The sequence below is a fragment of the Pelodiscus sinensis genome, chromosome 3 (genome assembly GCF_049634645.1).
Source record: "Pelodiscus sinensis isolate JC-2024 chromosome 3, ASM4963464v1, whole genome shotgun sequence".
Taxonomy (NCBI): domain Eukaryota; kingdom Metazoa; phylum Chordata; order Testudines; family Trionychidae; genus Pelodiscus; species Pelodiscus sinensis.
In genome coordinates this window covers 81,185,367-81,329,545 of record NC_134713.1, presented here as the reverse complement: position 1 = coordinate 81,329,545, position 144,179 = coordinate 81,185,367, and the positions used below count along the sequence as shown (strand labels likewise).

At 43.4% G+C, this 144,179-nt stretch overlaps 1 long non-coding RNA gene across 2 annotated transcripts; it reads left to right on the top strand.

Annotated features, from left to right (window-relative positions):
• The first annotated feature begins 34,530 nt into the window (after positions 1-34,530).
• Positions 34,531-131,924, top strand: LOC106732016 (uncharacterized). 2 transcript variants are annotated; one of them, XR_012902641.1, is made up of 4 exons: positions 34,531-34,798; positions 74,256-74,338; positions 130,305-130,356; positions 131,620-131,924. It is a non-coding gene; the product is annotated as an uncharacterized LOC106732016 (long non-coding RNA). The 2 variants fall into 2 exon arrangements; XR_001368258.3 differs by lacking the exon at positions 130,305-130,356.
• Positions 131,925-144,179: the final 12,255 nt, after the last annotated feature.

Sequence of the window (144,179 nt, the reverse complement as noted above, 5' to 3'; positions counted from 1 at the left end):
GGAAGAGTGTTCTCCTTTCAACTTCCTGCAGTGTAGACAGCACCAAAAGCCAAGTTAAGCTACTTCAGCTTTAGCTGTGCAATAAATGTAGATGACGTTGCATATCTTAATTCGACTTTGTCCCGTAGTGTAGCTATACCCTACTAAAACAATAGTTTCAGGGGGTAAAATCAGCTTTGAGGGCTTCTACTGGAAAAAGAAATCATAAGTTTTTGAGGAAAGCAGATATTTGTGAAGTCTAAAAAAAAAACCACTCATCAGCTCTATTTTTAAATTTCATATAGGCACCAAAGACAAGGTGTGACCTTTTCAGCTATCAGGAGAATAAGGTTACGCACTTTGGCTGTGACAGAAAAGTGCCAGGTTTATTGAATTCCCCTCTCAATCTCATGGCTAAACCCATCACAGGCTAACCTTGTGTGATGCTGAGCAGCTAACTGGATAAAACCCGTAAACTTGTTTTTTCCAACAAAGTAAGATGACTTCTTCATTTATACCTTCCTTGTGGTGAGAGATGTCATTCATTTTAGAACTGAATTGATTTCTTCTCTGGATAAACTTGGTGTTATCCATAAATTGTTTACAGTGATTTGTTCCTATACATTGTATAGATTGCCCAAAGCAATCGGGGGAAATTCCGATCTGTATTTGAACTTCAACACTTCTACACAAATGTTCATCTTTGAAACTGTCATGGACTGATAGGCTTTTTTGGCTTCTGAGTTGTGAGGGATGCTAGAAATGGTTGAAGGAGAAGTGACAAGGTATCAGTGTCTTCACTGCGTCAGCTGCTTAATGGGGCATTACAGCTGCACAGCTGGATGGCCAGAGGACCAAATGGAAGTTTTGCTCTTGGCTACTTTCCAACTGGCTCCAAAAACTTGAGAAAGTTCCATGGGATAGTTAATGTAGCACCTGCTCAACAAACAAAAAGCAAGTTCCCCCTCCTCCATTATACTGTACAGCTGTTATTTTGCTGACATGGAAACTAGCGTGACAATTAGATGCATGTATTGCCCACTAAGCTGATTCCAGCTACAGTGAAAAGAACTCAGTGTGTTCACTCAATGATTGTTTAGACTTTTGTACTATTTAGGCCATATTCTCTACAAAGAGATCTTTTATACATAGCCATAGAACTTGGATATTTATCTGGATAGCGGAGGTGGGCCATAGAGGCAACATTTTATTTTCCAGATACAGATTCCAGACCTGACAGTTTAGGACTGCTCAAATTTCCAATTTTGGTTCAAGCCCATCACTAATTATGGATCAGAGAAAGAGAGCAAACAAACGTCTGGTGGTGGCAGCCATGTGAAAAGTGTCATTTATCACGCACCTTTAACTGCCTCACCTACACTCTGCCCACTAATCAATCTCTAATGCTCCAGACTGCTGAGCAGCTTTAAACAACTGCCTTTAAACAAACAAACAAACAAACTGCTAGAGAATGTTTCTGTCTTGTAATGCCAGTGTAGAACTTCACTCTCACAATTACACTAGTTCAAAGGCAGGACAGCCAATAGTGAGCTTTGAATCAGTGACAAGTCTAAGCGCCAATGAACCTGCTATTTATTATAGCCGAGTTACTGTCTTAAAACCACGTGCTGTGAAGACATCAATTTACTACAATTATGCCCAGATTTAAAGTTAAGCATGAATATGAGTAGGTCTTTCCAGGACTGGAGTCTAAGAGAATGATTATGGAAAACCTGGGCCTATTTTTGATCCCACTTTCATTAGTTTTATATTGGTGTAAATTCATCAATTTTTGCTGAGTTATTCCTCATTTAAACTAGTTTTAACAAAATCTTAAACCTTTCCACTGTAGAGATACTCCTGAACTTTGGAGAGAGTAAAGATGAGATCTAAACCAAATCCCCAGATAAAAAAGTCTTGAATTTTGAATGATATTTAATTTCGGTCCAAATATTGTGGTTTTTATAATAATCTAGAAAATTAATTTAATTTCTATATATAATCTATAATAATCTAGAAGCTAACATTTTACAGAAAACACTATGCATCATATTTAGTCCAGCAGATGAGAAGAGATGAAGGTTAAGAAGACTACAAAATGTCTTCTTTCTCTCTCTTCTTTCTCTCCCCCCCCCTTTTTTTAAATAATTTTGCTACTTTCTGTCTAGACTAGTCTGGCCCAAAGAGTCATTTTGAACTGTGCTTTCATCAAGGAAAAGGAAGTGCCACAAAAATACCCTATTAAAAGGAAAATAAATATATGATTACAAGCTGTAGAACAGAAAAGGGAGTTCCTTATTCTAAATTGAACTTTGACCCAGACATCCACATTCCTTTTCCCTTCTTGCCTTCTTTGGCTGAACTGACATGTCCAGCCTGTACAGGATGGTTGAATTTTTGCCCAAACGTTTGACTAGATCATCTTTCCAGCTCATGTTACTGGCATGAAACCATTTACCCGGTCTGTAGCAGAGTTGTATGCAGTATTTATTGTGAATGAACAACATATGAAGTTACCTTCCTACAGAGCTTCATTTATAATGAGCACATTCCATTTCTTTTGGAATTGGCACTTGCTTGACATGCTGAGGCCTGCTAGCCCTACATTCACACAATTTATGCTCATGGTATAGACCTTCTCTGGGACAGACCTTCACTTTCAGGGCAGAGCAGCTACTTTTATTACCCTTTTGTTAAACCAAGATGCAGATCTTCAGGGATTCAGATCAGCTTTGCAGCATCAAGCGTCAATTCTTTTCTTATTGCTCTGTGCCACTTTGTGAGGGGAAGTGGAGCAATAGCAGATAAACAGAGGGCCCAAGGGCTATCCTGCGAGCGCAGCAAAGAATGGCTCAATGGGAAACTTGCTCAGGCATGCTCCTACTGCTGTTGAAGAAAAGAATCAGTGTGTGTTGCCACCCCCTTTTTCAGCCCCTACCACCACACCTGCCATTCACTGGGGATCCGAATAGGTCAGGTTTATCTTCACAACATCAGATCCTACCAGCTTGGGGCTGTGGAGTGTGGTGAAGCATATGAGTTGGGCCCCACTGCCTAACTATGAGCTCAGTGAATCCTGCTGGGTTAGAATCCTGCACGGCTGCTGTGTGGATGCTTGACCGTCCTACCAGAATCATCAGTGCATAGAGCAGTGGTTTGTCCTATATCTCTTCTTCCTGGTAGGTTGATGATTCAGCTCAGTAACCTGGAGTTATATGTAGACAAGGTAGTGCAAGAGGAAAGAGTGATGCATGCTCTTTTTGCAAAGGTTCAGACACATAACCCACAAAAAAGCTCACTCGTCCTTCTTGCTGCAGAAACATAACCTATTGAGTGTAATGGGACCACATGCAGTTTTAGTTAGATGGTATTTGAGTAACCAAATGTTTTATTGGGGACGTGTTGTGGGGCTTAGTTATTGAATAGCTAGCATGATACAGCTTAGTGACTACATTTGATGTTTTTTTCAGAGGTTAATTTGTTACATAGATTTTCTGTATATAATGCCCCTACCTTGAGGCTCAGGGTTTTATTAAACAGAACGTGCAGCGCAAAAGCACAATCTTTTTCCTAATACAGTTTCTAAGCCTCTTGGCAGTTGTGCGTAAAACACCCTCCCCATCATCTCCATAATGTGCAGTCTTCCAAAAGGGACCCAGTGTGCATCTGTCATAAGCTTTTCCAGTGTCACTAGGAATAAGGATTAACCTTCCTATGTCTATCTACTATGCACGAAGCTTTATAAGGAGACATAAAAAATTGTCTGGGGGCAGAAAGCAGATTATTGTTGGTGGAGGGTCCTTAGCTCTGGAATTCACATCACCCATTCATTTGACAGCTTGAATTTGTTGACCTTCAAGGCACGGTGAACGGCCAGTCTATTTACTCAGCTTTTTGCCTGAAGGGGCTAACTGCAGGAATTGGAAACATATTGTACGAAGCAGCACTGAGGGGTGGGAATCTATCTAGGTTGACGTTTTGTCAATTAACTATGCAAATGGTTTTAAAGTTTTTTGTGTGTAGCGTGTGTCAAGGGTGCATTTTACAAACCCCAAAATAAATAAATAATATTACATCTTCTAAAAGGCTGAGGCTAGAGGCAGTGAACTCAGTCTGAACTATTTGAAACCATTGGAGCACTATCTTTTATTAATCAGCAGCACGTAAAACTCAGCCTCTGCAGATGCATTATTATAACATACCATGCAGTATTTACAGGGGGTTATATTCAGCCCTACTGGCAAAGGAAGCTGAAAATGCTGACAGAAACCACAAGCTGATTCAGCATGCTCCCACTGCCCAGGCTTTCCCCTTTTCCACCCAGCACCACACATTTTTTTCTCTAGCAGCGTTGAATGGTTGTGGGTCCCAATGAAAGACATGAGGTCATGGTGGACTATCTGCTAGCAGATGCCTCAAGTCTGTCAGAGTGGACTCTGGAGTGAACCAGGCCCATTGTCAGTGATTAAATTGTTCACTCGCATGCCCTTTTAACTCACAAAGAGCCAAAGTGTGTCTGGTCCTTATGGGGATTTGTAGTGGAGGGTGAAGGAACAAAGACTCTCCCCTAAACTTGCATAGCCCAAGACAAGGACAAGCATAATTGCCACCCACCTGCTTAGGGGAGCACAAGCCCTGATTAGGGTTATCAGATGGTTTAATCAAAAATACCCTTCCCCAGCCCCCCCCCCCCCCCCCAAAAAAAAAACACAGGGGAAAAAATTCTGTTGACCAAAGTTGTTGAGAAAAAAAATGACTCCAAGAATTATTAAACAACAACAAAAAATAAAATAAAAATAAAACAGTATAGCCCCTTTCAGTGCATGTAGAGTCAGAATAGGGATAGGAACAGGGGAGCGGTTGAGCACTAAGACCCAGGGAAGGCATTGCTTCCCCTTGGTCTTTAGGCTTTTTGCTGGCAGCCATTTTGTTTTCTTGATCAAGCCAGAATGCAGCTTCCCTGCGGAAGCAGGTAAGCAGGAGGTCTGGGGACAGGAGGCTGGGCGTGTCAGGAGGCCAGGGGCTGGGCCCAGTTGCTGAGTGTATGTAGAGTTGCCAGGTGTCCGGTATTTTCGCCTTCTGGCAGGTAAAAAAACCCAGAAAATACCAGACATTTTAGGTGTCCAGTATTTTCTGATTTTTTACTGGACAGGGGGCGAAAATACTGGACAGTCCAGGAAATACTGGACACCTAGCAACCCTAGCCCTGATTCCTTGCTATTGCTTTCAGGGTGAGCAGAGCCCTTCAAAGAAGAGGGGAGGCTCTGGCTTCATTGGAGCTGGACAGATCCACAGGGCTAGGGAGGGATGGTACTTCAGTCCATGAAGGAAAGTACCATTGTATTCATTTCCATTGTGCAGCAGAGAGCCCAAGAGGCATTTTTCACCATCCCCAACTCTGGGCTAGGCCTAAATGGCACAATGGAGCCCTAACTGAACACTACAAAATGTAGCAAGACTTACATTCCTGACAATTTTGTTTTTCTTTCCCAATCATTCATTGCATGCACATACAGAACAGACTGGGGTATGTATCGTGTGCACATGGGATGACAGCATATACAGCATGCCTGGTTGGTCTGTGACTCTACATGAGAAAGTCTAATATATGTGCACACACAAGCCTCAGAGTGTAAGGTTTTTTTTTTTTTTTTCCCTCCTCCCCCCCTGTTTGAGTGAGGCTTTAGAGGGAGAGTTCTCCAGGTAGAGGAGAAGTAGATACAGGAGTCTTGGGAGAAGTGGGTGTTGTGCTTGGGGCTTTCTTGCTGTATGTTGAGATTGTGTTTGTGAGTGAGGGTTGTGTGTGTTCTTTTTTGTTTATTTATTTATTTTCCCCTGTGTTTGAGAGTGAGGTTTTTTTTTTTTTTTTTTTTTTTTTCCCTTCCCCCCTCCCCTTGATAGAGTTTGTGCTGTGATTGGTAGGGGCTGTGATTGGCAGGTGGAAACTGTTGGCTTCTAATTAAAGTTTGAATTGTAGAAGCCTCTGCTGATTGGCTGAGCCTTGGTAGGGGGAGGGGCTTTATAAGGCAGTGGGCAAGCGACCAAGGAGCTTGCGAACAGGTGATTGCTAACAGGGAGTTTTGAGAGGGAGTTGGGAAGGGGAGAGGGAAGGGCGGGAGGTTCTCTTGTCTGTCTTTTTAAATCCCTTCTCCAGGACAGCAGCGATGGTTGATGATGCGTCTGCTGCTGTTGTTACCTGCACGGCGTGTGCCATGTTTGTCTTCCTCCCGGAAGAAAGAACGGATTTCATCTGCACCAAGTGCAAGCTGGTTGAGATTTTGGAAGAAAAAATTAGAGGACTGGAGGCCCAAGTGTCGACCTTACGCTTGATCAGAGAGGATGAAGACTTCCTCGATAGAAGGCAGCAATTGATCCTTCAAGCACGGCAGGCAGAGGAGCCAGTGAGGGCAGTACGCGACCAAGAGGAGAACTGGCAGCATGTAACTTCTAGAAGGGGAAAAAGGCCAGCACGGGATTCCCCCGATGCTATAGAGGTAAGCAATCGCTTTCAAGCTCTCTCCACAGGCTCTGCAGTGCTGAATGCTCTGGAAGGGACCTCACAAGGTAGAAACCAGAAGGGAGCACCATCTACTGAAAGGCATGGGATGCGTAGTCCTAGGGATGGGGGTTCCACGGCCACCACCCCCAAAAGGAAACGACGGGTGGTGGTGGTCGGGGACTCCCTCCTAAGAGGGACTGAGCCATCCCTCTGCCGTCCGGACCTGGAATCTCGAGAGGTGTGCTGCTTACCGGGAGCTCGCATTCGGGATGTCACTGAGAGGCTTAGCAAGCTGATCAAACCTTCAGATCGCTACCCCTTCCTGCTTCTCCATGTAGGAACGAATGATACGGCCAAGAATGACCTTGAGCGGGTTGCTGCGGATTATGTAGCACTGGGAAGAAGGATCCAAGACTTTGGAGCGCAAGTGGTGTTCTCGTCCATCCTCCCTGTTGAAGGGAAAGGACTGGGCAGGGATCGTCGAATTGAGGACGTAAATGCGTGGTTGCGCAGGTGGTGTCGCAGAGAGGGCTTTGGTTTCTTCGACCATGGGACTCTGTTCCGGGCGGAAGGATTGTTAGGAAGAGATGGGATCCACCTAACGAAGAGAGGAAGGAGCATCTTCGCGGGCAGGCTTGCAAACCTAGTGAGGAGGGCTTTAAACTAGGTTCGTCGGGGGACGGTGACCAAAACCCTGAGGGGAGTGGGAAAGTCAGATACCGGGAAGAAATGCATAGAGCAAGGAGCGAGAAAGGAGGACCCCAGTTTCGAATGGAGAAGATAGTGCAATCAACTGGTTACCTGAAGTGTTTGTACACTAATGCGAGAAGCCTGGGCAACAAGCAGGAAGAACTGGAGGCCCTGGCCCAGGCCAAGAAATATGATTTAATTGGGATAACAGAGACTTGGTGGGATGACTCGCATGACTGGAGCGCTGTCATGGAAGGGTATAGATTGTTCAGGAAGAATAGGCAGGGGAGAAAAGGAGGAGGAGTTGCACTATATGTAAGAGAGCACTATGATTGCTCTGAACTCCAGTATAAAGAGGGAGAAAAACTTGTTGAAAGTCTATGGGTCAGGTTTAAAGGAGCAAACAGCAGTGATGTTGTGGTTGGTGTCTGCTACAGGCCACCGAACCAGGTGGATGAGGTAGATGAGGCTTTCTTCGAACAACTGAGCGAAGCTTCTAGATCGCAGGCCTTGGTTCTCATGGGGGACTTTAATCACCCTGACATCTGTTGGGAAACCAATACGGCAGTACACAGGCAATCCAGGAAGTTTTTGGAGAATGTTGGGGATAACTTCTTGGTACAAGTGCTGAAGGATCCGACCAGGGGCCATGCACAGCTTGACCTTCTCCTCACAAACAGGGAGGAACTAATAGGGGACGTAGAGGTGGGTGACAACCTGGGAAGCAGTGATCATGAGATGGTAGATTTCAGGATCCTGACCAAAGGAAGAAAAGAGAGTAGTAAAATACACACCTTGGACTTCAAAAAAGCAGATTTTGACTCCCTCAGAGATCTGATGGAAAGAATCCCCTGGGATGTTAACATGAAGGGGAAAGGAGTCCAGGACAGCTGGCAGTATTTTAAAGAAGCCTTATTGAAGGCACAGAAAGAAACCATCCCGACACGTAGCAAGAGAGGCAAACCTGGTAGGAGACCGGATTGGCTTACAGGGGAAATCCTTGGTGTACTTAAGCACAAAAAGGAAGCTTACAGAAAGTGGAAACTTGGACAAATGACTAGGGAGGAGCTTAAATGTATAGTTCGAGAATGCCGGGGGGTTATCAGGAAGGCGAAAGCGCAAATGGAGTTGCGACTGGCTAAGGATGTGAAGGATAACAAGAAAGGTTTCTACAGGCATGTCAACAAAAAGAAGGTGATCAGAGAGGGTGTGCAGTCCCTAATGGATGAAGGAGGTAACCTAGTGACGGAGGATGTGGGGAAAGCTGAAGTACTCAATGCTTTCTTTGCCTCTGTATTCACGGACAAGGTCGGCTCCTGGACTCCTGTGCTAAGCGACGCAAGATGGGAAGAAGATGGACAGCCCTTGGTGGGTAAAGAACAGGTTAGGAACTATTTAGAAAATCTAAACGTACACAAATCCATGGGTCCAGACTTAATGCACCCAAGGGTACTGAAGGAGTTGGCAAATGTCATTGAGGAGCCTTTGGCCATTATCTTTGAAAAGTCGTGGAGATCGGGCGAAATCCCGGATGATTGGAAAAAGGCAAATGTAGTGCCCATCTTCAAAAAAGGGAAGAAGGACGATCCAGGGAACTATAGGCCGGTCAGTCTTACCTCGGTTCCTGGAAAAATCATGGAAGGGATCCTAAAGGAATCCATTTTGAGACACTTGAATGAGAGGAAAGTGATCAGGAATAGTCAGCATGGATTCACAAAGGGCAAGTCGTGCTTGACCAATCTGATTAGCTTCTATGATGAGGTAACTGGCTCAGTGGACATGGGAAAGTCAGTGGATGTTATATACCTTGACTTTAGCAAGGCTTTTGATACGGTCTCCCACAATATTCTTGCCAGCAAGTTAAGGGAATGCGGATTGGATAAATGGACGGTAAGATGGATAGAAAGATGGCTAGAAGGCCGGGCCCAGCGGGTAGTGATCAACGGTTCGATGTCAGGATGGCGGTCGGTTTCTAGTGGAGTGCCCCAAGGTTCGGTTCTAGGACCGGTTTTGTTCAATATCTTTATTAATGACCTGGATGAGGGGATAGATTGCACCCTCAGCAAGTTTGCAGATGACACTAAGCTAGGGGGAGAGGTAGATACACTTAAGGGCAGAGATAGGGTCCAGAGTGACTTAGACAAATTGGAGGATTGGGCCACTAGAAATCTCATGAGATTCAACAAAGACAAGTGTAGAGTCCTGCACTTGGGACGGAAGAATCCCAAGCATAGTTACAGGCTGGAGACCAACCAGTTAAGTAGTAGTTCTGCAGAAAAGGACCTGGGGGTTACAGTGGATGAGAAGCTAGATATGAGTCAACAGTGTGCCCTTGTAGCCAAGAAGGCTAATGGCATATTAGGATGCATTAAGAGGAGCATTGCCAGCAGATCCAGAGATGTCATTATTCCCCTTTATTCGGCTTTGGTGAGGCCACATCTGGAGTACTGTGTCCAGTTCTGGGCCCCCCACTACAAAAAGGATGCGGACGCATTGGAGAGGGTCCAGCGGAGGGCAACCAAAATGATTAGGGGTCTGGAGCATATGACCTACGAGGAGAGGCTGAGGGATTTGGGTCTGTTTAGTCTGCAGAAGCGAAGAGTGAGGGGGGACTTGATAGCAGCCTTCAACTTCCTGAAGGGAGGTTCCAAAGAGGATGGAGAGAGGCTGTTCTCAGTAGTGACAGATGGCAGAACAAGGAGCAATGGTCTCAAGTTGTGGTGGGAGAGGTCCAGATTGGATATTAGGAAAAACTATTTTACTAGGAGGGTAGTGAAGCATTGGAATGGGTTACCTAGGGAAGTAGTGGAGTCTCCATCCCTAGAGGTGTTTAAGTCTCGGCTTGACAAAGCCCTGGCCGGGTTGATTTAGATGGGATTGGTCCTGCCTAGAGCGGAGGGCTGGACTTGACGACCTTCTGAGGTCTCTTCCAGTTCTGATTCTATGATAAGGGGATGGTTGGATGAAATAACATGATCTTGGTAACTAATTGACCATTCATTTCCAGTTGGAAATAGGTCAATGGAGGGATGATAGGAGTTGCTATAGGGAACTTTCTGGGTGTCTGGCTGGTGAGTCTTGCCCACATGCTCAGGGTTTAGCTGATCGCCATATTTGGGGTCAGGAAGGAATTTTCCTCCAGGGTAGATTGGCAGAGGCCCTGGAGGTTTTTCGCCTTCCTCTGTAGCATTGGGCACAGATCACAGCTGAAGGACTCTCTGCATGTTGGGGCCTTCAAAGTATTGGAAGGCTTCAATATCTGAGACATAGGTGAGAGGATTATTCTAAGAGGGGTGGGTGAGATTCTGTGGCCTGCACTGTGCAGGGGGTCAGACTAGATGATCATAATGGTCCCTTCTGACCTTAAAGTCTATGAGTCTATGAGTCTATGAGATACACCATAGAAAGTTTGCCAAAAAGTTAAATTTTTGTTTACATGTATTTTCCCTCCCTTATGTTTTGGTTATTGAGGACCCTTTTGGTGAAACAATGCAAGTGGGCTGAACTTCAGTTTGGTAAACTTAGCAAGGCAGTAATTTCACAATACCAGCTAAGAGAACAGAATGTGTTAATGCTTGGTGCATCACTAATGGCAAAACTTGACCAATTCCAGATGAAGAACTTTGCAATCCATCAACTATATTTTGATCATAATAATGGGCATTAGATTTAACACCTGTGCAAGCTTTTGATTTTTCTTAACTGAATCACTCAATAGGCACCTATCTTCTCTATGAAGATAAAATTTACTATTGTTATGGCTGCATTTATAATGAACGAATCCCCCAAACAATGCCTTTCTCCCCTGTCCTCTTGCTTATAACATTATTCAGCTTCAAGACTGAAGAGTTCTTTCTCTCCACAAAACAAAATATCAGCCTGAGAATGCTACATTTCTTCTTCGTTATTTTTTGTCATGCAATAATGTATATCCTGTATAAGTGAAAGTTAGTGTTATGGAAGTCTTTAGTACTTGACACTAACTTGTGTGAATCAGTACCAGTTCAGTGCCACCATGTAAATTGATTCAGGCACCCCTAATGTGAGTGAGATTATTTTGCATATGGGGAGCCCTTTATTTACTAAACTGGTCGAATAACAGCTTTGTTCGCCTTAGTGTTGTGTGCTTTTGTGTGTACACATGCTATACATCTACTGCAAAGTCTCAGATTGCATTGATTTTTTTTACCAAGATGCTAGGCAGCTGTCAGTGTGGACACAAACAAACACAGATGGAGCAAGTAATTCAGGAGAGGATGAGATATATAGCAATTCAGGCTTCTAAGGGGCTTAGCAGGTTGGCAGCCCACCATAGCCCGAAGTCGTCTTAGTCTTTCAGATCAGCATAGCGAATCACACCCTGGAGATCAAGTTAATCTTTTCCATGGACTGCAGACCCTTCTGAATTTTCTTTTCTTTAGCTTTTTGTTTTTTCTTGCTTTGTCCTGAAGTTTAACAGCAACAGCAGACTGAATTAGCCTAGGGAAGACTGTCTCCTTTACATCCCTGCCTCCTGGCACATGGCAACTGCAGAATAATTGCTGGGCATGGGTTGAGACAAGAAAGGATTTTATAGAAAAAATAGAATTTTGAGGAGCTGTTGTCAAGGTCTCAGGGTTAAATATTAATCTGAGGCCCGTCTTGGTGAATTCTGTTGTTTGCCAGCAGGCTTCAGTCTGCCCCTGTTAATCTGGAGATGTATCAATTTCTCCATATATATTTCCCCCAAACAAGCCCCCGATAACAGACACCTTGGTGGTCTTCCCCAGCTGGTAGAGAAAAACATTAATCCACTCAATAGCCACCATGAATGCTCTTTTCTACAGTCAGTCACAGAGAGAAAGATGAAGTCCACAGTCTTCTAGCTTGGAGCCTTTTTCTATCCTGCTCCCCACACTGCTGCAGGACACAAATAACTCTCTCATTCTATCCTGTGGGGCTGAGGAGGGGGAGAAGACTGAAAGTCCCGAGGATTAATGCTGTCCCCACCAAGACACATCTGTTCTTTGCAAGACCAAATGAAGGGAAACCCACGGTGCTCATGGTTTCTTAGGCTTTCACATAGCAGCACAACCCTTTGTTGCCCTGATGCTGGATTTGCCCTTCATTTGCTTTTCACAACTGACTTCTGTAGAATCTTCAGCCAGTTTTGTGATGCTGTGAATAGATGCAGTAGTGGTAGGAGCTTTCATTCAGAAATCATCCCCATAAAGGGGTCTGCAGTTTGCTATTGATGTTAACATTTACATTGCTGGGAATCAAAGCATAGTGTTTACACGATGGCTTTGCAATCAACTCCAGATGAGGACACTGTGAATCCTCTGTCTGTGAATCCATTTGTTCAACTCCTCCTAAGCAGTAAAAGCTAGGACCAAATTTGGTATGCAGCTTCCGCTTTATCATAACAAACTAAAATAAAGGTTTGGTCTGTGTATGGAGATTTGCATGAAATGTGAGTGTTTCATGTGAAATGGGAAGAGAGGGATATGATAGCAAGGACAGTTATACTTACAAATGACCACAGGAGGACAGCAAATGCCCCAGCCCCAGGGAGCTGCTGCTGGCTGGCAGCACGGCCTCTGCAGCCCCAGGAAGCAGCCGCCCATCATGACCCGCAGCCCCCACCACTCCAGGCTGGTACCGGAGAGCAACTGGGAGCATCCACCCACTATGCCATGGGCCCTCTTGGGCTGGCCCTGGGGAGAAGTCAGCAGGCAGACAGCAACCCCCTCTCCTGTACCCTGGACTGGCCCCTGGAAATTCCAGATAAGTCTTCTAGTAAATAAACAACCAACCCCCCAGAGACAATACCTTTCAATCTTCTATCCATGTATGAGAGAGATGTAGAATTCATAAACCAAATCCAGTTTTTTTCCCCTTGATGTGAATGATCCTGTAAAGGCAAAAGACCATTTTCAGCTCTGGTATATGGCTGGGGCAACTTTGTTACTTTCTATGGAATGTCATTTACTTGTACCAGGGTTGGCTGAAAATAGTGAATTCAACATACAAAAAACATTGGTCATTACCATTGAAAGCACAAATATGTATACTCCCACGTTCCTTTGGACAAGTCTAGCCCTTTGTCTGAAAGGAGAACAGTCAGGAGATCTAGGCAGCGAAAAATCTGGGTGAAGTCAGCTAAGGAGTTTTGTCAGATTTTGTCTAAGATTATCTCAGACTTGGTGATATAGCAGAAAAGGAGGTTAATTCTGATTGCTGACACTTGGAGTTATTCATTGCCGTGTCAGCCGAATGAAGAGAAACATTTCTTCATTCATTCAAATCAGATTTTGTCCTTTCCTAATATGAGAAGAACATGAAGGATGTCAGAAATTGGAATTTTACCAGTTTCTCTTACATAATTGGTTTATTTCCTTCCACTTCAAAAAACCCCACACAACAAGAAAATCAGAGCATGTATCAAACTGACAGAAATAGCGTTTTACTTTGCTCTTGGGTCAGACATAGATTTTAATAGCTTTGTTGTCAATATTTGCAAATATTTCTGTTTCTGTTCTACTCTAAATCCACTTCAAATGCCAGCTATGCCCCTCTGCCATGTATATTGGCCCAACTGAACAGTCTCTATGACAAAGGATTAATGGACACAAATCAGATATTCGAAATAGCAACACACAAAAAGCTGTTGGGGAATATTTTAACTTACCTGGCACTCACTAATGGATCTCAAAGTGACTATATTATTACAAAGCAATTTCAAAAGCCAGTTGGACAGAGAAGCTGCAGAACTTGGTTTCATTTACAAGTTTGATGCCTGTAATCTAGTTTTGAACAAAGATCTGACCTGGATGGGCCGCTATATTACACACTCCCACGATATAAAAAGCTAAGCACCGGGTACTTACAGCCCACTCTATTAGCCTCATTTAGCATGGACACTCTAATTGACAATATTTTTTCCTATTTTTTTCCTTCTCTTTCCCTCCCCATCCCCTCTCTTTCTCTGCTGTTTATTTGTACCCTGGATCTCTTAATTCCATTCGTCTGAAGAAGTGGGTTGTGCCCACAAAAGCTCATGATACCATCTACATTTTTTGTTAGACTAAGGTGCTGCAGAACTATTATTTGTTTTTTAACCGTTTCATAAAATTATCTAGTAGCTCATATAATAGAATCACTTGGTATACTTAGAACATTTTTTTATTAAGACAATGAAAATATCACTTCTACTGAAGTCTAATCAGTTCTATAGAAGGGTTCTGAAGAGCTTAAGAGAACAGATCAATAATTACTACTTTTTCCGATGGGCTCAAGTGATCATAAGGACTATAGTTACAAGTAGATTACCAATGTAAAGATATATTTGAGCTATAAATGAAACTTAAGCAAACAGAAACTGACTAATTATGTTTTTACATTTATTTTCGCGTCTGTCAGCAAAGCTGCTGATTTCCAGTAGGGCATAGCAGACAAAATATTAGAGTTCTCTAGGAGTGATAGCCACCTCCTGTTATATTAAAATGATTACTCATACCATATGCTGTTGAGCTACTCAAATCTTTGTGGGAAATGGCTGGGAAAATGTTGTAGTTATTGAAATCTGGCTATGTGCCAAAACCAAAGAGATAAAGGTAACATCATAGTGAAGGTTGTGGTTGGATATTCACTTTAAATGTTCTCTCTCAAATTCACTGGAGGGACACAGCAGACTTTTCCGCTGGGGTGCTTTTTCATACCTTGAATGGGAAGCCTCTGGAAACAGATTATAAGCCAACCTAATAATGCTGCATGGGCCATTTCACAGTTATCTTTGTGAAGTGCACAGGCAGAAAGACAATATAGCATCATCAGTGATGGGTTTGTTGCCTCTTCTTTTAGATTTTCACTCTGATGTTTTGGAAAACATCAGCTATAAGGATGAGGGATGAATAATTTCAGAAGAGAGATGCTAGGAAAGCACTGCAGCAGCCCTAAAGATATAGGGCAGATTCTAGCCAGTCCACAGGACACAAGAATATTGGTGCCAAAACACAACCATTTTTGTGTCCTTGCACAAATATAGGCAAGACCATGGTAGTGAGTATAATCCCTGCTTCCTCTAAATGCTCCTGAATTACTCCTGGGAGTTTCTAGCAGCAATGTGGCCTTTCCTTGCCACACCCCAATGTGTGTCTAATGCAGGAGCAGCATCTTGCCTAGAACATTGTTTTAAATTGCTGAATTAATCAGTAGGTGTAACTATAAAATTCATGTCCTGACCTCAAACAGGTAAGCATTTGCCAGGTTCATTGTGATTGGCATGTCTAGAGCAGTGTTTGCCAATTTTATTTGGCCACGGAACACTTTTAAATGTGAAAGAATTTTGTGGAACCCCTAACAGCAACTGATTTGACAGCTTATGCTTTGACTTTGTCCAACGCGGTGCTAGTATATTGGTATTCAGTCACCCACATGATCCACGCTCCCTGAGAATAAGTACCGGAATTTATAGTGCTATATAACAGGCGATCGCACCACTGACTGCTGCACAGTGCTGAGTAGTGACATCATTGTCCCCACTCTCTGGCTAAGCTGCATTACATGGGGACACTTATCATGGCAAACAAATGAAAATTGTTTCAATAAAATTCATAAATATTAATTATAATTTTTTAAATTCATAAAATGTTGTTATAATGGAATTTTCTCACGGAACCCTTATTGTCACTTCATGGAACACCATTTGGGAAACACTGGTCTTGAGAATACTCATCACTGACTGGATGATTTCACAGCTGAGGAGCTGTGGTGTAAAGCTGCCATTTTAGAGTAGAGCTACCATTCATTTTATGCTGACGTTAGAAGCAGCTTCTTTTCCTTTAAGTCCCAGTTTTCTGATTATGCTTATGACATCAGGCAGGTGTAGATGATTTTATTCTGTAAATGGCTGGATATGGCTTTTTTGTGTAGTATTTTAAAATGTCCATTTCTTAATAATGGTAGCAATAAAAATTCCAGGCAGTGCATTTGTCTGCCAGTTAAAATCACTTTGATTTAATCCTCTTGCCTCACTACACACCTGTAGGATGCATTGCTCCTTTCCCTACAACTCAGAAATCACTATCAATTTGCACTGGCATGATGAAAAGGTACAAGCGGACTGTCTGGCATAATAACTAGCTGACAGATTTGGCTTACAAAGTATGTGACAAGGCTGACTTAGACTTCAGATCATCACTTTGTTACGAAGATCTGGCAGCCTTCTGTGATTACAGTTGTAACCACTTGCCTGGCCACGTAGACACTGTTAGTTGAAAATCTCCTCACACTTGTATACTGTAAAAATGTTGTAGCTGCTATTATTTTAGAAGCTCCAAAATAGGATGTTAAAAACCTTTGAGCTTAGTGTCAAACCCTTAGCTTTTCTTAGGTGACCTTTGAGAGACAAGGAAATCTTTTTTCATAGTTTACCTTGGATAGCTCTGTAAATGATTTATTTGGTAATCATAGCTAAACCTTGTTGGCAGCGGACACACCAGAATGAGCACACAACACATGTAATTTAATGAAAAGTGGTAGGAAGACTGCAGCTTTATTGAATTAAGGAGGCCAAAATTGTCATGATTGTTATAGTTGCTCAGACATCAGGCTGAGAAGCAGTTTAAAAACAGAGAGAGGGGGAGAGAGGCCTTCAGAAATCAGTACTTGTTCAGATTAAGGCCCAGGCTTTGCTTTTAACTCATGACCTGAATTCTAGTGGAAGGTACACTTAGGAGTCACGATGTAGAGGGATTGTCCTGGAGAATCAGAGGCACTTACTGGAGCCCATTATCCTTTAAAATGCTCATCTGCACAGTGCTGTACTCACTTAGATTAGCAGGCTAGTGTACAGAGGTGGATGGGGCTCTTTCTTGACTTTTGTCTCCATACAGAGCTAGCCATAGTCTGTGAGTCGACCATTCGTCATTCTGTAATTGGATCTGCAGCGCCTACATGCCAGACATGTTATCTCCACTACACCAGCCCCATATGTCTCATGCTGAGGAATTTAGTATTTGAAGGAGAGGAACCACTGCTGGCAATTCTAGTCATTCCACCCACCTCCCCAGCAGTTACATTTCTTCCTCTCTAGTAACTGAATTAGAGCATACATATATTTCTCTTCCTCTTTCACCATTTCCTGCAACAGCACTTAAACTAAGTCCTCTGCAAAGATTATGCATTGCAGAAACAAACAAAAACATTGCTAACAAAGTATCACATGTATCTGGTTCTTAGAGAAATATAAAAGTAGTGAGCTTGTTACAGGTATCAAAATGATTCAGAGCTTAGCACATAGGGAGAACACAATTAAGTCCTAGTAAATAGCAACATGTAAATAGAGGTCAAAAAGAAAAGGGATTATTTATGTACTTTAAAATTCAGCCCAGGAGAGGAACTGGGCTGCATATGGAGGGGTGAGTGTTGTGTGAGCAAGAAGTAGTAAGCCATCCCTCGCAGATATATAAAAAAGCTGACCCTTCAAATTTCCTTCATAAGCTGATGACACAGTTAGTGTCTCCCTTGGTGCCAAGGGACTCTACTGACAAGATTTCTGCAAAAACTTCTATCCAAGTATCTGAATTTCCAAAACAAACCCTGTCCTTAGGGCAAGAGTGAATGCAAGAGAATATCCTTGATTACACATTTATACCATGTAATGTACTGAGAGGTGGTGGGATGGTAGCAATTAATTGAATTAAGCAGGTGGCATTCACTGTAGTAATTAAGATCGATCACATTACAAACCAGGAGATAATTCTTGCAATAGAAGCATACTGTAGGTTCCTAGGAGCCTGCATCTTATAATTGGATCTCTTGTTCCTTAGATATCTCTCTGCCTATGCTGTACTGGTTGGATGCTCCTCATAGTCAGGAATCTGACACCTTAATGGAAGAAATCTCCCACAATGTTTATGTGAGATGGATTCCTACTGTACCACTTGATTGCAACACTTGGGAGTTAAATGTTTTCTTCCTTTCCAAACCCACTAACTGGATTAGAGTTTAAATACATCTCTGCTCTCTAAGGCTACGTCTAGACTGGCGAGATTTAGTGGAAATACTCTAAATGCAAGAGTTTTTGCGTTAGAGTATTTGAGTAAGAGAGCATCTATACTGGCATGTGCCTTTGTGCAAAAGATTTGCTTTTGCGCAAAAGCATCCATGCCAGTATAGATGCTCTCTTGCGCAAGAAAGCTCCGATGGCCATTTTAGCCATCGGGATTTCTTGCGCAAGAAATTGATGTTACCTGTCTACACTGGCCTCTTGCGCAAAAACACTTGCGCAAGAGGACTTCTCCCTGAGCGGGAGTGTCAGAGTATTTGCGCAAAAAGCACTGATTTCATACAGTAGAACGTCAGTGTTCTTGCGCAAATACTCGCGGCCAGTGTAGACAGGCAGCAAGATTTTGCGCAAAAGCGTCTGCTTTTGTGCTAAATCTTGCCAATGTAGACACAGCCTAAGGGTATGTCTACACTGCCACCCTACTTCGAACTAGGGTGGCTAATGTAGGCATTCGAACTTGCAAATGAAGCCCAGGATTGGATTTAAATATCCTGGGTTTTATTTGCATGTTCCCAGACGCCGCCATTTTTAAATGTCCCGTAGTTCGAATTACCTGCCTGTGGCTACACGCGGCATGGACTAGGTAGTTCGAATTAAAGCTCCTAATTCAAACTACCGTTACTCCTCATTGTAGTTCGAATTAGGAGCTTTAATTGCAACTACCTAGTCCGTGCTGCGTGTAGCTGCGGGCAGGTAGTTCGAACTCCGGGACATTTAAAAATGGCGGCGCCCGGGAACATGCAAATAAAGCCCGGGATATTTAAATCTCAGGCTTCATTTGCAAGTTCGAATGCCTACATTAGCCACCCTAGTTTGAACTAAGGGTACCCTAAGGGTATGTCTGCACTGCGGCACTATTTTGAGATACTTCCAGTATCCCAAAACAGCTATTCCACATCTTGGTAGCACACCCATTATTTCAAAATATCTAACAGGCACGCTATTCCAACACCCCTTTAAACTTCATTCCATGAAGAGAAAGGGACATTTTGGAATAGCAGTTTATTACAAAATTTGGTGCTAGGTAGACAGCGCTAAATTATGAAATAAGCTATTTTGAAATACACTCCATATAAGCTACTCACTTTGCATAGCTCAAATCGTGTAGCTTATTTCAAGCTAAGGGTGAAGTGTAGGCATACCCTAAAATAAGGCATTTAATCTTATTCCTATGCAGAGATTATCCAATGCCCATCACAGATGAAGCTAACATTTTAGTTGCCAAAAATGTCTTTAGATAAGAATGAATGCATAGATTGAAGATATCTGACACAATTGAGATGTGAACCATCAGGATGGTGGGATCCAGTGTTCATATTTGCAAGCGTGCTCTATCCCTTAAGGGCTCATAAATATTCTAGCAGAGATCCAGCTTTGCCTCGGAGGGGAGGGAGTCCTATGCCTCTAGGCAGTGGGCACTTGCCTCAAAGGCTCTTTGTGACTCTCAAGGTAGCCTCTCTTCCTTTGCTGGAGAGAGATATCATAGACTAAATAGCTACCTTCATCAGAGGACAGTCAATCAGGCTTGGGGTGGACTCCTCTTTAACCCCAACCTCCCCTTCAGGGGTAGTCTCCATAGTGGTGCAGGGAGGTTTGGGGGGAACCTGGGTCTGCCTGCTGCTCTGGGCTCCTGCTCAGGAACCCCAATGGCAGCAGCAGGCTGTTTCCTCCCTCCCCAGAGCTAAAGCCTTTTCCGGAGCCACTTTCCCCAACCAGCCCCTCCCAGTACTCTTCTCCTGTCATCAGGCCACATCCTTCAGCTCTTCTTCCTCCCCACGTCCCTCTTCACTCCCAATCCTTGGCCTGCTACCCTCCCTGAAAGGAAGCCTTTTAAACTAGCCTCAGCAGGTCTTTAACAGGCTCCAGGTGTGCGGATTAGCCTGCTGCTTCTGGCAAGCTCTTAATTGGCCCCAGGACCTTCCTGATTGCGCTGCCGCAGCTGCCCTTGCCCTCGTTACTCAGGGAACAGAAAACTATTCACCCAGAGGCCAGTAAATCTACCGTTGACAAGGCTGCAGTAGCCAATTGGTTTGGGTCTGTCACAATATTTTCAATTGCTGGATAGTATTTTTCCTTGCCTGATTCGCAATAGGATTGGGACAAATTGACAGTAGAATGAAGCAATAACTCTAGTCAATCCCTTTGGATTCTGATTGGAAGTCCTCCTACCCTTAGTCTTCCAATCATTTTTCACTAAATGAAAAACATATCTTGGGGACACAAAATATATTTTCCAGTCTCAAACCAGAGTTGACGCAGGAGTAGGTCTGTGCTATGGGCCAGCCACGGCAGAAAAATATCCAAACTAAAGCCCAGCTGGGATTCCTGAGTTTGAATAATGCCCAGCCTAAAAGAAGGATAAATATGACAAAATAAGGTGTCAGCATGCTCACTGAGAACCAGGACATGACATCTTGCATCCTGATCTGGTCTAATTTATAACACTCCACCAGCCACACATGTCCATCTCAGCTGCTGAGGTTGCTTCTGATCTGAGAAAATAAAACCCCAACCTCACCAATATTTTGAGGGATAAACACAGGAATATTAGGCACCTTTGTGGATCTTGGGTGTGAATTGGTCAAAAGACTGGCATTCCATAAAAGAACAGCAATCCCTCCTGTCTAGGGAACAATGTAAGAGCGGTCCACACTTCAAGAAATGCACACAGTCTGACACTGCCAGAGTCATATGATGAGCTGGCCCTTCATTGACACAATTCTAGCCGACCCTAGCTCAGACACAGATCATACTAAGCCTCTACTGTCTGGTCTTGGTTATGTGAGCCCTTCTGAAATCTCCAGAGTAGGTAGTTATGAAAGTATTTTTCAAAAGACGTAACAGTGACATTTGTGTTTTGATCTAGGTTGCTGTTCACCAGACAGCATTAATAGGGGTGATTCTCCTATTACTTGGAGAATCCCAATGGGGAATGGCAAAACTCTCCCAAATGCCTCTACATTTGGATTTACATTGAGGAACCTGTCCATCTATTGCATTCTGGGTTCCTACACTGCACCTATCTCCATGGTATTGGAATGCCTGACTAGGTTGCTCATTGGCTGTGGGGCTGGGCTGGTTCTCATCTTTCTCAATCAAGGGTCCCAACTAGCGGTAAGTGGCTGGCAGAGGGAAAACGAGGAAGTATGGAACATTGTCTCCACATTCAGGCCATGAAGAGGAGAAAGCCCTGGCAGTTGGTGAGACTTGTCCAGCCTCTTGTAAAACATTGTAGTGCATTTGGCCAAAAGTCAGATAGACTTCTGGATTCTACGTTAATATCCAGTGCCTTATACCACAGAGAGGGAGCCAAATAAAGAGGTTGCAAAGCTCCTGCAAAGGAGACCAGGAACATTGGAGGTGCTGGCAACATGAGCAAGGATAGTAGCATTACAGCATCAGAGGGAATTATGCTATCTTATCCTTAAACTACTCCTCTTCATACCACTCCAAAGTCCAGCAGCACTTTGTAAAAGAGAAGGGTGATCTGGAATTGGAAGAACATCAGACATCACAGAATCGCTGTCAATAAGGTCTCCAGCACTTCATCACTAAGGATCAATTCAAAGCTTTGTGGTAGGGAAGCATTAGCAAGAAACCCTGTGTAGTCCCTCAGCCAACCAAACCATTGGAGGTTTGAGACATAGTCAAATCTGAACGGAGTCTTATAAAATGGGTACAAAACAATAGTGAATTTGGACTAAACAAAGAATCATACTGTTGGAGAACAGCAGTTTGAAAAGAGAATGCAGATGAGTGGGGTATAGAGCAACATAGATTAGTTACAGGTTTTTGTGTTAAAAAGTGAGTATCTCTGAGAATTAAACAAAAATGAGGACAAAACTGTAATAGTTCAACAGCTTACAGAATACAATGCATAATTAATATCCTTATGTAAAGAGATATTTTTTATCAATTTATTTTTAAAGACATTTCTTGATAAGAAGTGATCATTTTTAAACTGGTCAAACTTATCCAGATTAGCTGCACTAACACGGCTTTTCAGAAAGCTGTGAGGAAACTTAATCCTTTCCCTCTGCCAAACTCCAAAAAAGCATCACTATTTATTGGGCATCAAATCTGTTGATAGTTAGCTGAATGCTGCACATTTGCATAGAAATGCATTTACAAAACAAATGAAAATGCCCACAAACCTTTACAGAGTCCACTGAGGAAGGATCTTCTACATTGGAAAGTAAAAGGACTTGACCCTTGGATCCTAGCTTGACTCAGGCTCTGACCATCCACCCTTAGGGGTCCCAGGACTCCAGGTTACTGTGATTGTGAGTAGATGGAAGGATAGGGTTAGGCTTGAACATGGGTTTAACTTCTGGGTTTAATGTAGACTTACCTACTTGAGATGCATGCCTGCTGAAGGAGAGGGAAGGGCCCTACAATTCAAAAGGGCTTGGAGATACAGGCTGCTGTCACTGCTACTGTGGCAGTGATGGTGCCCCGATGCCCAGGCCCTTGAAATTACTATGCAGTGCGTTCAAGGCAGAGCTGCGGAAGGGGGTGGATGAGAGGGGAGACCGTGGTCTGGACAGAACTGAAGTCCAGGCCCCATCCATCCAACCAAGGCCCTGCCCCTTCCAGGAGCACAGAGCTGTTAGCTTCACTGCACTCAAGCCAGCCATAGCTATGCTGTGGGTCTTGCACTATAAACAAATACTGTACCCTCATATTATCATAGAGTCATAGGGCTAAAAGGGACAGCAAGGGAAATCTAGTCTAAACCCCTGCCAAGATGCAGGATTTGTTGCATCTAAGCTGTCCAAGACAGGTGGTTTAAACTCTCTATCAGTTTCAGTATGACTGCACCTAGTTATACTACAGATGAATTTGACCCTATTACTGTATTGAGCAGTGTAATAACATGTCTGCTGCTTACTTTGCTGCAAGTCCATTTTAATCATACTCGAATAAACATGTCATCTTGCTATTATAGGTTATTACTTCCTGCTCAGTCATCACCAGCTTCCCCTGCACTTCTTTCCAAGGGTGCCAGCTCTATCCCTCGATAGGCTAGGGACAGGTTGTCCCAGGTATGGAGCTGGCTCCTGCATTTGGAAGCAGGATAAGGTACCTGCTGAATGTAGGGAGGTGGAATGGGATCTCCAATGAACTTGGGGCTAGAGCATCAGCCTCTGGAGCACAGGGACTCAAGTCCCCTCGATCCCTACTCTACCCACTAATGCAGCGGCCTGGTAGCCAACACCAGGAGCCCAAGGAATGGAGCAGGCTCCCACATTAAGAAGGCAGGATAAGTGACACTCTGAAAGTAGGGATGTGGGGTGGGTTCTGGCGTAGCTTAAGGGATAGGGAATTTTGCAGTTTGCATATATAATAGCATTTGCCATTGTAAAATCATAGGAATTAGAAAAGAGAAAGACCTATTAGGACATCTCATCCATCCTCTTAGCAGTACAGGATTATTCCTTACAGTGAATATTTATAGTGGTTTATACAGTCTAAATTTAAATGGCTCAAGGGTTGTAAGTAAAATTGTAAATTAACAAAGCACCAAGGTTTTCTTCATTTTGTATAGTCACTCGCAGTGTTACTAGAACATCTTTGGCTTTGATCTCATTCTATATTTTCAACTTGCAATTGGTTAAAAGTTAGATAATAGGAAGTATCTGAAGTGCCCATTCCCAATGCAGAAAACACAACTGACAATAGAAAAGGCAGAAGCATAAGGGGTAAAATTCCCCAGCGGTGAGTGGTAAGGCAAGATCTGCTCCACTCTGATATGAGATTTTGCCATAAAACCTCATCCAAGGACCACTGAATACAATAGAAAACCTCTGATTCACTTCAATGAGTTTTAGATCAGGCCCTCAGTGAGTAAGTCTGTTTTTGGATTATTTTTAAAAAATTAATTAGAGCTTGTTAAAATTTTGACTCTTTTTTTTTTCTTTTCAAATGTTCATAATTTTTGACCAGTTGTGCAAAGAGTATTTATTAAGCCCGGTTAGAAATTTTCTGCCAAACTTTTTTCCACTATAGGCTATTTCACAGAGTATACTTTGAGGGGTGATTTTACAGTCTAATTTTAAATAACTGCAAAAATAATAGGGCTTCCACCATCCCTTTTGGCATCAGAAGAATGCAAAAAAAAGTGACTGAAAAGTCACCAACAAATCCTTCAATAAAATGTTAGAAAGTGTGTATTGGACACAAAGTAAGGATAGGGAATGAAAGGGAGATAGAGAGGAAATTAATGTAATTTAAAAATCAAATGTTTATTAGGGACTACGGTAGTCTCCAATCAGTCTTTAGTGTAAGGGGCTCTCTTGTGTAGATAAACACCATTTTATAAAAATGAAATAAACCACTTTGTGGGTATATGGTTATGGTAACATCCATCATTCATTATACACATGATCAAATAACTCATAGGATAGCATGTAATGCTACACCCTGTCATGAGTTATTCTTTGCATACTTATTTCCCAGTAGTTTGTCTGCATTAAAGTTAAAGCCAGGCAATAATATTTGCTTTAAAAACCCCCGGGGGCTATGTTACACTAGTAGAACCCTATTGAAATGCTTCAAAGGGATAGCCGAGTGAGTCTGTACAGGATAAACTTAAAAAACAACAAATTGTCTGGTAGCACCTTAAAGACTAACAAAACATGTAGATGGTATCATGAGCTTTTGTGGGCACAGCCCACTTCTTCAGATGCGGCACCCTAATTTGTACCCTAATTAGATAGAGTTATATTTCCTAATACCTGCCAACTACTCTAAGAAGACATAAGAGAATCTATTCTTCTGAGTAGAAGCTGCAAACAAAACTAGGGCATCTTCTTATACCACTTTCTTCTGGTTTCTTGGAGTGTAAATTACCTTCTATTTAAACATGGTTACGCACTGTTACGATGAATGTAAGCAAGTCTAAGGGAGTCCGACTGCACTCAGGGTATGTAAGGATCTGATCCAAACCCCTACTGACTTCAGTAAAAGTTGAATCAAGCACTGTGTTAGTCACTGTGTTAGTGCAAGGCGTGTACTGAAAGTCACATCATTTTATGCAGCACTTCAGAATTTGGTCTGTAACTTAGCTTCATAAGAAAACTGGAAGTCAGAAGAATTAAGGGGGTAAAAAAGAACAATCTGAATGGGGGGAAAAATAGATTTGATAACTTTCTTAGTTAAAACTGAAAACCAGAAAACCTCCTTATGAATGTCTGATTAAAGCAATTATACCATCAGATATTTCTCCCATTATTTCATCTGCTTTGAAGATCAGTCCATGAAATACTTCCAGCAGTGTATATAGAGTAATGTATTTAGTTTTGATTATTGGAAAAATGAATTAATGTTTACTTTGTTCCCCCTTTCCCTTCAGTTCCCTGCCACCCCTCTCTCCACAAACCTTAGTAGTTTTGCAGACTCTTGTCATGTTGCTGATTACTTTAAAAGGTAAAATATATGAAATTTCAAGTTCATTGCTACACAAGCTGGGGGAAAAAGTTACAAAATGGAACATTCTATTAATGAGGTTTGGCACAATATTACTTTTCTCACTTGGGTTGAGAAGAGAGCTCATTTTAGTTAATATTTTTCCATACTTATCTACGTATACAGTAGCATTTATACTAACTGCTTTTTTTTCAGGACCTAATTCTGCAACTCCTAGAATAGGATTAATTGGAGACGTTACCATTTAGCAAAGTTGCCATATTATTTATTTGTCTGGTTGTCATAAATTAAGTCCAAATGTTATCGTCTGAGGTGGAAACGTAAGTTATTTAAAATGTCTTCTGCTGAAATGCATTTTTATATTCAAATGCAAGGACACTGTATTGTCCATATATGATACAGTATTTAGTAATAGTAATTAGTTGTAGCAGCTTCAAGGAACAAAGTTGACTCTGCTTTAGAGAACACAGGAAATTCAGGGAAACCAGATAACCTAGAGTTAATTACGCTCTAACATTTGTTGCTTTTATTACCCATATACCTGATAGATTCTGAGGATAAGTAAAGACATGTGGGTTTAGGCAAGCATCCAGATATATGTGAAAATATGTTCATGAGGAAAACACATTAAAAGGATTTAGTTCCATTTTGACAGCTGTAATTTATAGAATATATAAGGGGTTTAACTGCCTGTACCAGGCATCATTGAGCTGCTATATTTGACTAGATTCTGATCTCCCTTTCACCAGTGTAGATCCAAATTAACTATCAATAGCATATAGCTGAGTGACTTTGGGAGACCCTCTACCTTTTTTGTTTCTGATCTCTAGAACATGGAAATCAAAGTTACTCTGGCATTCCATATCATTGCCCCATGAAGTCATCAAAATATTCAGAGAAAGAAGCTCACGTTTTGAATATGACATTTGCTTTTATTTTATTTTGCTTTTCTCTCCTTTTTATACATATCCCTTTTCTGGGCCCCCACCTCCTCTGAATAATACTTAGGGCCAGATACCTTACTCAGGTTGATTAATATCTAACTCCATGAATACCCTAATTGAAACCAGCAGAGTACCTGAGGAGTAAAGTGCCATTCAGCAGAAAGAAAACTGGCTTGATCTGGCCCTAAATAAAGAAATAGGTTTGCTATGCATCGTTCTTTATACACAAGACATTCAGGAAGATGCAGTTGTCTGCCAGTCCAGAAGAACACAGTATGTGCCTGTCACTGGTGAAGAATGGGATACTGGTTTAATTTAAAATCCATAACTGTCCAAAGAGTAGACTTTGTTTTCACTTATTCACACCAGGATGTCACTACATAGCTAAGAGCGTGATCTGAGAACATGGGAGGCATGTGTTATGGTTTTGAGCAGCTGTCTTAAGTCTTTTGCATTGTTTTATTTGCTCACTGTGATATATTTTTCTTTGTCAATCTGGTGGTGAAGGCACTCAGACATTACTGTGATGGGCACATATTATTACATAGATAGAAAAATAAAGATATAGTAGTTCTGTACTGGTGTTGCTAACAACTTAGTTGTATTAAATTGGGTACTTAAATTTGGGTAATGAATTTTCCAAAATGAGAGTAATTAATTAGGCTACTGTATGTTAAAAAGACCTGAATTTTATCTTGCTTTTAGTCCTTAACTCATCTCACTGAGCTAGAAATCTCGTTGTCATTGTTGACTCTGAACTTTGTTTTTTCTTCAACATCTCTCCCTGGTTTGTTTATCACCATGACTGGAACATTGCCAGAATTTGCCCTCACCTTGACCCTGCCTCTGATGAAATATCTGTTTGTTGACTTGCTCACTTCTCATCTCAGCTATTGCAATCCCCTCTTTAAATGCCCTCTTTTCATGGTCTCCTTAAATTCTGTGGGCTTGATTCAGTGCTGCAGTGAAGCACAGGCTGCAAATTCTAGTTGCGGCAAGTTTATTTTGGGATGCAGAGGTGCCAGCTGTCTGTTCAGGGCTCTGTCACAGTAAGAAATGGAAGAGGGGATATCAGAGGAACCCATGGCATCTGGGAGATACCTGAGGGGGCTTCCAGTCACAAAACTCCTATGGCACCCCAAATCTAAAGTTCACCTGGAAGTGGTACTGCTTTCCACCTTCTCCCAATGGTGAATCTCTCCTCAGATGAAGCTGCACCACTGGAACCCAGAATGCCGTGTCCAGCCATAGTACTTTGCAAATGAATCATACTTCTAGTGCTAAGGTGCCTTATTGTCCTGGCCTACATTAATTACATCAGAATGGCCATACTGGGTCAGACCAAAGGTCCCTCTACCCAGTATCCTATTTTCCATTGATGAACAATGTCAAGTGTCCCAGAGGGAAAGAACAGAAGAGGCAAGTGATCCATCCCCTGTTGTCCACTCTCAGCTTCTGGCAAAGAGAAGCTAAGGACACCATCCCTGCCTTTCCTGGCTAATAATCATTGATGGACCTATCCCCCCATGGATTTATCTAGTTCTTTTTTCAACCCTATTATAGTCTAGGCTTTCACAGCATCCTCTAGCAACGAGTTCCATTGGTTCATAGAATCATAGAATCATGGGTCTGGATGAGACCTCAGGAGGTCATTGAGTCCAACCCCCTGCCCAAAGTAGGACCAATCCCAACTAAATTATCCCAGCCAGCACTTTGTCAAGTCAGGACTTAAAAACCTCTAGGGATGGAGATTCTACCACCTCCCTAGGTAACCCATTCCAGTGCTTCATCACCCGCCTGGTGAAATAGATTTTCCTGATATCTGACCTAGACTTCCCCCACTGCAACTTGAGACCATTGCTCTCATTCTGCCATCTGTCACTACTGAGAACAGCCTTTCTCCATCCTCTTTGGAACCTCCATTCAGGTAGTTAAAAGCTGCTATCAAATCCCTCCTCACTCTTCTCTTCTGCAGACTAAACAAGCCCAAATCCCTTAGCCTCTCCTTGTAGGTCATGTGCTTCAGCCCTCTAATTATTTTTGTTACCCTCCACTGGACCCTCTCCAATGCATCCACATCCTATCTGTAGTGGGACGGACGGAGGGAGGGGGGAGGAGAGGGGGAGGGGGCCCAGAACTGGATGAAATACTCCAGATGTGACCAGAGCTGAATAAAGGGGAATAATTGTTTTTCTAGATCTACTGGCAATGCACCCTAATCTGCCATTAGACTTCTTGGCTACAAGGGCACACTGTTGTCTAATATCCAGCTTCTCATCCACTGTAATCCCCAGAGCCTTTTCTGCCGAACTGCTGCTTAGCCAGTCGGTCCCCAGCCTGTAACAATGCTTGGGATTCTTCCATCCCAAGTGCAGGACTCTGCACGTTTCTTTGTTGAGACTCATCAGATTTCATTTGGCCCAATCCTCTAATCTGTCTAGGTCACTCTGGACCCTATCCCTGCCCTCCAGCGTATCTACCTCTCCCCCTTCCTTAGGGTACTTCCTTAGGGTAGTGGCCAGCCATGCGGTCAGCCTCAGCCATCCAGGCTGGCAGGAAAGCCTCCCCCTTTCGCTCACACAAATTGTGGAGCACACAACATGCCACCACCACGGGAGGGATGTTGTGCTCGGCCAGGTCCAGACGGGTGAGGAGGCATCGAAAGCGGGCTTTCAGTCACCCGAAGGCCCCCTCCACCACGATGGCTAGTGCAGAGATTGTGGACATTGGAGGCTTCTCCCCAAACCTCGATGAGGTCCACGATCTCCGCACTTGACCAGGCGGGCGCCCGCCGTTTGCGCCCCCGGGCAGGGTCCTGGGAGCCGCCAGGCTGGTCCTGGGGAGCAGTGGAGGGCTGGGAGCCCTCGGATGGCTGGCTCATCCTGTGGCAGGTGCAGGCTGTGCTGGCACGGGTGCTGGCAGCCTTGCAACTGGCACAAACTGTGTAGCCAGCCCGTGGCCCTTTAAGGGCTCTGGGGCCGGGAGGGGGGCAATAGAGTTTCCCTGGTGTTGGCCAGAGTGGCCACCAGGGAAACCTGGGAAGCCTTAGCCTCCCACTAGTTCGAATTAAGGGGCTACACACCCCTTAATTCGAACTAGCTAGTTCGAACTAGGCTTAATCCTTGTAAAATGAGGTTTACCTAGTTCGAACTAAGCGCTCCGTTAGTTCGAATTAAGTTCGAACTAACGGAGTGCTAGTGTAGCGCCTAGGAAAGTTAGTTCGAACTAACGGACGTTAGTTTGAACTAACTTTGTAGTGTAGACATACCCTTAGTGTCATCTGCAAACTTACTGAGGGTGCAATCCATAAAGATGTTGAACAAAATTGGCCCTAGCACCAACCCTTGGGGCACTCTCCTTGAAACCAACCGCCAACCAGACATTGAGCCATTTATCATTACCCATTGAGCCCCACAATCTAGCCAGCTTTCTATCCAACTTACAGTCGATTTATCCAATCCATACTTCTTTAACTTGCTGGCAAGAATACTGTTCAAGAACTTATTGCAAGCTTTGCTAAAGTCAAGATATCTCACATTCACCAACTTCCCCATGTCCACAGAGCCGGTTACCTTGTCATGGAAGGCAAACAGGTTAGTCAGGCAAGACTTGCCCTTGCTTGACTATACCTGATCCCCTTCATTTTTCCAAGTGCTTTAAAATTGATTGCTTGAGGATCCCCTCCATGATTTCTCTGGGGACTTAGGTAAGGCTGACTGGTCTATAGTTCCCTGGATTGTCCTTCTTCCCGGCTGTGTCTAGACTGGCCAGTTTTTCTGGAAAATCAGCCGTTTTTCTGGAAAAACTTGCCAGCTCTCTACACTGGCCGCTTGAATTTCCGCAAAAGCATTGACTTCCTACTGTAAGATATCAGTGCTTTTTGCGGAAATACTATGCTGCTCCCGTTCGGGCAAAAGTCCCTTTTGCACAAAACTTTTGCGCAAAAGGGCCAGTGTAGACAGCTGAGATTTGTTTTCCGCAAAAAAAGCCCCAATCGCGAAAATGGCGATTGGGGCTTTTTTGTGGAAAAGCGCGTTTAGGTTGGCCACGGACGCTTTTCTGCAAAAAGTGCTTTTGCGGAAAAGCGTCCGTGCCAATCTAGACACTCTGTTCCAAAAATGCTTTTAATGGAAAACTTTTCCATTAAAAGCATTTCCGGAAAATCATGCCAGTCTAGACGTAGCCACCTTGTTTAAAGATGGGCACTACATTTGCCTTTTTACAATCGTCCGGGACCTTCCTCGATCTCCATGAGTTTTCAAAGATAATGGCCAATGGTTCTGCAATCACATTTGCCAATGCCCTTGGCACCCTTGGATGCATTAAATGTAGCCAGCTTTTTAAAATAGTTCTTAACCTGTTCTTTCTCCACTGAGGGCTGCCCACCTCCTTCACATATTGTGTTCCCAAGAGCAGTAGCCTGGGACCTGACCTTGTCTGTGAAGACAGAGGCAAAAAAAAGCTTTTCCTACATGTCAGGGGGTGGGGGTGCTACCCCGCCTGGGGTCCATCAGTCCACTCCCCGCCCGGCGCCTCACCGAGCCAAGTACCCTCTTTGTGCTCTCCGTCACCTGCATCGTCGACAGCCTGTGAACCCGTCATCCCGAAATCCCCCGCCTCCCATCTGACTTTCGGCTAGTCAGCAGGGTAAGGCAGGGGGGGCTTGGGCCCACCCTCACTCCAAGCCCCGACCCAGGGTTCTAAGGACTGGGATGGAGTCCCAGTTCCGATTGGTGGGGGTTCCAACCTGTACTGCACCAACCCCCCCGGGTTTCTACCCTGCCCTGGGTCGCTTCCTACCTCCCTTGCTCTCACGCTGTGGCTCAGGGTCGCCCCCTGCTCTCCTCCCGGTGACCTCTTCTCCCGACTTTTAAACGTTCCGCCGCCGGTGCGTCTGACGTGAAGGGGAGGGGGAGCCACGCTGGCATCCTTGGCCCCTCCTCCTCTCCCGTTCCCTGCTGGTTCTTGCCCAGGCCAGCATTGCTGGCAATCCCGGGCATGCGCGGTTTCGGCTGAGGCCGGGACACTCCCGCCGCTTCTTCCCCCGCCCCTCGGGGCCAGTCGGGCTCTGGCATGGAGCGCAGGGCCGCCTTTGCCGGCCCCCTGGCTGCGGCAGAGCAGGAAGAGTACCGCCAGGGGCAGTGCGGAGCAGCCGCTTCTCCCCAGCATGCCGGGGATGGTGCAGCATCAGTGTGGGGTGGCGGAGTGGCCCAGTTACACCACATCATCTATCACTAGGTTACCTCCCTCATCCAGTAAGGGTCCCTCATCTTCACTGACCACCCTTTTATTGCTAACCTGCCTGTAGATATCTTTCTTGTTTCCCTTCACATTCCTTGCTAGATGCAATTCCAATTGCGCTTTGGACTTCCTGATTACACCCCTGCATGCTCAAGCAATATATTTATACTCCTCCCTAGTCATCTGTCCAAGTTTCCACTTCTTGTAAGCTTCCTTTTTGTGTTTAAGCTTGCCAAGGATATCCTCGGTAAGCCAATATGGTCACCTACCATATTTGCTTTTCTTACTGCGCATTGGGATAGTTTGTTCCTGTGCCTTCAATAAGGCTTCTTTAAAATACAGCCAGCTCTCCCTTACTCCTTTCTCCTTCATGTTAGCATCACAGGGGATCCTGCCCATCAATTTTCCGAGGGAGTCAAAGTCTGATTTTCTGAAGTCCAGGGTGTGTATTTTGCTGCTCTCCTTTCTTCCTTTCACAGGATCCTGAACTTGACAATCTCATTATCACTGTTTCCCAGATTGCCACTCATATCTAGTTCCCCTACTAGTTCCTCCCTGTTCGTGAGCAACAGGTCAAGCTGTGCATGGCTCCTGGTTGGTTCTTTCAGCACTTATACCATGGAATTGCTCACAACATTCTCCAAAAACTTTCTGGATTGTCTGTGTACTGCTGTATCGGTCTCCCAACAGATGTTAGGGTGATTAAAGTCCCCTCATGAGAGCCAGGGCCTGTGATTTGGAAGCTTCTGTTAGTTGTCTGAAGAAAGCCTCATCTACCTCATCCACCTGATCAGGTGGTCTACAGTAGACACCAACCACAACATCACCTCTGTTGCTCTTCCCTCTTTAACCCAAAGACTCCCAACAGGCTTTCTTCAGGCTTTCCCCCTCTATATACTGGAGCTCTGAGCAATCATACTGGTCTCTTACAATCTACATTTTTTTTGTTAGTCTCTAAGGGTGTGTCTAGACTACATGGCTCTGTCGACGGAGCCATGTAAAGTAGTTTACTCAACATAGCCAATGAAGCGGAGATTTAAATAATCCCCGCTTCTTTAAAATAAAAATGGTGACTGCGCTGTGCCGACAATCAGCTGATCTGGCACAGCGCGGTGGCCATTTTTATTTTAATGTAGCAGGGAATATTTAAATCCCCGCTTCATTGACTATGTCGAGTAAACTACTTTACATGGCTCTGTCGATGGAGCCATGTAGTCTAGACATACCCTAAGGTACTATAGGAATATTCATTGTTTTTTAAGTGCTCTCTTACATACAGTGCAACTCCTCCATCTTTTCTCCCCCACTTGTCCTTCCTGAACGGTTTATACCCTTCCAGGACAGTGCTCCAGTCATGTGAACTATCCCACCAAGTCTCCGTTATTCCAATCAAATCATAGTTCTTAGACTGTGCTGGGACTTCTAATTCTCCCTGCTTGTTTCCCAGGCTTCTTGTGTTGGTGTACAGACACCTGAGATAACTACCTGATTGCCCTACCTTCTCCATAAGAATTAGGGGTCCTCCTCTGTTGCACCTTCCTCCTTGTGTTTCTTCCCAGTATTCCACTTTCTCACTTACCTCAGGACTTAGGTCACTGTCCCCCGACAACAGTAATTTAAAGCCCTCCTCACTAGGTTTGCAAGCCTGCCTGCAAAGATGCTTTTCCCTCTCTTTGCTAGGTGAATCCCATCTCTTCCTAGCAATCCTTGTGCCCAGAACAGCATCCCCTGGTTGAAGAATCCAAAGCCCTCTCTCCAATACCACCTGCACAACCACGCATTTACTTCCAAAATTCAACAATGAACCTTTTCCTTCAACAGGGAAGATGGACGAGAACACCACTTGCACCTCAAAATCCTTGAGCCTGCTTCCCAGTACTATGTGATCTGCAGTGACCCACTCAAGGTCATTCTTGCTAGTATAGTTAGTGGAGAAGTAGGAAGGGGTAATGGTCTGAAGGTGTGATAGGTCTCGGAAGACTCTTGGTCACATCCTGAATTCTAGCTGCAAGTAAGAAGCACACTTCTTGAAGTTCCGAGTCTGGATGGCAGGTGGATGACTCCATCCCTCTTAGGAGGGAGTCCCTGACCACCACCACCGTCTCTTTCTCTTGGAAGTGGTGGTCGCGGAACCCCCTATCCCTAAATCTATGCATCCCCTGCCTTCTGGTCGATGGGTCTCAGTGGTTGACTGTGCTTAGGCCTATCATCTTCAATGATTCGGTAGTCTGTTTAAATATTTCTTGTGTTGCATGTCTTTTGGTTGAAAGAGTTCAGCGTGTCACATTTATTAAACATGTTCTATAACAATAATTATTTTTTCATTATGTAAAAGATCCTCAAGATGACTCCATGGATGGGCAATAGTACTTCTGAAACCTAGTACTATTATTACATATTAACTGTATTAAAACTACACCAGGTCCATATCCTACTTTGTATAAAAAGATTTTTGCTCACTGAAATTATAATCTAAATTTGTTCCCAATCCTGGACTCCTGATCTGAGTTTCATTGAATCTCTGGAGAAGTTTGAATTTGATTCTGATTCTTCACAGCTTGGACCTGGCTCTGTTCTGTTGTGAATGTGATGAGTTAATTTAGATCCCATAAAATACTTTATGAGTTTAAGTTTCATTCAAAAGGTGCACTGTGGTAAGTAACACAGTTTGTTTCAGAAACCCCCCATCTATTGTGTTAGCAACTTCCCTATTGTTCTATTTCCAGATTAAAAACAAAAAGGGAAGTATGTAAATATTGACTTAAGAAAGGATCTGTTCCAGAAAAATACTCCTGACTGGTTTGGTTAAAATACAGTGCAAAGATGACTTCATCGTGCTTTCAGTTATTTCTTTTTGTCTGTCTTTCACTGATTTCTAAGAAGCACTGTCTCATTCTGAAGCTCCGAGGCACTAAATTCACCCATCTGGAGGACTTATGTGCATAAAGCTGCCAAGAATCAAAGCAGGTAGGACAGAAAAATTATAGAGGAAATGAAAAGGATTATGTAAATGTGAGGATAGGATGTAGGTATTCTCTGCTGGATAGCCAGCAAAAGTGTAGAGCTTGCCAAAAATGTATTTTATTTTGCATGAAAATATTTGAAGAAAACATTTTTTTCCCCTTTTGGAGACTATTTGGGTTTCAATAGGGGGAGAGAAGCAATTTCAGTTTTTGAAAATGTTAGGGTTTTGGGTTGAGAACTTTAGGAGTGAAACTTTGCCCTTTACCCCACAGGGAAAAAAAGGGTGACAAAACTCTGTAATTTAGGGGCAGCAATTTAATTTTTCAGTTAAAATTCAGACAACTTAGACAACAAAATGTTTCTGAGAAAATTTCCATTACATTCAAATGCCATTTTTGTCTCTTCAACCTCAGGGGAAAACATGTTTATATGAAAAACTTTCAACCAACTCAACCAAAGTGGCTTTGTTGCTACAAGTTGCATACACTGTTAACTCTTCAGGGAGGTATGCGAACATTGTTCTCCATTGAGCTTTGCTAATTGTGCTGTTAAAAGCCAGTGCTAGCCTGAGCACAAGCAAATGTTTTGTTGTAACATAGTAAGGATAGCAAGCTGTTGTAGTGTGTTGAATAAAATGAGCTGTTTTAGCACCCACAGTTTCAAAAGCATGTATTATTTGTGCTAGTACAGGTTAGATAGAAGGAACAATTATGGTACACGGCCCATTCCAGGCATATGGAGGCTGTGTTACTGCCACAACATACCTTTGTGTGGTATGTCTTACTCAGGGCTGTCCCTAGTGGGTAGCAGGGCCCAGGGCAACCCAAAGCCTTGCCCAACCCCTCCTCTGCCCTGTGTCTGCTCCCGCCCCAACTTCATCCCTTTTCCAAACCCTGTCCCCACTCCACCCCACCCTGCCTCTTTCTGTCTCTGCTCCACCCCATTGCACCCGTTCTCCCAATCCCCCCACCCCCCAAGAGATGCAACCTGGGGGATTACCAGGATGCCTGGCATGAGACAGTAACGGAGTCGAGAAGCCCCACACTCACGGTGGAAAACCATGAGAAGTGAAGCGATATGGCAGCCGGCTTCACTCCACTGCCATCTCCTTGATGGCATGAAGTGCAGCATTCCAGCCCCAGCCCACTCCACTCCCCCAAGCCCTGCATGGCTCGAGGGAGCAGAGCTGCCTGGGGCCAGGGCACTCCACTTCCCATCATCTTGGTGAAGCAGAATGACCCGTCTGGGAGATGAAGACAGAGCAGAACAGGCTGCTGTGTCATTCTACGTCCCCAGGCTCCCGCTGCCATGGTGAATGTGGGGAGACTGACCTCTACTGCCACCCCAAGCCCCTTGGTAATGCCCTGGGTCACCTAGCACCCTATGGGCTAAGCTCTGTATGGGGGACTGTCCCATCCATAGGACAGTTGGGATGGCTGCCACAGGGCCCTTTAAAATGCAGAGCCTGGGACAGCTGCCCTGAACTGTCCTATGGATGGCATGGCTCTGATCTTACATCCAGTTTTGCCTGGCCCTTCACACAGCATGTACAGGGATTGGAGAGGTGATACTGCTTACACTTTTCCCATATGTTGCATAAGAATCTGTACCCTAGTAATGGCTTTAAGATTTGGCCCAACTTGAGCATCTAAGCAATTTGTAGAGTGCAGGTTAAACAACGTAAAGCAGTTCTGGATTCACTCACTGTCAGGAGAGCAAATATTTTCCATATCATGGATGCTAATTTATGGGGTACCTCTGCAAGTCACATATTATCAGGGGGCTAGCCCCTTGCACAGCCAATCTTCAGGCAGTTCAGTGAGTCCAGCTGACTCTGATAGATGCTGTCTGGTTGGCTGACTCAGCAGGCTGATAGGTACCACAATAGCAGTCCAGTGCCTGCTCAACCTATTCTGAACTGATCCTGGCTCCTCCCTGACCTTAGACTCCCAGATTAGACCTTTGGCTCCACCTTCTGACTGTGACTCTGCTTAACCCTTTGATTTGGTCTTTGACTCCCATCCACAGGGGAGCTGACAGAATTGCCAGGACCCTGAGCATGGTGGGGACAGGGGACTATTCTGTGCTCCTGGAAGGGCCTCAGGTGGAAGGGGCAGGGCTGGGAGCAGCCAGTCCTCAGTGCTGCCCCCCAGTCCTCAGAAGTGCCTGCAGCATGCCACGTAGGTAGTGCTCTGATGGAGATTTAAAGGGCTTGGGGCTGCTACTGCTGCTGCGGTAGTAGCAGCGGAGAGCATCGGCCCCTTTTTTAATCTCTGGATCTTGGGGCATCTGCCCTCTTTGTCCCCCCATTGGTGGGCTTGCCCATCCATGAATCACTTCTGCATCCCCCAGGTCTTAATTCATAGTTAACTGGAAGGCCGCGGTTGACACAGTCTGGGGCCGCCCCAGAGGCCCCGCTGCCACTGTGGTCTGGGGCCGGGTCTGGAGGCCCTGCTGCTGTGGCCCACATGATCTGGGGCTGGCCCGAGAGGCCAGAGGTACCGCTGCCACTACCATGTGGTCCTGGGTTGACCCTGGACCACGTGGCTGCGGCAGTGGCACCGTCAGGGCCGTCCCAGGACCATGTGGCTGTGGCAATAGCCTCTCCAGTCCCGGACAAGATGCCGCTGAGGAGCCTCAGCCCCTTGCTGCCTCTTCCCAACACAGCCTAACCTGCTGCAGGGAGGAGGGAGCGCTTTCCAGTGGCTGTGGGGGAGGTGGGGTGGGGCTGAGCTCCCTCTCACATGCTGCTGAAAATTGGCTTGTGTGCCATAAGTGGCATGTGTGCTGTAGGTTACTGACCTCTGCTCTACAGAATGGTGCTCTTGCAGACATACAGTCCATGCCATTTTGCTCTACTGAAAGGACAATGTGGTCCAGAGCATCACCTCCTATAGAAATGGCTGTATGAAATGATCTGGGGAAAGGCCATGAATCAAAGATCTGCTCTTGTGTGGATTTCACACTTAGTGAACTGTCTGTTATTTGTTCTTGGTTAATATTAATTTAGTCAGAACTGATATGTTTAAAATACACTGTGGAAAGAGCAAATATGGATAGTCTTTTGCAGACAGAGGTTCAGAAGATTTGAATTTCATGAAGATTTGATTTTCATTTTGACATTGTTTTTTACTTCTTGTTTCATGTTTTTCTTTTCTTGGTCTCTTTTGTGGTTCTGGCAGTCAGTAGATTAATTGTTTGCTTTAGCTTTGGTCACTCTGAATACCTATTATTTCTCTTATCTCTCCAGTGGTATCCTCTCCATCTGTTCAGTAAGCACTAGCCATTTTCAGCCTTATCTTTTAAACTATCTCCAGGAGTGGTTTTGCAAATGTTTTCCTAAAATGGGTTGGCACTCATAAAGTCCAGCTGGACAACCCTTTAACTGAGATTGCAGATATTCACTTTCTATTCTCTTCAGTCTCCCTGAAATTTCTACTTTTAAATATCAAATATTTCACTGTGTTTTAATCTGTTTCTGAAAAAGAAGAGACCCGAGAAAGCCTGGAAACCTAGCGACAGAATTAAATCTTCAACTTTCATTCAGAATGGTGCACTTCTTTTGGTTTCATCAATAGTTGTGCAAGCATTAGACAATTTAAAGGTCATCCATTAGGTCTTTACATTTATATTTTTGTAAGCTGCAGAAGTGCTATATAAATATGAAAAAGCATTTTATGACATTAGAATAATTTCTTCTTTCTCCCCTGTTTTTACCAGGTCCATAAAGTTCCATTCAGACTTGATGTCTGGCATTCTAAATGTGCCAGTATGTAGTAATATCAAAGCTAAAAGCATACTCTCTATCTCTGAGAACACTGATAAATAATAATTAATCATTCAGTTAATCTGTTGGCTCAGTATTAGGGATCTTCCTCCCCTTAATAAACTGGAGGGAAAGATCATGGCTGTAGAGTTTGATGTAGAGCAACATTTGACCCAGAGCAACATTAATCTAGTAGGGGACTGCATAATTCTTAGAACAGAAAAAAAAAGGAATAACTAGATCTGGTCAAAAATAAAAATTTCCATCCCACAGGATGCTCCAATAGCTCAAAATTTGTTTGCACCTGGAAACGGGATAAAACATTAAAATATTGTATTTTATCTCAGAACAGAAAATTCTGAAATATTTCAGTTCAGTAATGTCTAAAAACTTCATTTCAGTTTAGTTTAATATTAATCAGTGCCCCCTTTAGCTTCCACAGTATCAGGGCTGCCGATGGGGGAGACAGTGAGGGTGGAGATAGGGGGGAGAAGGCAGTAGATCCAAGGCCTAGTGATTAAAAAATGTTGCTTCCAGACACCCATCCTGTTGTAGCAGTTGTGGCAGCCAAAAGCCCTGGACCCTTTAAATAGCCACTGGAGTGCTTCACATTGCACTGTGGGGCCGTGTCCAGACTCAGGGTTTTTTTTCGGGAAAAGTAGCCTTTTCCCGAAAAAACTTCCCCTGCGTCCAGACTCAAGCCGCGTTCTTTCAAAATTATTTCGAAAGAACGCGGCTTTTCTTTCGATGGCGGTAAACCTCGTTTCACGAGGAAGAACGCCTTCCTTCGAATGTTCCTCTTTCGAAAGAAGGCGTTCTTCAATGTAAAGAGGCCGTCTTCGAAAGAGAGCATCCAGACTCGCTGGGTGCTCTCTTTCGAAAAAGCGGATTTCTCTTTCGAAAGATCCGCCAGCAGTCTAGACGCGATCTTTTGAAAGAGGCTCTTTCGAAAGATGCTTTCGAAAGAGCCTCTTTCGAAAGAAGCCTGCAGTCTAGACATAGCCTGGGTGACTCTGAGGGCTACATGGGGTGGGGGTATGTGGTACATTCTAGGCAGTGTAGAGGGCCCACCCCTTCTGGGAACACAGAGCCAGGGACTCCCCTGCCTTGCCCAAGGGTCCAGCAAGGCTGTCAGCCTCCCAGTCCCAGCACTGTACCCCATGCTAATTGTAGCACAGATACCCCTTGCCCCCAATTTCTTCAACGAGACAGGCTCCCGAGCAGGAATATCTCCCATGATGCACCATGGTCATGACTCCCACAATGGACATTAGCAGTTCAACCAGAGGGGAGATTGGAGGTACATCATGTGAGACACAGTACAGCCAGGGAACTCAGCCCTTAGGTTATAATGGGGAAAGGTGACATCAAAACTGCAGCTTCAATTAAGATTAATTATTGAATTGGCCTAAAAATAAATGTTTCCGTTCAGGTCAACCTGAACCAAAATAAAATATTTTGTTTAGATATTCTTGATAGAAAACAAATTTAAAATCATCAAAATTAAAAATTTTCCAATGGGAAAATAACATTTCAATCGGAAATTCCTATATAGGTCTAGAGAAAATAGCTTCAAAGGGGAGGGAAAAAAAGTGCGATGAGCATTCTAATTTATGACTAAAAATGCGTACTTAGATATTCTGTGAAATATTTCTTTGTCGATGTGCTTTATAAACACATATTCATCTTTACATTATATCCTAAGTAAGCATGATAGTGTAGCATTCCATATCATTGCCCAATGAATTCAATAATGAATGGTGAAAACTGAGGTAGAGAGGTTAAGGCCTGCATTTTCCTCTCACTTTGAGTGCTTCAGATTCAGGGTACCCAAACTGACACAATTTGGTCTAGATTTTTAGTGCTCCAGACCATCTGTGGCTCTCACTAATTAACTGAAAAATCAGGTACAAGTTAGGCATCTGAAAATTAAAGCAACGCAAAGTAGCGGATACTTTGAAAATGTATGCCTAAAGTGACTTCTCCAAGGCCATTAAAAATCAGTGATTAATCCAGCATCAGTTTGAGGATTTCACAAGTGCTTCATGATTAATTTAACCATTTTCCTTGTTAAAATCCAGTAATTTAAAAGGGGATCACACAATATACTTAATTTAGACAGCTGTAATGTAATTTTAGTTATTGACTTTATATTTCATAATATAGTATAGCAGCAATGGCCATGCTGCTCTCTAAATATTCTCTTTGCCACTTTCTCTTTGCAGATAATTATATGCAGATATATAGTATCATTTTTACACACAAAAATGATAACTTTTGTATGTGCAAAAAGTATTTGTTTATATACAATTGTAGAAAAATACCAATTGTTATGCTCAAATGCAATTATTTGCAAGTATCTGCACATAAGCATGCGCAAAGGTAAAGGCCTTCATCCTTTGAAAATCTGTCTTTGGGTATGTCTACACATCAAAGTTATTTTGAAATAACAGCTGGTATTTTGAAATAACTTTCCTAGCATCTACACAAGCCAACCGCCATTTTGAAATTAAATCAAAATTGCAGAAGACTTATTTCGAAATTGGTAAACCTCATTCCACTAGGAATGATGCCCTTTAAGCACAGGCCTCAGATAGACTTAGGCAGCAGCCACACAAAGCAACTCCTGACCTGATTCCTTGCCGGACCTGGTTCTGGCCAGCCTTAAATGCGATTCAGCGTCCACTCTATGTGGATGCGCTTTTTCGGAATAGCCAAATGCTATTTCGAAATGCATTTTGTGCGTAGACGTATTATTTCAAAAAATCTTATTTTGAAATAACTATTTCAAAATTAGATATTTTGAAATAACACTGTAGGGTAGACGTACTCTTTCAGATTTACTTTTATACCTTTTGCAATCATGACAATAACTGAGAAAGCACACCTTATTACAGTGCTCTGTTTTCCAAACTTCTTCTTTAGCATTTGTGTGAACGATTAGGTTTTATGGATTAGTGAAGAGAAAATGAGCGAGATTTCCCTGCAATATATTACACTGTCATCAGTGCAGGAGCACAGTGGGGGAATTTCACAAAGGGGAAGTCTGCGGTCAGAGGAAACTGCATTTCACAAACTTGCAAAAGACCCAAAATATTTTACAATGCTAATGAAATGTCCATTAGATTTATTTTTATGCCATTTCAGCTGTTTATAGAAGTGTTTTTCGGCTTGTCTGAAATGTGGCAGATCATCTTTACAAACAAAAACAGCTGATTCAGATCTTATCTCTGGGACAGAGGATAGGCATGAAAACATTTGCACTTACAGGGTAAGGGCCTGATGTGCCAAGTACCCTCGACTCCCATTGATTTTGGATATTCCTCGAAGTCAAGATGAATGTTTTCACCAGCACTGTGATTATTATCAGCATTATTTATTTTTTACTTAAATTATGGTTGAGCTGAGCATGTTCATGGTTTCACAGTTGCTTGTAGGAACAGGACCTAATGTAGCCACAATTTGGTTTCATGAAGTGAACTTGCTATATACACAATTAATTTTCTTCATTATTTCTGAACAAGAATGATCATTTGATTACATTTGAAATGTACACATGAGCTTGTTCAGTATAATATTAGAAAACATCAGTCTTTCCATAGCAGGGAGTCAAAAGGCAGTTAAAGGACAAAATTCAAAAGCAGACAAGTTTAAATTGTCTTTGCTGTTATCATCCATTCTCAAAGATAGCTTTATGCATTAGGTTCTGGGATTCTGAAAGTCGCTAGCATACTCATAAGGGTGAATGTAGGCTCTGCATGTACACAAAGAAAATTAAGTGCTAAGCATAGAGTTATATACCTTTGAAATAAGTGTTAAGGACCTGTACATGCCTGTTCCCTGATTCTCAGACTAAGGGTGGCTGGAAAACAAGAATTCCATTTCACAACCCTTTCTGAAGTTTTGACATTTCTTTCTGCTCTGCTGCAGAATGAAACCAAGACCTTTCACATTTTTTGTGGATTTCTCCCACCTCTGTGAGTTTGTGATCGGAGAGATAGAGAGCTAGCACGCAACTCCAGAATATCCAATAGCCTGCTGGGTAGGGCTCTCACACGAAAGCTCTGGTTCAAGTTCCGATTTCACCTGTTTCAGAGCATGGACTTAAAAACTGACTTTCTTGCTATTAGCTATTCAGCAATCGATCTTTGCTTTCACTCTCTGACCAGAAATTCCAGCATAGCCCCGAGACACCCTCCTATCAAAAGTTTTGTCAAACCAGATACCTTTCAACAAAAAGTTTCAGTCTAGATGAATCATCATTTTCCATTTTAAAAAAAGTGTTGTCAACATGTTCCCAGCCATGTGTACTCAAGAGTTAAAATGGGGTGCAGTGTAAATGAGGAATGTGTGTGTCGAAAGAGACAGGGGTTTACTTGTATACCTTTATAGAATAAAGGCGTGACATACAGGAGTCTGTGTAACAAACAGCTCTTTATTTCCAGGTCCCAGTCACTTGATGTAGGTCAAAGTTACGAAAGATAACTTCATCATATTAGTCAGTAAACACTGACTCCAGTTACTGTCTATGTGCAGGTGAGGTGCTTAATAAGGCATGAGTAACTTCTTGGTCTCTCAGACGCTCTCTCATTAATGTAGGATTGGGCTTCTCTGCACTGATTTCTTCAGCTTATGATGTCTTTTTTTTAATCACTCCACAGCCAAGGCAGTACAGGACTAAGCCCTGAAGACATTCATTCATGGGGAAGGCAAGAAGAAAAAGAGGAGGATATTATAGCATTGCCAGGCCAAATATCCAAAAATCCCTCAAAGCCATAAGATTTGCTTTAAAATCATGAGATTAAAAAATAACAACAACAACAATTGGGTCTTTTTAAATTTACTTTCTAGTTTTTTAGCCTGTAGGCTGCAATGAAGTCACATGTTCATGATTTTCACCACAATCATGAGGCTAGAAACTTACAGGCAGTCCCCGGGTTAGGTACAAGATAGGGACTGTAGGTTTGTTCTTAAGTTGAATCTGTATGCAAGTTGGAACTGGCGTCAGCCGCTGCTGAAACTGATCAGTTTCAACCGCGGCTGAATCTGGATGCCAGTTCTGACTTACATACAGATTCAACTTAAGAAACCCAGGCGTCCCCAAGTCAGCTGCTGCTGAAACTGATCAGCGGCTGATTCCAGGAAGCCTGGGGCAGAGCAACTCTGCCTCGGGCTTCCTTTAGTCAGCCGCTGGTCAGTTTCAGCAGCGGCTGACTTGGGGATGCCTGGGGCAGAGCAGCTGGGGTGCTGCTGGGTTGGTCCGGAGTGGCGCTGGGTTGCTGAAACTGACCAGCAGCAGCTGAATCAGGATGCCTGGGGCAGAGCAGCTGGGGTGCTGCCGGGTTGGTCCGGAGCGGCGCTGCGGGACCAACCCGGCAGCCCCCAGCTGCTCTACCCCAGGGGTAGGCAAGAAAAGCCTGGTCTGCTGGGGGGGAGGGCACTAGCTGCACCCCCCCCCCAGCAGACCAGGGGGACAGGAGCAAAGCCGCAGAGCACACCCGCAGCGGGACAGCCCAAGCGCGCCCAGCAGACCAGGGGGACAGGAACAAAGCCGCCCAGGCGGCAGGAGTCCCGCTGCCTGGGCGGCTTTGCTCGGGTGTCCCTGGTCTGCTCTGGGGGTCCAGCAGCTTTGCTGGACCCCCCCAGCAGACCAGGGGGACAGGAGCAAAGCCGCCCAGGCGGCGGGAGTCCTGCTGCCTGGGCGGCTTTGCTCGGGTGTCTCTGGTCTGCTGGGGGTGGAGGGGTCCAGCGGCTTTTCTGGACCCCCCCAGCAGACCAGGGAGACCGGGAGAAGCTTTTCTCGCCCCGGAGGACACGGTCGGTGACTCGCCGCTCGTGAGCTCCGGGGCGAGAAAAGCCCCGTTTGTAAGTGCGGATACGATATAAGTCGGATCCGCGTAAGTCGGGGACTGCCTGTACTTTGAAAATAAATAAAGGAAAGCTGAGATTCCCATATTCACAGGACTTAAGCATTTGGGCTTTTAAACCACCCATCAAATATGTCAAGGCTTATGTCTGAAAAACTCAAAAATTGGTTGCACAGCCTTGAAAGGAAAAGTGTAAGGCTGCAGGACAAAAATAGTATGAGAGAAATAATAGATATAGAGATTAGCTTCCGCCATATTACCTAGGAGAGGTGCAGTCACCATATGAATGTTCATTTATATTGGCTGGATTCTGTGGAAAATGCTGCAGTGTGAATGTTCTTGTAGAGTAACATAAGACTTAATAATGGGGAATGATTTTGGCTAGTCTGATTTGGAGAATATCCATTAAAAATAATGAGATAACGAGCAATAATATCCGTCATTATATGTTTTGGTGGCAAACACTTGTTTACACATTTCCTGTTGTTTTTGTTTCTTTAAGAAGCCTTTCTGAATATTGTAACTGTTAATGGGGATTGCTATTCAGACTCATGTACTCTGGATAATGAATTCCAAAGGACAGTAAACAGAAGAATATTCAGTTCCAAACAGATGTCAAATCATACTGATTATATAGTGGTTCTACCAGTGTGATGTGAAGGGGTATTAACTTATTTAAATGTAGCCTCACACTTCCTATCCTAACCAGGCATGACTTATAAAATGGGTGTTTAGAATACATTTAGAATATTTAGAATATGTTGCTAAAAAACGAGACTGTAGGAAAACACCCATCCATCTTAATTAAAGGAAAGATCCTTTGCTATTTTTTTCCAATGCCAGGCACCACTATTCAGCCCTCCATTACCTTGCCTAGAGACAACCCTTCCTTTTCTCAGGAAAACAGGCGGGTCTTGGTTGGTACGTGTGAAGAGTCACCAAATTTGGGCTGTAGCAGACCAAACAGTCTCTAAGCCAGTGGTCTCCAAACCTTTTAACCACAAGATCACTTTCTTCAATTTAAGTGCAATGTAAGATCTACCCTGCTTCATTCCTGCCCCTTCTCTGAGGCCCTGCCCCTCCTCCAGCCCTTTTCCTCCCCCATTCCCACTCACTTTCACTAGGCTGGGTAGGAGGTTGGGGTGTAGGATCTGGTCTTGGACCAAGGTGTTTGGTATGTGGGAGGGGCTCCAGGCTTAGCCGAGGGTGGGGGGATTGGGGTCCAGGAGGGGTTTCAGGGTGCAAGCTCTGGGAAGGAGTTTGGGTTCAGGGGGACTCATGTCTGGGGCAGGAGGAGGTTCAGGGCTGGGACAGGGGTTCAGGAAGCAGGCTGTATCTAGGTACCATTTAACTGAGACGGCTTCCAGGTGGTAAAATAGTGGTGTTAAGGCAGGCTGACTCCTGCACCACTCATGAAAGCAGATGGCATGTACAGCAATGACTCCATGGTGCTATGTGCTTCCCCTCATCTACAGGCACTAAGCCCAGAGCTTCTACTGGCCACGGCTCCCCATTACTGATCAATGGGAGCTGCAGGAGTGGTGTCTGCAGTCAAGGACAGCATGTGGAGACCCCCTGCTCTACTCTCTCAGGGGCTGCAGGGACATGTCAGCTATCTCCAGGAGCAGCAATTGCCAAAGGAATAATTACTCCAGACACGACAAGTTAGGCATTTTAGAACTCACTACTCAAATAATTAAATTTAAGCATTAGAGAAATGAAAATGATGAAATCACAGACCAATCAGAAACCAAAAGTAACCCACTTTGCAAGCAGTAAAAGAAGTAACAACAAACCCACTTGTATACTTGTTGGGTTGGAAGATGAGAGTGAAGGACTGTGTGTTCGTGAGAATGACAGAGACACACACAGGGTGTGAGAGCGACAGAGATTTGCATTGACAAGCTCCCTCCATCCCCTTCTCTCTGTGTGGAGATGGGATACAGGAATAGGGAAAGGGGGACACCCTGACATCAGCACTCCCCTCTTTTCCCTCCCCCACACCCTGCACAGCAAGAAACTCCTTCTGCAATGAGGAGTAATGGTAGTTCGAATTAGGAGCTTTAATTACGCATTTAAAAATGGCGGTGCCCGGGAACATGCAAATAAAGCCCGGGATATTTAAATCCCGGGCTTCATTTGCAAGTTTAAATGACTACACTGTAGTGTAGACATACCCCTAGGAATGTAAGTGACTAGTTGACTAGTCAACTATCTGATAAGCATATGATGGGGGGGGGGGGGGCAGAGGATGCAGAGGCACGGTGGGGAAATGGCACAAGTGGGGACTGAAGCAGTCCCCGCTCGTGCTCATTCTCACTGCTGCACTTCTGCTTTTAAAATGTACTGGAGCCCCATGGGGCTCTTGTACATTTCAAAGGATGATGCGCCACAGGAAGCATGGGGCAAGTGGGGAACTACTTGAGTCCCCTGCTCGTTCATGCTCCCTGTGGCACTTTTGCCTTTGAAATATAACAATAGCCCCATGGGGCTCTTGCTACATTTCAGAGCAGAAGTGCTGCAGTTCCCTGCTGCTCTTCTGCCTTTAAAATGTAGTAAGAGCTGCTGGCAGCTCTTGCTACATTTAAAAGGCTGAGGTGCAGCTCCCCCTTATTGACTGATCAAGTAGTTGATGGAAATTCCACCGACTACTCAATTAGTTGATTAATCAAAATTTAACATCCCTAAACAGAACCCTTGAATAATGCAGAATTTGATCCTATAGAGAAGGGATGGGGTACCTTTTTTGGGTTGAGGGCTGCTGACCCACAGAAAAATCAGCTGGGGGCTGCACACAAGTGAGAAGCTCAAAAAAACCCAACCAAACCAAAAAACCCATCTCTGACTGAGCCACTCCCCACATTTCTCTCACATAGCAGAGCCTAAGAGGTCCCAGGCTAGTAGATTTTGTGTGGGATTGTGGTGACTGTGGGGGGGCTTGAGCATCAGTGTGGGATCCCAAATGCTGGGGGAGCCCTGAGCCTCAGGGGCTGGATCCAGGCAAGAGAGGGCCACCTCTGGCCCCTGGAACTGAGGTTCCCCACTCCTGCTATTGAGCATAACTTCTGTGCTGGCCCATGGAAGCTCTGCAGCCCACCCAAGTGCTGTGGTTGTAAAGACTATATAGAGAAGAGTTACCCCCTGTGAGCAGCTGGATTAGACATTGTGTAGCTGCCCTCTATGCTGAGGTCGAGTCTGTGGCTCTGTTTGTGGAAATGCACCAGTAAGAACCACTTTATTACGTTTTAAGTGAATTTCAGAAAATGCCTTGATCTTTTTGAGATTTTATTGTTACATAAATCATTGGAGACCAGTTAAGTAACAGAAGAGAAAGACTTTTCATTCCTGGCTAGCTCCTCAAAGTGGTCTGTGGGAATTTAGCCACATGTCTTCCACTGATGTAAGTTGTGCAGTTAAAGCCATGTGCATTGCGTTGGAAATGCTATGACTCTCAACTGCAAATGAATAGCTCTCAAACAAAATGGAGGAGAAAAGGCTCAGTACTCCAAGTCCCAACTGACATTGGCTCTATGAGATCTGTGACATTCAGCAAGCCTGAGTGAGAGGTAACCTGCTATCTCTGTTACTGCTGCTTCCAGAGTCACTGTGGAATTGTTTAGAAGAAGAGCACATTCAAAGCATTGAAGTCAAGGGGAGTTCTTTCCATTGACTTCGGTGGGCTGTGGATTAGGCCCTCGATGAAGAACAGATGTGCAAGGGCAATCTCAGGGATGCTTTGACTTTTTGAGTAGCAATGAAAACAAGAAGAATAAAAAGTTCACAGTCCTTTCTTCAGGGTTGTTATCCATTGAAGGCACTGTGAAGAGACCAAAGGTGATCTGGCCCCACTGAAGTTGATAGGAGTTTTGCTGTTAGCTTTCACAGAGTTAATAAGGATAATAAAAAAAAGAAACTGGTGGCTTGTGGCCTCTGGAACTCTAAAAATGTTCTGGGTCATAGATAATTTGAAACATCTCCTCTAAATGGCCTGTCATCACTCTTTGCCTGTTTTTTGTATTTAGATTGTAATCTCTACAGCAAAGCTCATTTCGCTGTGCACCAGCAACTGTGTATAGTCAGCAAGCAGAATAATGGGGTCATTTATTTAGGTGCCTAAATATAGTTTTAGGAGCCAAATATTTGGCAGCTATTTTGAAAAAAAAAAAAAAAAGCATGGCCAGTGTTTTCCTGCAGGCTGTGAGATCCGGTCAGCCTTTGTTTTTCCACCAACTACCCCTCCTAGAACCCACCTGATAGAAATTCTACCTAGTGAGAGTTGTAACATTACAAGACCCCTATAGAACCTGCTTTGGCTCTGAGCAAGCTCATATGGAAATGGACAGTCTTGGTGGATGGGCTGTATCCCCATTGTATTGCTTAGTTACTCTCCTTCAGCTACAAGTTAAAACTGCTGACTAACGGTGGAACCTCAGGGGGAGTGCAAATGCCATTTACCTTCAACTACAATCCCTCAGGACAATTTCTTCTGCTCATATAGTTTGCCTCCCCCGTCTACCTACCCCAGTGCTAGTGATGGCAAATAAAACTCTGTATCTAGAATCATTCAGCACTACTAGGGTGTTTTCACTATGTGAAGATAATTTTAATTTCTATTTCAGTTGAAGAGTAGCCCTGCTGGCAGAGGCTGTCCGGGGGTACCTACACCAACATATTCCCAGTTTTGCTTGGATATATTCCCCCCTCCACCAACTCCATATACTTTTGGGAGTGTTCTTATTCCCTTCAGATTCTAGGGACCCTTCTTCTACATTAACCCCCTTTGTCGATCCTGCATCTTCAGCTATGCTTGTGAAACTGCACATTATTAGCTAGGACTAAACTGAACCTGCAATACGCAGAATATACTGGGAACCTTCTGGATGAAAGCCATATCATGCCAGCGTCTCTAGCTACTGCATATTTCATTTTTTTTCACTTACCCTCCTAAGAATAATTTATCTAATTGAAACTACAGGGGGAATGAATTTAGGTCAGCCAGAATGTAATTACCAATTTGGAGTTTGGCCAGGACACTGAAGTTAACAACACTTGACTATTGTGAAAAGCTTAGTGATCTCCATTTATTTCCTGTCATTGTTATCTAGAAATTGCTGTTGCTGTAGCTACTGCTATGGGTGAATATAGCCTCTGATACTGATTGCACAAGGCATGGATTAGACTCACAAAGTTTAAGGCCAGAAAGAACCATCATGATAATCTAGTCTGACCTCCTGTAAATTGCTGGCCACAGAATTTCACCCTCCTACTCCTGCACTAGACTCATAACTTCTGGCTGAGTTACTGAAGTCCTCAGATCTTGATTTAGAGAATTAAAGTTATAGAGAATCCACCATTTTCTATAGTTCAGCCCAACAAGTGGCCTGTGCCCCACACCGCTGGGGAAGGCAAAAACTAGCTCCTTCTCCTTTCCCCAGCTTTATTACCATTTTCATAATAGAGACAAGACTTCAGTTTGGTTTATTCCTTCCAGTGGAAGAAATTCTAATCATGGCTGTAGTAGGGCTAATGAGGGGAGAAAATAGAAGTTTATTGGTGAAATAGGAATGGGGAGTGGGTAGGGTAGGAATGCGGGATAAGCGGCGATCGTAACCCCGCCTCCCAGCTTGGACTCCCTGCCACTCCCCCCACCCTGGCTAGGCTTCAGAAGTGCCCAGAGAGGCGATTGCAGCCCCACCTCCCAGGTGGGGAGTTCCAGCCACTCCCCCCGCCCTAGCTAGGCTTCTGAAGCACCCAGAGCGGTGATCGCAGCCCCACCTCCCAGCTGGGACTCCCAGGCTAGGAGGCGGGGCTGCCATTGGTGCTGGGAGCCTGTGATTGTGCAGAAGTCTGGCAGGGGTGGGGGCAGTGGCTGGGACTCCCCATCTGGGAGGCGGAGCTGCAATCGCCTGCCCCTGCCAGGCTTCTGTGCAATCACAGGCTCCTAGTGCCGATCATGGCCCCACCTTCCAGCCGCTCCCCCCACCCACACCAGGCTTCCGTCCAGTGCGCAGCTGGAAAAATCAGAGAATACCGGACATTGCACTTGTCTGGTATTCTCTGATTTTTTTTACTGGACAAAGAGTGCAAATACTGGACTGTCCGGTATAATACCGGACACCTGGCAACCTTAGGAGTGGGCCTGTGAAGCTGACATGTGGTTTTTAGAATTCCTGACAGGAATAACAAATACCATGCGACCAGCATATAAAAGTATGCTTCATATTTCCTTGTGCTGGTATTAGAGGGTTGATGGACTTCAGCTCTCCTACAATCTGTACATAATGGCCAAATGGGACACGTCTTTTGTGGCTGATCATCAGCGGACAAGACTTGCTAGCTAACAAAGTTACTCCTTTAACGCAAGTGGTGGAAGACTGTGCTTGTGATGCTGAAGGTCCTGAATTGAACTTGCTGGGCAAAGGTGGCTGGTGAAGCCTCCCCTGGGGGAGGTTAGCCCCTGTCCCACCTCTTTCCTGCCTTCAGCCGAGGTTGTTGCGGGAGGGATAATTACAAGACTGGGGAGTAGAATAGTCTAGTGCAGGGCTATTCAACTTTGGAAGCCCTAGAGGCCACAATGATACTCACAACACATGCCAAGGGTCGCAACTTAAGTGTGGTTGCATATATATGCAAATAGCTTCTGTCACACTGATGGGCATGAATACAAAGATTAAGCCTTAAGCCATGGCTCTGGACCCAAACATGGCCAGTGTGAGCTAGTCAGCACCTCTCAGACTTTGCCCACAAGGCTAAGCAGCCAGTACCTCCCACAAAGCTCTGGCACCTCCCACAAAGCCAGTACCTCCCACTCCTGGCACCTCCTCCCTGGGGGCTAGAGATGCCAACACCCAGTACCCATCTGTTCCAGCCAGCCCATCTGCTTGTGACTTTCAATGCTTAATATGTTGTTGTGGCACGTGTTCCCAGTGGAGGCCATGTTCAAAGGATCCCACCCACAGGCCACATGTTGAGCCCCACATAAACCCAAACCACACCACGGACCTCAAGCTGTGGGCTGCATGCGGCCTGCAGTCCGTGTGTTGAGTAGCCCTGGTCTAGTGATTACAGGTGTGAGACTTGGGTGCAAATCCTGGTTTCACTAGTGACCTCATGTGTGACCTTGCACAAATCACTTTGTCCCTATGGCTTAGTATCCCCCATTTGTAAAATGGGGTTAATAATATTTTCCTAACTCCTGGGGGTGTTGTGAGGATAAATAGGACAAAACTTATGAGGCACTCAGATTGATAGAATTTCCTCCTTCCATTTCTCCCCCTTATCAGAGTCTCTAACACAGAAAGTAGTGACCATATGGGGAGCTCATCCACTGCAATTCATGTTTTCATGGGACAAACTTCCCCTGACTGGTGAATATGTAATGCTGGATTCCATATTCCAGATGTGTTCTACCCCTCTAGTGACTGATGCACATGGAGAATAAGAACCTAGTAATAACTCAAGAGATCTGTGCTGATGGTTTGGGATATAACCACTGGTGGGTCATTGTAGGGATCATCACAAACATCTATTCCTCACAAAGGATTCCTTTTAGATTAGATGGTCTGTAATATAATCCATCTCCTTAACTGTTTCAGATGGAGTTTATTTTAGTTTTCATTTCCAAGAATAAAATGTTCCATCTATTGATCCAAGCTTATTGGTTACTGGTATAGTGTAGCATTAGCAATGCAGCAACCCTTGAGAGATACTGTGCTAGTTTCCCTCCTTCCTAGCCTCATGCAGAAAATGCATTTTAAAAAATATATAATATGTGTTTATGTAAATTGAGCTATCAAACATCCTTGAGCTAAGCACTGACTTTTTTGGCTTTACATTATTTGTGAATTTAGAAGCAATGCACAGAGTATCTCATCTTTTCAGACCTTTTGCTTTTGCTTTCTGTGTGAAGCCATGTGTTGGTAAATATACTTCTGTTACAGATACCTCTTGACCCATTGAAATGTAAAACATATGAGGCTGTTATCAAAGCAAAGAACTGGTGATGCAGTTAGATCAATATAAAGAAAGATGACAGTAGCTTGGTGCTGCATGTGGTAGCCTAAGTAAACAGAGTGACTGGATAACTTTTGAAAAGAAGCCTGACAGGTTTAAGTTTGTTATCAGCTCTCATGACAACCATTTTCCTGTCTGCCAACTACAGGCTTAATGAGTACGTGAATGCAGGCATGTCTGTGCGTCCCCCTGCCTTCCTCGCAAAAGAAATCAGAAGCATTATGTTATTACTGTAAAGTAATAATTTGATTTACATAACAATAACTAGGGGTAAGAAGGAAGGAAACAGGAGGTATACATGATACTACTTTTATTGTATCACACCACACCACAAAACAGACTGTGCCAGCAGGAAGCCCACTCTGTGCCAATGAAGGAAACCAGACTTATGTTTCCAAACAGAAATGTTTGATACCAAAGATATGAATTCTCCTCCCATATGCAAAGTGATGAGTCCCTGCCCCTCTGCCAGAGGTGGTAAGGAGTGTCTCAAGTACCTACAATGTAAGTTACGAGCTTCAAAAATGGCTTTGCCTGGTTGTGCTTCCCGTACCAAAAGATTCAAGTGTTAATTGCTCGCTGAGTGCCTCTAGCATTGCCTCTGTTAAATTAAAATTCTGCAGAGAATTCTGTTAGTTGCACCTCAAATTATTAGTTCCAGACCATGAGCTCCATGACATTCCTGTACCTATTATAATTAAAATAACCTCTGGAGCTCTTATCATGGTACCATTCCTAATAATAGAATGAGGAAAGCTCATTCCTTTGATCTGCCATTCCCCCACGAACAATTGTGATGTTACTACTCCAAGGTTTGATTTTTCTTTTTTTCTTCATTATCTCCCTACCTTATGGCTTTTCTCCTTCTACAGGGTAGGTAGGAGGTTATCTTCAATAAAAGTTGATTTTACATCACAGGCCTTTTCCCCATTAACTTCAAGTGAAATATCTTCCTAGTAAATTCCCAATCAAGTACAGGCAGTACTTCTTGTAAAGTAGTGTTCATCTGCCTAATACGACTGGTCACACTTTTATACCTTTTCTGGTATCTGCTATCTAGGAGGGCAGATATTAATGATGTGACTTCCTGCCACAGCTGAACTTGGTGACCCAAGTTCCTGAACCTCACCTGTTAATCTGTCTGTCTGAGTCTGTAGGGAAATCTGTTCAGGGGTGTACCAAATCCTAAAAAAGACACCATTTTGATAAACAACGAAGTGAAACTTGCTATAAGGTGGGTGCAAATCTGGCTGGATAACCATAATCAGAGGCTGTGTCTACACTGCACCCCTTTTCTGGAAAAGGGATGCAGATTAGACAAGTCGGAATTGCAAATGCAGTGGGGATTTAAATTTTCCCCGCTGCATTTGCATGAACATGGCTGCCGCTTTTTTCCGGCTCTGGGCTTTGCAGGAGAAAAGCGCCAGTCTAGACGGGGATCTTTTGGAAAAAAAGCCTTTTCCGAAAGGTCCCTTATTCCTGATTTTAAGAGGCTTTATTTTCCAAAAGATCCCCGTCTAGACTGGCGCTTTTCTCCAGCAAAGCTCCGAGCCGGAAAAAGCGGCAGCCATGTTCATGCAAATGCAGCGGGGGAAAATTTAAATCCCCGCTGCATTTGCAATTCCGACTTGTCTAATCTGTATCCCTTTTCCGGGAAAGGGGTGCAGTGTAGACACAGCCAGAGAGTAGTTATTAATGGTTCACAATCCTGAGGCATAACAAGTGGGGTTCTGCAGGGGTCTGTTTTGGGACCGACTCTGTTCAATATCTTCATCAACTATTTAGATATTGGCATAGAAAGTACGCTTATTAAGTTTGCAGATGATACTAAGCTGGGAGGGGCTGCGACTGCTCTGGAGGATAGGGTCATAATTCAAAATGATCTGGACAAATTGGAGAAATAGTCTGAGGTAAACAGGATGAAGCTTAATAAAGACAAATGCAAAGTGCTCCACTTAGGAAGGAACAATCAGTTTCACACATAGGCTACGTCTACACTGGCCCCTTTTCCGGAAGGGGCATGTAAATTTCACCAGTCGTCGTAGGGAAATCCGCGGGGGATTTAAATATCCCCCGCGGCATTTAAATAAAAATGTCCGCCGCTTTTTTCCGGCTTTTAAAAAAGCCGGAAAAGAGCGTCTACACTGGCCCCGATCCTCCGGAAAAAGCGCCCTTTTCCGGAGGGTCTTATTCCTACTTCGAAAAGGGCGCTTTTTCCGGAGGATCGGGGCCAGTGTAGACGCTCTTTTCCGGCTTTTTTAAAAGCCGGAAAAAAGCGGCGGACATTTTTATTTAAATGCCGCGGGGGATATTTAAATCCCCCGCGGATTTCCCTACGACGACTGGTGAAATTTACATGCCCCTTCCGGAAAATGGGCCAGTGTAGACGTAGCCATACAGAATGGGAAGCGACTGTCTAGGAAGGAGTACGGCAGAAAGGGATCTAGGGGTTATAGTGGACCGCAAGCTGAATGTGAGTCAACAGTGTGATGCTGTTGCAAAAAAAGCAAACGTGATTCTGGCATGAATTAACAGGTGTGTTGTGAGCAAGACACGAGAAGTCATTCTTCCACTCTACTCTGCTCTGGTGAGGCCTCAGTTGAAGTATTATGTCCAGTTCAGGGTACCACATTTCAAGAAAGATGCGGAGAAATTGGAGATGGTCCAGAGAAGAGCAACAAGAATGATTAAAGGTCGAGAGAACATGACCTATGAAGGAAGGCTGAAAGAACTGGGTTTGTTTAGATTGAGGGGGGATATGATAGCAGTTTTCAGGTATCTAAAAGGGTGTCATAAGGAGGAGGGAGAAAATTTGTTCATCTTGGCCTCTGAGGACAGAACAAGAAGTAATGGGCTTAAACTGCAGCAAGGGAGGTTTAGGTTGGACATTAGGAAAAAGTTCTTAACTGTCAGGGTAGTCAAATACTGGAATAAATTGCCCAGGGAGGTTGTGGAATCTCCATCTGTGGAGATATTTAAGGGTAGGTTAGATAAATGTCTATCAGGGATGGTCTAGACAGTATTTGGTCCTGCCATGAGGGCAGGGGACTGAACTCAATGACCTCTCGAGGTCCCTTCCAGTCCTAGTATTCTATGATTCTATGATTCTATATAATACACAAGTTCAAATTTCAGCTGCATGATTAGACTCTCAGTACATCTGTTTTAATAGTGTATTTTATTGTTCCCCTCTTCCCCCCAAAAAAGAACTATCCAGTCATCTTTTCTGTATATATAGGTTGAACCTCCCAAATCCAGGACTCTCTGGTCCAGCAACATCCATGGTCTGGCAATGCTACAGATGTTACTGGACCAAAGACCCCCAGGAGAGCAGGGGTCCTGGCTGGGTCAGCAGTGGCTAGGCTGGGGAACCCCGGTGTCAGTTGGGCCAGACAGAATCTGTGAGCCTCCACTCCTGCCAGGGACCCCCTGGTGTTAGTTGGGTCAGGTGGCTAGAATGGCCCCATCTGGGGAACCCTGAGAACTCCCTGCTGGCAGCAAGGCCATGCAGCAGCTTGGCAAACCCAGAGGAATCTCCAGTGGCAGCAAGGCCAGAACCCTCTGGGGGCAGTAGTGCAGGTGGTGGCTGGGCGCCCTCAGGGCCAGGAAACCCCCAGAACCATTGGAGGTATCAGGGCCAGCAGTGTCTGAACGGGGCTGGTGGTGACTGGGTGGCCCTAGCTTGGGAATCACCAACAGCAGTAGGTGGCAGTGGGCATGGAGCCTCAGCTGGGCAAGCGTTAGCAGGGCAGCAGCAGCATGGGGAACTCCAGCCTGGAGAGCCCCAGAGAGAGGAGCCAGAATTGGGGCAGCCAGCAGTGGAGCATTGATCTTCCCTAGTCCAGCAAAGTCCTTTGTCCTGGATGGCTCAGGTCCCGAGGGTGCTGGACCAGGGAGTCCAACCTGTATATATTCTCGGGAATAAGACATTTCTGTCAGGCTGGATAAAGTCCCTTGAGCTAAATCTCTCACCCCTTAGGGAAAATTATATACTCTATCAACAGATGCCATAGCATCTTGAACATTTTCAAAATTGCCCTGACTTGATCAAAATTGCCCTGATTGAGTTGATGACAAACTCAAGTATGTTACTCCCACCACATCTATCAACAGAACTCTAGCGTGCACATCTGTTGCTGTTGCTTCTGCAACTTCTCTCCAGTTCTAATACTCCCAACCACATTACATCTTCTATTAAAATAGGCCACTTAGCTGGGAGAATGCTCAGTGCTGCATGATGTTTATATAAGAATATAAGAATGGCCGTACTGGGTCAGACCAAAGGTCCATCTAGCCCAGTATCCTGTCTGCCGACAGTGGCCAGCACCAGGTGCTCCAGAGAGGGTGGACTGAAGACAATGAGCAAGCGATTTGTCTCCTGCCATCCCTCTCCAGCCTTGTATCAACAGATGCCATAGCATCTTGTTGTTTATGTTTCAGCTGCATAACTCCCATTGATTATTGCTGGACATTGTGTGCCTGAGCCTTGGGCAATCTTTGAAATTTAAGGGCTTTTGTCCAATTATTATAGCTCTGTAAAGAGATACAATTAGACCAGTTTTTGGAATAAGCCTTGCAGGTGCACTAAGCAGCTGCCCTCCAAAGCAAACTTCCCTCTTTTGATAAACAATAAAACAGCTGTATCTGGATTTGGACACATCTGTCCATTACCTTGGAGTTCTAGTATGCTGAAATCAGATTGCTGCAAACAAAGTGTTTTAACACTGCTTCCAGCACACATTAAGTTAAAGCTATAATAAGTAGAAACAATAAAGAGTCTGGCGGCACCTCAAAGGCAAACAATTTTACTATAGCATGAGCTTCTGTGAATTGCAACTACTTCATGCAGCCAATGAAGTGAGCTGCAACTCACCAAAACTTATGCCATAGTGAAATTGCTAGTTCTTAAAGTGCCACTGGACTCCTTGTTGTTTATGCTGAAACAGACTAACATGGCTACCTCTCTGTAACCTATATTAAGCAGATTTAATCAAATGATTCCCTATTGCTCACTAACAACTTTCCCCCACCCCCAAACTTCATATTTAATGGCCAAAGGGTAGCCAATGACTGAGACCTCAGATCTTGCTACACAACCCAGGGCCCTAGAAAAGTCCTAATTCAGAAGAGCTCTGTGATTGATACCCTCCCTCTTCTGTACTTCAGACTAACTTACTAAACACAAGACATTTGAAGTCCAAAAATATTTACCTTTTAATATATCTGTAAATAACTGTATTCCTTTTGACACTGAAAAACAGGCATGTCTCTGTGTCATTAGAATGCTTTGGAAAGTCAGCCTGAACTGCAAAAAAGCTATGCAGGCATAAGCACTTTTATTCCAGTAGATTTGTATCTACATTATAGGGTTTTGCTAACATAGATACACTGCCAAACCTGCTTAGTGTAGACAAAAAGCCTTTGAATCACCTCTGGATTCATCCCTAAGGGCATGTTTACACAGAAGTGTTATTTCAAAATAAAATAAGAAAGCGAGCATCTACACTGTAAGCCTATTATTTTGAAATAATTCCAAAATAACGGGCTTCTTATTTCGACTTCTGTAACCCTCAGTTTACAAGGAATAACGCCTGTTTCAAAATAGTTATTTTGAAATAGGGTGAGTATAGACAGCGCAGCTTAGGATCTCTCAAAATAAGTGACCAACAGGGCTTCCCACAGGTGCCCTGTTCGCACTCATCAGAACTCTATAGTTCCCTTTCCCCTGCAGCCCTTAAAGGTGCAGCCACAGGGGAAAGGGCTTGTGGCACAAAGCATGCCCTGTTCACACTGTCCCCTGATTGCTTTAATTGCTGCCATCACGGATCCCTGTGCTCCTTCCAAGTCCCCCAGGGCTGCAAGGGAGCAGGCAGTCACCTCCCAAGCCCCTACCCAGGGGCAAAAGAGGAGGGCGCCCGCATGGACTGATACAGAGATCCTGGATTTCATTGAGATCTGGGGGGAACACTCGGCCATCGAACCATAGACATCTGCATTTCGCCATCTGGTGTGGAGATCTTGGATGTTGGACAGCCTGGTCCAGAGGAGGCACAGCAGAACTCTGGACCAGGTGCGAATGAAAATAAAAGAACTCTATCAGGCCTATACCAAGGCCAAGGAAAGAAGTTCTCAATTCAGAGCGGCACCCCAGACCTGCTGCTTCTTCAGACCTTCACCCCAGACCTGCTACAGGTCATCTCCCCTCCACTCATTGCCGACTCCGGCCTGGACACGTCTGTCATCAACTTCCTAGAAGGTGTAGCTGTGGAGGATGAGGATGAGGTAGCCAGCACAGACACCATGTCCATCAGTCAGGAGGTCTGTCTGTCCCTGGACCCGGTACTCCATTCCCAGGATATCACCCAGGGCTCAGACAAGGCCGGGGAAAATTCATCAGGTGAGTTGCATTACTTTCCTTAGACACAGACTGGGGGTGGGGCGAAGGAGGAGGGCAGCGAGGGGCTGCACACAACTCACCTGCTCAGCCTGGGGATCACACAGCAGCTTGTGCACGTGGGTGCACATGGAGCAGCAGTCTGGAGCACACAGCTGCAATGAAGCATCCACTCAGGAACCTTGTGCTCCTGCTCACAGGGTTTCTGGAGAGGCCTGCCTTATTCCGGACCCCATGGTGGGACACCTTCCCAGCATAAGCCACCACTAGGGCACCCTGCCAGGGGAGCCTGCCAGAAGGGTGAAAGGAAGGAAGTGGAGAGGACCCCAGAAGCACAGCAGGTATCAGCAGGGGAAGTTGGGGTGAGAGAGGAAAGACAGAGGGGCAGTGCACAGGCCCCTTGTGGTGAGACCCAGGGGAGAGTCTCACTGGTATCCTTGTCTGAAACTCTCCCTCAGGGCCTCCCAGATACACACAGCCCCCTGATGGACCTGACGAATGGCAGCTATACGCAGCTGCTTGAAGGCCCAGGTGAGCCCCGCAGCTCCTGCCCCCCACCCTGGCAGGAACATCTCCCCCCTTATTTTCACAAATATTGTGGAGGACACAGCAGGCTGCCACCACTTGGGAAGCATTCTGCTCACCGAGGTCCAGGCAGGTGAGGAGGCAGCAGAACTGTCCTTTCAAATGGGGCCCTGCTGAGCCTTGCATGTGGGCCCTGCTGAGCCTTGCATTAAAACACTCCTTGGTGGGGTCTGGGTGTCCAGTGTAGGGCTTCATTAGCCACAGGAGCATAGGGTAGGCAGTGTCCCCCACAATTCACATGGGCATGGCCACATCCCTGACCCTGATGGAGCAGTCAGGAAAAAAAGTGCCAGTGAGGAACTTCTGGAAGAGGACCACCCAGCGTTAATGTTGGTGAACCAGCCTTGGTGGTCCACAAGGGCCTGCTGGACAATAGAAAAGTACTCTTTGTGGTTGATATAATCCAATGCCTGGTGGTTGGGGGCCTAGATGGGGGCATGAGTGCCATCAATGGCCCTCCACAGTTGGGGAAGACCATAGTGGGAAAGCCGGCTATGATGGGGTCCATGTCACCCAGGATGATGATCCTGTGCAACAGGATGGTGTTGATGACCCTCACCACCTGTAGAAGAAGACAAACAGGGAATCAGTGTTGCTGGGACCTTTGGGAGGTCCCCGAGCCCAACCCCCACCACCTCCTCCCCACACACCAGGACCAACCCCTACTTACCCCATCTCCCCGGCAGGGCTTTGTAAAGGCAGGACTGAAAAATCTTCCAGGGAGGGAGCTTCCACCACTCCTCCCCCTTCTCTAAGGAACAGTTCATCACCCTCCTGGGATAATAGTATGACAGCATCATACTTGCATGACCATGTTCCCAACGGTTGATCTCACACTGAACTGGTTCCCGGTGGAGCGGTAGATGTGTGGTGAGCCCCCACAGTGTGATAGCGACATGCTTCTAGAGGGGGATGGAGAGTCGCACGTGAGTGTCCCATCACCTGAGGGCAGGGGTGAGCCACACACACTGCTCCAGGAAGGTGTCCTTCCACATGCGGAAGTTCTGGAGCCATTGCTGGTCGTCCCACCATTCCATGACGATCTGATCCCACCAGTCAGAACTGGTGTCCCAGAGCCAGAAGCAGCAGTGCTCGGTGTACAGGGAAGGGCAGGAGGGGTCATGCTGCATGTGCAGTGCCCAGAGAGAGGAGAGGAGGAGCCCTGCAATGAGCTGGGGGTCATGTCCCTGCAGGGCCACAAAGTCAGCCTGCAGTAACTGCAGCAAGAGGTGTGGCATGAGGTCTTAGAGCTGGCGACTGCTTTGAAGCAGGTCCGGCTCCATGGCTGGAGTGCTCTGTTGTCTGGAAGGGCAACCAGAGCAGGCAGTGAGAAGAGTTTGCTCAAGGAGGTAGGAAAAGAAGAGGAGCCTGAGACACGACTAAACAGGGGGATCCCTTTAAGCATGAGCCTCCAATAGCCTCAGGCAGCAGCTCCAGGAACTGATTGCTGTCCCGATGCCCAGCCTGAAGTGCCTTAAATGCAATTCAGCCTTCAATCAGTGTGGGTGTGCTATTTTGAACCAGCTCTGCGCTATTTCAATGGGCATTTGTAATGTGGACACGCTATTTTGAAATAAGCAATTCTGGAGTTTTTATTCCGAAATTGCTTATTTCAAAATAAGCATCCAGGCTGTGTCTACACTGGCACCGTTTTCCGGAACTGCTTAAAACAGAATACTATTCCGTTTTCAGTTTTTCCGGAAAAGGAGCATGTACATTGGCAGGCTGCTTTTCCGGAAAAGCCCTTTTTCCGGAAAAGCGTCTGTGGCCAATGTAGACGCGCTTTTCCGGAAAAGAGCCCCGAGCATCATTTTCGTGATCGGGGCTTTTTTCCGGAAAAGACTACTGGGTTGTCTACACTGGCCCTTTTCCGGAACAGTGTTCCGGAATAAGGACTTATGCCCGAGCGGGAGCAGAATAGTTTTTCCGGAATAGCGGCTGATTTTGTACAGTAGATCGTCGTTGCTTTTCCGGAAAAGCAAGCGGCCAGTGTAGACAGCTCGCAGCTTATTCCGGAAAAGCGGCTGCTTTTCCAGAATAAGTGGCGCAGTGTAGACACAGCCACAGTGTAGAACATAGCCTTAGTGTGTCACAGCACAGTCAGTAAGGAAAATTTCAGTAGACATAGTTGTCAGTGTAGACTAGAATCAGAATGAGACAAAATAAAGATGCAAATTTTTTCTTGTAGGTTTCTGTCCCCTCTCCCCTCCCACCCAATCATTCTGCAATTCCTTTTCATAAGTTTATTTCCTCTGAATGCAAGGACTGAACTTTTATCTATTGTTAATCAGCCAAAGAATGGCAGGTTTCTGTTTGCATAGCCTCACAAGTAACTGTAGTAAGAAAAAAAAATCCCTTCCAATCAAACTAAAAAATATGCACCCTTTTGACACAGATTTAATGAAAGTCCCTCTGGGTGTGAAAGGCTCAAGTGTTAATGGATTTTACACTCATATTCCTGCAGCTGACTGGCTAATTTGGATGAGATTTAACTCTTGCACCCAGCGCCTGAGGGAGTGCATTGCTGGCCATGGACACCATGCTAAGCAAGTCTGACTCCCCGTGAACATTAAACTAGTTACTGCCAACCCATTAGTTATAATATGTGAACTTGAATATTCCCTTGTCATACACCAGGACCATTTCTTTAATGTTTCCTATTTTTAATTTTAATGTAAAGCTTGGGGACTTTGCATCTGCTGCCTGGATTACCCATGAGGTGCTCTGCTAGGAAAATAGAGCTGAGATGTGAGCAACAGAATGAACAGGATATTTTATGATATCACACATAGACACAACAGAAACATCTCTGAGTACTAGGGCCAGATAACTCCAACTCAGTAGGAAAATTGAAGCAAGCTTTCTCTGACACAGGCTGTGCTGGAAGTAGAATGCAAGCAAACCTGCAAAAAGTCCATATCCTGCCTGAACTCTGGCTATGGTTCTGATTCTGGTTTATCAATGGACTCTCATCTCAGTTTTGACCCCAGATCTCCATCCTCAGCCCAAGCTTAACCATATACCTTGCTGTGACCTACACACCAAGCATGAGGCAGGATTACTTGTGTGTTTGCACTGTTCCTTATAATATCCTTATAATGTGTAGGAATCCCTTAGACCTGTGGTCACCAACCAGTCAACTGCGATTGACTGGTCGATTGTGGGGGCACAGCCAGTTGATCATGAGGCAGTGTTCCCAGCCCCCCCTTGTTTCCCTACATCTCCAATGAGGGGCACCCCGCAAAAATAGAGGTAGCTCCGGCCACCTGTGGCATGGGGAAGAAGTCCTGTGGCTCCGAGCCAGATCTGGAATTAGATCTCACATGGAGGCTAGGGACTTCCCCCCCACACACACCGCAGGAAGGAAGGAAGGAAGGCAGCATGGGGAAGGAAGGGAAGACAAGAAAGTGCACACTCCTCCCCTGCCCACAACAGTGCACGCACTTTCTTGTCTTCCCTTCCTTCCCTGGGCTCCGGGAAGGCAGGGATGAGGGAGGTAGTTAAGATGGCCATGCAGGATCCAGAGCAGTTTGATTTCTTAAAGGAGCCACACATGCGCTTCTTTCAGTGCTACCTGCAGATCTTGCCCCAGAGATCCTCGTCCCTGGAAATCCCCAGGTACCGGCCGAGCTGCCACTGCCCCTTCTCCCCTGGCCAGACCCTCACCAGCACCCTGTCTCCTGCCTCCTGGCCAGACCCCCACCAGTATCCTGGCCCCTGGCCCCTGGCCCCTGGCCAGACCCTCTCCAGCATCCTGTTCCTGCCTTCTGGCCAGACACCCATCAGCACCCTGCTCCTGCCCCCTCACTCTTGGCCAGACAACTCCCAGCTTGCTCCTGTATCCTAGTTCCCACTCAGATTCTGCACTGCCATTCCTATCCCACTCACTGCCAGCCCTGTCCCACACACTGGATCCCTCGTTTTTGGACACACCTCAGAGTGTAGAGGGGCCCACAAAATCCACTAACTTTGGAACCTCAGAAGAGTTAATTTGGCCTGAAACCTTGAACCTTGGTCCTATCTACCCTCCCCATGGAGCTGGAGTGCCAGGGGAGTGAGATATCTCAGTTGGGGCCACATCAGTGAGGCTTCATTTTTTGGGGGGGGGAGGGAGGGATTGGTTTTTTGCATCTCACTTGTCTGGTCCCTGACTGATTTTTCTGTGGGTCAGTGATCCCTGACCCAAAACAGGTTCCCTTCCCCTTCCATAGATAAATACAATGCTGAAACATTTTGTGTTGCACTTAATATTTTATTTAAAAATGAAGCCTGGCCAACAAGCCCCCAGTTGGGGCCAAGCCCGCACCTGGCCTCAGCATCATAACATCCCTGAACCCCCCCCCCCAAGTCTTGTGCCATAACACTTCTGCACCATCCTCACACTAAAAACCTGTGCCCTGAGCCCATCATACACCCAATATCCATACCCTGAGTCCCTCATATACATCAACCCAAACTCCTGCACCCTCACATCCACAAGCCTGCAGCTTGCTCCAGCACCCCAACCCTCCACCTGACGGCAACACTCTCCAGCCTGGAGTCCCTTCCCTGAGCCAGCATCCCCTTCTCCACCTCCTCCTGCATCCAAATTCCCTCCCAGAGCTTGCACCTCTCACCCCTTCCCACACCCAAATCCCTCATTCCCACCCCAGAACCCGCACCTCCTGTCTCAACCCAGTGAGAGTGAGTAAAGGCTGGGGACAGCAAGTGATGGAGAGGAGGAGAATAGAGAGGGCAGGGCCTCAAGGAAGTGGTAGAGTCTTGGGGAAGGGGTGGGGTAGATCTTGGCTCGCCCTGACATTTAAAACATGATCTTTGATGTAAAAAGGTTGGAGACCACTTCCTTAGACCATAGCAAAAATTCCCAGATACAGCCCTCCTCTCCATGGTAGCATGCATCCATGTGTGAATGGTGACAGTGGGAAGTAACATGTATAATTTATTAAGCCTCTGTCCTGCAAGGAAGGAGCAGACATGAGAAAGCATGATATATAATAGCCCAGGTGTTCATAATTTATGTGTAGGCACCACACATTATGCACACGCAATTATAAAAATTCAAGCTGATGTGTGCATTAATACAGAGGTGCTGGCTCCCACGGGGGGGAGGAAGGGGGAAGAGCAGAGGGGGAGGAGAGGAACTGGCATGTCTTGTCTAAAAGCTAGTCTACAGCAACTTGTGAGCTAATTATGCAGAGTTGTCATAAAGCATGTTGTCTCAGAGCTAAAGAGGACATTAATGCTAAGGTCTCACTTTAACTACTCATCTTCATATACATGCTATTATCTTTTGTCCATCACGTTGATTAAAGTGTTGGTTTTACAATAAGGGGCCATTTCTCAGATGTTAATATGCTTAGTTAATTGTTTTACTTCAGTCATATCCTTTTACTATGTTTACTTTAATATGTCATAAAACCGCAGTCTTTTTGATAAATAACAAAAGTGAAAAGATGTATGAAAGAAAAAGGCACGAATATGAAAAGGAGAAGTGACAGCAATAGCCAAAGAACTAGATATTTTTTAAAAAATAGCCTACTTCTGGTGCTGCTTTTTCGTTATTGTTATGCAGATGCCGGAAAAATAGCGGTCACTCTTGCTTATTAAGAACTGTCTTGTGTGAAGTGATGGGCCTTTTCATGTATAACCAGGAACCTCATTCATCTACGTACTTCTTGAGACCCCACTTTGTAGCTATAGAATCTTCTGTTGGAGCCACTCACTCTGGTATTCTTTTCTCCTAGTGCTTGAATAGACTTAAAATGCTACAGTGGCACAGCTGCTAGGGAGCTTCAATGTAGACACTACCTACGCTGACAGAAGGGGTTCTGCTGTTGGCATGGGAAATGCACCTCCCCAAGAGGCAGAAGCTAGGTCAAGGGAAGAATTTGTCCGTCAGTGTAGCATTGTCTATGCCGGGGATTAGGTTGGTTTAACTACATCACTCAGGGGGGTGGATTATTCATACTGCTGAGCAACTTATCTGGGTTGGCCTAACGTTTTAGGGTATGTCTACAATGCATCCCTAGTACGGACTAGGGATGCAAATGGAGACGACTGAAGTAGTTAATGAAGTGGGGATTTAAATATCCTGCGTTTCATTGACATGATCTCGCCGGTGCGCTAGTTCGAATCACAGCTAATTCAAACCAGGAAGTGCACGCCGGGACACATTAGTTCAGACTATAGCCCTTAGTCTGAACTAACGTTACTCCTCAAAAAATGAGGGCTTTAGTCCGAACTAACGCGTCCCAGTGCGCACTTCCTGGTTCGAATCAGCTGTGATTCGAACTAGCGCGCCAGTGAGATCATGTCAATGAAGCATGGGATATTTAAACCCCCGCTTCATTAACTACTTAGGTCGTCTCCATTTGCATCCCTAGTCTGAACTAGGGATGCAATGTAGACGTACCCTTAGTGTAGACCAGACCCCAGTTTGTGTTTTCTGTGAAAGTAAGAAGAACAGAATATGGGAGCTGAACTTTGCTGTGAAAATCTGAGAGGAGAATTTTGCTATGAGTCTGGATATAGTTCTCTCCAGTTTCCCTATAAATTCCTTCTGGGGTTTGGGATCAGGCCTGCCAACAGCAATTCTGGGTCTCAGGACAGAACAATCATTGGACCCCGTGCCTCATCCCTTAGCTGGATCCACAAGCCCTCTCCCTCCTGAGAAACCTGGGCATCCCCACTTGAGCAGAGGACCCCCTGTCTGGTTGTAGTACTGTCCCCAACCTTCCACCTCTTCAGTGAACTATTTCCTGACTTCAGGAAAGCTGTTGTCCCCATACAGAAGGAAAGAGGTTTCAGCGTATCCAGTTCTTCAAAGAATAACGTGAGGAAATTCCTCTTGCCAACTAGAGGATTCTGGGGTGTCAGGGACCTCTTGCCTGCCTAGCAAAGGATCTTGTGGGTGGATGTTCCTTCTGTCAGATTCCAACCATAATGGTGAGGGTTATGAGCCCACCTGCTACCCTGCAAAGTTTTCTGTGCTGGAGGGCTCCCTGTTGGAGTGGTGGTGGTGGTGGCAGCAAAATCCCCCCCCTCCCCCCAAAACAGTCATTTCCTGAGTGGCAGGAGGGCCCTTCTTCAGCAGAGTCTGATAGCAATATGTGAGACTGAAGAGCCAGGGACGTTATGCCTGGATCTGTTTTACTTGGTGACTAATCTGGTCCTGCTGTCATCAGTAGTACTGGCTCCACTTCAGAACCAAAGTCCAGTGCCAGCAAAGCCAAAGGCAGAGTAGAAAGGAAATGCAGGCAGCAGTCTGTAGTCTGGAGGGAATAGAACATGTTTCCATTTACTGTGCACATTTTGAGCCAGTGTTACTAAACACAGAGGAAAACAAAACCAGGAGGAGGGTGGCCAGAAAATTGTGGGCTCAAAGACAAAAAGTACTGTAATTTCCCATACTCCAAAATTTCCAGCCATTTGTTGATTTTGAATACATCTACTAAGAGCTGCTAGGCCACTACCCTTCCACGGGACAGAAGTAGCACCATGGAAAATCTCAATGACTCATGCACTGGAAGAAGATGGGCTTTTCAGAGAGCTAGTTCAGCACTGTGGGTTCCTGACTCAGCAGCAGCTGGAAGAAATATAAAAGGAACTTGACTCATGTGAAACCAAGGTCTTGGCCACTTACGATAATTAAAGATCCCAGGGCATTTTTCACAAGAGGAGAGATATAAACCACAGTGTCTTTCCCAAATTCCAAAGCAGGTAGATACAAAGTGCCTACCTAAATATTCCCTGAATGTTCAACCATTTCATACAGTGTTTACCCTAAATTATTATATAGATTTGCTGTCTTCCACACAAGAAATGGCTGCAGTGATTGCTTTGCTACTTCCCAGCGAAGTTGTGATGTTCAGTTAATTAATGACAGGACTATGCAGCACTTACGCAGGACTATGCATAGTCCTGTCTTTTGTTTCAGCTAGACCAGACTAACACGGCTGCATCTCTATCACAGTTAATTCATGTTTGTAAAGCACTTTGCTTGCTGCAGGCATGGTCACATGCAGAGCGGGTGGAGCCCCCCTTCAGGGAAGCTAGCTCTTGGCTCTATTCTTCTACTCACACCCCTGTGGCTGGAGCCAGAAGACCCCCCCCTCTGCTGCCCTCCCTCGAATGGAGTCATAAACCCTCCCTAGCCCTGCAGGAGAAGCCCTGAGCACTCCCCACTTCCCCGGACAGAGGAGTTTTGAGCTGGCCCTCAGAAATGCTTTCCTGCTTAAAATGTTAGATCATTCAGATTAGTTGTAAGAATTCTCTGTCAATCCTGCAACAGCCATTTTTGTTTCCAATCAATATATATTACAAATATATATTGTAGGACCTGAAAATACTTGTCATTGGGCCAGGGGGACAACAGACTTGCTGGGCCCCTGAGCAAGGTGGGGAGGGGCACTCTGTGCTCCTAGAAGGGGCGTGGCTTTGAGCAGATGGGGCTGGGCTGATGGCAGCTGGCCTCAGCCCTGCCCAGATTGCCTCTAGCCCAGCCCTCAAAGCCACCCGGAACTCACTGTTCAATCCTCCAGCGGCACAGTAGAGGTGGCTAGGAACCCTGGGCCCCTCTGAAGTGCTAGACCTCAGGGCAACTGCCCTTTTGCTTCCTCCCACTCCCATCAACTGGCCTGTAATCATTAATTAAAGCTTTGTCCAGTGCAAAAGTACTTTTTTCCCCTCATGAACCTGCAGTGGACAAAGCTTTTATTAACTATTGTAAGCCCAGGAGGGGAAGAAAGCACTTTCAGCAAAACATTTAAAAGTAGAAAACAAGTCCATACTATGTAATATGGCCTATCCATGTTATAATACAGATATTAAATAGAGCCACATCTGGATTGAGTCTATATTGACTATTTTAGAGCTGTCTCCTCCTATTACATTCAGATTTTTTACACTTTGCTGTCTAAACTTGCTCAGAGCAGTTCTCAAATTGATGTAATTTTCTTATTTAATCAACTTACTTTAAACAGAACATAGCACCAAATCTAAAGGTTTGAAGGAAGGAAGGAGGAGCTCTCTCCGAGTTTTTAGTCTGTAGATATATTGGGTCAAATTCAATACTCCCCCACACAAACAAAATCCCCATTAACTACAGTAAGACCTGCAAGTACATAACAGAGGGTCTAATATAGCATTAAATTCCCTAGACAAGTTTTTTACAGCATGTTATTCATGGCTCCATGAAGAGGAAGCAGGATGCTTACACAGAGTGCAAGAATGGTGAACCAGAGCAATATTTTCCCACTTATCAGCCCATAACTTCAAATACATGTAAGTCTAACCCAAATCATGAGTAATTACTGGGGATTTTAAATGGAGTATTCAAACAACTTTATCGTGTCTCAGTCAGTGACTGTGGTTTTGACAGGTAAATGATGACAGAAATATTCCCTCTACAAAGAAAGTAGGGACATGCCAGGGAAAGAGAGAGGGATAGCTAATGGCAACTTTAGAGACATTCATCTATCAAATATTTATCTAATATCTAGTATCAGAAATGTGGTGTAACATACTTTAGTCTGTTTATATCTGAAATAAAAGGTGAGGCCCTAAATACTGAGCTTTTGTTTGAAGTGAACCGCCCTCTTTAAATAAACATTACAGCGCTGAGTTTGAATGTAATGTATTATGGCATTTTTTAAAGAATTTGTAAATATTAATGCTCTCTTGTGAAGCACAGCACCATTCCGTCTGTGCTTCATTTCGTCCAGCATATATAGTGTTTTTTCTGCCTGTGTTCAATCAGGTAACATATGTATTGGGGTGAAGAAATAATTGTGTGTGTGTATGCCCCTCTCCCAAGGTGGAAGAGGTTGTGAAGCAAAAGATAACCCATTATTACTCTAATGGGTCAAATAGGTATGACTGAGGGTATGTCTACACTACCCCCCTAGTTCGAACTAGGGGGGTAATGTATGCATACCGAACTTGCTAATGAAGCCCGGGATTTGAATTTCCCGGGCTTCATTAGCATAAAGCCGGCGCCTCCATTTTTAAAAGCCGGCTAGTGCGAACCCCGTGCCGCGCGGCTACACGCGGCACGGACTAGATAGTTCGGATTAGGCTTCTAATCCGAACTATCTGTACGCCTCGTGGAACTCATGGAACGAGGTGTACAGATAGTTCGGATTAGGAAGCCTAATCCGAACTATCTAGTCCGTGCCGCGTGTAGCCGCGCGGCACGGGGTTCGCACTAGCCGGCTTTTAAAAATGGAGGCGCCGGCTTTATGCTAATGAAGCCCGGGAAATTCAAATCCCGGGCTTCATTAGCAAGTTCGGTATGCATACATTACCCCCCTAGTTCGAACTAGGGGGGTAGTGTAGACATACCCTGAGACTTTTTATCTTTTTTGGGGGGAGAGGGAGACTATACTAAATATAAAGAAACATTTATGTCCATATACATATTTTTTTCTGCAAGCCCCTATCTTCAAACACTTAAGCACATGCTTAACTTTAATCACACTAATAGTCCCCTTGGAGTACAATTAAGCACATCCATAAATATAGGAGAATCAGGGATTATATCTACCAATGACTATATGAATGAGTCTGATTATATAGATGGATTACATTAACATATGTGTGCATAGTATGTAATACTGTAGTTTTAAAAAAGCTGCTAGCTATGCTTTCTGACATAGGGTCTAATCCAACTCTCACTGAAGTCAATGGAAAGATTTCCACTGACCTCAACAGGAGCTGGATTAGGCCCCTGATATATTTTGTTAAGTGGGTCTCTGGGTTCTTTATGCCCTATCTTGTAAGGAATTACTAAAATCTATCATTAAATATATATTCTGCGCAGAGCTTGGCGAACCCTGTACATAAGTAAGGATATGTCTACACTTGCTCCCTAGTTCGAGGTAGGGATGCAAATATAGGCGACTGAAATTGCTAATGAGGCGGGGATTTAAATATCCCACGCTTCATTAGCATGATCTCGCTGGCGCGTTACTCCACTCAACAGCTGATTCGAACCAGGAAGTGCGCGCCAGGATGCATTAGTTCGAACCAAATCCTTTGGTTCAAACTGACGTTACTCTTCATTTTTTTACATAGGGTTCTATATTTTAGAACCCCCATCTCAAATTATTCAAGACGCCATATATCAGCAGTAAAATATCTATGAAAAAACCCTACAATTACATGAAAGTTATTACAGCCAATATCTTGGATTAAAAGGCTTTACCATTAAAAAGCTCTACAATTATTTCTACAAATGAGTGTAATCCTACAGTTTTTCTTACGGGACAACTCCCACTGACTTCATCGGGAGTTTTGTCTGAGTGAAGAATGAGGGCCAGTTTCCACTGAAGCTAATGCAAGTTGGATCTAGTCCTGAGAAAGCACTGCAAAATTTGACGGGGTAGGATTTGTTGTTGAGTGGAAGGATACAATAGTGATACATGCTGTCCCTTAGGGGAAAATCAAATGAATGTTACAAAGGACGGTTTGACTTTTCTGATTACACTCTCCTGTAATACAGAAACAAAAACACTGGATTAAAACTAATAAATCTTTTCACTGATAGAACATCTTTCATCTGATCATCTTAAATCACTCTACAAATATTTAATAGCCGATTGCTATCACTGCAATGCTTATCTGAAAGCATGGAGGCATCTCCATCCCACTGGGGTCTTCCAATGGTGGAAATTTCCTCTTACAGGAAACAGGAAGGGATTCTATCCTTTAGATGATGGGAATGGCTATATCCCATTCCCTTCTTTTGGCAGGTCTGGTCACCTACATTTCTGATTCCATGTGTCTTTCAAACACTATTGTATGGGACAGTGCTTGCTACCTGTCGCAGGAGCACTCTGAGTGGGAAGTGGGCCTGGTGACTGCTCCTGGAATATGCCAAAGGTCAGTAGCAAATTTGCTGCACTTGACATCAAAGTAATTAATGGGTGTTAGGGTAAAGGGATGGTAAGACTTGTTTCCTAGAGGGCACAGTGACACGTACTTAAGTTCACAGATATTTTTGTTCAGATTTATCACAGGCACTTATCCACTATTAATAAGTATTTACTAATCACAGGGCCTTCACTTCACATCACAGAAGCTAGAGTTTATGCCACAAGTTGGCAGCAAAGATTAACCATCCCTTACTCTCTGTCTCTGGCTACAAGATGTACCACATTTACCTGGTCAAGTCGCTGGGATTTGCAAAGTAGCATGTTCAAACCACTAGCCCCACTGTGGAGAGTTAATTCCCCACAGAATGCTTTGTAAGAAGGGAGTGCTGTGAAGAATTTTATTCGAGCCTGAGCAGCAAGAACTTTATGGAGGGTGGAGGCTTTGCATGGGATGGCCTGTGGAATTAGTCAGGAATAACTGAGACTTAATTGAAGCAGGTAATGTCTTATAACTTTAGCCTCAGAGAGAAATTACAGCAAGCCAGGGCAAGATCCAGGAAGCATCATTCCATTACAGCTATTGGTTCTTGCCTTTGTGTCTGGTGCAGAAAGCTCTTTGCATTAGGCTGGAAATGATTTTGCCTCTGATTTGGATTTTGGCCAAGAGGAAACTGTTGTATTTTTGTTTTTAATTCCCCCTTACAATGAAGTATATCATAAAAATGTTTAAACTCCTGTAAACAATGTAAAATCTCTTCTGTTCAGACTGGTCTCTCACATATATTAAAGACATGTTAGCTTATTCTAGCGCGTCTCCTTCCCTGCCTCTCACCCCACTTAGCACAGGACTATTCTTCCCGACAAGGGTATTTTCTGTTGTTTTGTTCAGTCTAATTTTTGTAAATGTCTAATAGATTTCAGTGCTGACAAGTCCCATTTTAATGTCATTCCATTAATGCTTAATATAGAATACTAGCTCAAACAATGGCAGGCTTTACTAATTGAAATGGCCTGCCCTTTGTTTTCCTCTTATCTGCAGTTGGTAAAAACATTGTTTCTTATCCTTACCTTAGCTTCATTGATTAGTAATGTTATTAGAAGCTAAGCCAAATGAACTTTGGCCCAGCTCCACAAAAGTACTTAAGTACTTTCGGCTATGTTTATACTAGTAATTGAATGACAAAAGTTTTGTCATTCAGAAATGTTAAAATGACACCCCCACAGAAGACAAAAGTTTTATGGATGACAAGCGCCAGTGTGAACTGCACTTTGTTTGCAGGAATGCTTTCCAGCCAACAGAGTTAACACTGCTTCTTGGGGCCAGAAGTATTTTGCCAATGTCCCTAGTTTTGGCTTCATTGCAAGCCACAAAACGTGTGCTAAATCCAGTAAGCACCCTCCTGTGCTCATTTGATGCCTAAATTTTCAGGGACAAATCATTCCTTGGTGCCCATTTTTCTGCCTCTGATGCAGTGCTACCTCCTTCTAGGCACCCAGATGTTTATCTTCAACCTAAGCCTTAAGAATGTACAAACCAGGGTAAGATAGGCACTTTGGAAAAGCCAATTTGGAAAGGTGAGCAGGTTTACCAGAGTGGGTCCCACTCAAAATTCAAATGGAGGTGATACCAATGTTTCCCGAAAGCTGTGTGCTTGTAAGGATGCCAAGGTCACCCAGCTGATTAGCAGAGTGCTCACAGCTAGGTTTGGTATGTCTATTGATGGTGTACCTTCACACATGATTCAGGGCACACAAAATTTATTCCACACATGGTTGGAAAAAATCTGTGTATGGATGGAAAAGATTACAGGGAACCCATATTGTAACTTTCAACTCCCTGGTTCGACCACTATCCTAGGTTGTGGGAAAACCAGACTCAATTTTCTTTTCTGTTGCAATGAGAGAGAGAATTTGAATGGTGGGGGTTAGGGTCTGTCACCTCTGAGGGGAGTGCTTAAACACAAGTTTAAAATGTATAAGTTGAGCACCTCTTTCGCTAGTGATTTTATTTGGTGTGTGGGAGATGACTAATTTGTTTCTGCAAGGCTCCTAAATTGTCTGATATTCATGTATGACTAAACAGAGATAGTCCTTTCCCTCCAGCCTAGATAGCACTTTATTTCAAAGGGAGGGGAGGAGATTAGCAATTGCCCCTGTCATCCCTATTTTCCCTTGACTAGCTTTGACTCTGCGCCTTGTGAATGTGCTGGCTTTTTGTGAATTGTATTCTTAGATGCCTGTCTCTTCCCACTCAACAGAGGGAGCCTATTTGTCCAACTTGGCTTTGTGGACTACAGTGTTGTTCCTCTGATTCCTGTAGGCCCTTAATAGTGAGGCTTTGTTTATTTGTGTGATTGTTTTTAAGTTCCATTTAGTTTCATCTCCTAAAACCAATTTCATCTGCGCTTTCATTTCTTCATATTACCAATTGTAAGGACTTCATTTCTTCAGTTAGGGTATGTCTACACAGCAGTGTTATTTCAGAATAACGTATGTTATTCCAAAGTAACATAGTCCACATCTACACTACAAGCAGTTATTTCGACATAATGTCAAAAAATGTCGATCTAGAGGACTACTTACTCCAACTCCTCTAACCCTCATTGTATGAGGAGTAAGAGAAGTTGAAGGAAGCGTGCTCTTCCTTGGACTTCCTGCTGTGTAGACAGCGCCAAAAGCCAAATGAAGCTATGCAATTGATGGAGCTCAAGTTGCATAGCTTATTTTGGCTTTAGCCCTGTAGTGTAGACGTGTCCTTAGTGAGTATGAAAAGTTTCCTCTATTTAATTTCTGATCGTGAGCAACATCTTGATTTCATTTTGTCAGAAACTGCAGCGTTGAACTGTATTGTTTAACAAGGGAATGCCCACGTAGGAATAACACATGACACTTTCAGTGACCCTATTTGACTCCTTTTTTTGGGGAATATTTAACATATTTAGTATTGTATTTTCAATTTCAGATGCCATAAAAGTCAAGAGGTCATAACACATGGTGCTTCAACTTATTCAGTGGATAAGAATATATGAAAAACAGAGCTTCAAGGTATTTTACAATAAGTAGAAAAATAAGTACAGTTTCCTAGCCAAAGACATGGGGTTCATTTTCTTTCTGTCTCTCTTTAACATTCATCTAAAATATAACAAATAGATATATCCTGAGGCAATGACAAGTTGGGGTCAAAGAGAGAAATGCATGTTAGTAAAAGCTGGCAGGATATCAGTGGTAGAGGGAATGGAAAGCAAAGACACAGAAGAAGAACACGCTGAACTAAACACATATAAATCTATAACTACAGCAAAATCCCACTCAGCATTAAGATCCTTACGCACGAGGAACAATAAAGCCAAGGGAATGGACTGACATATCCCAGCCCTTGTTCATTAGGCTCTTAAAGAAAATACTCATTTTGGTGTATCTATGTCAATGTGATTGGCACATACAAAATATCATGTTAACAGAAGAGCCTTCTGTAGCAAAACCAAAACCAATAACCAGTGCAGCCATCATAACGCATACACCATTCACACAAGTGGACAGGCTATTTCATTGTCTCTCCTTTTGTCTTTCCCCATCCCACTCAGCACAATTCTGCATGTGTTATTCAGGTAAAATTCTTGTTGAAGATGTTGGGAGTTTTGCCTGCCTCATGTGCAGGACTGGGCCCTGAGTTGTCATCTCCAGTTTTCCTTGTTTTAACTTAGGGCCAGTTCCATGGGCAGCATGTATAAGAAGCAAGGGAAGGCTGTGCCTTCCCAAACTAGCAGGCATGGCCCCTCCCACACTCCACCCCCTGCTTCAGTGTGGCTCCCAGGATACCCCTACTTTTTCAGCCTCGCTGGGGATGCTGGGGCAGTGCGCTCTGCCTGTGCTCCAGGGCAAGAGACTGGGACCGCCTGTCTTCCCCCTAGCTTTGGGGCTAAGGAAGCTGGGACCTTACTCTTCCTGCCTTCCTCATGTTCTGGGACTGGGGAGGCCCACATGGGAGGCTGGAGGCTTGCTGCTGCAGTGGGAGGGGTCTGGCTGTGATGGGAGGCAGGACTTTGGGCAGAAGAGGCAGGGCTGTGGGCTCGCCTCCCCTATCCCTAGGTTCACCCACCAGCCTGGCCTATTTGTAATATTTAGAACTGTCCTTTAAGCAGCAGAGGGATCAATATATGCTATACGCTATCCTCTGGTGAGCTAAGCCTGTATGTCAGAATGGTGAGTAGGAATGTGTGCAAGGAGCTGCCTATTTTCTCCTATTTATCACCACTTTTGGGAGACTGTATTTCTTGGGGCCACATGGAGGCAGCAATCCCTAGGCTCTCATGAACGCAGGGACTGCAACGGGAACGTAAGTAGATGGTGTAAAGAAGTAGAAGGATCCTTGAATCTTGCCATGCCTTTAGGGAGAGGTACAATCTGGCTCTTATACGGTAATCTCTTTGGAGCAGGAACTCTCTTTTTATTTCTTTTGAAACTAAGTACCATGAGAATAACTGGTGCTATATAACCAATGCACAATAAGGGCACTTGTTAAGGAAGTGAATCAGTACAGATCAGCTATACCTACTACTGTAATTTAACAACCCCATCTCCAGTTACAACATTACATTTCCTTTGGCACTTTCCCATTAAGTACTTAACACGCCCCGCTTAGTTTATCTGACTTGATTAGATCTTAAATGAGTATGACTGCTTAGTTTATGTGATATGGTCACAGCTCAAAGAAGTTTGACTGCCGACTAAGTTGCATTATTGCATCACCCCCATTTGTTGCTATTCTTATCTTTTGTGTAGTTAGATGAGCTGACTCAATTAGATGCACATGGTACCTTGTGAGTCATTGCACTAACATGTAAATATATATGTGCACCCTTCCTTCATTTCAGGTATGTGTATGCTAGAAATGCAAAGAGCCACAAATGCAACAGATGTAGTATACGCACATCCTATAACAGTGCAAGGAGTTGTTCTAATATGGTAGTAAATCCATCTCTCTGAGGCCTGTGCCATGCTAGAAAATTAAGTGGGCTTTCTTACATTGCTTAGGAGTATGAAAAATCCACAGCCCTGAGCAGCGTAATTAGTTAAGCCAAATTAACCCCCTTTGTAGACAATGCACGGTCAGTGGAAGAATTTTTCTTTCAGCTACCTACTGTCTTTTGGCGCAAGTACTGTCTACACTGAAGCAGCGGTGCATCTGTAAAGCTGTATTATTGCAGGTATAGATGAGCCCTGACTGGTGTTAGAATTCTTCCATCAGCCTAGTGGTGTCTATATCAGGGCTTGTGCTTGCTTATTTACATTGCAAAAGGTGTGAAATTTTCACAGCCCTGTGTGATGTAGTTAAGCCAACCTAACATTGTAGTGTAGACTGACTCCTAGTCTATGTCTCTACACTACAGACCTTACAGTGGCATGGCCATACCACTGCAGCTGTATGGCTGTAAGTTTTCCTGTGTAGCCATTCTATGCCAGTGGGCGAGCGCTCTTCTACCAGCATAATTAAACTACTCCCCATGAGCATTGGTAGTTATGTTGGGGGGGAGGGGGATGCTGTGTGCTGACAGCACTCTCCACACCAGAGCTTTGTTGGTGAAATTATGTCAGTGGGGTGGAGGAGAGGTATTTTTGCACACCTCTGACTGACAGAAGTTTTGCTGACAAAAGTGCTAGTATACAAAGCCTGAGTTTCATTTCTCATTTCACCTTTGTCCTCCTCATTCCACTCAGCACAGTCCTGAACATTAATTGGGCAAAATGCTTGTTGAAGTCAGTCCGCTACAAATGAGAACATCAAGGCAAAGAATAGTATCAAAGGGGTAGCCATGTTAGTCTGGATCTGCAAAAGCGACAAGGAGTCCTGGGGCACCTTATAGACCAACAGATGTATTGGAGCATAAGCTTTCGTGAGCAAAGACCCACTTCATCAGATTCATGTAGTGGAAATTTCCAGAAGCAGGTATAACTATGCAGGCTAGAGATAATGAGGTTAATTCAGTTAGGGTAGGTGAGACCCACTTCTAGCAGCTGATGTGGAGGTGTGAACACCAAGAGAGGAGAAACTGCTTTTGTACTTGGCTAGCCATTCACAGTCCTTGTTTAATCCTAAACCAGGGGTCTCCAAACTTTTCAGCCCGAGGGCCGCATTAACTATCAAACAGCAGTTCGGGGGCCGACTACACACTTGAGGTCCAAATAAAAAACAATCAAAACATGGATGTTGTTTTTAATTATTTATTTAATATTATTTTATTCAGTTATTATTTAATAACACATTCATACACTACACATGAACACCTGTATTAGTGCGAATGGTGAAATTGTTTCCTGGATGCCAAAATAGCAGACATTTCTGGCTTTAGATTTGTTGTCCCTAACATCAACAGTGACCTGAGATTATCATCGGACAAGTTTGTTCTCAAATTGTTCTTCACATATTTCATTCTTGAAAATGTTTGTTCACACAGGTATGTTGTTCCAAAGATTGAAAGGTACCTTGATGCAAAAGTTTTGACATTAGGAAAGTCTTCCTTGGGCAAAACCTGGTAAAAACCCACCAGTCCTATTTTGAACTTGTCCCTAAGGAGGTCATTTGCTTGCAACTCAATGACTTCCAGCTGCAGTTCATCTGGGAAACTGGCCACATCTGCTTCAAATGGGTTTTGAAACAATCTCACTTCTTCTGCCTTTGAATCCAAAAAGGTCTCCACGGGCCGGATGAGAGGGCCTCGCGGGCCGCATCCGGCCCCCGGGCCGTAGTTTGGAGACCCCTGTCCTAAACTGATGGTGTGAAATTTGCAGATGAACTGTACTCAGCAGTTTCTCTTTGAAGTCTGGTCTTGAAGTTTTTTTGTTGCAGGATGGCTACCTTTAAATCTGCTACTGTGTGTCCAGGAAGATTGAAGTGTTGTCCTACAGGTTTTTATATACCTGTATTGCCATTCCTAATATCTGATTTGTGTCCATTTATTCTTTTATTTAGGGACTGTCCAGTTTGGCCAATGTATATAGCAGAGGGGAATTGCTGGCACACAGGGCCGGCTGGAGCCATTCCTGCGCCCCGGCTAGCGGACGCGCGATGCATGTGTGGCTCCGCCCCTGGGTGCATGGCGCATGCTCGGTCCCGGCCTCCGGCGTGCTGTGCTCCTTACAGTTGCAGTTGGGCGCACGGCACCTGATTACAGCTCTAAGGGGCTCCATGCAGCTCCCGGTCCCGGGCATGTGGCACCTGATGGCAGCTCTAAGAGGTGTCGTGCGGCCAGGCTCACGGCACCCCTTACAGCTGCCATCAGGCACCCCCTTAGATTGGTGCCCTGGGAAGCTGCCTGGCTAGTCTCCCCCTTAATCCGGCCCTGATGGCACATGATGGCATATATTATATTGGTAAATGTGCAGGTGAATGAACCCGTGATGGTGTGGCTGGTCTGGTTAGGTCCTGTGATGGTGTTGCTGGTGTAGATATGAGGGCAGTTTTGGCACCATGGTTTGTTGCATGGATTGGTTCCTGAGTTAGAGTTACTGTGGTGTGGTGTATAGTTGCTGGTGAGAATTTGCTTCAGGTTGGTGGGTTGTCTGCAGGCGAAGACTGGCCTGCCTCCCAAGGTGAGGGATCATTGTCCAGGATGGGTTGTAGATCACTGATGATGTATTGGAGAGGTTTTAGCTGAAGACTGTAGGTGATGGCCAGTGGTTTCCTTCTTGGGCTTGTCTTGTAGTAGGAGGCTTCAGGGTACATGTCTGGCTCTGTTAATCTGTTTCCTCACTTCTTTGTGCGGGTATCATAGTTTCAAGAATGCTTGGTGAAGATCTTATAGGTGTTGGTCTCTGTCTGAGGGGTTGGAGCAGATGTGGTTGTACGTTAGTGCTTGGCTGGAGGCATGAAGGTAGGCATAGCGGTCGGTAGGTTTTCGGTATGGGGTGGTGTTTATGTGACCATTACTTATTTGCACCGTGATGTCCAGAAAGTGGATCTCTTGTGTAAACTGGTCCAAGCTGAGGTTGATGGTGGGGTGGAAGCTGTTGAAATCATGGTGGAAAGACAAAGAATGAAATCCTGGCCTCCTTGAATTAAATTGTAAAACTCTCATTGGCTTTAATTAAATCAGGATTTCACCTAAGGTGTAAAAAACATTAAGGAGGGTCCTTTGTCATAACAAAATCAGGCATCCTCAACTATGGCTTGTTTGTATAGATATTTTTTTCTTATCCATTACATTAAATTAATTTAAGTTAAACTTCCAAGAATAACGTAATTAAAGACATCTAAAGAAGATAGCTAATATAATAGGCCTAATGCTCTGAGACAGTCACCTAATGAACATATATTTTATCAATAGTCTTTTAAATAATGTAGTGTACTAATGGCATAGTACATCTGTTTAATAATGGAAAGGGAAAAATAACTATAAGTATCTGGTCTAAAATATGAAAGTTCTAATGCAGTAATTTTCAATAGCAGCTGTCCATGTCTATAAAAATACATTTTTTCACTCTGTATTTAGAATATCCATTGTTTTGCATTCTAGGTTGTACAGTGTGACTCACTGATCAGGGCTCGCTAATTCACATTAGCTAACTTGGGTTACAAAAGCAGTGAAGATCTAGCACTTTGGCTTTTGATTTGGGTTAGCAAATAGAGTTCAACTGCTTCATGCCTATTGGTTTTAATTCAAGCCATTAACTTGAGTTGTTGTGACTTTAATACTATTTTAGACTGAATTAGCTAATGGCAAATTGCTAATCTGAGCTAAGAAGACTTTTTTTTTATTGGTCCATATGGTCACAAAGATCCGTCTCTGGTTCATAACTTGCAGGATCGGGGAATATATTAAAGTCTCTTTATGTTATTTGACACGCGAGTTTTAGAAAAATAGATTATTTTGCCAGATTTCTAAAAGTCATGAGCATAGGAACCATTGATCTGGACAGAGGCAATGTGGTCTGTTTAGGAAGTGTTATATGTGTGGTGGCAAGCCTAATGAAATTGTTCAGTCAATATTTTAGGACCATAGCAAGCTTTAATTGGGATTTTCAAAGGGGGGTGGCTAAAGAAATTAGATACCACGTCCATTGGGGTAATTTAGGGCATGTCCACATTTAACATGCCAAAGCAGCACTGCTGCAGCTACACCACTGTAGTTCTTTAGTGTGGCCATTACCTATTGTGACAGGAATCCACCTCCTCAAGAGGCTGTCACTAGATTGAGGGAGAATTCTCCCATCAACAACTCATGGGGATGAGTTAGCAGAGCCATGAGAGTGCCACTGCAGTGGGCTGGTGACACTCAAGCTCACCAACAGGTGGGTGGGGCAGAGAGGGCAGTTGCCCTGGTGCCTAGTGATTCGAAAGGGTTTGGGGCTCCCAGAGGCCGCTACTGTGGCAACAGCAGTGCCTGGTGCCCCGGCCCTTTACATCGCCAGTGGAGCACTGCACGGTGCTCTCCGAGTGGCTCTAAGGGCTGGAGGGGTCCGGAGTGGCACATTCCTAGTGCTGAGGGATGGCTGCCCCAGCCCTGCCCCTTCTAATTGCCCCATCCCTTCCTGCAGCAGGGAGCTACCCCCAACCCCACATCCAAGGGCCAGGCATGTCTGTCAGCTCCCCTGGTCACACCGGATCCCTGCAGATGCAAGGTGTGTATGTAGGGGGGAAGCAGCAGTCCTGGTGGGGCAAAACAGAGATCCTACTGGACAGGACTGCAAGAAGGAGCCCCTAGCCATGGAGAAGCCCACCCCTGCTGAGTGTCTCTGGTCCTCTCGATTATCCAGATTTCTAATTATCCAGACAAAATTCATGTCCCGCATGCTATTTGGGCTCTAATATGTTTCATTGTGAAATGGTGCTCTGTTCAATACGACTGCTTTAGGAAGGTATCAAAGTATCATTTGGAAAAATGCAAAATGCGGAGGAGGATTTGGGGTAGCTGTATCACACCATAGAATCATAGAATACTAGGGCTGGAAGGGACCTCGAGAGGTCATTGAGTCCAGTCCCCTGCCCTCATGGCAGGACCCAGTACTGTCTAGACCATCCTGATCGACATTTATCTAACCTACTCTTAAATATCTCCAGTGATGAAGATTCCACAACCTCCCTAGGCAATTTATTCCAGTGTTTAACCACCTTGACAGTTAAATACTTTTTCCCAATGTCCAACCTAAACCACCCTTGCTGCAGTTTAAGCCCATTGCTTTTTGTTCTATCCTCAGAGGCCAGGAAGAAGTTTTCTCTCTCCTCCTTGTGGATACCTTTTTAGATATCTGAAAACGACTAACATGTCCCCCCTCAATCTTCTCTTTTCTAAACTAAACAAACCCAGTTCTTTTCAGCCTTCCTTCATAGGTCATGTTCTCTAGACCTTTAATCATTCTTGTTGCTCTTCTCTGGACCTTCTCCAATTTCTCCACATCTTTCTTGAAATGCAGTGCCCAAAACTAGACACAATATTCCAACTGAGGCCTAATCAGCACAGATTAGGAAGAATGACTTCTTGTGTGTTGCTCACAACACACCTGTTAATACAGATTGGTAGCAACAAATGTGCTGTATGGCAAAGACACAGCTAGACAGGGTAGTAGAGCACTCCAGCTATATTTGGTAACATACTATGTCTAATTAAGGCACTAGCCTGGGACTCTGATCTGGATTTAATTTAGAGGTCTGATACTTGATTTGCTGTGTGCCTTGGGCAAGTCACTTAATCTCTCTGAGCTTCATCTGTAAAATGAGGGCAATAATTTCTCTCTTTCTATAAAAAAGTTTTTCCTCCCAGAGGACAGAATGTTTCTGCCGGGTGACAGAATGATGTCATCATGACATCTGCATCATCAGTGTCAACAGGCTCCCTTAGGCCATGTCTACACTGGGGATAAGTATCAGAGGGGTAGCTGTGTTAGTCTGAATCTGCAAAAGCAACAAGGAGTCCCGTGGCACCTTATAGACTAACAGATTTATTGGAGCATAAGCTTTCATGGGCAAAGACCCACTTCGTCAGATGCATGTAATGAAAACTCCAGTGGCAGGTATAAATATACAGGCATAAGAAAAGAGTACCAATAAAGAGTATTCCTTTGAAGTAGGAATAAGATCCTCCGGAAAAGGGCTTTTTTTTCCGGAGGATTGGGGCCAGTGTAGACGCTCTTTTCCTGCTTTTCTAAAAGCCGGAAAAAAGCGGCGGACATTTTTATTTAAATGCTGCAGGGGATATTTAAATCCCCCGCGCATTTCCCTATTGCGATTTCAAAAATTACCATGCCCCTTCCGGAAAAGGGGTCAATGTAGACGTAGCCTAACAGTAGAGGTAGCTCCTGGATCAGCACCAGCTGGGACAGAGCACCTTCCTTTAGCAAATAATTTTGTAGTCAATATAAATTGTACCGACTACATAATTAGTCAATTACCTGCCTCTTCACATCCTTAGTCGGAAGTCAGTATACAGGACTAGATGGACTTTTGGTGTGACCCAATATGGCCATTCTTATTGTTATGTTCTTATGTTGATTTTACTTCATAGTTGCTTTTGTGAATGTTTGCTTTGGCTTTAATCTATAAGGGTGCTCACCTCATGATTTTCACTTCAATTTAAAGTGAAAACAAATTGAACATCTTAAAGTAAAACTGCTCACTTTCCACTTTTGCATCAAAACTATGCAAACCACAAATTTCTCATTGGTTTGATGAGAGACCTGGTGTGAATTTTGTGTTTGTAATGCAATTAATTTTAAGCAAATATTCTTAATAATATTTAATTAACTTTTTTCTGTAGACATCCCTGCCTGTATATTCATTCACTAGAATATGCAAGGAAACTGAGTCCATGAAAGATGAAAACACAGTCAATGAACATTAAAGGGGTACTCAAGTGAATAGTCACAAAAGGGGTTGGTTGTATGGGCTGAGCTCTCAAAATCACCCAGGAGAATTATTCTCTGCAGTATCAGAAGCATTGCAAAGAGACAGCAAAGGAGCTGTTCAAAGATATTTTTGTCTCTCCCAAAAACTTGCATGCATGTATAATCCAGAGGCACTGAGAACACTGAGATGGCAAAGTGAAGTCTGTTCTATAGCCTTAATTAAGAAGTAATTGGCTTTGAGCTCATGCAGTAAAGGTACATGGCTTTAGCCCTCCAGGTTCAATCCCGCCTGCTGACAAGCTTGGTTCATTGGCTACCCATGCAATTCATCTATGACTGAGGCTCCTAGATACTATGATAATACAAAACAAAATAATTACTACTCATAATGATTTGTTATTTCAGTGAAGGGAGGGAGAAGAGGAAAGTGCAGGCAGTGATGGATGATTGATGAAAGAGAAGGGAGAGAATGAAAGACTAAAAACCTCATATAATTGGAAAAGTACAAATGAAGATCCAGGGAAAACAATTAAAGGAATAACAAGCCCTGCAATGTTTTTGGGTTTAAAGAGCATGTGGCATAATGAAATGATTGCAGGGACAGGTGCAGAATTCACATGTGTGCTGGTCAAGGCAGTTGAAGCAGAAATTAACAGAAAAAGAGACAGATGGATCTCTTCAGTCCACACACTCAAGCCATACATTAGGGGACTGGGCTTTGCTACAGTCTCTTTCCTGTAACTTTCCATCATCTCTCATCTGCTGCAAGTTGGTCTCCCAAGTCCCTGCCTCATACTGGGTGAGGAAAAGGGCAAGCCCAAAAAGGAAAAAAGGCTTTTCTGGTGACTTTCCCTTTCTGAACTTTGCTGGAGAAGGGGACAGAGATTTGTCACAGATTAGTAGCCTGTGGAGTGGCTTGGGAAATGAATATTCTCTCAGATACAGAGCACTAAGATAGAAAAGGAAAGAAGAAAGGAGACACAGTCAATTAGAATAAGGGAAGTTATGTATCTGCCTTGATATAATAACAAAAACAATAGGAAAATATAATTTTAATTGAAGTTGCCACCTGCCCCAATTTCACGAGATCGCCCTGGTTTCACTGCAGTGTTTGCTGCAAGAAGGATTTGAAGGACTTTAAAGCCAGCCTGAAGTAATAACAGAAATAGCTCTTTCATCCCAAAGGATCCCACAGTACTTTACTTACCAAACAGGCTTAACACTTCATCCTTCACTGAAGTGCAGCTATTTCTGGGGTGGAATCACTGGATCTGTTTACAGTTCACAGCGACACTATAGGACTGTTTAGGGCAGGAAACGTATAACACCATATGCAATTTAAACCACAGGGTGCTTTTGTGTAGGCAAAATGTAATTATTCAGGTTGGAATTTTAGAAAGGTTACTCCCATGAAAGAGAATGATCTGTCCCTTAACATGAAAGCAATGTTAATACTTTTGCATCACTTCACAGCATAACTTCTCAAGCTGAGTACACTACATCCAGCCTGAAGGGGTCTCCATTCAGAACTGATCTAAAGCCAAGGTCCTATCACTTGAGAACACACTTTTTGTAATAGCAATGTCACAATACAATGACAGAACCAAGAAGCTGCAGTGAAAACATCATGACTAGAGCTGTGAAAAACACCCCCTAAAAACCCAAATGACAAGACATTTTCCTGATTTGAATTACAAACTTAAAAATTCACACCTGGCTCCTCACCAAGATAATGTAAAATTTGTGGACATCTTTTCAGCTGTAAGCCAGAGAGCAGCTCTGAGTCCAGGCTGGAGCTGCCCTGAGAATCAGAGAGTTATTGCAGTCATCGTCCCTTCTCCCCTACTTTTCTCCTGTACTGAAAGGAGCTTTGGCACAGACAAAATCAAGTTCATCTTCTGTACATAGCTCTAGAGATGGAATTGCATGACTCAGTTGGGATCAGCGAGTGAATGCCCCAAAGTTGAGGAACAACTTAAAAAACAATGAATAGTCTAGTAGCACTTTAAAGACTAATAAAAAACATGTATACGGTATCATGAGCTTTCGTGGGCACAACCCACTTCTTAAGGTTATTCTGATCTATGGGTTTTGGTTCAGCTGATGTCATTAGCTTTACATACAGATGCTGTGGTTCGCATTCTGTTCGTACTTCCTCATCTGGGACACAATGTCTTTGAATTTCATCTGGTGAAATTCCATTTTGATTTGATTTTTGAATTAAGATGTGTTTCAGTTTTTATACTATTGGAATTGAGGTGTGCATCCCTAATTTCTAAGACGTGTGAGACACTTTGAACAAAATAAGTTTAATATATTTTAGTCAGCCTTCAGATATAAAGGAGTGCTTAGGAACCTAACATATTATTAGTTTTACATTTGTTCATTCTTCTGTATAGCTACTGCTGTTTCCATGTGGGACTGGGGAAAATATTGTAATAATCTTGATTCAAGCAAAAGAGTGTGGTTTTAGTTAAGATTTGTTATTACTTAGCAGCACGTGGTAGAATGCCAGGCTTGCCAAGTTTTTCTTTAATAGTTTAACACAGTTAGCCAAAGTCAATCCTTGTATAACTTCATTAGCATGAATGAAATTACATTAGCAATCAATTTGGCCAAGTATGTTTGTTTTGTGTAGTAACTGCTCATACAACATGCAGTCTTATATATTGCATATAGCTTAATTAAAAAAAACAAAAAACCAGCAACAACCAATTCTAACACTCAATATTATTGTGGGTCAGACTGAGAATGAACATACTACAGAAACAGCACCAATATAAAAAAGATATTTAAAGTCAGCATTCCTGTGGTATTAAAAAGAATGCAGCTGAGGAACATGTCAGAAATAATTGATTTAAGAGAAGCAAAGCTTAGCAAATGTATGATATTTATAATTATTAAGTGTTTTACTGTACTCTGTAGTAAATTAGGTTCCAAGTGACTGGAGGGAAAATAGGACTGTTCGAGAAAGGACAATCTGGCAATCCAACCAATCGGAAATCAAAGGGGGAATACCACAAAGAAATGACCCAGGGATCCTGACCCTCTAGAGCAACACCGTGAGAAGTCATTTTTTGGTAACATACACAAGACTATCTTAAAATCCAGCACCCCTAGATAACTCCAGTGATGTCTAGCCAAAGAACTTTCACCGGCGTTTGTGAATACAATCACTAAAGCAACAGCCTATTACACAGACATATATTCACTACGCATTATATTGACTACTCATGTAATTTCCTGACCCCCCAGTAAAGGACAGTGTCCTACCAAATGAATCTCATTCATTTGTTCCTATTCAGTTTAGAATTCTTTCCTAATTTAGTGTGAGGTTGATTGTTCTCAGGCTCAAGCAGGAGATGAGAAAAATCTCTTCCAACTCATTCAGCCGCTCAAATATCTGGGAGATGATATTCTGGTAAAAAACTAAGATGCTGAAACAATCCCAAAGCAAAGGTGTTTATACATACATCTTCTCAATGGGCAGCTGAAAGTACAGAGTTTCAGACTTTCTGCATTTAATCAGATCTGCCAAGAACAGTGGCTTACATCCAAAATGGAAAATGCCCTTGTGTTTTGAAGTCTAGACATGGCCTCACCATCTGTTCTCATAGCGAAGCACTCATATTTGATGTCCTTATTCAAAACAATTGGATCTATACATATCCTTGGTTTTATTATGGCGACCACATTGTTAAGCCAGGAAGTTTGTGTCAAAATTTGCTCAGTAAGACATAGTTTTGACATTCTTTAAAGTTTAGCCTTTTATATAATATATGCCAGAGCTTGTGATGGCTCTTGGGGGTCACAGGACCATGAATTACCTTGTTACACTCCTTTCTATAGCATGAAGGAATCTTGGCTAAGCCTGACTGGAGTTACATCTAGACTTCAGCGAGAAAAACAATGCTAAGTCCAAGGAACGTGTCCACTTTTCCAAAAAAATTCGGAAAAGCGGACACATTCTTTCGTCATCCCTGTAAACCTTACAGGGGTAGCTTGAAAGAGCAGGTTTTTCTAAAATTTGGCCACATTTTGGAAAAGCCTCTTTCAAAAGAAAAGTGGAAAAAGATATGCAAATTGTGGTTTGCCATTTGCTTATCTTTTTACGACTTTTCTTTGTAGTCTAGGCGTAGCCTGGATGTCAGCTCCCTAACCCCATCAGCTGCCCTGAACTGTCTTATGGATGGGATGCCTCTGTCTGTAAACTACATGGAACTTCTGAGCACTTCTAATGGGACTAATGTAGGTTTATTAAAGAAAAAAAATAAAGCTGTAACTAGAAATGAGAAAGTGATGAAAATGAATAATTACAATAAAAAAAACGCACAAATCTGGGTCTATACTTACTAAGAGTTTCCTTTCTCTCTCGGTGGGTTTATCTAATAAAGTAGGCCCCCTTCAGTCTGTTTCAGAGCTGGGTGCCTTCAGAACTACAATAATTTAATCAGAAAACACCCCTGCTGCACAATGAATTTCATCAGTGAATGAATCCAGAGGACTCTCTCCCTCTTTTGTGTAATAGTTTAAATAATTGTTTGATTCTATTTATAGACTGAGCTTTTTTTTCTTATTTTCCTTTTTTCCTCTTATTAGTTTTACTTATTTGCAGTGGTATCTGATGGTTGTCCTTTGAAAGTCTAAGTCTTGCATAAAACTAAACAATTGAACCTCGCATTGAATCACTGGCTTAAGAGGGTGGAGTCACAATACCCTCTTCGTGAATGGACTATCACTGAGGGTATGTCTACACTACAACGTTAATTCGAACTAACTTAGTTCGAATTAGTTAATTTGAACTAAGCTAATTCGAACTAACGGATCCAGACTAAAAAACTAGTTCGAATTAGCGTTTTGCTAATTCGAACTACCATGTCCACATTAAGTGGACTCTGAACCGAGCTTAAAGATGGCCGGAAGCAGTGCCGGCAGGGCATCAGAGGAGGACTTAGAGCGTGGAGATGCTGTCTCAGGCTAGCTGAGGGCTGCGCTTAAAGGGTCCCGACCCCCACCCTGGACAGACAGTTCTCAGGGGTGCCCCACTTGCAAAGCAGTCCTGGCTTGGAGTGCCCGGAGTACCCACACTGGGCACATCACAGCACTCGGCCATCAGCCTGACTGCACTTGCCGCAGGCTGCCATCTGGGGAGAGGGGGCAATTGGGGGGCTGCAGGAGAGCTTCCACCCCCAGAAGCCCGCAGAGCCAGCCCAGTCCACCCCATCGGGGGCTCATACCCCATTCCTCCCTCACCTCTTTCCACTTACCCTTCCCTAGCTCCTCTTATTGATGTACAAAATAAAGATAATGTGTCTTCCAAAACGGAATCTGTCTTTATTGAACAAAACTGGGGGAGACTGGGAAAAGGAGGTGGGAGAGGGGAAGAGAGAGGCTGGGAGAGGGGAGGGCAACTAAAATGATCAGGGGTTGGGAACAGGTCCCATATGAAGAGAGGCTAAAGAGACTGGGACTTTTCAGCATAGAAAAGAGGAGACAGAGGGGGGACAGGATAGAGGTCTCTAAAAGCAGGAGTTGGGTGGAGAGGGTTCATACAGAAAAGTTCTTCATTAGTTCCCATAAAGAAGGACTAGAGGACACCAAAGGAAAGGAATGGGTAGCAGGCTTCAAACTAGTAACAGGAAGTTCTTCTTCACAAAGCAAAGAGTCAACCTGTGGAACTCCTTGCTGCAGGAGGCTGTCAAGGCTAGAACTAGAACAGAGTTTAAAGAGAAGTGAGATCAAGTGATGGAGGTTGGGTCCATAGAGTGCTATTAGCCAGGGGGTAGGAGTGGTGTCCCTGGCCAAGGTTTGTGGAAGGCTGGAGATGGATGGCACGAGACAAATGGCTTGGTCACTGTCTTCGGTCCATCCCCTCCAGGGTCCCTAGGGTTGGCTGCTGTCGGCAGACAGGCTACTGGGCTAGATGGACCTTTGGTCTGACCCAGGACGGCCATTGTAAGCTCAGGACTCAGGATCAGGGGTCTCAGTGGACCCCCTTGATTCTCTTGCACACCTGCTCCTGGGTGGCCAGGCTGGCAGCTCTCCTGCCCTAGCCGGCCACTTTCCTGAGCCTAGTGCGGAGATCGTGGACGAGGTCCACGATGTCTGCACTAGCCCAGGCGGGTGCCTGCCTCTTGCGGTCCCAGGCAAGCTCCCGGGAGCCGCCAGCCTGGTCCCGGGAAGAGGGGGAGGGCTGGGGGGCATCGGGTGGGTGGCTCGATCCGTGCCAGGTGCAGGGTCTGCTGGCTGGGTTCTGGCAGGCTTGCACCTGGCACGGGCACCGTAGCCAGCCCGTGCCCCTTTAAGGGGTCCGGGGTCGGGAGGGGGGCAAACGAGTTTCCCTGGTGTTGGCCAGAGTGGCCACCAGGGAAACCTGGGGAGGGCTATCCTCCCACTAGTTCGAATTAAGGGGCTACACACCCCTTAATTCGAACTAGCTAGTTCGAACTAGGCTTAATCCTCGTAAAATGAGGTTTTCCTAGTTCGAACTAAGCGCTCCGCTAGTTCGAATTAAGTTCGAACTAGCGGAGCGTTAGTGTAGCGCCTATGAAAGTTAATTCGAACTAACATCCATTAGTTCGAATTAACTTTGTAGTGTAGACATACCCTGAGAGAAATTGTCCCCTGGTGACTCATTTTTACTCTATGTCCATAAACCATACTTCAGTACTTCCTTTAATTTTACAGCTTGCAGTCATTATGAATCTTTACACATTATGAGCTTTCTGAAGATACCTGCATGTTACTCTTCATGCATAAATATTCTGTAAGGTGTGTTTGTCAGATCTCAAGTAAGAGTTGTTTGCAAAGAACAGGAGGGCCTTTACCTAGAAAACTCTGTGTCACAGAGCTATTGAGACTCCTTTGGCGGGTGTATTTTGGTAGTACACTCAGATTTATTTATTACTGCTATGTATTATAACCTTAATGCATCCTGGGATGGACCTGATCAAATTCTTTGTACCCTATTCAGTAAATAAATTAAACACCTGTTTGATGTTTGCATTTCTCAACTCTTCTTCAAATTGAGCATGTGTTAGAATTGAGTGGTATCTCTCCTATAGATGACTTCACTACATGGGGTCATATGGGATGTGTCTACACTGCATCTGTAGCTCAAAATAAACTACGCAATTTGAGCTACATAAATTGCATAGTTTATTTCAAGCCAATTTCAAAATAGGTTATTTAGAAATTGGGGGCTGTCTACACAATGTTTGTTTTGAAATAAATCGCTATTCCAAAATGTCCCTTACTCCTCATGGAATGAGGTTTACAGGGATGGTAGAATAGCGAGCCTGTTATATTTCAAAATAATGGGTGCACTCAAAAGACGCAGAATAGTGCTACAGTGTAGACGTAGCCTTTGTGTTTACTATATTATAGATAAAGGTATGAGGATTTTCTTAAAACAGAGAACGGACTCATTTTTTCTCTGTTTCCCAAGATAACATTGCACTCAGTGCCAATATCTATTTGAAATTTACTTTAAATTCATTTATATACAAGTGTTGCAAAACAATCTGCTATTGTCTTTTCCTGTGTAAATGTATTGAGACCCAAAACACATATCATGCATGTCTTGTTTCTGCATCATAATCAGAGCCTTGACCTCCAGTTGTATGCAAATGAATGTGTTTTTATTTTAATTTCTTTACAGCTTGTGCAGAGTGACACATTTTTTTGCAAACTGGTTACTTGACACACACGCCTTAGGTTGGACACCTTCATTTGTGATTACTATCACGTTTATTGCATTTACCATTTTGCCTGTGCCAGGAGTTTTCCTTTGATTCTGACTTTATTCCTTGAGATGCATTATTAATTAGATTCACTCTTCACTATTTGCTAACATTTCTATTTCCAGCTCAGTTTTTACCAGCTCTTTACATATTCAGTGTGTTTTGACTGAGGTCTCAGTCAAATCCGTTTCTCTTGATGACTTTACTTTGACCTTACTATTAATTTTACCTCAACTATTTTGATCTCTAATTTGTAGATCTGGTCAAGAATTTTCTGGCAAAAAATATTTTCCATTGGAAAGTGCCTATTCATTGAACTGAAATGGGGAAAGGATTGGTTTAGACAAATCTCCTAATTCAATTTGTTTTGCAGTTATCAAAGTAGCTCATTGTAACATTTTTTTTTAGAATTAAAATCTTAGTTTTTACATTTGAAACAACTTGTTCTGAAATATTTGGGTGTTACTAAAAAGGAATTCTTTTAAAGTCAGATTTGGAACTGAACACTTCCACCTTATCAGAGCCAAATGTTTTGATTGATCTCTTCCAGTCTCCCAAATTATAATTTCCCCCAAAATGCTTGTTATTTCTACTGACAGAAGAATTTTTGATGTCTTGAAAATTAGTCCCTGTCCAGGTTACTGTAGCTTTACTACGTAGGTTTGTAACATAATGGGCAACAGCCTCACTTGGCCACCGTGTGCTTTTAATGAGAATGTGCCTTTTCTATTTGACATTACTGGGACAATCAGAGTATTGGCCAAATTTCTGAATGACTTTATTTAGCATTTTGAGATCTTCAGTGTCTCTGTATCAATGTGAAGGATTCCATCCCAAGTTTTCATCAACACAATTTTCATCCAGGAAAATTTAGAAATACTAGAACCATTTCTTTTGTATTCTCCCAGGTTCTCGCTGAGATGAATGATTTATGAGGTTGTTTTGGCTCCATTTTTGTCAGAGATGCAAATATCTTATAGCACCGTACTAGAAAGATTGATGAAATATGAATGTTACTAAGAGACTGTTCTTTACTGCTTGGCCTTAGTCACTCCACATGGGTCAGGATTACAAAAGCTTAATACTTCAGGTCACATGGCCAGGTTCAGTAGCCAATGCCTGAAGTGGCTGCTTGTTACAAGAAGTCTAGTTTAATGTTCTTACTAGCAGTGGAAAATCATGCTGAGTTCTTTTGTTATTAATTGTAATAGTGGAACTCATGAACTTTTTTTCCTTTAATTGTAGTTTTATAGAATGCTATTACAATGTAATACTAATTAATACCTGTTTACAACGATGTGTTGAGAATAACTTTTTATAATTGTGATTTTACAATTTTGTGATTTTACAAAGTTGAGATTTTACAACTTTTTACAATTTTGACATTAAGCAGCATAATTTAGTAGTACTAGCGGAGCTTTCCAAAGTACAGTTGAAAGCAAATTAACAATTGCATAAATGTTTATTGGTCACTAAGGGTAAATCTACTTAGCGGTATTATTTTGGAATAACTGATGTTATTCTGAAATAACATAGTCCGCATCTACACTACAAGCAGGTTTTTTTACATAATGTCAGAATAATGTTGAGCTGGAGGACTTCTTACTCTGACTCCTGTAGCCCTCATTGTACAAGGCGTAAGGGAAGTCAGAGGAAAAGTACTCTTGCTCAGATTTCCTGCTGTGCAGACTGCGCCAAAAGCTGAATTGAGCTAGTTCAGCTTAAGCTACGCAAGTGAGGTAGCTAAAGTTATGTAGCTTATTTTGGCTTTAGCTCTGCTGTGTAGACATGCACTTAGTAGCCAAGGAAATACTTTTTTAACTTCTGAAGTTTCTACCCTGATGACATGCGATACTTCCTCCACTGTTACCCTGCCAGACATTATGCTGTGATTAAAGTATTTCTGTTTAAAATTACCATTCTTTTAGATTTCATTGCTGAAGCTCCAATTTTTTATAGTTTTGCCTGCCTTACTGGTATATCCTTTCCATTACTGAGCCTTTAAGAAAAACCCAACTAATTAATCAAATATTAGCCATGGCTTTTAGACTAGAGCTACTGCACAAAGAACTATTGGAAGATTATGGATTTTGACCTGATGGCAAGTAACCAATGCAGCAGTCTTATTATCCATTTATTTAATAATAAAGCATTTTTCAGCAGTAAATCTCCAAGTGCTTTACAAAGAAGGTCCCCAGTATCGTTAAACCCATTTTACGGGGGGGGGGGGGGGGGGGGTGGAAATTGAGGCATAGGGAAGAAAAGCAACTTGCCTAAGGTGACCAGCAGAGTTGGGACTAGAACGTGCCCTGATGCCTAGCAAGTAGGACATACTACCTCTTTTAAGCAGTCCATATAAGCAGTTCTAGGTTGAGCTGATTTACTGTGATAACTGTCATCCTTTATATGTTAGTTAACTGATCATTTAATAAGATTTTCAGTCTGATATAAGTATTTCATGCAATCACAGTAGGAAAGTTGGACTTTCAAAGGAACATTTAAAATGACATCTGTCTGAGCTGGGAAGAGCTGGAGCGTGTCTCCAGTTTGCTTTTCAAGGAATTCATTTTTTAGAAAGTTTTTTCCCCCCTTTTCACTGGCTGAGTGACTGACCCCTTCCTAACACATTCTAGGTATTTGTCTTGCCTCTCCCATCAGTATCTGAGGAGGTTAGAGGCAATAATTGTGCAATTATGACATTCCTTGGTTGTCAGTCAACAGGAGACAAGCCCATATCCACCCTATAATGAGTGTGTTGGCAACTCCCAGTATTGGTTTAGTAGACTCTACAAGGTCATTGTTAAGAAAATATGTATTTGGCAATCCAGCAAGTGGATGTGGTGTATGTGCCTCTTTGGAAAGATCACGTTGAAATCCCAGTTTTTCTGTTTTCAACAGTTCATGAAATCCTCCAGGTGCAAAATTCCCCAAATCCAGAGAGCTGCTGAATGCCTGAGGAATTGTTGCCCCAGTCAGAATCAGGCTTGTATTTGTAAGGATTGAGTGAAACCTGAGTATCAGGATTTGACCCCATCAGTTTTTAGTTATACTTTCATCCTGTGGAAAATTACTTAAAAAGGGGAATTTTCATCAGAATGCATTTCCTGAAACCTTCTTGGTAGTCAGTATGTATTTCCCCCTGGTTAGAGAGTAAGTGTGACACAGAGGTGTTCTAAGTACATAATTTCCTCTTTATGCTGCAAAGTTCACTCTTTCTCCTACATGAAGTGCCTGTTTGGCCAGATTAAACAGAATGACAGTTTATTTTGAACTCATGGACCTTTAACAGTAGAATATGGGGATATATTGGGATTTGTCTGTCAGCTTTACTTCTATGGGATTTTTTTCTTTTATACCCGTAAATCAGTCCCTCCCATCAATCTCTTCAAAGCATTTATTTTGTAAACTTCTTTGCAATCTCAAGTCTTTGTTTCACTGCTTTGTAGCTTCAGGAAGGCTACGAGCTGTTTGCAAACATGAAATGAGAATTACTTAAGAGTTATAAAATGCAATTTTTGTTTTCTGTTTTTTTTTTACTAATTTTCCTCTCTCGTGGAATGTGCAGTTTTTCTAAGGTGTGCTCTTAATAGCAAGATGCTTCCATAATCCATTTTCCTGAAATCAGATCTGAAGTTTTTTGCTGGGGCCTATAATCCTAATTGTACTAAAATCACATCCCTCAGGTAAGGCTGTACGCCTGGCCAGTGCTATCTGTGATGCTTCAGAGTTGGTTATTTAAGCATCAAAGGAATGAAAAGAATTTTATCAACAAAATAGTAGATCTTTAAACAATATCTGGAGATATCTAAATGAGTGTGTTCTGGTGAACATTAGGCACGTACCTCTCGTATGAAGTGTGCTTCACCAATAATACATTTGAATCCTCAATAAGATTCTTTGAACAAAGTGGTGTTTGTTGACTTTACAAGAAGATGCTTGTTTGACAAATATTTCAGTCAGTCTGTTGCCTCACATAGGTTATCAGAGCTGTTAAGATATCACTGAATAATCATGTGGAAGAAGACTGATGGATTTAAGCCAATATTTTATGGAAATTAGTGAAGAAAATATAAATTATTTATATAGTGAAGGCAGATAAGGCCTCAGATATTCCCTCCTTTTATGCATATAAACTATAGCTTAAGTGGAGAAACATGTTTATCTAGTTACAGAAGACTAATCCTTCCTTAATCTGCTGTATATTCTCTCTCTCTTTTGCTTTTTTCTTTTTTCCCTCTTCATGTGTTGTATTTATGTTTCAGGTGCATAAATATATTAGTGTGTATGTGTACAGCTGCACATTCTCTAATTTACATATATAGCCAGGCCTTTGCAAGTTATTTATGGACGTGACAGGCCATTTGTACACAGTTGCACAGTTTGCATTCATATTCATGATAACTCTGGACAAATGATCCATGCAATTGGTCACACAATTTGCATGTGCAATTGCAAATCTAAATTTAACAAGCAGGCCCATCTCTCTTTCTCTGTGTCTCCATACTTTAATTTAAAAACCAAGTGTATAATTATATCATATAATCAGTGAGAAGATTAATCCCTAAATATATAAAAAATTAGACAACTTATTCAAAGATGCTTTTAATGAATTGATAATATTAATGTATGTTGATTTTAAAATCATCGTGTATTCATACAATTCTTTTAAAAATTAAAATATTATCTTATTATAAATTAGTTAAAATCATCTGACTCTTTGAATAAGTTTTAGTGTCTCGTATAGATTTAGGCATTAGTTCTGTAGCTGAGTATACCTTTGGCCGTTTGACTTTTGAACTGTTCCTGCCTTATTGGTCTAAGTTGTAATGCAAGCTTTTTAGGGAAGGGACCTTGCTTTGTTCTTAATGTTGGCCTACAGGGCTATGTGACTTAGGCAGCTGGTTAGGGTTGCCAGATGGTTTAAAAAAAAATACCAGACAAAAATTTGAGGAGCAAAAAAAAAAAAAAAGTGCCGGTGACTAACCAGGGAAACCTGGGCTGAAATGCGGTCGTGGCCTCTTTAATTGCTGTATGTCCCTAGCAGAAAAACTTCCTTAATTGGAAAATACCGGACATTTGTCAATTTGTCAATTTGTTTACTGGACACGAAGTACAAATACTGGACTGTCCGGTTCAACACCAGGCACCTGGCAACCCTACGAGCTGGTCCTGCTTATTCTGGTATCTGTTATCTGGTATCACAATAAGTGGTGGATGTAAGGGGCTTGCCACAGTATGAGGGTCAAAAAAGCATCTGGTGTGGTAATTACATAGTTGCGGGAACTAGGAGTGCAGGGAGTGCTGCAGAACCCCCATTCTCTCACATAGCACCCAGAGACCCAGCTGCCACCCCTCACTCTGGGGGCTCTGCTGCCAGTTCTGCATTTGGGGTCCTGGCTGCTGCTCTGCACACCCAGGGCTCTGCTGCCAGCCCTACATGCTGGGGACTCTGTTGTTGGCTCTCAACCTGGGGTTCTGTCTGCCAGCCCTGCGCATTAGGGGTGGGAGGGCTGTACTTCCAGCTCCATGCCCCGTGTCCCAGCTGTTGACCCCACACACCAGGGTTTTGCTCCCAGCCTCAATTGGGGGAGGCAGAAGGATAGGAGTAGTGGGTGAATATCAGCATCCCCACTCTTAAAAATGTTCCCGTACTACTGGGTTATCTTCATTTTGCAGAAGGGAACCTGGATGGGTCTTTCATATGATCTTTTGACTGGAACCCTAAAAATGTTCTATCTAATATACTATTTTGGCCCCCATCACTCTAATATCAGAGCACCTCACAATCTTTAATGTATTTATCCTCATTTCACCATGGGAAGTTAGGGGAGTGCCTTTATTTCAATTTTTCACATAGGGAACTGGGGCAGTATATGTGTGGGGAAGGGGGCAGGAATGAGTGTATGTTAATGTGTGTAGGGCTAGCAAACTTTGTGGACAGTTTTCAAATCACTGCTTTTTTCCCAGGCATTTGTGGAAGGCATTTGTCCGAAGGTTCATTATGTATGCTTATTATATTTGCTGGTGCATATTTAGCTGTTCTTTTGAATTGGATGTATCGTCCGCTTTTGTATACTATAATTTGTATTGTGAATGTTAATTCATGTAATTGGTGCCCAGAACATGGGAAGTGTACCTACTGAGAATTTTCTATACCATAATGTGTTTGTGTGCGCACACAAGCGTGCGTACACACACACACACACACACACACACAGAGTGAATAAATATGCCTACTTCATGAAAATCGAAAATTATGAATTGTTCTTGCAGGAGACAAAGCAGCAGCTATTGCAGAACACTGTAACCATTAAGCAGCAGCCCAGCCATCATGACGGTTTTGTGAGTGAGCCCTGTCTGAGATCAGGGTCCCACATGGACAGCTGCAGCTTCAAAGAATCCCAGTGACCTAGATTTAGCTGTAGATTACTGTCTGGTCTGGCCTTTGCTTCTATCATTGCACTAGGAGCCTGATTTTGGTTGCTCAGGCTGACTTGCTCACTGCTCTGACCCATTTTCCCATGGCAACCTAGTTTACTGTACCAGGGTTAGAAAAATACGCAGTTGTCTTTTTAAGGAGTCTAAGATTAAGTTTACTCTTTGCCTTTTTTAAAAAAATGTATTTAGCAGATATGCAGAAGAAGAGCTGACACTTTGCAACAGAATTGAAAGACATGGAGAGATTTAGGCCAGGTATTAACTTACTTCTAAATCATTGTTTCTCTGGATGAGGTTTGTATTTTCTTATGTCTGTGCAAAAACAGCTAGTTGGCTTTCCTTCCCCCCAGAGATCTCATCCCTACTTTATTCTCCCAATCTATCACCTTTTAATAAATGTAATTCATACTGTACTAAGCTTTGATTTTCTGGTCACACATGAATAAATTCATTCGAATACTGAGGAATAAAGTTTATCCTGCTTTGGCAGATTAGCTGCTGTTTGTATGTCTGTGTTCTAGGAACAGGAGGAAACAGTCCAGAGCTAGTTCCTCTCAATCATAGGTTTCGTGGCTCCATTTTGTAGAAATAAATTTTATTGGAGACAAAAGTGTGTTCTTGAAAGGAAGAATGAAAAAGTCTGACAGTCAAAGTTAGGAAAATAAGATGGTGTCTATTTTTCAATTATCCTATGTCTCATTTATTCTCTTCCTTTTCCTTCATATTTTCTCAATTTGAAGAATGGGCTGCTAGGTTGTCCTGTAAATGTATTATGTATTTTTTATCTGTAACCATTTACAAAACATAAGAAATTAGGGTATGTCTACACTACAAAGTTAATTCGAACTAACAGACATTAGTTCGAATTAACTTTGATAGGCGCTACACATACAAACCGCTAGTTCGAACTTAATTCGAACTAGCAGAGCGCTTAATTCGAACTAGGTAAACCTCATTCTACGAGGACTAGCGCCTAGTTCAAATTAAGTAGTTCGAATTAAGGGCTCTGTAGCCACTTAATTCGAACTAGTGGGAGGCTAGCCCTCCCCAGCTTGCCCTGGTGGCCACTCTGGGCCAAACCAGGGAAACTCGTCTGCCCCCCTCCCGGCCCCGGAACCCTTAAAGGGGCACGGGCTGGCTACGGTGCCCGTGCCAGGTGCAAGCCTGCCAGCACCCAGCCAGCAGACCCTGCACCTGGAACGGCATGAACCAGCCACCCGCAGCCACCCAGCCCTCCGCCTCTTCCCGGGACCAGGCTGGCGGCTCCCAGGAGCCTGCCCGGGGCCGCAAGAGGTGGGCGCCCACCTGGTCTAGTGCGGACATCGTGGACCTCATCCACGACCTCCGCACTAGGCACAGGAAAGTGGCCGTCTAGGGCAGGAGAGCTGCCAGCCTGGCCATCCAGGAGCAGGTGTGCATGAAAATCAAGGTTGTCCAGTGAGACCCCCCGACCCTGAGCCCTGAGCTTAGAACGGCCATATTGGGTCAGACCAAAGGTCCATCTAGCCCAGTAGCCTGTCTGCCAACAGTGGCCAACCCTAGGGACCCTGGAGGGGATGGACCGAAGACAATGACCAAGCCATTTGTCTCGTGCCATCCATCTCCAGCCTTCCAAAACAGAGGCCAGGGACATCATTTCTATCCCCTGGCTAATACCAACCCATGGACCCAACCTCCATGACTTTATCTCACTTCTCTTTAAAGTCTGCTCTAGTTCTAGCCTTCACAGCCTCCTGCAGCAAGGAGTTCCACAGGTTGACTCTTTGCTTTGTGAAGAAGAACTTTCTGTTATTAGTTTGAAGCCTACTACCCATTCATTTCATATGGTGTCCTCTAGTCCTTCTATTATGGGAACTAATGAAGAACTTTTCTTTATGCACCATCTCCACATCACTCGTGCTTTTATACACCACTTTCATAACCCCCCTTCATCTCCTCTTTTCTAAGCTGAAAATCCCAGTCTCTTTAGCCTCTCTTCATATGGGACCTCTTCCAAACCCCTGATCATTTTAGTTGCCCTCTCCTCTCCCACCCTTTCTCTTCCCCTCTTCCACCTCCTTTTCCCAGTCTCTCCAAGTTTTGTTCAATACAGAGAGTTTCTATTTTTGAACACACATGTCCTTTATTTTGTACATCAGGCAGGGGGGGTAGGGAGGGGTAAGTGGAAGGAGGTGAGGGAGGAATGGGGTACGAGCCCCCGATGGGGAGGACTGGGGTGGCTCTGCAGGCTCCTCGGGGTGGAAGCTCACCTGCAGCCCCCCGATTGACCCCCTACTGAGACAGCAGCCTGCGGCAAGTGCAGCCGGGCTGATGGCCGAGTGCTGTGATGTGCCCAGTGTGGGCATTCAGGGCACTCCAAGCCAGGACTGGTTTGCTGTCCCTCATCGAGTTAGACAAGCGAGTGGGGAACTCCTGAGAACTGTCTGTCCGGGGTGGGGGTCGGGTCCCTTTAAGCACAGCCCTCGGCTAGCCTGAGACAGCAGCTCCACGCTGTAAGTCCTAATATGATGCCCTGCCGGCACTGCTTCCAGCCATCCTTAACCTCTGTTCAGGGTCCACTCAATGTGGACATGCTAGTTTGAATTAGCAAAATGCTAATTCGAACTAGTTGTTAGGTCTAGATGCTCTAATTTGAATTAAGTTAGTTCGAATTAGTGCTGTACTGTAGACATACCCCATCAGAATATCTTTTGGGAGTGAAGGGAAAGAAGATAGAAGCAGTGTGAGAGAAATGGTTTATTTATCTCTCTATGATGCATTTCCCATCCCTTGAGATACTATCTTTGCCAGGAGATCAAATTTAAGTCAATGAAAGCTGCAGACACCAGCAGGACATGTGAGGATGCTAGAAACCCTGGGTGGATTTAGTTCTGCAAAACTTTGTTGGTTGGGGTTTGGTTTGGCAAATTCTAATACGATTTAAACTCAAGTTCCAGTTATTCATTCTTCACAGTGTTGGGGCTTTTGTTGTTGACCCTGTGTACTGTGGGTGGGAATGGATGGGATAAGGAGGCTCAACACCCTGACTTTTAAAAATGTTCCTGCACCACTGATTACATATGGAAGCAATGTGGAAGCCAGAGCAGGCTGTGGTGCACAGGTGTGATATCTCCTTATGAGAAAGACAACCCAGTGGTCTAGAAGCAGCTTTCTGCATTAACTGGGTTTTCAAGGGGTCCCCATGTGTAACTACAAGCAGATCATATTACAGTAATCCAATCTGGAGAGGCAAAAAAGCCAAGAATGAATGTGGCAAGGTCTGAATCCAAAGAAATGTAATCGCCTTGCCAAAGAGAGAGAGAGAGAGAGAGAGAGAGAGAGGGAGAGAGAAATCTGTAAGCTTTTACTACAACTCAATCATCTAAAAAAAAAAAATTCTAGGAATCCTAAACTATGATTTTTACTGACAAAAACCCTGTGTTAAAGGAGGAAATCTAAACTTCAGTTACTCATCTCAACTTCTGGATGTTGCCTCTGCTCTAATAACATCACTTCGCCCTGTTTGGATTGAACTTCAGAGCCAGCTCATCGAGACCCAGGTTTAGTTAGACACTAGGGGTAATTGCCGCTTCATTTACATCAAAATGGCTGCCGTGCTGTTTACATCAACTGTTTGGTGGCACAGTACGGTAGTCTGGATGCTCCACGGTCGATGCCTTGTGGACCCTTGTCGACCACGGAGTGTCGACTGTGGACCTTGTCGACCACGGAGTGTCCAGACTACTGCACTGTGCCGCCAAACAACTGATCGGCACAGTGTGGCAGCCATTTTGATGTAAACGAAGCAGCGATTATTTAAATCGCCGCTTCATTTCCCTTTTTCGAGTACACTAATCTACATGGCTCCGTCGACGGAGCCATGTAGTCTAGACATGCCCTAGGAAATGTAAAGGGCTGAATAGTTAAGAGGAAATGAAGAAAAGACAGATGCATGAAGATACTGATGGAGTGATGGTAGTGCGTCGTGCTGTTGGGAGTGGCTCACAACTATGAGACTTGTCTATGCTACAGAAAAGATGGACCCTCCAAAAGTCGATTTTCTAGCATTCGATTTAGTGGGTGTAGTCTAGACGAATGCTGAGGGCAGCCCCCACCAGAATTCTGTGAGGAGTAAGGGCAGTAATGTGCTCCCATTGGCCTGCCTAAGTGTAGACACTGTGCGGCTCGGCTTAGGTAAGCAGAATCCATCTATGTATTTTGTGTAGTTGGATGGCGTACCTTAAACCAACCAGCCTAGTCTAGTAGGCTATGTCTACACAGTAGGGCTGCATCTAGACTGGCATGATTTCGCGCAAATACTTTTAACGGAAAAGTTTTTCCGTTAAAAGTATTTGCGCAAGAGAGCATCTACACTGGCATGGATGCTTTTGTGCAAAAGACATCTTTTTGGTGGTCCTGCAGGCCATGACTGACCACTGGGGCCAGTTCATGGACCTATAGGTCGCGTGGTCAGGGAAGGCGCATGTCTCATGTGTCTTAAGGAACTTGAGTGTGTTTCAGAAGCTGCACGCTACAACTTTCTTCCCCAACTGCAAAATCAGGGTCAGGGACATGGATGTGCCTGTCTGCCTGGTGTGGGATGCTGTCTGTCCCCTGCAGCCATGGCTTATGATGCCCTACACTGGCCATCTCAACCCGTCACAACAGGCATTCAATGCCAGGCTGAGCAAGACCCGCATGGTGGTCAAGGGTGCCTTCGGCTATTTGAAGATGCATTTTAGATGCCTCCTCACCCACCTGGACCTTGGGGAGCACAACATCTCACATGTGGTGGCTGCATGCTGTGTTCTGCACAATGTGTGTGAACGGAAGCGGGAGACCTTCCTGCCAGGATGAGGAGCGAAGGATGACCGCTTAGGCAGGGCCTATGAGCAGCTGTGAATGGCTGCCATCTGGCAGGGCTGGCAGGAGGCCATGTGCATCTGGGAGGCCCAGAGGGAGAGCTTCTCCCAGGGGAACCAGTGACACTTTCCTCTGGTCAGCCCTACTGGGGACTTATGCTTCACCCCTCACTGCCATCCCTCTACTTACCCTTCCTTTCCCCCTTTCCTGATGAAAAAATAAAGACAAATAAAATTTTGTTTTGAAAAATGAAACGCTCTGTATTGTACATAACTGTGGGGTCAAAGAAACTGGGAGGGGAGAGGAGAAGAGAGGAGAGAGGGTGGAAGAAGGGGAGTGGTGAGAACCTTGGAGGAGGGAGCTGGAAGGGGGAGGAAGCAGGAGCAGAGGCTCAGGGCTTTGGCTGGGAGTGGCACCGGGCTCTGTGGATCCCACCACCATGAGTGCAGAGGCCTCAGTGTCCACGGGGAGTGGGGGTGGGGAGGGGGTGGAAGGAGAAGCAGGAGAGGGAGGGAGAGAGGGAATGGGAGGAGGAGCGACAGTAGGAGATGGAGCAGAGGCTGGAGTGGGAGGAAGCAGCATGCTCTGCACAAGGGAATGCACGCCATCGCACAGGCAGCGGCCCTGCACAAGCAGCTCTCTCCAGTTCTCCTGCCATAGCAGCAGGTCCTCTGGACCAAGCCGTGGTTCAGGGCTCGCAGTGGCACCATGTGCTGCCTATATTACTTGTCGAAGAGATGGGTGCACCTGCAGAAGCCTCAGGTCCAGGGGGCTGTCCTGGGTGGTGTTGATTGCCCTCCACCCAGGATGCAGTCCAGGTCCTTGAAATAAGGACAGCTTTGGGGCTCTGCCCCAGATCGGGAGCTGCCCTTCTTGGCCCTGGCATAAGCCTGGAAGAGCTCCTTAACCTTCATCCGTACCTGTTCTTGGGTGCGGATGTGGCCTTTAGTCACCAGGCTGTCTGATATCCTGCCATAGAGATCCGCATTCCTGTGTCTGAGGAGGAGATCCTGGAGGTTCGTCTTGTTCTCCCAAACCTCAATAAGGTCCAGGACCTCCACACCAGACTAGGAAGGTGCACAGCTCTTGCAGCCCCTGGCAGGCTCCTGGGAGCTGTCTGAATGCTTCCGGAGAGCAGTGGAGCACTGGGTGGCATTATCAGACTGGCTCATTTTGGGGCCTAAATGCAGCCAGGGGCTGTCATGCCTAGTAGAGTCTGTAGATTTAAGGGCTCCAGGAGTGTGTGTGTGTGTGTAAAGTTTTCCTGTTTGTGGACAGAGCGGCCAGCAGGGCACCCTGGGAAGATCTAGAGGCCCCCTATTTCAAAATAGCCCCTATTCCCTATGGGTATGTCTACACTACCCGGCAAGTTTGAACTAGCGGGGGTAATGTAGTCATCCGCAATTGCAAATGAAGCCCGGGATTTGAATTTCCCGGGCTTCATTTGCATGAAGCTGGCCAGGACCATGTTTAAATGCCGGCTAGTTCGAACCCCGTGCCGCGCGGCTACACGCGGCACGGAGTAGCTAGTTCGGATTAGGCTTCCTAATCCGAACTAACTGTACTCCTCATTCCACGAGGAGTACAGCTAGTTCAGATTAGAAGCCTAATCTGAACTAGCTACTCCGTGCCGCGTGTAGCCGCACAGCACGGGGTTCGAAATAGCCGGCATTTAAAAATGGCGCCGGCCGGCTTCATGCAAATGAAGCCCGGGAAATTCAAATCCCGGGCTTCATTTGCAATTGTGGATGACTACATTACCCCCGCAAGTTCAAACTAGCGGGATAGTGTAGACATACCCTCACTATATAGCCCCTATTCCAAAATAGCTATTTCAGAATAGGCATTATTCCTCGTACAATGAGTTTTACAGAACTTGAAATAAGCCGGCTGCTATTTCAAAATAACTTCGAGATAACAGTATTGCTGTGCAGATGCTTGTAAAGTTATTTCGGAATAGCTGTGCTATGTAGACACACCCATATAGACCAGGCCTGAGTGTCTGCCTTAGGACAGACTGTCAGAAAACAGGGTAGATTCCCCAAGCTCATGGTGTGTCCAAACCAGTACAAATATGATCTCCTGGATCAATACCAGTCTTATAACAGAGTCACAGACTGTCTTCTTAGACTTCCTGGTCTATCTTACCACCCAGAAAAACTGGAATTTGTAATGAAAGGTTATTTAAACCAAAAATCACCCCACATTAGATTTCTCCCAGTCTCAAACTAGCCACTTACCCATCAATTGGAATTCTAGATTCTACATGAAAGACATGTTCAGGCAGCCAATGTATAGTTAAATAACTATCAATGTATTATTTAAGAAAAATATATGAGAATCATTGAGAGGTTAAACCAGTAAAATATATTAACATATACGTAATAATAAGTAATAATTTGTAATTCTGAATGGTGGCAGTGATAAACATCCAGTTTTCCAAAACTCTTTTAGGGAACCGCAGATCATCTCTGGGAATCTCTGCTTTCCATCTTTCCTATAAGAGTCCAAGCAATAAGTGATAAAGGATTTTCCCATGAATCCACATTCATAGTTTCCTCACACAGAAAGCAAGCTGACAGTGTCTCTACCCATCTGGGCTTTTCCTTTAATGATGGCAAGTGAGGAATACACTTGGTCTTTTGACTTTAGATTCTCCTACATAATAACCACTTTCTCTGACATCATTTTCTGTTAAAGTCATTAGCATTGCATTAGCTTCATTAGCATTTCACAAGATCTCTTTGATGGATTATTGAGTTACAGGAGTATGTACCATGGAAATGTTTGCCATTACTATATAATAGAGACAGATTAGTGACAATACAAGTAACATTCCACTAGTTTTTGGTGAAGTTTAAACATCTAGATACACTCTTACATTTACACTCATTTTGGTCTATATTAATTCACAAGCGAATTGCCCTGCTGCCTTGATCTGACTTTGTCTGCTAGCATCTCATAGTGTAATGTAAACTTCTTCATTGTCAGCCCTGCTGATCCCATATGCATATTGTAGTGTATAGTAAGGAGAACAGAATAGGAAATTGTAATGTCCCTTTCCCCCTGCCACTCCCCCACCCATGAAGACCAATCAGGCAAAAGATCTTTGGGATCTTCCAGTGAGAAAAGTTAGCTCACCTCTTGGTGTAACTTAAGTTTCTAGTGCTATAGAAGCTTGATAAGTTATCTTGCTTATTGACACTCAAATCCAACCTTGAGAAAATAATCAGGCTTCTATAGCACTATGTTACTATGTGTAAGGAAAAGCATTCCCTTTGATAAATGTTACTGACTAAGGCCAAGTCTACACTGGAAAGTTACTGTGCAGTAAATTAGCCCCGGAGGCTGTAACTTTCAAGGTGTTAGTGTGCTCTAGGTAAAGTATCTCTGAGAAAGCATAAAGCTTGCTGCACTCTGGATCATGTGCTGGGATTCCAGGGTGAGCACCAGGGTGTTGTACTGCATCCTGACTGGCCTGACCATTCCCATAATGCCTGTTCTCTAGGTGCATAACTGAAAGAGGCCATGACCTGCAGTGTAAAGTCCAAGTGAAGGAGCTGCAAAATGCTTACCCATGACTGCAGGTTCTACAAAGAGCTGGATGATACACCTGGAGGTGATACTGCACAGCTCAGGGAACTTCTGAATGGGAAATGTTTAGGGCTACAAAGTTTGGCAAGAAGTCAAAGACTAGGCGGGGATTTAGGTTGGTAGCTCCAATAGTGCGTCAGAGGATAGGACAAGGAAATAGTTGTTCTGTAGAGTAACGAGTGATGAGGTGTGAACTGCTGTTGAAAAGGGGTCTCTGATCTGAAAACTAAACTTCTGATCTAGCCAAAATGAGGCAAACAATGATGAGTGGACTCTGTGACTGCTTCATAAAAATTAAATTAGTGTAGGCAGCAGTGTTTGTTTTTTCTGTCTTTTATCCGGTAATAATGTCAGGTGTCAGAACAATCTTTTTGCTTATTAATAATTTATGATCAGTTCATAGGAAAGATTTCAGAAGTCAAGTGATGCTCACAACTTAGGAAAAGTGGCTTTTTCATTTAGAGGGTTATGTCGTGAGACCCAGTCCAGCTACTCTGGCAATATAAAACAGCCTGAAAGCTGGCACAGCCAACCCCGGGTGAAAACCCTCCCATGACATAGAGTTTCTCTACAGTTCCAGGAAGTGTGGTGATGGAAGATGCAGGAATTTGATGCTGCTCTCGCTGGCAGAGACAAGGGACAACATAATAAGACCAGACTAAAAAACGATGTGCTCTTATACTGTTTTCTGTAGGCTGAAATTTGCCTTTACTATGATTTGCTGTTCATTTTACCATTAGGGCTAAATCGTAAACCAGGGATGCTAATTAAGTCAGCCTTCACTCATTGCAGACCCACAGTGGAGTCTGCTTTCTTCAGTGCATGTTATATTTGGTCCCTAACAATGCTTTAACTAAATCTAGTGTGCCAATTGATCATCAGAAGCTGGTGAAGCTAACAGCACCAAGAACTTGTGCATTGTTATTTATAATATCCTAACACATAGAGATCCCAAGACCAAGTGTTGGCGAATGTCACATTTCATTTTAGAGTAGTTTTATACTGGGGAGGAGTAGGTTGATGAGTTTTCTTTTTACTACATGTCTATTATGAGGTAGGTGTGAGTAAGAAATGAAATCAGGAAGGGGTTAGTTAATTGGAAAGGCACAAGCACTGAGTAGAAGGCTTTAAGAGGGATCATAGAATCACAGAATACTAGAAATGGAAGGGACCGAGAGAAGTCATTGAGTCCAGTCCCCTGCCCCCAAGCATCTCATCCCTGATAGATGTCTGTCCAACCTGCTTTTAAATATCCCCAATGAAGGAGATTCCACCGTCTCTGTAGGTAATTTATTCCAGTGTTTAATTTGCCCTGACAGTTAGGAAGTTTTTCCTCATGTCCAAACTAAATCTTCCTTGCTGCAATTTAAGCCCACTGCTTCTTGCCCTATCATCAGAGGCCAAGGAGAACAATTTTTCTCCCTCCTCCTTTTAGATACTTGAAAACTGCTATCATGTCCCTTCTCGGTCTTTTCTTTTCTAAACTAAACAAGCCCAATTCTTTCAGTCTTCCCTCGTAACTCATGTTTTCTAAATCTTTAATTGCTTTTGTTGCTCTTCTCTGGACCTTCTCCAATTTCTCCGTCTTTCTTGAAATGTGGCACCCAGAACTGAACACAATACTCCAACTGAAGCCTAATCAGCGCAGAGTAGAGCGGAAGAATGACTTCACAACACTCCTGTTAATGCATCCTAGCATCATGTTTGCTTTTTTTTGCAACAGTGTCACACTGTTGACTCATATGTAGTTTGTGGTCCACTATGACACCTAGATCCCTTTCTGCCGTACTCCTTCCTAGACAGTCACTTCCCAGTCTGTATGTGTAAAACTGATAGTTACTTCCTAAGTGGAGTACTTTGCATTTGTCCTTATTAAACTTCATCATAGATAGAAGGAAATGGTGGGAAGAAAAAGTAGATTTGTCCTGTGAGGGGGAGGTGGGGAAGGAGGATGGAGCACAAAGCTAATAAGTAGAGAAAAAGAGTATCCTGAGTGAAAACTGCAGCCAGTTAGATGACACCACTGGTGTCCAGGGGCTGCGAGGATATGCTGCTGGTTTGTCTGTACAGTGAGTCTGGCTCTTCCCTGGGAAATATTTCGGTTCCTGAGATGACATGATCTGGTGCTTCTCTGGCCTATAAAGTTGCATGCCAGGGATGTACTGAGGAAGGCAAGCCTCAGCTAAACCCCATTTCCTTCTTTCCATTGTGGCCCCACTACTGTGATCAAGTTTCTAAGCACTGAGAATTTCTTTTTCCCATGAGCTGGATATGGGAGGTTTGAGACTTCATGTGGCCTGGCTGGTGCCCATGGAGCACAGGAGGGTATACCCAGAAGGGGTGTCACATACTATAATGGCTGATGTTGAGAAACGACATAGCCCTTTTGGGGGTTCATTCTTTGTCCATTGTCTGCTGCTGCTGGAGGCATCACTTCATTCTGCAAAGGTTAAAATGTATTTTCTCTTCTTCCAAATTCTTGTGCATTGGCCTCAGTCCAGCTGTGGCTGATTCTGTGGTAGCCTTCTGGCAGCCATGCAGACTGTTACATTAAAGTGCTACACAGGGAGAAACATGCTGTGCATCTTACATTCATTTCTTCAGATCCTGAGCATCTTGCCTGATCACCAGGGCCAGCTTCATCTGATGAAGCTCTTTGCAATGTAGAGCTAGACTTCTAGTTGTACATGACATGACTGGTTGGTCAGTGGCACCCGGAAGTAGTAATTCTATGTACTCTTAGGTATGTTAGTGTAAAACTAAGGAGGGGAGGGTGTTGGAATGTCAGGCTGTATTTCTGCTACTCCATCTCTTGAAAGCATGAAGCTCTGCTGAAAGGACAGGAAACAGAGCTCCTCTGAGTAAGGTTTGATAGCAGCACAAGTACGGGCCCCTTGCAAATCCTCCACCAGTCAGGGCTATGTGCATGGCTTAGGTTTCAATGCCCTGTTCCTGTTTGAATTAAGGGAAGGAGAGTTAGGGATAAGCTTTTTTGCATTGGTAGGAAGAGAGGAAAGGAGGAAGAACTGGTAATGAGTGACATTGCAGAACTATATGACAGGGGGAGTTATCATATAACTTTGAACACTTACTAGGCCCTCTGCCCACTAATCAATCTTTCCTGGGATTTATTTTAACTGCAGACAGCTGGCATGAAATAAATAAAAAGGAACTAACACCACCCAACAGACAAATATTGCCTTCTCTTTCCAGATGTGGATTTTCCCTTTAAAATTACCCCACCTTAGGACCAAGAAAAGCAAACTTCAGTCCTACACCATTTACAGAAACATTGTAGCTGTATTGTCTTATTTCATGTGCTGCAGTGAAGAGAGGTGCACTGGAGTTTCATTAGAAAGCAGAGGTTCTCAGCTTCCCGGAGCTGAATGGCATTTGTGTGGGCTCTGTAACACCCTGCTTATGTTAATGATGACATCTAGCTTTACTGGGAAGGGATGTAATGCTTTATAAAGATCTGTGCAGAAATCACTTACTAGGCCCTACTGTGTAAATAGTTGTACAGGTCTTGCATGTATGTACATAGAGATAAGCAACTACTTGCTTATCTTACAACCAACATATCTTGGCATTAACAGCTGTCTCTGCAAAGGAGACACTCCATTGGGCACTCTGTTGTTGGTTAGAATGGAAATTCATTGCCAGGATCTTGAAGAGAATCTCAGTACGAAAGAATTATAGCTCTATCCACAGCCTTATAGGAGCAGAAATTTTCAACCTAAAAATAATGTCGAAATCAGCCTATTTGGCATGGTTAGGCTGTGTCTACAGTGGTGCAATCTTGCGCCAAAGCAGCCACTCTTACGCAAAAACTTCCTTACTGTCTACACTGGCTGTGTGTTCTTGTACAAGTAAACTGATGTTCTACTGTATAAAATCAAGGCTTCTTGCACAAGAACTATGATGCTCCCGCTCAGGAATAAGCCCTCTTGTGCAACTGTTCTTGCGCAAGAGGCCAGTGTAGACAGACAACATGAATTTCTTGCGCAAGAAAGCCCTATGCTTAAAAGCCCTATGGTTAAAAAGAGCTTTCTTGCGCAAGAGAGCATCTACACCGGCATGGATGCTCTTGTGCAAAAGCACATCTCTTGCGCAAAAGCACACGCCAGTGTAGACGCTCTCTTGCACAACTATTTTAACGCAAGAACTCTTGCGCTGAAGAGTTTTTGCACAAGATCATGCCAGTGTAGATGCAGCCCTAGTGTGTGGCTATTTCCACATGCTTTCAGTGAGAGATGCCAAATAAGGACCTCACATCAAAGTATGTTTTAGAGTAAGATGTCAGATCCGTTATGGACTCTCTTACACAGGACACTTTTCCAATTCTATGCCCAAGTGTATTGTGCATGAAACTGTTCGTGTATAAAACTCATTCAGTGTTCCTTTGTTAGCGCATATCTCCTGCTTTATGATAGGAGACAGTAGGTAGTATTTATCAGTGACTCATAAAAATCAGGCAAGATATTTGAATTCCATTGTAGAAGTAATAAAAGCTAGTAGGCATATAGATAATAAATTAAAAAGCTCCAAGTGATGGTATTGCTAATCATGTGAGATGGAATGTCTTGTAGTTTAATGCAAGTAAGAATTAACTAATAGATTTCTTTAAGGGAACATTACAGCACAGGCATCCACTTAATAAACCGGTATCATTTGAGAAGTTTAATATGTTCTTCTGGGTGATTATCCTCAAGTCAGCGGTCTGTCTCTAGAGATGATTGGATTCTAACGATGTTCAGTCATGAGTGAGTCATCCTTTCAACACACAGTGTCAGAAAAAAGGATACTTTTATTTTTGCATTTCAGCTGCCTTTACAGAGATGCTAGAATGCATCACATTCTAAAGGGCACATGACCTGAGAAATAATGGTGCTCAGAACAAATGAAGGCTAAAACCAAAATTAGGGATATAGAAGTGTTTATGCCACTTAGTAAGCATAACATCTCACCATTACCAACTTCCACTTCATTCTGCTCCATCGATCCTAAATATTTTGGGTTTGTAGCCTTAAAAAGCAGATTCTGATTCATATAAGGGGTGTGACTGCTGTTGATTTTAATGGTATTTGTAAGAAGGTATGTGAGGAAAGAAATAAGCCCAACAGAAGAGCTGGTTCTAAGATAATGAGCCTAGTTACAGAATTCCATGTACATTTTTCTTGTTAGTTTCTCTGTGTGTGGTGCTGTGTTACCACAGCATTAGCTTATGCTGCCTTCGTGAAACATCTTGTCTCCAGCTGCATATGACTACAGGCACAATCAAAAACACTTGCAGGCTGAAAAGAGCTTCTGACTAGTTAGTTAGGAGTCCTGGGGATGCAGATGTACTGAAATCTGAGGTCTTTTTTTGTCATGCTCAAATGGCAACAAATAGTCAAAATATTAAAATTGCTAATGCAGGAACACTAGTCTTTGAAAAGAAAGAAAGAAAGAAAGAAAGAAAGAAAGAAAGAAAGAAAGAAAGAAAGACTTAGGATGACTGATGTCCATGTCACCAGAACATGACATATAAATAAAAAGCTCCTGTTATTATGTCTACTTATACTTATCCATGATAGAGAGAATTGTTCATCAATATTTTTAACAGTGATACAATCCATAAATTTTCCTGTAAGAAGTACAAACTACATGTTGATTTAGAATTTAACTGTATCCTTTAAAAATAGAGATCTCAGTAAATAATAAAACATGAGTTTTCAGTGTGGGCCACCAAATAAAAATTATAGATTTTTTTCCTTACTAGAGACTCAAATTACCATGATGGCTGAGGAAAGAAACAGGCTAGAATAACTAAGGGTATGTCTACACAGAAGCGTTATTTTGGAATAACTAATGTTATTCCAAAATAACAAAGGTATGTCTACACTACAGCGTTATTTCAAAATATCTTTCTTTGAAATAGTAATAGAGATGTAGCCGTGTTAGTCTGGTCTTGCTGAAACAAAAGACAGGACTATGTAGCACTTTAAAGACTAACATGATGGTCTATTAGGTGATGAACTTTCGTGGGCCAGACCCACTTCCTCAGATCAAATTGTGGAAGAAAATTGGCATGACCATATATACCAAAGGGATACAAGGGTCTCCCTCTCCCCCCGCCCACTCTGCATAAGGGGACAGTGATGGCACTCACATGTCGAGGCCTCCCTGGCCTTGGATGATACCGGCTACAGGCTTGCTGGGATGGCTCAGGGGTCTTGGGTGCGGGGCACACTCCGTCCAGGCTCTTGTGGCTCCCAGACATCCTCTTCCTCCTTCATGTCATGGGCAGGGCCCTCTGCCCCAGGGTCGATGACCATCTGGGGGGCACGGACCATTTTACCCCCTACAGTGTGGTCCAGGGCATCATAATAGGGTAGGGGTCCAGGTCAGCCCCTGGTTGGGAGCTGCCCCCTGAGGCCCTGGCATAGGCCTGCCACAGTTCTTTTATTTTCATGCGCACCTGCTTCTGGCCTTTGGTGGCCAGGCTGTCAGCCATCTGCTTGTAGATGACCGTGTTCCTGCATCTAGTGCGGAGGTCGTGGACTTTGGAGGCCTCCTCCCAAACCTCAATGAGGTCCACGATCTCTGCACTAGACAGGAAGGAGCCTGCCTTTTCCTGGCCCTGGCAGGCTCCTGGGAGCTGCCAGCCTGCTCCTGGGGAATGTTGGAGGGCTGGGTGCCATTGGGCTGCTGGCTCATGCTGGGCCTGGTGCACGGACTGCTTGCTCTGTGCTGGCAGGCTTGCAGCTGGCACATGCACTGTGGCCAGAGTCTACCCTTTAAGGTCTCCGGGGCTGGCAAAGGAGCAGAAGAGTTTTCCTGGTTGTGCCCAGAGTGGCTCTCAGGGCACCCTGGGAAGGGCTGGAGACCCCCTATTTTGAAATAAGCATTTCTACACAGCACTTATTTTGAGATAGCTATTTCGAATTTTGTGTTATTCCTCATGGAATGAGGATTAACAAATTCGAAATAAGCACTCTGCTATTTCGATTTAATTTTGAAATAGCTGTTTGGCTGTGTAGATACTAGGAAAGTTATTTCATAATAACTTTGCTGCGTAGATATATCCAAAGAGTGCATCTACACAGCAAGCCATTATTTCAAAATAATCTCAAGTTGCAGGACTTCTTACTCCAACTCCTGTAATGCTCATTTCACAAAGATTAAGGGAAGTGGAAGGAAGAGTGTTCTTCCTTCAACTTCCTGCTGTATAGACAGCACCAAAAGCTGAGTTAAATTATTTCGACTTCTGCTACACAATTGACGTAGCTGAAGTTGTATAGCTTAATTTGAGTTTTGCCCTGCTGTGTAGACTTACCCTTAACTAATTCTGCAGACACCTGCTTATTTCTCAGTATTATTTGGAAATAGAGGAAGATGGAAATAACTCTTTAGGACAATCCTCAGAAAGTAACTACCATTGCAATAAGAGACACCCCCCCTCCGGGACTATTTTTCCAAATGCTTCAGTTAACATACCCATTTGTGTGGTCACTGTGGCTATGTCTAGACTGCAAGCCTCTTTCGAAAGAGGCTCTTTTGAAAGATACTTTCGAAAGAGCCTCTTTCGAAAGAGAGCGTCTAGACTGCACGTTGAACTTTCGAAAAAGCGGCTTGCTTTTTCGAAAGAAAGCATCCAGTGAGTCTGGATGCTCTCTTTCGAAGAAGCCCTATTTACATTGAAGAACGCCTTCTTTCGAAAGAGGAACTTTCGAAAGAAGGCGTTCTTCCTCGTGAAATGAGGTTTACCGCCATCGAAAGAAAAGCCGCATTCTTTCGATTTAATTTCGAAAGAACGCGGCTTGAGTCTGGACGCAGGTGAGGTTTTTTCGAAAAAAGGCTACTTTTTTCGAAAAACCCCTGAGTCTGGACACAGCCTGTGTCACAACTAGCTGTTCTGGGACACATGCAAGATATGACTTTAGGCCCCCTCTCCTCTCACTGCTCACCTTTTGAGCATTACTGCTTAGCTAATGTTGAGTATTTTACCCCAGTCTTTCAGAGTGTTAAAGAGCGATTAAATATATTTGCGTAGTTTTAATTGCACTTAGTATTTCACAGGAGTGAAAGTAATGTAAGTTTCTTACAGGTACTGTTGCATCACACCCCCTGGAGAGGCACTCCGGGTAGGGGGTTGGGGATGTGTGCGTGATAAACAGTATCTGAGAAATTTAAGTGTGGGGAGCTCAGGGCAAATGGTTAGACTGTATGGGTACGTCTAAACTACATGCCTCTGTCGGCAGAGGCATATAGATTTGTTTGTTCAGCAAAGGTAAATGAAGCTGCGATTTAAATGATCGCGGCTTCATTTACATTTACATGGCTGCTGCGCTGAGCCGACAAACAGCTGATTAGCTGTTTGTCGGCTCGCCGCTAGTCTGGACTTTCCCCCTGTCGACATCAAAGCCCTTTGTCGGCAGCCCCGGTAAACCTCATTCCACGAGGAATAACGGGGCTGCCGACAAAGGGCTTTGATGTCGACAGGGGGAACGTCCAGACTAGCGGCAAGCCGACAAACAGCTGATCAGCTGTTTGTCGGCTCAGCGCGGCAGCCATGTAAATGTAAATGAAGCCGCGATCATTTAAATCGCGGCTTCATTTGCCTTTGCTGATCTGTCTAATCTACATGCCTCTGCCGACAGAGGCATGTAGTCTAGACACAGCCTATGTGAGACACTCAGGGCAGAGGAGCTTGTGGGGTTTAGGAATAAGGGCAAGGGACTGGGGCTCGGGGGGGGGGGCTTAGGGTAAGAAGGTTGGGTGTGTATGCAGGAATCAGGGCAGGCGAATGGGGGCTCAGAGCAGGGGAAATGTGGGGGGTGCAGGAATCAGGGTAGGGCCTGAAGTGGGGGGACAGGGCATGGGACTGAGTGTATGAACAGCTCAGGGCAAAGCAGTTTTGGGGGGTTCAGGAATAAGCATGGGGGCTGGGAGGGGTGGGGATCATGATAGGGGGCTGAGGGTGTGGAGAACTCAGGGCAGGGAGGTTTAGGGATTTCAAAAATAAGGGGCAAGGAACTGGTGGTGTAGGAGCAAGTGCGGGGGGGGGGGGGGCAAGGGCACCATTTGAGGGGCAAGCAGGATGCGCCACATCCAGGTTTAACCTTAAAATCAGAGGCTTGATTGTCTGTTGCTGATGAAACAGAAGGGTAGTGTGTTACACCCACTTTGCATTTAATTTATTTTGGTGCAACTGATTGCACAAAGCATAGGGTTATAGACAATCAGTTCCCGAATCCTTGAGTTAAATCCTGGCCTCATTAAAATCAATGCTAAAACTTCCATGGACTTCCATGTGGTAAGAATTTCACCCTCTACTTACCTCCTATTGATGCAGCTACACTGTGTTCCCTCATCTCACCAAGTTTTGACAGTGTTCCTTAAATATGCTGGGCCTCAGTACCAGGAATGACTACAGTTCCCCTGCTGGATATCCAGCTTCTAGGAGCTGGACTCTTCATTATATGGTTTGGCATTGGATAACTCCTTGGAAACTGCTGGAGTTACTTTGGTGTAACTCCTTGAATTTCAATGGAACTACTCTAGAATAACACTGGTGTAATGCTCTGAGCTTTGAGTTGAGGTAAATAGATGCAAGCTTCTTCTTCAGGAGCGTTGGGCCTCATGATTGACATTGTCAATATTTCTAGGGAACAGCTGCCACCTACCCCAGGTTTAAAAGAAGGCAGGCTTATTTATTGTTTTTTTAACCTCTTTGTTGCCTGCTTTTAAGGTGAGAGAACAGGAAAAGATAGCAGAAACATTTGATAGCATCAAACACTAGCATTATAACTAAGTGAGGAAAGGATGTGACCTATTAAAAAGAAAAGTAATAACTAAGTTATCTTAAAAGGAGGGGGGAGGACAATCTCTCCCTCAGCACTTCTGTCTTTTTTCCCCTCCCTGCAGTGCCTCTCTCCCTTTTCTACATGAACACTGAATGCTGTTCATGGCTTTAGCAGCAGGCTTTTGGGGGGTTTTGTGTGTGTGCTTTTCATATGATAATTGGTAGATTCTATGGCAACCATTGAAAAAAGAAGGTCTGAAAACAAAAGCTGCAGCAGGAGAGGATCAGTGCATAGGCACTGGGTCTGCAGGAATCAGGACAGCGACTCCCTCTTCAGAAAGGTATCTGGTGGCAGGTTGTCAAAAGAATTTTTGTTTTAACTAGAGAAGAGTTTGTAATGAATTCAGAGGCTTTATGAGTCCAAATTTTACTCCAAGCTTTTCTTTAAAAAATATCTACATTAAGTATCGTCAGTCAGCCTGCTTTACTGCTGGTGTGGTCACATTTTCTGGTAACCAATTAGAATGGAAGAGATTTAGAGCCACATCCTGCTTGCTTTATCCATGCTTAGTGATATGTATTTCAAAGGGGCTACATATAGCCAAAGTGAGAAGGACCTTGCTTTTGGAGTGTGAATGTCATGTGTAATTAGTCTTTAATTAGAAGGTTTATTTATTTATCCAGTTCTCTGAAACAGAATTTTGATCTGAGCTAATGAAGTTATTCAATCTCCTGTCTTGTTGTATAGGGAACTGTAAATTAATGTTTTGGAGGCTGTGCATTTCCTGCAGTGATAGGTTGAAGCAAAATGCAGGACAATGTAGCACTTTAAAGACTAACAAGATGGTTTATTAGGTGATGAGCTTTCGTGGGCCAGACCCACTTCCTCAGATAGTGGGAGAAAATAGTCACAACCATATATACCAAAGGATACAATTAAAAAAATGAACACATATGAAAAGGACAAATCACATTTCAGAACAGGAGGGGGATGCAGGGGCGGGGGGGAAAGTAGCTCATCATGTAGTGTCATATATAATGATAGGACAACAAAGACATTTCTATTACTGCTTCCTCAGCCAAACACAGTTCAAATTCTGAATTTACTAGAAAACACAACAGAAAATCATGCTCTGGACATACATAAATAAAAAAAGGGGGAAAAAATGATCAAACTTGCAGTATGCACATAACTCACTGATGTCATAGTTATATTACTTGAGGCCAACTACTGTACAAGTCATTGAAAATGTGGTATGTATGGGAGACAGCGGGTGGTCTCACCAATCTTTTTGTTTCTGTGGTCATTCCCCCATCCCCCATCCCCCATCTCACCCACTATGTGCATTACTCAGATTTTTTGCAAATTACCTTCACATTAATCATCTATTTTGGTGCTTGTAAGAAATCGTTCACACAGAGAAAACACTGTAATGGGTGGAGCACAGACACTGGAGCTTTCATTACAATGGAATTCCATTGCAATTGCATATTGCAAGGGTATTACCACAGAATGGCAACTTCACCAAGACTCCATTTATAATGATGAATAGTAATAATACCAAAGGGGTTAAAGTGATTTGTCACTTTGTTGCACAGTATTGGTCTCTGTAACTTTAAGAATCGTACTTTACAAAACTATGATTATAGATTTCAAAGAGGCTATACACATCATGTTAATATAATCCAAATCCTCTTCCTGCTTTGGATAATCGTGGTCTTTCCAATCAGACTGTAGAAATTGGGCTGAAAAAAGAGGAAGAGTTGAAACTATGAAGCAGGACTAGGACTGAAAGATCTGAAGAAGTGGGTTGTGCCCACGAAACAAAAGCTCATGATGAGATATATATATATTTGTTAGTCTCTTAGGTGCTATAGGACCACTCACTTTTTTAAGTTACCAACTAACATGGCTACCCCTCTGAGACAAGGAAAGATAGCTCATGCTACAAGTTCCTTTACTTAAAGCAATTCATTTTTTCCCTCTTTTGCTCAGTGTTCTCATAGTAAGGTATGTTCTGGCCTAGCATTTATGTGCAAAAGCTATCCATTGGAATCAGATCATTATAAAACTGGTGCGAGGATGGTGAACCAGACTCACACTGCTCAGTACAATGTAACTAATTTGCCTTAGTAACACCTGCTATTTTTTTCTCTTCACCTGTCTTCTCTCAATCTTCCTTTCTCTTCTTTTTGTTGTCCCACTTCCTCCATTTTTTTTCTCTCTGTGCGTGAAGATGGCAATGTGCAGCAGAAGCTAAATTATTACAAAAATGACTTGGTAAACTCCCTTTCCAGAGTTAGTGGTGAGTTTAGGGAATGCTTTAAACCTCATCAATTTACAGAGAGAGTTTCAAATGCCTAGAGATTCAGCTGAGTGCAATGTCAGAGACTCACACTAAAAATAAACCAATGGGCGGGAGGAGGGGGGGGAGAGTGGGAAGCTGTTCTGCTGATGTTCAAGTTGAAACAACTTTTTAAAGTTATATTTGAGCTGCAGACTGGGGAAATTCCAAATTTTTCTGCTTCCCTCTTTCCATTTGGGTTACTGGATCAGCCTTACTGGGTCTCTGAAAGACAGGTGCTTGTACTTCAAAGCAGAAACTATGAGGTACACCTATAAATTAGAATGTAAGGTGTTTAGAAAGGGATGGGCTATTATTTATTGTTTTCTGTGATTGAACTGGTAGTCTCTCCTGTGATTTATAACTCAATGAAGTCTGGCCAGAAAACCATTCTTTGTTGTGAAAATCTTTCCTTCCACATCAGAAAGAAGACCATACCACAGAATAGCCCAGTGTCCACACCACTTCCCATGGCCCCCCTTAGCTGGAAACAATGAACTGGAGCCTATAGGAGCCACAAGGCTCTATTGCTATGAAGCCTTTTAGGTAAACAAAGTGGTGCGGGCTTGCTAGCAGCTTCTCCAAAGCGGGCCCACAAAACACTTTGAGAAACACTGATCTCATGTGACATCCTGAACACTGCAGGCCACAGAACCTCACTCCCCCCCCCCACACACACACTGCTGCTCATTACTGTGGGGTGATACAGGAGTTGGGTCATACATTGCATGGTGACTATGTACTACACCCAGCCCTTTCTCACAAGAGCCACTGACCTGCCAGCAATTCACTTGGGGCCAGAGCTGCCCAGGTGCAAATGAGGCCCTCCCTTCCCATTTCCTTGTCTGAGTGGTTCAGTGGCACTGAGCAACTACACAAGAGGTCTTACAGTGGCAGAGCTGTGCTTGTATAAGGTCCTGGATGTAATCTAGACATAGCCTTAGCTGAAATCAATTCCTTATATGTCACTTAAGGTAAGCCCATTTCCAAACATCTGTTCAGGTTGAACCTCTCTTAACCAGGACTCTCTGGTCTGGCAACATCCCTGGTCTGGTAGGAACAGGCATGTCCCACCACCAGCGAGTCCTGGTGGAGGGCTGGTGGCTGGGAGCCCAGCAGTGGGGCTATGCATGCCAGCAGCGAGGCTGCCATGATGGGGCCATGAACCCTGCATGTGGAGGGGCTGGCAGCAGAGGGAAGCCAGCTAGGAGGCTGGCAGTGAGGCCTTAGCTGGGGGGAGAGGGTGGTGATGAGGGGAGGGCCCAAAAATAACCTTCCCTGGTCCGGCAGTGTCCCTCATCCAGGACTAGTTAGGTCCCAAAGGTGCTGGACCAAGGAGGTCCAATCTGTACTTAAATTGTATAATGTTTTCATGTAGATAGTGCCTTATCTCATGTAGAGAATGTCTGACTTCATTGGTTTGTATACGCTGATTCAAGTAAGGCAACTCACGGGGCATTGCTTTTTGTGTCGTGAGGGGCTATACACCTTTTATTCATGCTTGGAATGTTTTGTTTCAAATAAAATATAAAGGGGGTAAATAATTTCCATCAGTTTCAATTTCTCTCGACTGGGGGAAATGCTATAGTCATGAAACAAAAATTCTACTACATTATTACTGTCAGCTGTGGCCAAACTACAGACTTTATGTTCAGCATGGGAATGCTTGACTTTGCACCAGAAATGCAACAGCTCAGTGTACAAAACTCAAATAACAGCAGTAAAAAATCTAGAAGAACTAAACTCCAGTTTCAAGGCCTTGTAAAAGGGACTATGATCCAGCGGCCTTCTCTAGCTTGAATAGAGCATGAGGAATAGAAGGAGGGAATGGGCTGATCTTAGAGATCATCAGTCACACTCATTGACTATACTACTATCTCATTTTCTTTTACAAAATCTATGAGTGTGCAAGCACTGTTTTCAGATTATAGACTTTTTGAGGCAGTGACTCTGTTTTACTATGGGATAGATTCTTATCACCTACTCATGGTCAATAGTACTGGAGCCCTCTTGTGTTCAGTGAGGCTTTTCTTGGAGTAAAGTACTGTTCAACATAAGGATATCAGAAACTGGCACTAGGCTAGGGTGTAGCTAGTCTAATGAGTCCTCAGTTTCATTCTGGGTCCGAAAGTGCTACTGCAAGCCAAATAGTGCATAAATATAAATGTTTCAGAGCAGAAAAAAGTATTTGAGTCTTGATTTCTAGAGGAGGGTATTAATTTTTTTTAAATGTAGTAGAGGTCACCCCATTTCCAAGAACCAGCAACTTGTTTTTTTTTTTTGTTTTTTTTTGTGATTTTCACACGAGAGAAAATATGAAGCTCTGTATTCATTCAGTCTTAGCAACTCCTTTCCTTAACCTTATCTTGGTCTCACAGGAGTAAATCCAGCAAAGCTTTTAGCCCAGAGTTAACTTTCCCACAATGCCTTCCTTTTAACATTGTATCTTTTCTTATTTAAGAGGCTTGTATTCAGTCCAGGCCAGTATATTAGAAAACTGTTGGCTTCAGGAAGCCCTCTCACTAAAAGGGAAAAATAGCCTTATTTAACTCATTACTAGGTTAAAGGGGAAGAGGTATGTGAAGGGGCAGCCTGCAGGAAAATGAAAACAACTAGGGGATATTATCTCGCCAGCAAAAAGGAAAAAAAGGAAAGTTTTCCTAATGACGTGTCAGGTTACTTCATACTTATAATGTTAGTTAGTCCCTGCTTACTTTCTGAGGGAGGATGGCTGGAAGGCTAGCTATGAGGTTATAATGCTTATGTTTTAGATTGGGTTTTTGTTTTTCAAAAAATGAAGAATGATATCACTGCCAAGAGATCAACATTACTATCGTGAGGAAAGTGATCCACTCTAGTCAAAACATAGTACAGAGGATGATGGGTGATTTCAAGCAGAAGTTGTTCATAATCATTAAGGTCTATGACCATAATTTAAGAAGAATATAATCTGCTCTTTCTTATAAATCTCATTTGTACAGTGCGTGCCAAGGCACTATACAATCCATAAAAAGAAGCCCAGAAAACAAAATCACTTCTGACCTGGATAAGCCATAGAAAACAAAATATAGGTTATGCCTTGCTTTAAAACCAGAAGTATTATGCCTTTCAGACCAGACTAAGGCTTTGTCTATGCTACATAGGTTTTATCTTATGTTGTTTAAAGCCATATAGTGTAGTCGCTATTTGTCAGCTTTTTTGCCAACAAAATACTTCCATCCTCAATGAGGCTGTGTCTACACTAGAGTTTTTTCAGAAAAACTTCACTTACATCCACACTGCAATAGTGATCTTTCGACAACAAATCAAAAGAACAGAGGGGTTTTTCTGACATTGGTAAATGTCTTTCTATGAGGAAAAAGCCTTTTTCCGAAAGAGCTCTTTTGGAAAAAGGTGTCTGTGGATGGGGAAGAGGGAGTTCTTTCGAAAGAAAAGGAAAAAGGAAAAAGCACAGGTGCCCTGGTGGCCACTCTGTCCATAGTAATCACACTTTAAATGCGAGATAGCAACCATTCAGTGTGCATGCTATCTTTCGAAAAAGCAGATCACTTTTTCGATGCGCTTTTGCAGTGTGAACGCTCTCTTTCAGAAGACGTTTTTTCTGAAGATCTCTTCTGGAAAAGCATCTTCCAAAAGAAGCCTGCAGTCTAGACATAGCCAGAGTGGCATTAGCTTTGTTGACAGGAGTGTGCTTCCGCTGACAAAGGCACAATTCATGCCATCCCTTGGAAAAACTTTTGTCTTTCAGTGTGTGTGTCTTTAACACCTGTGAAAGACAAAAGTTTTGTCATTCAGTTGCTAGTGGAGACATAGCCTAAGAGAGATGGAGGGACAGAAATCCAGAGCTGCAGACTTAAAGGGCAAGTTAGCTAGACATTTATAAATCCTACTGATTGTCACAAAAAACCCTACATCAGTATACCTCAGAGCCCAAGACTATCTCTAAAGAGTCAGGAAATTGCCTGAAAAATGACTACACTGCACTTTTGCAATGTGCTTGGAAAATCCCATCCTGCTTCCATTTTGAAATAAAGGATCCCTAAACCAAATTTAGTTACAGTTAGCTCTGAAGACTTCAAAAGGTCATTAATGAATGGTATCTTCTGAGTGCTGGGTATGAAAACACACAGAATCCCGTTGGCTATGTCTAGACTGCATGCCTTTTTCGACAGAGGCTTTGTTGCAGATACTGTCGACAAAGCCTCTGTCAAAAAAAAAGCATCTAGACTACGAAAAAGCAAGACGCTTTTTCGAGAGTCTAGATGCTCTCATTCGAAAAAGCAGTTTTCATGCAATAGTGCCTTTTTTCGAAAGAGTACTGTTGAAAAAAGGCATTATTCCTCGTGAAATGAGGTTTACTGCTGTAGACAAAACTGCTGCCTTCTGTCAACTTACTGTCAACAGAATGCGGTGGTAGTGTAGACGCAGGTATAGTTTTGTTGAAAAAACCCTGTAGTCTAGACACACTCTTTCTTGGCTTTTGGGTCTGCATTTTATTTATTGAATGTACTACGGTTCTAGATCACAACACTGATGTAACTATTCAGCACTCTGGAACACAGCAATGATTTCTTGGGGTTTTGTTCCTCAAATAGGTTCATGTTTCTTCTTTCCGTGGGCTCCAAAGGAGAAACAGATCTGAAAACAAAGTGAAAATGGCAATTTATTGCCTTAATCTTTATGATAACAATGTGTGTGGGAAGAGCATCCTAGAGGAAAGGAAGATGGATCTTGTAAACATGAAAAAGCCCATCTGTATGTAATGTCCTATTGCAGAGTTCACCTGGGCCTGGGTTCTGTTCTCAGGCCCAATGTAGCAAAGTACTTAAGCATGCGCTTATCTTTAAGCACAGGATTAGGTCTTCTGTTGTCAGAGGGGCTCTTCATTTAAGTTTAAGCATATGCCTACATGCTTTGCTGGTGGAAGGCAGTAGTGATTTGGCAGCTGATTACTGCATCGACCCAATTGGCAGTTCTAAATTTTCCACTTAAGAACAAACAGCCAGACTGCAGGGATTGAGCCTATAGTCAATTGACCATATCTTCATTGTGAGTGAAATCCCTGTCTCATTGAAGTCAATGGAAATGTATTTCATCAGGTTGAGATTTCTTTCTGTATTCTCAGGGATTGTGGTGGGTGAAAAGTGGAGAGGGGGAAAATGGAAAGCAATGCTAACCACTTTCCAGGACTCCCACAACTGAGATGTTGGCTGCCTAGCTACTGGCAACATCTATTCAATTTCTTCCTAACATCAAGAGAAAAAGCCATAGCATGGATGATGGTGATACCTTGTTTCACCAACCAACAGAAAGTGGATTAGTAAAGTGGCACCTTCTCTTTTGGTGCCTCTGTTTATTTCAGTGACAAAGCCAAGCTACACTACCATAGCACAGCAGTGCCAGTGTAACTGAGACCCCATGGAGCTGATTTTTGCTGCTGTGCACATCAAGGTAGAAAAGGGTGGGTTTTTTTTTTTTTTAAAGAATAGATTAAGACAAACACCTGTTAGGCATGGTCTATGGATAGTCCTGCCTCAAGGCTGAACTAAATGACCTCTTCTGGTTCCTTTCAGCTCTACATTTCTAGATCAGCACTATTCCTAATGAAATACCAAGAGCTGAATTTTTACTCTGGACTATGAAAACATATTACAAAAAAACGCACTTTGGTTCTCAGATCCCAGTGTGAGATTGCAAAGCTGATTTCGTCTCCCTCAAAAAGGGTGCATCTACAAAGCACCCCTACCTCAAAATTGTATACCTGATTTTGAGGTAATTTCAAAATAGCTAATTTTGTAATTTGAGGCTGTCTATTTTGAAATATAGCAGTATTCCAACAAGTCCCTTAATCCTTATGGAACAAGGGTTACAGGGACGCCAGAATAGCATGCCTGTTATTTCGAAATAACAGGCGTGTTTAAAGATGCAGAATTGCTATTTTGAGATACTTCCGGTATCCTGAAATCACCCTGCTGTCTAGACGTAGCTAAATTAAGCAAATGTGGGCTGGTTGTACTTACGGCTGAAAGCATGTTTTAGTGGAGTCCAGCTAGTGCCCTGCAGCAGTATTACAATACTAGCATGTGGCTTTGCCTATATATAAGAGCAAGTGAGATTAAAATCCATTTTCTGCAAATATTCATGCCTGGGAAACTTAATGGAGTGTTTGGGAAAAGGGGCATGAACACAGCAGATGCAAATTCATTTTCAAATTCAAATGAATATTCATTAAACTTCTCCCACCCCACTCCTAGTATTCTCCAAGCACTAGATAATGCCATTTTAATGACAAGGCTTCACATTTTTGGACTCTTATAATTGCTGTTACCAGTACACATGCTGCTACAGATAACTTCCCTGTGGATTATTTCCTAGTTGTTATGTCTATTTTTGGAACCTTAAAAATCTCTTTTAGAAATGTATGCTTTGAATTTGCCTCTACATGTTAATGATCCATGCCCTTGGAATAAGGTTTTAAGGCCATTAAAAGGATCATTGCAACCCATTTTGATCCATAGATAGGACTAGGGAGTTTGCTATTTGAATCAAATGATAAGATTCTGCTGATCTGCTGCTTTAACTTGTATCGACATTTTTCACACTCTTTAGCACCGAAACTGTCATATATCCAACACAGGAGCAATTCCCTGCTTGGAGTGATCTATTCCTTATCTATTAGTATGTGGGTGGATTGGGTAAGCAGTTCCATGGAGATTTGCCACAAGTGCAAGAGCAACAAGGCTAAAAGATGTTTTATAAAACAAAACAAAAAGTACATCAAAAGGAGTGAGATATATGAAGTAAGAGAAACAGACCCAAAGAATGAGAAGATGTAACTGTAAACACACTGCATTAATCATCCAAATTCCATTGAAGTTGGTAGGTATCTTTCTGTTGATTTGCATGGACTTTGGACTGGACCCCATATACTGCATACGCTAAGAAAGAACTATAAATTGCCAAGGAATAGTATAGACATAATAGATTATAACATTGATCAATTCAAGAGTAATGCCCAAGAGGAAGGTTTTTAGACCCATATGGATCCTAACCAAAATCTTCAGCCACAGAGTGGTGGTAGAAGACTATTGGAGGTTTAGAGGGACTGAGAAAGGGAAACTTGGAAGTTATGGCCACTCTACATCCTGGCCAAAAACCTACAAACATTTCATGAAAAAAAAAAATGTGGCAAGAAAATTTTTCATTCACAGTTTGCAAGTTTTGGAGCAGTTTGGTGTTCTGTACATTTTCTTGCCAAATGGAATTTAATTGTCTTATATGCTTTGATTGGCTTCATTTAAAGTGCTTCAGAATCAATGGTGCTCTTTTCACCACCCGAGAGTGGCTATTTCACATTTCAAATAGAACCCGATTGCTGGAAATGTTTCTTCATATCTAGCCTAAAGCTTCCTTCATTTATTTCAATGCACTGTTTTGCAAGGAAGAAACTCTGGCATTCCTTAATAATAAAATATGGAGCATTACTGAATAAGTAATATAGCTATAACATTAATCTATTCTAACAATGTACCAATTATAAGCTGGTTCATTTATTTCCCATGAATGTGAAGGGCAGTAGCTTTGACTAATCTCAAGGGACATATTTTGCAAATTTCCACTCTTATCCTTTGCAATACACCTTAAATGTTACCTGCAATATGCTAGCAGTCCAGTATTTGACTTTATCACAGTGAAGAGACTGTGTGTAATTGACTTTTTATAACTTATTAACTTTCACGTGACTCCATGGTCTGTGTTTAAAAGATATCATTTACTGATTAGCACTTCCCAATTACTTTTCAGTCTCTATATACACACAGTTGTGCTGTTGCAGTAACTTCATAAAACACAGCAAAATCTAACTTTTCTATTTCTGGAAGAAGTCAGTTTTAATTACCATGTCCAGACCAATATGGCTCATTCTCATGACAAGGCCAAAGCATACCTCCTAGGGGTGGGCATGTGCTTCAGTGGGAGAAAGGACAGGTAGTCTTCATCCACCCTTCGAGGAGTTTTTATGCTGTACTTGGTTGTAACTCATATCTCTGCAATTGGAAGTGCTGGGAAAGGGGACTTGCTAGCTCTGCTTGCGGCACTTCCTGACCCAGAGGAGACTTTCGGGGACAGACTGTGGGAGTGGCCACACTTCTTTCTCCATTTGCCAAGATGGTTATGCTGTTAGGGCCATTTGTTCCATCTCTTTTGAGGTGCAGTGAGACTGTCTCTGTCTGCTCTGTGTTTCTGCCAGTACACCAGAGGCACTATGCCTATCGGTGTCATAATATGTCCTGACATTTGTTCCTTAATATAGCTCAGGCTCATAGGAATGCAACATGGAGACTGCACTGTTAAATACACTGCAGTCCCTTCAATCGCCTTCCCTTCTGTGATCTATGAGCATGATGTCCTACCCTGAAGGCATTTTACCTCTGTTATCCTGCTTTGCTTCCATGTGAACTGCCTTGGCATCAGAGCCTGAAGGAGAGCCACTCCTCTGGTGGCTGGGCTACTAGATAGGGTTTGTCAGGCCACTTACAAAGGCTCATACAGTTAGGCATTTGGGACACTGTTTCAAAAGAAGATACTGAAACTCTGTTGGGATTGGTAATGGCATTCGTTCAGGAAAGGCTCACCCAGCTGCACCACAATGAGTAAACAAAAGAGGCAACAGAAGAGAAGAGAGAGGGGAGAATTGGGTAGCATAGAATAGGTGAAAAGAGAGGAGAGGCAATTTTATATACCACACACTGAATCCAAACAGAACATACACCTCATGTCACCTGACAGTGAGAACAGACATTATCATGGCACTGTAATAGCCAGTGTTGCAAGCTATTTGCACCTTACACGATTTTTTTTGAATAGTTTAAGAACTCTACTAAAACCCATTTGAGTTTTTGCTTTCCTAGCTTCTAACTTTAACTAGCAGTCCTTGATAAGATAACAACATCACAGTTTAGCTTGACATATTATATATTCTATATGAACTATCAGAAACCCTTATACTTAACAGTAAATTATTTGATTTACAAGGATAGATAATAACAATTGTTGCATCATAGAATTTATGTAGACAAAAACACTGAAACAGAAAATGTTGACAATGAAAACGTTTTCCATTAAATCCATAAATAATATTTTCTGTTTCTTTTGTACTGATAAATTGCCATTACACTTAAAATGTACAGGGATTTTGACATGCTCAACTCATTCACAGACTCTAATTACCAGAAAATGAAATACCTATCAGCATGTTGGGCAATCCATTTTGCAATGTGTTTCATTTCCATAAAGACTAAAGGAAGGTTTTTTTAACAATTAAGAACAGTGAGAGATGGCAGGTTTTCATCATGGGAGAAACCCTGATCTTAGCAGAGATCTAAGACTCTCTTGGATATTGCATGATAAAACTTTTAACAGAGAGTACACCAGTTATTTGACTGTTGGAGTTCGGGGACTGAAAGCAGGGAGTTGTCTCAGAAACCATTTTACAGCCCTAAATATAGTAGCGACAACTATAACACAAACTGGGGTTTATGATATTGGTGCATTCTTCTACAGTATATCTGAAAGGAAATCAGAACATTATATCAATATATATATAGTGCAGACTGTGTGAATAAACTGTAGATTATATGGGTTTTTTTGTTTGTTTTTTAAAGATATCTAACCGCAGTTCCAATCTGAATTATAGCAGCAGATCCACCTGTCCAGCCATTTTCAGCAATAATGTTCTGAAGACATTGTTGTGACCATTGGGCCCATAACATTTTTGCCTGCTTGGGAATTAACCATGAAAAGTAGGTCAGGATATTTTTAAGAAAGCATTTTATAAACAGGTGCAGGGAAACCACACAGACAAATGGAATTCATTCAAACACTATTGATCTAGTTCTTGATAAATAAATAATGTGTCCAGAAATTAACACACCAAAATTAGTGTGTCAAAAATGTAGATCTAATTGCTGGGCAAAATAATAAATGGACTTTGGGGAGAAAATTGGCTAGTGAGTGAGCTTCACCACCATGGTGTTACCAACCCCTCTATCTCCTGAGGCCCTGGCCTAATACCGACGTCAGCCTAAAATATTTCCTGACCTGACCAGGTCAATGAAGGGGACCTAGATAACATTTCCACCTCCACTAGCTTTAGATTAATTCCAAACTCTACCTGGGATGAAATGGCATTGGATTTTAACAACCATAGTTGTAGCCCATTTTAACTAACTTCTCTTTTTCCCCAAAGGACAGTTATTATAATCTTTGATACCATGTAAGAAACTATCAATCAAGGGATTTTTTTCCTTGCTAAAAACTGTCACCAGCAACACGGAAGAAAAGCCTTATTTAATACCTTACCTTTCAAATGCTTTAACTGTTTTTCTTTCTTTCCTGTATCTTAAATTAAACATTAAAAGTATATTTGCCAAGGTACTAAGTAGGCTGAGGTCTCTGTATAATAATCCCTGAGTCTTGTTTACCACAGTTTATGATTGGATAATGACTGGTTTATGTTTCCACCTTTGGGTCCCTATATTCCATCTATATCACTGCTAACACAACTGACTCTCTAGGGAAAGAAGGGATGTGAAAGATGCCAGGGTAAAGGATTTAGAGATGAGTTTAAAGAGGAATGTAAGAATTGTTATATTGGATCAGATCAGGGGTTCATCTAAGCTGGGGGGAAGGGAACCAATGGCTTGTTGGCCAGATCCACGCCCCGCCTCCCCTTTCCCTTCCCCATCTCACTTTGATCCAACCCACAGTAAGGCTTGGGCTTCCCACTGCAGTGGGCCGAGCCAGCACTCATGCCCCAGCCCCGCAACAAGTCTCCAAACCTGGAATACAAGCTCTGGCTCACCCGGCTATAGGGGAAGCCCCAAACCTCAGTGCTGGAGTGTGAGTGCTTGGTGCTCTGAATTGAGTGTGAATATGGTGTGTCATTTATTAATTATTATTTTATTTTATTTTATTTTACTTTATGCTTCTCAGTTGTGAGCCAGGACAGTGAGGTGTTTGTGGTTGTATTTCACTTGTGCATGGCCTGACTGATGTTAGCATGCGTCAGTGTCCCCTGACTGAAAAAAGCTTTCCCACCCCTCATCTGAGCACATTGTGGCTATGTCTAGACTGGCATGATTTTGCGGAAATACTTTTAATGGAAAAGTTTTTCCATTAAAAGTATTTCCGCAAAAGAGCATCTAGATTCGCAAGGATGCTTTTGTGTAAAAAGTGCTTTTGCGCAAAAGCATCTGTGCCAATCCAGACACGCTTTTGTGCAAGAAAGCTCCGATAGCCATTTTAGCCATCGGGCTTTCTTGCGCAAAAAATTAAGGAAAGTATTCTTGCACAAGAGGGCTTATCCCTGAGCGGGGGCGTCAGAGTATTTGCGCAAGAAGCATTGAATTCTTACATTAGAACGTCAGTGCTCTTGCGCAAATTCAAGCGGCCAGTGTAGACAGCTGGCAAGTTTTTGATCAAAAGCGGTTGCTTTTGCGGAAAATCTTGCCAGTCTAGACGTACCCTCGATGTTCTTGTTATCCATAGAAATGTCTGATCCTTTTTTGAAGTTCCTGTCTTTGATGGCAATGAGTTGTATAGAGTAATTTTACAAACAGGTATGCCCTTTTATGTGTCTTCAATCTGCTACCTTTCAATTTCACTCTTATTATGAGAAAGGGGGAAGAAAATGCCTGATTTACCTTCTCTATAGCATTTGTTGAATTGTATTCTCTTATCATGCCATCTCATTTCTCTCTCTCTCTCTCTCTCTCTCTCTCTCTCTCTCTCTCTCTCTCTCAGATAAACAGTCCCAGTCTTCTCAATCCCTTTTTTGCAGGAAGGCTTTCTCATTGCCCCTCTGATTTTGTAATATCCTTTTGAGATGGGCTGCACACAGTTTTCCAAATGAGGCAGCATCACTGACTTATAATGGCATTATAATTCTGTGTATGTTATTCTCCATTCCTTATGCATCCTAACATCTCACTTGCTTATTTGACTGCAGCTGCTCATTGAGTAGAGATCTTCATTGAACTGTGTACAGCCACACCTGATGTTCTACAATTAATTTGGATATGTGTAAGGTGTAAGATTATTTCCTCCAGTGTATATTACTTGGAATCTATGAACGTTGATTTTCATTACCATCAAATTGCCAGTTCACCTAGCGTAGCCAGGTTCCTCACTTCCATTTTTGAAGACTATCTCTTTGCCTCAACTCACCAGTTGAATCCTGTCATTCAATGGGTATTCCATGAATAACTGTTTTGATGAAAGGTAGGATAAGATGTCAATGGCAGCACCAGGCAAACAGGTAGATATCCATGAAAAAAGGTCAGACATTGTGCTTAAGGTATGGAAAAGTTATAAGCAATGGGAAACAGAGTCTTTTAAAGACAAGCCTTATTTAACTTTATCTCTAGGTGGATCTATCAGCACCACAAATGCTGAAGACAAGAAAATATGGAAATAAATGTAAGCTATTTTGGTGCATTGTTTTCAGAATTATAATTGACTCCATCTTGTAGAAAGAGATTTCTTGTAGAAAGTTGTCTCCTCAGCCTAAGTGACAGCAAGATTTCCTCATATGACTGCTTGTCTGAAGAAGAGCTCTGTGTAAGCTCGAAAGCATGTCTCTTTCACCAGCAGAAGTTACTCCAGTATAAGATACTACCTCACCCAGCTTGTCTCTCTAACTCTTATGACACATTTTTACTATTTTATTATGACTGTTCATTTATCTTGATGATAAGCTGATATCTGGAATTGGTTGTAAATGGTAATTATTCATTGTTCGAAATGTTAAAAAACATTTTTATTTTCATCAGTTTTTCTGCAAAATATTCTTTCTTTTACAAAATGATGAAATTTGAACATTTTTAAATAAACATTTTGGGAAATAATTTTTGGTTTTCAAGAATGATTTTCTGCTTTTTTAATATTCCCTGTAATTTTTCCATTAAAAGGTCTATAGTTGATATGCCATTTCACTGAAATTACTTTTTAATAAAAAATGAAATCAGCCTTGCCCGTATTTAACTCACTAATTTGAAAAGGGGAAATAAAATGTTTAAAAAATCAAATAAAATACCAAGACACTATTTCCTAGTGTCTTAGGTTATTTGGTTCTGAAGCATTCTGAAAAAACAAACAAATAAAAAACCACCCCCCAAAACCAAAACTACAAAAACAAAAATTGCTTATTCCATTAGAAACCACCAAGTAATCCTAGATGATTGATGTATTTGTCATGTGGTTTCTTTGAACACAACTTTCTGTATTCTGTTCAGGAAATTAGGCAAGGACACCGTGGATGCATCTACATTGCCCCCAAAGCTTGAAATAAGCTATGCAATTTGAGCTATGCAAATTAGCTATCTTATTTCTAGTCAATTTTGAAATAGCTTATTTCAAAATTTGGTGCTGTCTACACAGCACTTATTTTTGAAATAAATTGCTATTCCAAAATGTCTCTTAACTGCTGTGGAATGAGGTTTACGGGGACATCCAAATAGGGAGCCTGTTATATTTTGAAATAATGGGCATGCTCAAAATACATGGAATAGCTAATTTGGGATACCTCTAGTATCCCGAAATAGCGCTGTAGTGTAGACATAGCTTGTGTGTCCAGTTTCCATCCACCAACATCAACAAATTTGTTTGAATTTATACAAGAAAGTTAATTTAAGTTTCTTAAGAAAACACAACATTTTAGAAATGTTTTTCTTTTTATTACAGGACCTTTTTTGGAATCTCCCAAGAAGAGCTAAATCCAAGAAGAGGAAATATTAAATTACAGCTTTCATTTATGTATTTTATATAGCTTCAAGCTACTTACATTTTAAACTCACAAGTTTTTCTTTCTTTCTTTCTTTCTTTCTTTCTTTCTTTCTTTCTTTCTTTCTTTCTTTCTTTCTTTCTTTCTTTCTTTCTTTCTTTCTTTCTTTCTTTCTTTCTTTCTTTCTTTCTTTCTTTCTTTCTTTCTTTCTTTCTTTCTTTCTTCCCCCCGTTGACCTGTAATGGCTGAACTCATTCTGAAGGGATGAGAAATGCAGGACAATGTAGCACTTTAAAGACTAACAAGATGGTTTATTAGATGATGAGCTTTCGTGGGCCAGACCCACTTCCTCAGATCAAATAGTGGAAGAAAGTAGTCACAACCATATATACCAAAGGATACAATTTAAAAAAATGAACAAATATGAAAAGGACAAATCACATTGCAGAACAGAAGGAGGATGCGGGGGGGTGGGAAGGGGGAGGAAGGAAGGTAAGTGTCTGTGAATTGCTGATATTAAAGGTAGGGAGAGTGGGATGTTTGTGAGTTAATGGTATTACAGGTGATAATTGGGGAAACTGTCTTGATAATGGGTGAGAAAGTTCAAAGACTTGTTAAGTCCTTGTCGGTAAGTGTCGAATTTTAACATGAATGACAGTTCAGAGGATTCCCTTTCAAGTGCAGATGTAAAAGGTCTTTGTAGCAGAATGCAGGTGGCTAAGTCATTTAGAGAGTGTCCTTTCTGGTTAAAGTGGCAAGAAACTGTTTTCTCTTTGTGAAGAGAAAACAGTTTCTTGCCACTTTAACCAGAAAGGACACTCTCTAAATGACTTAGCCACCTGCATTCTGCTACAAAGACCTTTTACATCTGCACTTGAAAGGGAATCCTCTGAACTGTCATTCATGTTAAAATTCGACACTTACCGACAAGGACTTAACAAGTCTTTGAACTTTCTCACCCATTATCAAGACAGTTTCCCCAATTATCACCTGTAATACCATTAACTCACAAACATCCCACTCTCCCTACCTTTAATATCAGCAATTCACAGACACTTACCTTCCTTCCTCCCCCTTCCCACCCCCCCGCATCCTCCTTCTGTTCTGCAATGTGATTTGTCCTTTTCATATTTGTTCATTTTTTTAAATTGTATCCTTTGGTATATATGGTTGTGACTACTTTCTTCCACTATTTGATCTGAGGAAGTGGGTCTGGCCCACGAAAGCTCATCATCTAATAAACCATCTTGTTAGTCTTTAAAGTGCTACATTGTCCTGCATTTTGCTTCAACTACCCCAGACTAACACGGCTACATTTCTATCACTATTCTGAAGGGATGAGAAGGATTAATCAAGATTTTTTTTTCATAAAAACATGCAACAAATCTATTGGATTTCTTCTTATGCTAATTTTGTATAGTTTAATCCTACTTTCTGATCACTTTTTCTTTAACATGCTTATTACTATGCCAGTTTATCGTTTACAATGAAAAAAGTTTCACACAAAAGAAGTCTCGTCTTCAGACTTTAAAGAAGACAAAACATTTGGATGGCAATGCCTAGCTGGACATGGGTAATGGTGAAGATACAGTCTACGAACTTTGAAAAAAATCATTTTATTCTTCTTTCCTTCCTCCGATCTGAGTGCTACTGTTGCAGCTGCATATTGTGCCTTGTGCTGCGGATGTGTGACACAGAGCAAAGGATGACACAGTGCTGGGAAACCAGAGGAAAAGCCAATGGAACTGTAAATTCCTCACCTCCACCCCCCATTTTGCTCAGCAGGGTGTCCTCTGAATTTCCTTCAACCGAGAGGAACTCATTTTGGATTTTCCCTAAAAAAAGCAACAGAGCATGGCTGTCCATTGTTCTTATACACTGGACTCCAAAACTACCTCCTCTCCTTTTGTCTGTCTTTTTCTTTAAAAACAAAATCACTCTGCTAGAGCGAATATTGTACAGTTTTATCCCATGAATATAGACACAGCCTCCACTCTTCCTGCTTCTTATGGGACATTTCCATAGAGGATTTGTAGCAGCACTCTAATACAGTATATGTATATTAATGAACAAATCAGTCAGCCCCCTATTCAGCCTTTTCCCACAATCACTTACTCACAAACAAACTTTCAGGACAATATTTATGCTGCAAACAAAAATTGCAGAAGTAATTAAAAGGCAGTGGCAGGTCTGTAGGTCCAGCCAGCCTTATTTCCTCTTGCACATTCATAGTTTTGTAACTGGATACTGGATCACTAACTTTTTCATGAGTAGCCCTAGACTGCCCTTGTATTATCCAGTGCTCTTAACTGTTAATGGTAATTCTGCATGTAGCTTGAAAACAGTATATAATATCCTGAAATGATTAGGATTGCCAGGTGTCCGGTTTTGAACCGTACAGTCCAGTATTTGAGCTTTCTGTTCAGGAAACAAATTGAGAAAATATAAATGTCCGGTATTTTCTAAATAAGATGTAATGTAGATTATGATGTAATGTCAAGTGTGTCCAGTATTTTTGTTGAAACCATCTGGCAACCCTAGACATGATGACTGTATTTTTTATTATACTCTCTTAGCACAGGGCTTCAGCATTGCTGTCTATAGTTAAGATACTTCCTCTGTAAAGCATTGAAAGAATTGAGTTATAGGGTAAAACTGTACTGAAAATGTCTTATAAATTATCAGTGTTTAACATTTGGGTTCAATTTTTGCACTACAAATGCAAAGAAGTTCCTTAGCATCTGTGTTGTTTCTTATGTCAGTATGTGTCATTTTAGCTTTGTTCATTTAGCCAAACGACAAATACCAAGCAAAGTCAGGGAGCTACAGTGAAAACTTCTCATCAGTGCAGTTATCAATGGAAGGTACTAACATGTTAGCCAACAGGGCCAGCTGCAATCCTAGTCCTGATGAAGGTGGAACTAGTGTGAAAGATTATTCAAAAGAAATGAACATCTTGTGTTCCTTTTCATGAAGGGTCAAACTAAAAAGTACCCTGCACCTGCAATTATGACTTTATTAGCAATTTAACTATACTTTATCTGCCACATTCACATCAGACTCAAATCCTGAAATGGGAGAAATGGTACCTGGAAGAATTCAGTCAAATCATATGGACCAGTTTGTGTCACAGGGAGAGACAGCTGATGCTATGTATTGTCTGATTTAAAAAAAAAAAAAAAAAAGAATATGGAGCCATCAAGTTCTACTAATGAAGCCCAGTGAAGTCAATAGAAAAACTCCTGTTGACTCTACTGAGTGTTAGAACCAGCTAATAGGAAGGTCCTTAAAGAGCGCAACTCTTTCAAGGACTGTAATGCAATGTTAATTAATTATGAGGTGGTTATTGCCAGACTATACTTACTTATTATTAATATTTATGGTGTTCCAATTTATCCAGTCTAAAATTAAGTTCTTGTAAAATGTATTGAACTTTGATGAAACTCCAAGTTATACTCAAGCTATTAATTCCACTGATTAAGATATTAATCTTTAATTAAGGAGAATATTTACAAATCAAGGCAGATGGCTAAATAACGCTAACCAAATTTTATGGCTGTGAATGTAGAAAAGAAGCAAATACTATTGGATATTTTTGATTATGTAGTAATCAGTGGATGTCTGAGTATCTTACATATACTATATCAGCATATAGGAACTGAAATTTTCTATCTCGTATATTTGTCTTCTGAATACATTCATTGATACTTGTGGGGATCCAGATCTTCCACTACCTCAAAAATATTAGTGAGCAGTTTTAGTTTTCTGACTGTCTTATACTACATTAATTGGCTTGAACCAGTATAACATTGTTTCATTTCAGCACTATTTATGGAAGGGACTCCTAAGTGATGCACTAAAAGATATATTATGAAAAGCTGATCAAAAGACCTCAGTGAGGAGAAACAAAGTTACACCTCTATTTATTAAGTACCACAGGTGTGCATGTGTAACACCAATGGGCAGAACCAAACTAGGGACCTCTGGAGTTTAATGCATACGCCTCTTCAGTTTGACCTAGCTGGCTCTTGGCTAAGGCTGTAGAGCACACTCAGGCTACATCTACACTGCAGAGTTTTTGCGCAAAGAAAATTTTCAGTAAATTGACAGAAGAGAGGCATTTTTGCGGTATAGGTATTCCTCTTTCTACAAGGAATAACTCCTTTTTGCGCAAGAGTTATTGTGCAAAAAGGCGTTTGTGGACAGGCAGCAGGGTTTTTTTGTTCAAAAACAGACTATCAAACAAGCACAGGTGCTCTGGTGGACAATCTGTTAATGGCAATCAGAACTTCCTTGTGAGAGAGTGTCCATGCAGTCCGGCTGCTCTCTTGCGCAAAAGCAAATCGCTTTTCTGATGCACTTGTGCAGTGTGGACATGCTCTTCCGCAAAAAGCTTCTTGCGCAAGAAGCCTGCAGTGTAGACGTAGCCTCTTTGTTTCACTTTGTAAGTGGATTAAGTGCCACAACTTGGGGCAGTGAACCACACCTAATAGGTTTGTAGGTTACAAATGGTACTTACAAGAAGACAAGGCTTAAACTACAGTCTCATTAATAACCAAGTTAGGTAGAAAAGACATTCAGAGAGCAGGAGAAAAGAAAGTCAAAAAAGATTAACAAGAGAAGTGGACCAGTGCTAGCCTAAAAATTACTTAAGCACATTCCTAACTATATGAACATTATTCATTGAATTAAACTCAGTCATGCTGCCCACATGTTTAAAGTTACAAGCATTCTTGATGGTTCATGGCCCTCATGATTGAAACACAAGAGTTTCCAGACTTTTGTTACCACAATACACATTTTTGTTGCCACAAGGTACATCAGAGTAAAGCTGCGGCAGTTAGCACTCCATTTGTATGCGTACATGCTTGAGTCAATGCATGTTTGCTTCTTGTGCACATGCTCACTAAGCGTACTTGTCCCCCCTTGACGCACAGTAGATTCTGCAACTTGGGGCATGGTTGGAGTGCACAGCAATGGAGAGCTGGTAGGTGTGATTACCAAGCTGGACAACCAGGAACAGCTTTTTAAAATGCATGGGGGCTTTATGGAGGAAAGTCTTCTAGTCTCTGTGCTCCCTTACCAATGTAGTTCTGAACTGTGGCAAGAATGGTCAGTGTCCGACATCATGGAACAGCAGCTGGAGAACTATTAGAGAATTTCCAGGCCCGCTGGGGGGACAAGGGGAAGAGACAGGAACAAAGGGGGTAATTGCCCTGGGGCCTAGAGGTTAAAGAGGCCCAGAACTCCCGGCTGCTGCTGCTGCTACTGCAGCAGCAGTGGTGCCCAGACCCCTGGGCCCTTTTGAATTGCTGCCAGTGCACCACCACATGGCTCTCAGGGCTGGGGGTGGGAGTGCGCTACTAGTGCTAAGGGTTGACCCCTTTTGCCCCACCCCATCCACCCAAGACCCCACCCATTTTGGGGCACCCTAAGGACCTTGTCCTCAGCTTGTGATGGCTGTCGGCCCTGCTGACATAAGTAATGTAGCGTCTACACTCACACCCCACATTAATCGCAGTACATCAACCAGCTCAATGCCGCTCATTGAGGTAGTATTACCTTAATGGGGCACTTACATCAGTTGGAGACAAATTGAAGAACAGACACATGCCAGCTAGGTTGACGCAAGGCAGCTTATGTCCACTTAACTTTGTAGCAGACCAGGCCTATGACTCACTTTGCCCCTTGGGGCCAGGTTTACCCACCAGTGAAATGGGTACTTGCTTTATCTCACAGGGAGTATTGTGAATCTCTCTCTATATTAAAAAAAACCCCTTTTCTTGAGGGATGACAGTGATGTCATCACATCACGCTGCGTCCTGCAGCCTCTCTCTCCTCAGCCTCCCAGACTTCCCTGCTGCTAACCCTATTAATTCAGAATGCAGCCTGCGCCTGCACCAGTGGCCGGTGGAGGGGGGGGAGGGGGACTGTGAGGTCGGGGCTAGGGCAACTCTGGCCCTCCCCTTCCCAGCAGCTGGGGAGAGAGCCAGGTCTCCTGACCTCCAGAGATGGAGGGGTGGTGAGCCACATTGAGCAGGTGGCATAGGCCCCCAGTTGTTTATAAAGTGTGTTGGGATTCTATAATGAAATCAGCTATGTACAATGTTTAACTACGAAGTATAATATGTATAGCTCACAGGTGTCCGATTTTGTGTTAGCTGGCTAGCTAGCCAGCAGCAGATTATTTTGGGAGATAATCTACAGTTGTAAATGCAGAAAAAGAAAGTAATCCTTGACACTAATCCTTCCAAGCAATAGGCTCAAAGCTCATATTAGAGCCACTACTTCTACACTTCCTGGTGTTCCTTCCCCCACCCTCTGCAGACTGTCACTCTCATATTCTCTACTCCACTCTGTAACTGGGCAGAGATTTTTTTTTTTGGCTGCATTAGATAGGCACAGATGGTACCGGGATCGTGCTTTGGAAATGAACACTTGCTTGTAAATCCTGGAGTTTTTGTTGTTATTCCCACACCACCACAGCTCTTTTAACAGTCTGTGCAGTGGAAGAGAAGGAAGAAGTGAGAGACAGTGAGTTCTTGGTGTTTCTAATATTAGCCAACCTCACTTTCTCCTTTTACTATGAGGTAATTTTCAGAGTCGTGGTAGCTTTCTCGACTAGTTCATAGACTATAACATGAGAATAGAAAAGAGAATATTGAGAGGGCACATGATAGCAGTTTTCAAGTATCTAAAAGGGTGTCGCAAGGAGGAGGGAGAAAAATTGTTCTCTTTGGCTTCTGATGATAGGACAAGAAGCAATGGGCTTAAATTGCAGCAAGGGAGGTTTAGGTTGGACATTAGAAAAATTTTTTAGCTCAGGATGGTTAAACACAGGAACATATTGCATAGGGTTTGTCTACACTGCAAAGTTAATTCGAAATAACAGCCGTTATTTTGAATTAACTTTAATAGTATCTATACATGCAAACTGCTATTTCGAATTTAATTCGAAATAGCAGAGCCCTTAATTCGAATTTGGTAAACCTCATTCTATGAGGAATAACGCCAAATTCAAAATAGCTATTTCAAATTAAGTGCTGTGTAGACACTTAATTCAAAATAGGGGGCCTCCAGCTCTTCCCAGGGAGCCCTGGTGGCCACTCTGGGCACAACCAGGAAAACTTACTCTCCTCTTCCCTAGCCCCGGAGCCATTAAAGGGGTAGACCCTGGCCACAGTGCCTGTGCCAGCTCCAAGCCTGCCATCCCAGAGCCAGCAGTGGCCACTGGGGCCCCTGACAGGGCAACAAAACTAACTAGGGGGGCTGAAGCACATGACTTATGAGGAGCGGCTGAAGGATTTGGGCTTGTATAGTCTGCAGAAGAGAAGAGTGAGGGGGGATTTGATAGCAGCCATCAACTTCCTGAAAAGGGTTCTAAAGAGGATGGAGAGAGACTGTTCTCCGTAGTGGCAGATGGCAGGACAAGGAGCAATGGACTCAAGTTGCAGTGGAGGAGGTCTAGATTGGATATTACAAAAATCTATTTTACTAGGAAGGTGATGAAGCACTGGAATGGGTTACCTAGGGAAGTGGTGAAATCTCCATCACTAGAGGTTTTTAGGTCTCCACTTGACAAAGCCCTGGCTGGGAGAATTTAGTTGGGATTGGTTCTGCTTTTAGCAGGGGGTTGGACTTGATAACCTCCTATGAGTCTATGATTCAAAAGCCGTAATTTTGTTTTTTTCACACTTATAATGTATCACTTAAAATATCTAGTTCTAGCAGTGTTTTGTTTTACTTGTAAATCAGTCTCATACAAAGGCTCACAGGGGTCAGACTACTTTTCATTAGGTCTTTCCTGGGGACTTCTACTCCAGAATAATCGTTGCTCATAGGAGTAATCCTATTAATGGCCAACTCTCATGACTAACAGTTACTTATATGATTAAGTGCTGCAAAATCAGGCCCTTAGATTCCAGGATAGTGACATTGAATTTATATGATGATTATCTCGATTTTGTGTCACCCTGCTAAGGACAGGTATAAGCTATGAAAGAGAACCCCATAGGCAATTTGACCAAATGGCAAGTGATAGGGCTTGAAAGAAGGGAAGACAGGTAGCAAGAAATACTGAGCCCCTGGCCATTATCCCCAAGGTATGAGAGTACTGTTATGTCCCAGAAGCATGGCTGTAGGCTGGCCTGAGAACAGGCTACTCTTTAACTTCATTTGATGAATACCAGAGAAGTTGACAAACAGGAATGAAAGAAGTCTTCAAACAATAGGAATACAGTCCCGTATGCGGGGGTGTATGCGAATGCACCACCTCAATTGTCAACCTGCCCCATGCAACAGCACCGTCCTGTGCTCTGTGACCATGGCCCCACAGGAGGACCCACTCAGGGTGCTCCAGCCTTTCCAGGCTGCAAATCAGGGCCCAGTACTGGGCCGGGGCACTGGGAGAGGGACCAGGGCTTGGCCACATCAGCAGAGTGCCCTTGCCGGATTCCCGGTGAAATACGGGCCTTGCAGGATTTCAGCCCTCCCATCTCAAGTCCCTGGTCCCCAGCAGCCACCGCTACCAAGCTGCGCAGCGTTCAGAGCAAAGATTAACAAGCAGTTGAGCCCGATCTGGGTGGAGGTGGCTGAGTCAGAAGGAGCTGCTACTGGACCAGATTCGGGCCCCTTAGGTAGGCCCTGCCACTGCCCTGGGGAGGTGAGCTCATCTGGACTGGGAACCGAAGGGGAACCCCTGATGAACGCACAGGTCTGTGCTGCTGTTCCAGGAGCAGTCACTATCCCGTAGTAGCATGAGGAGAGCTCAGACCTGTGGCCACCCCAGCGGTATAAAATGTACCAATCAGGTCTGGGCAAAAAGCTTCCGGATCCGGCCCACAGGAGCCTCAGCCAGCTCTGTGCCTGTCCCGCCCCCAATCGGCATTCAGTGGAGCCGGCTGCTGTGGGGCCACGTGCTTCTGTGAATGCTGAGAGCCTGAGAGAGGGGGCAGAGGGTTCTCACACTGCTCCCACCCCAACCCACTGTAAATCCCATTGGCCAGTTTCCAACCAATAGCAGCTGCCTATTTGCAGGACAGGCAGCATGCAAAGTGTCCCTCCCCACTCATGCCCTGGGCTCCCAGTGTTTGCAATAGCAAACATGGACCTGATAGGTGCAGTGAGCAGGACAGGGGCATGGAAGGCAGGGACCCTGATTAAGGAACCTGTTTGGCTGCTGGCTGGGAGTCACCCAGATAAGGTCTCTCAGACAGTCTGTCTTTGGCACCCTTCCCACTCCTGCCCCCTCATCCAATGTAACCCAAACCGTCTGTGCCCCTGCTCCAGCCCCCATACATCTTCCCAGACACTGCATCCCCTCCTATACCTCTCCTCAGGTCACAACCCCCTCCTACACCTTGCACCTTCTGCACTCCTGTCCCAGGTTCCAACCCGCTCCCAGACCCTGCACTGCCTCCTTCTACACCCCTCCCACAGGCCAGAATTCTCTCCTGCACCCATATCCTTCCCAGACCCTGCAACCCAATCCCCTGTCCCAGGTCGTCACCTAAGCCCCTGCACGCTTACTCCAGCTCACACTCCTCTTCTAGACCCTGCACCCCCTCCTGTATCCCAGTTTTCTGCCTTAGGTCTCAACCCCTCCTTCACCCAAACTCCTAGATCCCACAGCCCAGTCCCTTACCCCAAAGTCCCTTCTGAACCCAATCTCCATCCAAGACCCCCGCATCTCCTCCATTAATATAATGGTAGAGTGCAGCCCTCAACCACTTACCAAATTCTTGGAGTGGCCCCCCCATCAAAAATTATTGCCCACCCCAATCTAAAATTTGTGATTCATAATGCTCCCCTCCCAGCCAGGTGGTGGGCGACAATCACTGACCCTTCTCAATCCCCTTCTGCATTAAAATGTGCCCCATGGGATTTATAATCAATCACTTCTCGCATCCAAAGTTTTTGGCTGAAACAATAAATTGTAATGATAATGATTTGTAATTTATAAAACCTTTATTACTCTATAATTTTTAGTATAACAAAACCATTTAACCAATCAATATTTCCACTCAATTTTTTCATTAACCTATCTCATGCACACTCATTGCATGACTATTTTGAACTCCTTTATATTTAAAAAAAATGCAGTCTACATTTACAACCCCCACTGCTCCCCCTCTGAAATCCCTGTGTATGGGCCTGAATACAATTAAAAACTGCAATCCACCTTGAAATATTACTCAATACATTCAGTAAATCCAATAAATAGGAGTAACAATATTTTGCTTTCTCTTAGGGTTAATATTGTTGGAGTGAAAGCTACTCTTCAGAATAAAACAAAAAGCAACCTGTGTGAAAGCAGAAATTCTTCTCTATGATGTGTAGCCAATAAGTACTCCTAATGTTAATGTGGTAAATTGAAGAAGAAGCAATATCTTTTTATTGGAAAAGAAGAGAAATATAAGGACCAATTCAAACTTTTACAGACAAATTGAGAGTCACCCTTTATCATTTAAATTAAATATATGGAAAGTGACACATAATGAAACAGAATTGGGTCTATATTTCTTTTTGACACTGTTATGTACTTCTTAGGAATTTGTAGGGTTGGAGGCCACAATGCACTCAAAACCAAAATCATAGGAAAAAACTGTTCTAGAGACATTTCTGTCTTAATCAAAAGCAGGAATTACTGAATATCTCATTGGAAAGGCTGGGTTTCTGTGATTTCCAGCTCAATTTTACAGACTCACAATATATATAAACATCTGAATTCTTCAGGGCTTGCAGAGACTCTTGTTTATCAGTGTATTCTTATATTATTTGGTGCATATGCATCAGCCATAGGAATAGTCCAACTGGAGGAAATTAATTCATAATTAAATCAGAGGAACTCATTTGGGACATATTTGTAATCAAGACAGGTTAAAAATACACTACTCTTGCCAAAGAGGAAATATGTACACTAGGCATGGGAATAATACCCACATTTTCCTGGCTCCACAAACTTATTTCAGAAGAGCTAAGCTCACTTTTATCCTAAGCATTTCAGGGGCAATCAATAGGCAATGACAATAATAGCCTTCTAAGCACAGTAGAAACCTTTTTTTTAATGAATAATAAAATCCAAGACTCAGCTCAATTATGATAATTGAAATAATTTGTAGAAGTTCCAGGATTTGCAAAAAGTTCATTTCTGTTTAATTTGAAGTAGCTTTTGTGTATTTAATACAGGAAGACATGGAAGCTAAGTTATCTGGATACATAATGGCACACGGAGAGACAGGTAAAGTATGTATATATTTAGCAGAGTAGAATGGACATGGAGTTGTTTGAGTTCAGCTATTGCCCATGCCGTTTAGCCAAAGCAAAGCTGAACTTCTCCTCTCTGAAGAATGGACTATGAAGCTTAAGATCTTTCGGACTGGCTGCAGGAGCTTCTAGCCTTCACCATCACAATACAATAGGCAACCTTGCCTAGTGATTTGGGGCAACCTTGCAAAATGAAGACAGTATGGGTATGTCTGCACTACCACCCTACTTCGAACTAGGGTGGTTAATGTAGTCAATCGAAGTTGCAAATGAAGCCTGGGATTTAAATATCCCGGGCTTCATTTACATCTTGCCGGGTGCTGCCATTTTTAAATCCCCGGTAGTTTGGACTCTGTGCCCGTGGCTACATGCGGCACGGAGTAGGTAGTTCGAATTAGGCTTTCTAATTAGACAATATTTCAAAATAAAGGCTTGTAGTGTAGACGCGCACTATGTTATTTCAGAATAATGTCAGTTATTCTGAAATAATGCTTCTGAGTAGACATACAATAGGTGATGTATATCTTCTCTGAAGTAACAGAAGCTATGGCAGTTTACACCAGCTCAGGCTCTGGATCTTTGTCTCCTTCCTACAGTGATTTTTTTTCAAAGGCTGCAGAAAATCCATTCAAGAAAGCCAACATTTTATCAAACCCTCCCCACAATGTTTGAATTGCTCCGTAAAACGTTGAACTGAATGTTTGAAGGCTCCGTAAAACTAGCAATTCTATGGAAGGCAAAACTTGACAAGGCCATAGCCCTTAGTAAGGTACACGTTCTCTGAAAAAAAATGGATGATGATTTATTAAAGTCACCAGGGCTGGAATGTTATTGTGTGACCCTCTTTGGTCAAGCCTGTGAAAACCTACGTAAAGAATTTCAGCCATTAAAAAGAGAGCTTAGAAAACTCATTGTTTCTCATGGGAACACAGAATAGTCTGTCCAGACTGTTTGTCTCGCTGATATCCTGAGACTGTCATGGCTACAACTACCCTGCATGCAAACCCTCTGTAGTCAAATGATATTATTATGGGGGCACAGCATATTTAGGTTGCACAGTTAAACATTAAAAGTGAATGCTCACTCCTTTCCCTTTCACATGTCTATAGAGTGGATCATTTCTGTACAGCCCAGCTTGCTTTCGATGACAGTATTTCCTGTTATTGTCAAGGAATCATCTGCCCACTTCCATTTAAACATTGTGGTGGTCGTGCAAATGTTTTTTCAGGTGTAATATCACCATTGACCACACTGA